The sequence below is a fragment of the Hibiscus syriacus genome, unplaced genomic scaffold, assembly GCF_006381635.1.
Source record: "Hibiscus syriacus cultivar Baekdansim isolate YM2019G1 unplaced genomic scaffold, ASM638163v2 tig00111848_pilon, whole genome shotgun sequence".
Taxonomy (NCBI): domain Eukaryota; kingdom Viridiplantae; phylum Streptophyta; class Magnoliopsida; order Malvales; family Malvaceae; genus Hibiscus; species Hibiscus syriacus.
In genome coordinates this window covers 3282627-3426805 of record NW_024063201.1, presented here as the reverse complement: position 1 = coordinate 3426805, position 144179 = coordinate 3282627, and the positions used below count along the sequence as shown (strand labels likewise).

The 144179-nt window shown below is 32.8% G+C and overlaps 1 pseudogene; it reads right to left on the bottom strand.

Annotated features, from left to right (window-relative positions):
• Positions 1-69491: 69491 nt before the first annotated feature.
• LOC120172292 lies at positions 69492-134951 on the bottom strand (annotated as a pseudogene).
• Between the last annotated feature and the right edge of the window lie 9228 nt (positions 134952-144179).

Sequence of the window (144179 nt, the reverse complement as noted above, 5' to 3'; positions counted from 1 at the left end):
CATCAAGACCGTCTGATATGGACCCATCCAATGGTCCAGATCAAAGGCCATTTAGGTCTGAAACCCTAACCCTAGTTCTGAGCCCTAACAGCTCAGCCACCAGCCGCCTCTTGGCTTTCCATCTTCCTCTGACGCAGCCGCCGACTGTTCCCTTGCACAAACAGTGACCGAGCATCACCAATATATCAAACAGTGACCTAGAGTCTATCCAAGTCAGAAAAATCAGAAGATAATTATCCTAGAAATATAGGATATTATTACCCTATTTGGAGGACTCAAATCCATCAAAGAAATCATCAGAAGCCATCAACAAAGGAGAAGGGAGAAGATTAAAAAGAAAGCAAGGCAGAGAAGATAAGGGACATTCGGTGATAACCAAAAATAAAAAAGAAGTAAAAATACCCATTCGAACCAACAACTGAAAGAGAAAGAAAAACAGAGTGAAAGGGTCCTTACCTTGGTCAGAGCTCTTCGGGAAGCCTACGGGTCGCCGGCGTTTCGTCGTTTCGCAGTTTCGAGAGGTAACCCTTTTAGATCTGAGGCTCTAAGGGGTTTATACGGTAAAACGTGTTCGGGTTTCGAGTTGAGGGTGGAGAGAGGAAGATTTTGGTGACTTTGTCTCTCCGGCCACCGTGGGCAGCCGTGCTCCGCCGTGAGGCGCCACCGGCGGTGAGGGTGTTTTCTTTCTCCGTTGGGGGAGTTGAGAGAGTTTAAAACTCTCTAACTTCCCTCTGTTTTTCAAAATGAGGAAAATGAGGGAGATGAGAGTTGAAGCCTCATTTTGGGCTTAAGTACTCGGGCCAGAACGATGCCGTTTTGGCACTGTTCAAAACGACGTCGTTTAGAGGGGTCAGGGCATGCGTGTTATCAGCGTGTGGGTTAACTACACGTTTAGTCCCCCGGGCTTTGTAATATTTTTGTTTAATCATGATGAAATGTTTTGCTTTATTCTATTTTAATCACTTATTTTTCTATATTTATTTGTTAGTCCTATTAGTATGGTTATATTATTTTTTGTAAATGTTTAATTCTGGGAACAATGTTTGCAATTATTTCATTTTGGTTACTGATATGGTGTTTTGTGTATTGTTATGGATATTTGAATTTGGACATAATATTTTTAATTTTATTATTTTAGTCATTATTTACTATGTAAAAATAAGTACATGTTTTATTTATGTTTATAATCCCTGTACTTTGATTCTAAATGTGTTTTGGTCACTGCTTTTATATATTGGGTTAAATACTAATATGGCTTTCCTGTTTTACTTTCATTTTATTTTAGTCCTTAATAATATTTTTGGGTTATTTTGGTTTCTAGTACTTGTATTTTTAATGTTTTACATTTGGGCTCTGTTTGTTTCGTAATTACTGTTTAGCTTTAAGTTTATGTTTGTGCTATTTACATCCCTTTAGTTGATGTGTTTTCTTTTTTAGCCCCTAAGTTTCTGTAATTACTATTTTAGTCCAATTTTTTTATTTTTGCTGTTTTATCTCTTTAAGTTGTTATTATTACCATGTTAGTCATTGTTATTATAAATATTTACTTTTTGATCATTTTACTTGGTAATTTTAATATTGATTTGTGTTCATGTCAATTCCTTTTGTATGTACATATTTTATGTTATGTATTTATTTATATCATATGTGAATTAATATGTTTAACTTTATTTGTTATAAATATTTTTGTTTCGCATATTTTATTTATATTGGCTTCTATTGTATTTCTTTATTTAAATATTGTGAATATTTTCAAGAAAATTGATTTATAGAATGGGCGTGGAAAACACCACTTGATCGAAGTGATGTAATCCAATATGACATTCAAACCAAATGCGAACTTGAAATAAATCAATTATATTTTGCTAATTATTAATTCATTTCATTTTAAGTTGAACATTACAATGAATGTCTTTTAATAATAGTTTATTTCATTTCATGCAAATTATCGATCTTCATTCTACATTTTATATTCGATTCATTTTTTAGTTAATCAATTTATTTTGTTGTATGTAAACATCGATTTTTCTATATTCAATTTGCATTTTAAATAAATGATGAGAGAATATTCTTTAAAAGATAAGAAATAGACGAGTTAACTTTCCCGACGGAGGATTGTTAATCTCGAGATTTCTTTTCAAATTAAAGAATTTTCTCTGATAAAATAATTCGAAGTAAATTAATTAAATCTCAATAAACGAATCATATTTTAGTTTTATATTCGATTTGTAATTTCCACCATTACGACAATGCGTAAGTGACACAGTACCAATTTTGGGCGTTGTGGGGGTGTTTACCCTTCTCCACACGTAACCGACTCCCGAATCCATTAAATTGAATCTTTGGTAAACGCATACCATCTTTGTCTTAAAAAAAACTATTTTTCTTAAAATTATTTTTAAAAGATATTTTTAGGTATTCGACCCACCTAACCTAAAGGTCGATGGCGACTCCTTTCTATTTTATTCAAATCAATTCCAAAATCACCAAAATATTCAAATAAAAGTCATAATCGTTTTTTTAAAATAATATTTATGACACTATAATCTAAATTTGTTGGCCCATTTCAATTATATGCTTACACATACTATTAAATTACAATCGCAACATAATATAACAGTCATTGTAATTATTTTTAAAATTACGACATCACAAATTTTATCTATAATATAAAATTATAATTTTTTTATAAAATAAACCACATTGTAATATTTATAATATTCATAACTGCGACATCACAATTACGATCGGCAATAATCAAGCCTTAACAAGAGAGATTTTCCCTTGTTAATGGCGTAGAGAATCTGCTGGTCTTGTCGTTAGAAAAAGGTCCTCCGTCTTGGGGAAGGTCAAAGGTTCGTATTAATGTCAAACAATTTTCAAAAGTTTGTTAATATATTATGCACGCAAATAGAGTGGTGGGACTAAGAATGGAGAATGTACAGAAGGAAAGAGGCGAGATGCAAGAGAAGTTTTAAATATTATAAATTTGGCAAAGAAGGCATTCGAGGTTATTGTACTTTAAAAAATATAATCCTTTTATTATTATTTTTCATTTAATATGGCCCTCCAACTTAAAAAAGAACCGAATGTGATCATTTGACCAACGTTTTTGTCATTTACAAATGATGCCGTTACTTCCTGCTGACATGGCACATCAAGAAGTCTACCTCCCTCCGTTTAATACTGACTGGATTTATATTAATTTGAGTTGGAAATCAATTAATTAAAAAGTCATTACATTGGAAACCAATCTCTGGTGACTGTCATTGCCTCCTTCTCTAGTGGTCATCGTGAATAAAGGGGCAAGGTAGGATCTTTTTGGTCCCCCAAAGTCGAATATGTTGTTTGTTTCCTCAAACACCGTCGTGATCATCGTAGATCTACAAAAAGACTCTTCGACCGTCGCGGATTCCATCTCCCTAATATTCATCGTTTGTAATTGGATGAAGCCACCTCCACAATATGTTGCTCGCATCGTCGTGAGTAACATCTTCACCATTGGGATTTTTGAACGGTCTCCAAGAACGTTGCGAATCGAGAGCTCCTTATCACTTGCGTCTCCCTCTCGTTTTCCTTTTCATTTTAGCATTGGTTGCTTGTTTGAGTTATTGTGTTATTGTTATTTACTTGCAGGTGTTGTGGCGTTCGACGTCGATTATTGAAGTTGGCTAGAGCAGTTGTTGACGGTGAAGGTGGAGTGCTTGACGGCTAGGTCGTTTGAAAGCTCCATCTTCACCATTGGTTGTTTTTCTTTTTAAATTAATTAATTTCCAACTCATATTAATATAAACTCATTCAGCGTTGGGTAAGTATTAAACGGAGGGAGGTAGACTTCTTGACATGTCACGTTAGTGGGAATTAACCTCGTCGTTGGTCAGTAGTGATGGACAATTTAAGTCAAATGGCCATATTTAATTCATTTTTTGAGTTGAAGGGCCACATTGGGTGAAAAAATAATAGGAGGGTCTCACTGATTTTTTTTAAGTACAGGCCTCGGGTGCCTTTTTCATATATAATTATAGAGTTAATTGTAGCACATGTCCCGAAACTATAACCCCATTTAAAATAGTTCTTAAACTTTTAAATATTTCAACTTCATCCTTAAACTATGAATCTTATTCTAAATTAGTCCTTAAACTTTAGAATATTATAATTTCATCCCTAAAATGTGATCACCTTCTAAATTGGTCTCTAAACTTTTGAATCTTCCAATTTCATCCCAAAATTCATCCAAATATGTAATTAGTTTCATCCATAGTTTAACTTAAATTTTATTTTTTTTCAAACATATAATAATATAATTTGGCCTAACAAATTTATTAACAAAGGATGTTATTAGTATATACCTATGGTTTGGGACAAAATTGGAATGTTCAAAAAGTTTGGGATCAATTTAAAATGAAGGTCATAGTTTGGGAATGAAATTGAAATATTCAGAAGTTTGATGACTAATTCAGAATGATAGTCATAATTTAGGGATAAAATTGACATATGTAAAATTTTAGGGATTAATTTAAAATGAGAGTCATACATTAAGGGTTTATGGATCAATTTAAAATTAGAGTCATACTTTGAGGATATGTGATGCATTTAACTCTTGATTATTTATATCACTATTTGGATCAAGTCAAGAGTCAAATCTAATAATTGGTGATCAAAACCGAAACAAAAGAATATAATTTTGAAATGAAGAAAAGTTTGTGACGAAAATAGAAATACAACAATAGATGAGTAACCAAATAATTAGTTTACCCTAATTTAAATAACTAAAATGTTTTTTATTTAAATTTAATAATAGAGGTATATAAATACTAATATAAAATTGATTTTAAAATAAGATACAAATTAGATTAAATTTAAACTTAAAAAATCATTTGAAAATTAGAACTTCAACTGATTCCGATCTATGAACATCTTTATTAATTATTCATAGGTTGTAACTCAATTTTATTTTTCACTTGTTTTTAGTTAGGCCCAGTCTACGAATCCAAATTCATTTGAAGGGGATTTAAAACTATTTTGTGTTAATATTTTAACTAAATTTTAATATATAATACTAGGACAGACAACTCTAAACCAAAATTTATTCATCCAAAGTTGAAATTGAGAAAAACCAAGCACACTGAACTGGTTTCGTCTAAACCTGCCTAAGCATTCACTTGTCTCTGCAGTACAACACAGTGAAATGAACCCAATACTGTCCTTAAAACCCAGAATGAAACATCATTATTCAGTTTGCATCAGCATGTTCCATGGTATATTTGTGACAAATGAGGAATTAGCAATCCTCTGGAGGAGGCTTGTTCAGATCAGGAAGCATGGCCAAGGTCTTGTGCAGCTTCACCACTTTGGCCGGAAACATCACCGTATTGTACACACTTAGTGTCTGCTTCAAGCTTTCATAATATTACCACATTATAGTTCTATTTCATTACCGATTCAACGCAGTTCTCTAGGACGCGAGCCATCCCTTGACGCCTATATTTCCCACGGTTCCGATGAAGGGCATCTCCGCCAACATATTCCCATGCACCCTGCCAACAAGTTCGACTGAAGTTAAACTACAATCTCATGTTAATTTCGTACCTATCTTTTTTTTTCTGATAATATAGTGTGAGTACAAGGTATTATCTGTTTAAAGTATTTCTTAATCATTGATAATATACACATTTTGTAAATATAACTGCTCGAGTTTAGTACTTCTACAAGTATAACATTCCCTATTACCACAAAATTTGCTCAATGGGTTCATAGTAGATCTTTGAATTAACTGAAAAGAGACCTTATGGATGCGGCACTGATCATCTCGTCGTCTTTCTCTAGGACAGCAGTATAAAAGCCACTATAGTTGATTCGGGTAAAGTTGGACCTGTGAACAATAGGGATTAAAATTATACATAATATAAAAAAAACCCTCTAACATTAATTAAAATAATTATTTTAATTTTTATTATTTTTTAACATTTTGGCCCCTAACGTTTTATTTTGAGACAAAAAACTCTATAAGTGAAAACTATTAGTTAACAAATGATTAACGCTCTAAAATAGAAGTCTTTTTACTCTAAAATGAAACATTGGGTCAAAACGTCCTATAAAAAAAGAATAAGGTTTAAAGTGACTATTTAATCAAACATTAAGAATCTTTTTGCTCTAAAAAATAGGGGCCTAAATGAACATTTTAATTAACAATGGAGAGTAATTTTGCCATTACCCCTTAAAACTACGTTAATAACTTGATTAAAGAGTTGCAGCAAAAAAGAGGCTCTAGATTGGTTACCCTCGGTTGTAGACAATGCTTTGGACGATATTGGCTCTTGTATGGCGATATATGGTGGACAAGAAACACTCGTTCATTACCAGCCAGGCGATAGCAATCTTGGAGTTGCACATTACTCTGCTGTACTCATCATCTGCACTTGAACCATTCAATGGCGGATCTCTGCGTTGGATTAGAGCCCATGAAAGGCCATCCCGAAGATCGTTTCGAACTCCAAGAAAACACTGTAACAATTCATAAATCTATTGCAAATCCAATGTTAATCACTTGAGAATACTATGGTGGTGTTCATCAAAATGATCAGTATGGTCTCTATTCTTTATTTTGGAGTATTTTAGTCCCTATCGTTTCATTTTGAGCCCCCTTTATTGATGGAAGCCATCAGTTAACACACAATTAACATTCTAAAATAAGGGTCTTTTTACCTTAAAATGAAATGTTGAGAGTCAAAATATACCAGAAAAAAGAATAAGGGCTAAAATGATTATTTTGATAAACGTTGGGGGTTAATTTTGATATTATGCCTATTGGATTCAAGACTAATGGTTACCTTCCGCAACTTTTTCCACAGAACAAAACAGCTGGATGATTCATCAGATCCAGCCTTTCTCCTCCACACCTACCATGATCTGCAAAATTGGATTCAAGTTAAGAATCTGAAAGTTGAAATCTTAACATAAAATTGGGTCAAATTAAGTACATACATGGCTTTTCACATTGTGTACACTTCTTTAATAAGCCATTAGCAGTGCCACAGTACTAGCCAGTCACCTTGGGGAATACTCTGCCATCCAAATTCTAACAAAAAAAAACATAAATCAAACACCAAGTCAAATAATTATGTGACCAAAATGTTTACTTTTTTCCATTACCTCCATGTAAATACACTTGGGATGAAATGTTGAGGGGCATTTTTCACAGCAAACCAAGTCCCCTCCATCAGCACAAATCATACAAGCGTCGTCATTCTTATCGGTAGCCTTCGGTTTAGGCCGAATGTTGTTGAATTTGCGCTTCTCTTCTTCTTCTTTGTCCTCCCAAGCTTCAATTTGGCAGTCCAACAAGGAAAGCTGTGATCCTGCTAGAACTATATGCTGATAAGGCTTTGTGGTTTTCCTCCCTGCATGAACCTCAAACTCACTCACTGTAACCAGACTAGAACAGCAGCTGCATAAAATGCCTTCCCTGTCAACTTTCCCTTCTCCAAGTATATTTCCCGACAGAGAATCGACGTACCAGACCAATTCATTTTCCAAAACTATGCCTAAGCTTATCAACCAAGACAGCACAGTTCTGTTGGTTATTGGCAAATCACGCACTTGAGAAAATGTAGTCCTTTCCCTACGCCTGTGTCTCTCTATCAGCCCTCTCCTATGTTCTTCCCCGTTAGCATTCAACCTCGAACGGCGGCCAGGCCGCTTTCTCTCCATGTTCCGGTTAGAATTTTCGCCTTCAGAAGCCCTTGTCAAGGACCTCCTTGGAGGCCTAGCTGGTGTCCTAAATTCAGGGTCCGAATTATAGCTCTCATCATCGGATCCACTTGATCCCAAATAAGTACCCCTGCTGTTCAGAAAGTTCCTGCTCCTGAAATTATATGCCATGATCTTTGGAAACCTTGAAAACTGCACTGATTGGTTAGTTATTCTGAATCTGGAAAATGAAGAAAACTTGACTCAAAATAGAAAGATTTCCATGCAAACAAAGAATCAAATCATTTCAAGTTTTGTCACATGTTCTGATTATTGCTTGATTTGTTTCCATTTTAAGCTTTATTTTGGGCAGCTAGTTTCCTTCTTCACTCTGACGTGAAAAAATGTTATGAACAAATCTACATTCTCTAATGATTGTAAACAATTATAGCAAGATGAACAAAATAACATGTAAAACAGCTACAGTCCTCACTTAATTAACTGTATTATCCATTTCTGTTATATTATTGGTTAATTTTATTACCTACAAAAGAATATATCAGATGCCATTTCAACATGTTTCTGTACATTATATCAGTGTTGTTCTCCTTTATGGATTCGAGCACCTGCGTTTGTAGGGGTGTGCGCATTGTCAATTTTTAGTTCGTCATAGTTAATTTTGGTCAAAATTGGTTTTAAAAGCAAATTATATCTCTCTAACAATTGATATCAAGTTTTCAAATGCTTTGATTTTATAAATTTTAATTTTTGACCTAAATTTTAAATGTTTATGCATGTATTTTAAATGTTAAAGATATCTCTCTTACGATTGATATCAAATTCTTCAAATGCATAATGTTTTTTTAAAACTTTATGCACATGTAATTAATTTCAATAATTGGTATTGCATAAAGTATTTTAGACTTTGATATATTGAATTTCATGTGTTACTAACATTTTTGTTACTCTTTGTTGAAATTCAATTTTGTTTGAGTGTCAAGCTTTTAAAGTAAGTTTTTGTTTGGAATACACTTTTTGAGAGAGAGCTTTGATTTTTTTTTAAATGTTTTTTATGTCAAATTCACCACTTACTCTCGAATGTTATTTTTGAACTTTAAAGTTGAATTCTTTTTTATTTAACAAAAAGGGGAGAAGTATGGTTTGAAAAATTCAATTTCTTAATGAAAAAGGGGAGCTGAACATTTTCATAATTTTTTCAACAATTGATATTTTTTTCATTAAATATTTTATTAAGGGGGAGTTTTGCCAAAAACAATTTTTCATATGTTTTGTTATATAAAAAAAAAAAGAGATTGTTGAACTATATTTTGATATAACAATTAAGGAAAAATGTTTTTGGACTTAAATTGAATTTATTCAAAGTTTTCAAAAATAATTCAAAGTCCTTAAAGCTTGGAATTGAGCACAAAACAATTTTTTGGACAAGCAGTACCGATACTGTTCTAACAACATCGATACCTCATGAACAGTATAAATATTGTTCATATGGTACTAATACCAAAGGTAAGAGAAGTATCGATACTCACTGGTAGTATCGATATTACTAGCATTGCTCAAATTCCAGAATGCAAAAATGATATCGATACCCAAAGGGATACCGATACTACTTTGTATAGTAGTATCGATACCATACGCATAGTATCGATACCATCAGACCCCAACGGCTAGTAATGGCTAGAAAAATAACAAAGGTAGTACCGATACTCCCTTTAGGGGTACCAATACCCTCTGTTTTTTGCAGTTTTATTTTGCACGAAAATTGATCCCAACGGCTAGAAACGGTCACAACAACATTTCAACAAATAAATACAAGTTCAAGAAATTTGAAGAAGGGTTAGAACACCTATCCAAGCATTCAACACAAGAGAAGAGTTTTCCAATCTTATTTTTATATTCTCTTGTAAATATTTTGTTTTAGTGAGCTTAAAATTGTAAACATCTACCTTGTAAGGGTTTTATAGTTTACACTATCTTTCCTTTTGTAAAAGGAGTTTGGTTCTAATTTAGCCAAGTGAAAAACTAGGGAGTTTGTAAATGTTACTCTTGATCCTTGAAAAATAAAGAATAAATTAGTGAATTTGTTAGAAAATCCTAAGTTAGAAGCTTAGGTAATGGAGGTAGATTTAGTTGAGAAATCGAACCACTATAACTCCTTATGTCTATTGTCTTATTTTTTTATCTCCTTACTCCCTAAACAAATTTTATCAATTCACCCCCTTTGCAACTCTTTCAGTTGTTATTTCGAGCTTCCGCAAATCCTAACAAAAATAAATTCATCTAAACTAACTCAAGTCTTATTTATATTGTGACAACTTTCTAGGCAAATATTGATTACATCTGAAACTTCTTCAAATATAATATACATAAGATAAAAATATCAATATACAATATATAGATTATTAACATATCAAAATTAATCATATTTTAAATGCAACTATAACATAATATACAAGTATATTATTTTATTCAAACCTTTAAATTAAAGATTATGGGGCGTATAAGCACACTCAAAGTCACAACCTTTAAAGTATTACAATAACAAAGATATCAATCAAATTAAAATTAAATCAAACACACACATTATAATATGTATTATAAAATTTAATATATAATTATAATTATAAATAGAAAATTACGTTTTGACATGGAAGTACAAGGTCCATGCAGATTTTGTAAAGGCATCCCTCCCTAAAATCTCGACTTCCTTTTATGCAGATGTTATCAATTTTTCTTCCAAAAATATATTTTTTAAGGAATTATTAAATAAAGAAAACTTTTAAAAATATTATATTGAGATTTAATTCAAGAAATTTAAAGATTTTAAATAAAATGAAAAAAAATTGGGGGTTTATTTTTTAGGTTTTGGAACACCAACTGTTAGATCTTTTCACTTCACTAGAAATTTTCTTTAGACAAAAATTTTAACTATATAGATCATATCTTTAATTTATCAAATTAAACAAAGTAATAATAAATTCTATTTTAATTAAAAATGTAAGAGGGAATACCTTCAATTTCATAAAATGAGCCCTTTTCTCGCCTTAAATGTAAACTCGCAAGCAATTTTCTTCACTTCAACAAATAAATTTCTGCAATTTTTTCCAAACAAATAAATTTACAAGTTAAGAACATAAAAATTAAATATTTCAAAATAAATGCAAATTAAAATCTAAAAATTAATAAGAAAATCATAGAAATTCAAGATCTCAAAAGGTATATTTTACCTCTTTAGATGAAAATTTGAGTTGGAGTTCGGAAGAATCTCACTTCGAAAATACCTTTTAGCTACTTTGTCATTGAAGATCAACACGAAACAATAACGTTACACTGCATGCAATAATATAGTGCAAAGTGTTTCACTTTTACTAAATGGTAGGAAAATTCCTAAAAGAAAACTCCGATGACTTTTAGTAACAATTTCGATAATTTTATAGAAATTACCACGGTTTCTAAGAGAAATTAAACTCTTAAAGAAAAAAAATCTCGATTAACGTCATTATAATTTTCTAGTTTTATAGGTAGGGTTAACCGATTTTACAAAAACAAAAAAAGACCGCCGCCACTCGAAAATAAAGATCAAACTCCTAAAAAGATAAATTATTTTATTTACTGTAATTAAAATTTTAAAACTATAAAGTAAAATGTAAACTATGACACATTTTTAGGTACATTAAGTAGATTTTAAAAAATTAAACTAATTTTTCCTCTGACTATTGGTGTCAACAAACAATTTACTATTATATTTGGACTTTATTGGTAATTATTTGTGTAATATTTCCAGTTGTGATTCTATTATGGTATCTAATTTTTTGTGTTTAAATAAAGTCACACATACTTTACATAGATAATATTATATAAATTCGGATTACCAAAGACAGCATATTACCCTATATCAAATACAATTCCTTAAATTCTATTGACAATTAATTTTAGAAAAGGTAAAACATTTAAGAAATATTTTACTCTTATTAGTTAAAATTTTCGCTTTAAAAATATACTTATTTTTCTTGAAATATTTTGACAATTATGTCATTCTCTTAATTTAGTGCACAGTTATAAAACATTTACTTTTACCGGAGGCAATTTAATTTTGTTTGGCTTTTTTTTTCTAAATTAGCTGGTAATAAAACGTTTTTTTTATTTCTGATAGAAAAACAAATGTTTTAAATATATTTTTATTTAAAATCTAATATTATCCAGCTGGAATAATTATATATTTCATGCATAGAATTCATCAATAAATTAGTTACTATAATAAATTTTCCATGTATGGATAACTTAAAATTTTACTATTAATGGTTTGATTGAATTAATAATTTTAATTTTTTTGGATAGTTTGAGATGATTTTAAAGTAGTATCTATTCAGAATTTTTTTAGCCATTAACAATACATATAGTAGGTGGATATTCAAGGGTCTCAGAACGGTGCGGATCAGGAGTCGGTTCATCAACTGGATGATCGGTTGCATCTTGCTTGGGCTCTGGAGATGCCTTAGCATTGAATGCAAGCAGAATTTCATCTGAAAAGCCAAGGAAATTTCGTTGACCGTGGGGAATAATTTCTTTAAACATCGTTTCCACCACAGCATCACTATGCTTCACATATCCAAAGAAATTATGGATATCACATGTAAAGCATGTAGGTGAGTCTGAGTCTGCATCACAGCTTCATCGAGAGCAAGCAACCTTGCCTCATCATTTGATTGTGTAGTACCTGTAGATTGCTCATGAGCAGGGTCCTTAGACTTGGGATTTTCAATTCCCAATAACAGTTGTAGTCTAGCCCTAGTAATGCCCGATAATGCAGGTAAAATCTCATCAAAAGCATTTTCATTGACCCTTTTCTTACGACACAAAGCAATAATTAAGTTAGGAAACAATAAAGCACTTGCCTTTTACCCAAACAGTCATGAACTTGATGAAAAATAATTCAACCAACATCAATAGGACGTGATACCATTATCGAGTGTAAAAAATAGTAAACGAGAAAGTGATACCGTCGTATTGTGAGAAGTAGGCATGTGTTTGTGTTTAAGGAAGTGGTTCCATAACTTAGCGCATGGCTGAAGACGCTCACAGTTGACCGAGTATCTATTGGTTTGGCGGCCATTCCACACAATGTTTGCAAATCATAAGTCTTCCATAATTTCGTCATAGGTGGTACTATCGGCTTAATTTTCAAACGTGGCATGTCGGTCCTCCACATCCTGCAAATGATAATACCAATTAACAGAGGGTGTAAACCAAATCTGTTTACCTTACACAAAAATGGAGTGTTGGTTTGTCTTGGAAATATTTGCGTAAAACTCCTTAACCAACGAGGCATTCACTGAACCCGGATGCCATGCAAACTTCTCCCATTTGAGTGGTGTAACAATGACTATCACGTCTTGACCAAAGCCACCATCGGTCTCCTTAGTAAAAATGAAACCCAACTCAAAGAAGAGTTTTTGGTTTTTGAAGTTTTGAAATCGTGCCATGGCCTTGTCATTCTCGAAGTGTTGCAAAGTGGAAGTTTTTCGGTTACGATCGGTCTTGTGCACACCATTTTTAGCATTTGTGAAGGAAGAAAAATGAAAAAGAAATAAACTTTTGAAAGCTTCGGGGAGTTTCGGCTATGGAGAAAAAGAGTGAATAAGATGAAGAAGATGAAGAAAATGAGAGAGAAAAAGTAAAAGTTAAAATGAAATAGAAAAAATAAGGATGAAAGAGAAAATAAAAAGTTAAAATTTGAGAAGGAAATGGGTGATGGGACGGTTAAGAAATGAATGGAGAGGTGAGGTTAATGCGTGTATAGGGAAGGAAAAAACTGCCAAAAGTAATGATAATGATAGGACACATATGTGGAGAGAGAAAAGGAAATGTCAGCAATAAAATAAATTAAAAAGAAACAAATCAAAAGAATATCTCCCCATTTAATGCGCTGTCATTTCCTCCCTTTGGGAATCGCTCCCCGTACGGTTTGTAGCACTGTGGTCCCCATGAATCAAATAAAAAATTATCTACAAAATAAAATATAAATATAAATAAAGAAAAGATTAAATTTAAAATTTTTATTTATGAACAGACACAAATTCAATGTCGTGGCATCAAATTCGACATCGGGCAGATGCAAAACTGCCTTGTTGTGCGGTGATAGAATTCCAGTATAAGCTTTGAGATGGTGGCCATTGACTTTGAAGATCATCTCGTCTGTATTTTTAATGTCAACAGCTCCATGAGGTAGACATAATGCACCTCAAATGGCCCTGACCATCAAGATTTGAGCTTTCCAAGAAAGAGTTTAAGTCCTGAGTTATAGAGCATGACTTGATGGCCAACATGAAAATACAGTGGCATCAATTTCTGGTCATGCGACTTCTTGGTTTTCTCCTTGTATATATGAGCATTCTCATATGCATGTCCTCAAAACTCTTCCATTTCATTGAGTTCCAGAAATCTCTGCTCTCCAACTAGTTGAGCATCAAAATTCAATTGCTTGATGGCCAAGTACGCCTTATGTTCAAGTTCAACTGGGAGATGACAAGCTTTCCCATATACTAGCTTGAATGGTGACATTCCCAAAGGAGTCTTGAACGCTGTTCTGTACACCCAAAGTGCTTCATCCAACTTCGGTGACCAATCCTTACGCCTTGGGTTTACCACTTTATCTAAAATCTACTTGATCACTCGATTGGATGTCTCTGCTTAGCCATTCATCTCTGGATGATATATCGTGGCAATTTTATGTCGAACACCATATCTCCTCAATGTCTTGGCAATCAACTTGTTATCAAAGTTGGTTCATTCATCACTAATAATAGCACGGGGTACTCCAAATTGAGTGAAAATATACTTGCGCAAAAACTTGAGTACAGTCTTAGAGTCATTCCTTGATGTCGCTATTGCTTCCACCCACTTTGACACAATCCATAGCAAGCAAGATGTAAAGATTTCCTCCAGAAGATTGGAATGGTCCCATGAAATCGATGCCCCACACATTAAATAGCTCTATCTCCAAAATATTTTACAGTGGCATCTCTTATCGCCGGGAGATGTTTCCAGTCCGTTGGCATCGATCACAAGCTTTGTAAAATACTTGGGCATCTCTAAACAGAGTTAGCCAGTAAAAGACTGATTGCAGGACCTTAGCAACAGTCCTTGCTCCACCATAATGGCTTCCATATTGTGCCAAATGACAATAGTAAAAAATGACGCGTTGTTCCTATTCGGGTACACATCGTCTAATGAGCTGATTGACACAATGCTTAAACAAATATGGCTCATCCCAAAAATAATGCCTTGCATCGTGCTTGAACTTCTTTTTAGTCTAACTGTCTAAATCAAAAGGCAATATTCCACTAACAATAAAATTAACAAGGTTAGCGTACCAAAGGATTATTGTGGCATATAAAATATTCCACTAAATCAATACCCTTGACCGAAGTTGGTGGTGGCAACTTTTCAATCACTTCAATCTTCGCCTTGTCTACCTCAATACCCCTGTGTGAAATTTTGTGGCCTAACACAATGCCTTCAGTCACCATGAAGTGACATTTTTCTCAATTTAAGACCAAATCAGCCTCTTCGCATCTTTTGAGAACTTTTTATAAATTAGTGAGGCATCGTTCAAAATCGTCTCCATAAACAGAAAAGTCGTCCATAAAAATCTCCATAAAATCCTCAACCATGTCTTAAAATATGGCTTGCATACAGCGCTGAAATGTTGCTAGGGCATTACAGAGTCCAAAAGGCATCCTCCTAAAGGTAAAAGTGTCATAGGTACAAGTAAATGTAGTCTTTTCTTGATCCTCTGGTGTGATGGAATTTTAATTGTACCCTGAGTACCTATCCAAAAAGCAATAGAATGCTTTGCCGACCAATCAATCCAACATTTGGTCGATGAAAGATAGAGGAAAATGGTCATTCTTTGTATCTTTGTTGAGTTTTCGATAGTCCATGCATATCCTCCATCAGGTAATAGTGTGAGTGGGTAATAGCTCATTATCCTCATTGGTAACCACCTTCATGCCTCCTTTCTTCGGAACACATTGGACAGGGCTCACCGGTGAGCTATTTGAGATAGGGTAAATTACTCCAACATCAAGCCATTTCAAAATTTCTTTCATCACCACTTTCTTCATAACAGGGTTGAGTCTTCTTTGTGATTATATTGAATTGTCGGTAATCTTCAAGCAAAATCTTGTGCATGCAGATCGTTGGACTAATGGCTTTCAAATCGGCCATCGTCCAAGCAATTGTTTTCTTATGCTGCATCAAAACACTTAACAAACTTTGCTCTTGCTTAGCAGTAAGGTTAGCGGAAATAATCACCGGTAAAGTTTCATCGCTACCTAAGTAAACATATTTAAGATGCCCTGGAAAAGTCTAAAGCTCTAGAGTAGGTGCATGCAATAATGAAGGCTTAGGAGGAATAAATTCATCAAAATTTAGAGGTTCAAAATTCATACCTGATCTAGCTTGAAGTAAGCTAGATTGCTCTTCCAAAATTGGAAAGTTGTCGGGCTCCATTAAACTTTCATCATCCACCCAATATTCCTTTTCTGCTAGCTGAATGAAATTATTCTGGAAAAGATGTTCAGTTTCTTCTTCAATCACTGAGTTCAATTCAAAAATGCCTTGGCATTCTTCAGTGTAATTTACATATTTGAGCGTTCGAAACACATTGACAATAACACATTGATCAACCACTCTCATGGTGAGTTCACCTTTTTCACAGTCTATCAAGATACATCTAGTGGCTAGAAAAGGTCTTCCCAGAATAATTGGTGCCTTGGCATCAACTTCGCAGTCCAGAATTAAGAAGTCGATCGGAAACACAAACTTATCCACCCTTACTTTGACATCCTCGACTGTCCCTTCAGGTTTAACATGGGATCTGTCGGCAAGTTGTAAAATAACCGAGGTTGGTCTTGCATCTCCTATGCCAAGCTTCAAGAATATCAATTTCGACATTAAGTTGACACTTGAACCAAGATCACATAGTACTTTTCCAACAAAATTAGCTCCAATAGAACAAGGAATAATGAAGATGCCCGAATCATTTCGCTTTGGTGGCAACTTACTCAATGAAGAACAAAATTCCGTTGTCATGGTAACAATATCTACTTTTCTCTTCTTGGTACAGATTTCCTTCAGAAGTTTGGCATACATCAGCATCTGTTAAATAGCTTCCAAGAGAGGTATTTTGATATGGAGCTGATCAAGAATGTCCACAAACTTCTTGAACTGAACTTCATCATTACGCTTCTTCAATTTTTGCGGGAAGGGTGGTGGAGGTCTATCTTCCTTAACTGCAGGAATAGAATTTGCTTTTGCCTTGGCATCAGAATCTGGTGCCTTAGCAGAATCATTAGTAGAACCCTCCTCATTGTCCTTCTCAGTAATGAGATTATCATGTAATTCAGCTTCACCATTATCAGTAGTGGGAGTAGAGTCATCATGTTGTGCCCCACTAACCTTGACTTGTTGATTGATTTATGTCCCACTCTTAAGAGTTAACACATTGCAATGCTCTTTTCCATGCGCTTTAGCGACTTCAGTATCACTTGGCAAACGTCCTTGCTGACTCTCTTGCAAAGCGTAGCAATTTGACCAACTTTACTTCCAAAGCTCTTAGAGATGAGCTAAGGCTTTGAAGTAAGGTGCCTTGACTTTGATGTAAAGCTCCCTGATTCTTAATTGAAGTAGAATGGTCTTGTAGCATTATCTTCGTAGTAGATATGAACTCTTGAATTGTAGCTTCCAAGGAACTAATACTTGCTAAAGTTGAAGCTCCTTAGTTGGTACTATATCATGGCATAGTATTTTAGTAACTTTACGGCTCATTGTGATTATACTGCCGAGTGGGTTAACTAGCATTGTGGGCTCCTTGAATTCCCCATGCGAAATTGGGGTGCTGACGCAATCCAATGTTATAAGTGTTAGAGTAAGGATTGTTGTTGCCTCGATTGTAATTGCCTAGAAAGTTGATGGACTCATGATTGGTCAGGCATTCACTCTCATGATGATTGCCTTGGCATAACAGACATGCCAAGCTAGTTGCTTTCACTTCCTTCACCTCAGTGGATCGTTGTAATTTTTTTAGCATGTTAGTGATAGCTAGGAGTTGAGCGGACACCGAATCCTTGGTATCTAACTCAAATGCTCTAGGTGTTCTCCTCCCACTCCCAAGTCTTGAGGAAGAAAACTGATAATCGTTGCTAGCAATTCTGTCCAATATAGCAAACGCCTCCGTAGGTGATTTATCCAGCAATGTCCCATTTTCCGAGGCATCCAGTAACATCATTGTGGGTGAATTGACTCCATTATAAAACATGACTACTTGAGTCCAATCGTGAAAACTATGATTTGAACACTTCTGAAGTAAACTCTTGTAACGGTCTCAACACTCGTAAATGGATTCGTCGTCGCCCTGGCAAAAAGATGCTATATCATTCCTTAGTTGAGTATTCATATTTGGTGGGTTGTACCTCAATAAGTAATTCTTGCAAATATCAACCCACAATTCCATCGAACCAGATGGTACACCACTTAACAAAGCCCTTGACCGGTCACGTAATGAATATGGGAACAACTTTAATTTCAAAAAAATCCTCATGCACTCCTTCTTGATGAAAAGAATCATAAACTTCCAGAAAATGTCGAATATGCTACCTGGCATCTTCATTTGGCATACCCCCAAACTGCCCAATGGAATTCAACATGTTGAACATGACTAGTTTCAGCTCAAAATGTGCAACTTGAATTTCGGGTGTCACAATTCCAGGATTCAGATCATCCAACATCGGATTTAAGTGATCACAAATACATCGCGCCTACTAACAGGTTCAGCATTGACTAATGCCGTGTCATTCTGATTTCTGTCTTCCTGACCAATGCCTTGGATTCCAATCTGATACATATTTCCTTAAGCGCGTTGAACACATCTCCATTATCTAAAGAGTCTTTCAATCTCAGGTTCTATCGGTTCCAAAGGCTTTTTAAAATTTCTTCTTGGCATAAACTAAACAAACCTGAAAAATAAAAATATCAAGTAAACTATACTTAAATAAAAATTCAAAGAAAAATAAAATGCTCTGGTAAAACTAAATAACTTCAGGGTGCCAATCCCCGGAAACGGCACCAAAAACCTGTTGCGTGTTGTGAGTACTATAAATTATTCGCAAATAATGTGTAAGTATACACAATCGCTCAAGTAATATAGTGATGAGTGAGTATCATCTCCACAGGGATTGGGTGAAATTACAAAATTCTAACGAAAGCAATGCACTACTGTATTTATGTATAGTTAGTCTTGATATATACAAATGCCACGACAAATGAAAAGTGTATGAAGATTGATGTAGATGAATGGTCTGATGATGTAGTAAATGGAAATGCAATGGCAAGAACAAATGTTTAGTAGTTTAGTATTGAAAATGGTGTAATGTTGTGGCAATGCAAAATGGTAAAAAACAATAAATAAATAAACAGTAAATAAAAAATGAGTAGATAATCCTCACACGAAAAGCTTCCACTGGAATGAATGGTAAGGATTGATTTAAGGATGCTAAACTTATATGCCACACAGCTCTAACCTATCTAATCTTTACTTACTCGACAGGGTCTTCCTAAAGTGTTCCGTCTAGTAAAAAGAACCTAAAGAATGGAATGCCAAGGCATCTGCTCTCACTCAACGATGTTAACAAACAACACAATTAATAAAAACACAATTTTTAGTCGTTGAAATCCTATCATAGTCTCTCTCGGGTACTAAGGGATTAGGATATAGTATTCATAGAACGGTTCAAAGCCCCTTGAAAACACTATAGCCCATTTCTTATGAGGATCTTATATTGTGTTTCTCTTGAATACTACAAGTATTTTTAGTTTAGGGTTCTCTCGAACACCTAACCTTCATCTAAGAAATGGACACTCTCATGCCTCTTACAAGCTTAGATGGTGAAGCATTCATAAGCAAAGCACCTCCAAATAAGTTAGTTCATAGTGGGGTTCAAAATATCCCAAGAACAAGCCTTAAAATATTCATTCCAACAACCCAAAAATAATATAAAAATTACAGCAAAAAGAAAGTGAGAAGAATCCTTTGACGTGTGCCACGGGAGGTCTCCTCGGCCACCACGAACCACCTTAGCTCGCTAGCTCCTCTCAGAAGCCTAGCTCGCCACTCCTTGGAGCTTTATCAATAGAGGAACACCCAATGAAGAAGAAAGGAAAATAAAAATGGGATTTTTTATCTATGCGTGTGCGTCTCTCTTGTGTATCCTCTTCTCCTCTCCAATGAGGTGTCATATATAATAAAAATATCTAGGGGTAATGATGAGGTTGTTAGGTGAAAAATAACCTTCATACCCCAAGAATCACACTATATGCGTGAACCTTATCCTTCAGGTGGAAGTGGTCCTTTGGCAGGCAGTTACAACAATCATTTCACGAGGAGCGCCAGCTGTCCTCGTACAACTGTATCTTTTTTTCATTTTCTGCGTCAGAAATTCCAAGGCATTTCAATCTGCTTCAGCAACGTGTGATGTCGTGGTATTACTTCCCAAAGAGTCCTTTTGTCTGTTATTCCCTGCACACCACAAACAACTACACCTTTCTCTTATACATCACCATTAAGAAATAAAACATCAATACCACCACAAATGCAACTATATTCAACTACATGATCCTTAAATGACTAAAATGGGCTTCTAAACAAATAATAACTTAAGTGAAAAATGCCTTAAAAGTAGCCTTTTTAGGAACTTAAGAAGTAATATGTGTACTTTTGGAACTATATGTGCAATCATGGTATTCATAATGAGTTTTTGAATTACCATTTTGATATACAATTATGCATATAAGTTATCAGTCGATTTTATTTAATCCATAACGGTACATTTTTGACACTAAATGTGCAACCGATAGTATTCATAATGTGTTTATGAATGACCATTTTGGCACTATGTGTGCAATCCATGGAATTCATAATAAGGTTGTGAATTTCCATTTTGGCACGTCGGTGTAATGCATGTACCTTGTATTCTCATTTGACATACATTGGGAAAAATAAAGGATAATTGGAAAAATAATGATAAATGGTATGATGGGCATACTAAAATGGTTTTGATGACTATGTGAAGGAAACGTGGGTTACTATAGTAGTTTTAATTCTTCTTATGAATTATATGATTTAGTTCATATTTTGATAGTCATGATACCCTTTTGTATGAATTTCACTTCATTTATATTTTTATACTTCACTAAGTAAATACTTAGCGTGTATTGATTTCACGCTTAGGTATTAGCAATGACTAGCCGAGTAAGGAGTGTAGAAGGGATCATCAATCCAAGGTTGAATCATCAGTAACTATTGGACAATTGTTTCTACTTTTGATAATTAGATGGCATGCATTGAACTTATAAAAATGCTCTGTAATATATTTGTCTTAAGGTTATTGTAATATGTTATAACCTTAAGTTATTTTATCTACTGAAAGTTAACAAGCTTTTATTTTTATCGAACTAAATTTTTTTATTAATGGAACAAAATATTATGGGTTACAAATAAAGAAATATTTTTAAAAGTAAGGTGACAACGATAACCTGTATAAGGAAATGTATATAGGGAATGATGTTACATTTATGAATTGTAATACGCAAAACGTCGGGTCAGTGACTATATTGAAAGGATTTAAAATTTGGGGCATTAAACTGAATATATGGTAAAGTATAAGAAATGATTTTGGAAATTGTGTTTAAGATCAATTAGTAAAAATAGAAAAATGAAAGGGCATTTTGGTCCTTCAGAGGGAAATGGATTTAAATTTATTTAGTATGGATACATAAGAAAAGAAAAAAGGGAAAGTTGAGAAAACTAAGTTATCTTCTTCTTCCGTTTCTTCTCGTCCCTTGTTCTCCCCCATAGCCAAGGGTAAGATTTCTTCAAGTTGGGTTTTCCTTTAGTTTATGGGTTGGTTTTGAAACCTTAAGTGATATAGAGACTTAAGGAAAGGTCAATGATGATTAAAACTAAGTGGCTAGTGAATTATTTGAGATTTAAGAAAATTGGTTTTTGTGTGATATGATGAAATATGAGTTTTTATTGAAGTTTACAAGTAAATTTGACTTGTCAAAGTAAATGAGAGATTAGAAGCCTTGGTTGTGATTAAAAATATATATGAAGAAAGTAGTGTGATTCTTGGGTTGGAGTGTTCTTTGAAGATTTTAGATGTTATAGGAAGATTAATAAAGGAAAGTTAGTTGGGATTAGTAAGGATGAGTTTAATGGTATTGTTGGAGGTAACAATAATAGAATGATACGAAATTTGGATAAAAATTGAAAAAAAAATGGAAAATTAGGAAAGGGTATCGGCACTCAAAGAGAAGTTCTGATACTATAGGTTTATATTTTAAGAATTAGGATGAACAATATCGATACAAATGCAATTAGCATCGACACTATTGTGGCTATCGATACTAAGCGGAAAGAAATGGTATCGATACTGAAGGTAGTATCGATACCATAATATAGAAGTATCGATACCATAGTAGGGGTAGTGATACTATTGAGCCTGGAATTTTTTGATAGGATAAATTTTAATAGAAATTCAAAATAATAGAACTTTTGAGTATTATTAAAAGTATATATGTTAGAGGGTATACTAACATTTTTATGGTATGTGTAATAAATAGATGCTTGTGTAGATCGTAACCAAGCCCCAAAGTCAAGAAAGGAAAAAAGGAAAGGATAATGTTGTTGAATAGTCAGACATCATTACAACATACTACTGAGGCATATCATGTGATTGCATTTATTATACTTCTATGTAAAGAGGGAGACTTGCGATAAGTCAACCTCAAATGTTTTGATAAAGCATGTTTTACAATACTTTGATATGTTTTCATAATATGTATGGAAACGACATTACGAATAAATTTTAGAGTATAAACTGCTCTAAAATGAATAGATGAATATTGATTTTGTTCAAGGGTTATCGATATTGCAAAAATAAATGTTTAAGTCTGTGAATTTGACTTAAAAGCCCAATGTATGTGCATTGAGAGTCATAGGTGCATTTCGACATACTTCGTGTATGATGGTATCGATCTTTTTTGTTTAATGCATAATGATACATTTTTCGTATTAGTATTATGTGTAATTCTAGCAATATATGTGCAATCATGGTATTCTTAATGAGTTTGTGAAGTACCATTTCGGATACAATTATGTATATAAGTTATACATCGATTTTGTTTAATCCATAACGGTGCATTATTTGAACTAAATGTGCAACCGATGGTATTCATAATGTGTTTATGAATGACCATTTTGGCACTATGTGTGCAATCCATGAAATTCATACAGAGTTTATGAATTTCTATTTCGACACTTCGGTGCAATCCATGTTCCTTGTATTCTCATTTGACATACATTGGGCAAAATAAAGGATAATTGGAAAAATAATGATAAATAGATATGATGGGCTTACTAAAATGTTTTCGATGACTACATGAAGGAAACTTGGGTTACTATAATAGTTTTAATTATTCTTATGATTTATACTATACACTTTTGTATGAATTTCACTTCATTTATATTTTTATGCCTCACTAAGTAAATACTTAGTGTGTATTGATTTCACGCGTAGGTATTAGCAAAGACTAGACAAGTAAAGAGTGTAGCAGAGATCATCAATCGCATGTTGACTCATCAGTAACTGTAGGAAAATTGTGTCTACTTTTGATAATTAGGTGGCATGCATTGGACTTATAAAAATGTTTTGTATTGTATTTTTCTTATGGTTATTGTAATATGTTATAACCTTAAGATTATTTTATATACTGAATTTAACAAGCTATTTTTTTTATTACACTAATTTTTTTTATTAATTGAACAAAATTGTATGGGTTACAAATAAAGAAATGTTTTTAAAATTCAGGTGACACCTATAACTTGTATACGAAAATGTATATGGGAAAGAGTGTTACATTTATTTATTATAATACCCAAAATGTCGGGTCAGTGACTATATTGAAAAGATTTAAAATTTAGAGCATTAAACTGAATAAATGGTAAAGTATAAGAAATGATTTTGGAAATTGTGTTAAAAACCAATTAGTAAGAATAGAAGAATGAAAGGGCATTTTGGTCCTTTAAAGGGAAATGGTTTTAAAATGTACTTATTAGGGATACATAAGAAAAGAAAAAGGGGAAAAGCTGAGAAAACTAATTTTTCTTCTTCTTCTCTTTCGTCTCGTCCCATGCTCTTCCCCATAGCCAAGGGTATGATATCTTCAAGTTGGTTTTTCCTTTAGTTTATGGGTTGGTTTTGAAACCTTAAGTGATATAGAGGCTTAAGGAAAGTTCAAAGATGATTAAAACTAAGTGGCTAGTGAATTATTTGAGATTTAAGAAAATGGGTTTTTGTGTTATATGATGAAATATGAGTTTTTATTGAAGTTTGCAAGTAAATTTGACTTGTCAAACTAAATGAGAGATTAGAAGCCTTGGTTTTGATTAAAAAATATGAAAAACTAGTGTGATTCTTGGGTTGGAGTGTTCTTTGAAGAATTTAGATGTTATAGGAAGATTAGTGAAGGAAAGTTAGTTGGGTTTAGTAAGGATGAGTTTAATTGTATTGTTGGAGGTAACAGTAATAGAATGAATCGAAATTTGAGTAAAAATCGAAAGGAAAAATGGAAAATCTGGGAAAGGGTATCGGTACTCGAAGAACAGTACCGATACTATAGGCTTTAAATTTGAGAAATTAGGATGAACAATATTGATACAAATGCAATTATTATCGATACTATTATGGGTATCAATAATAAGTGGAAACTATCGATACTATGGATTCTAGAATGCAGAAATGGTATCGATACTGAAGAGAGTATCGGTATCATAGTATAGAAGTATCGATACCATGGTAGGGGTAACGATACTATTGAGCCTGGAATTTTTAGATAGGATGAATTTTAATAGAAATTAAAAAAATAGTAATTTTGATTATTATTAAAATTATAAATGTTAGAGGGTATAGTAACATTTGTATGGTATGTGTAATTAATGGATGCTTGTGTAGATCTCAACCAAGCTCCAAAGTCAAGAAAGAAAAAAGGGAAAGGATAAAGTTACCGAATAATCGGACATCATTACAACATACTACTGAGGTATATCATGTGTCTACGTTTATTGTACTTCTATGAAATGAGGGAGACTTGCGACAAGTCAACCTCAAATGTTTTGATAAAGCATGTTTTACAATACTTTGATATGCTTTCATAATTTGTATGGAAATGACATTACGAATAAATTTTAGAGTACGAACTGCTCTAAAATGAATAGATGAAAGTTGATGTTGTTCAATGGTTATCGATATTGCAGAACTAAATGTTTAAATCTATGAATTTGACTTAAAAGCCCATTGTATGTGCATTGAGAGTCATAGGTGCATATCGACATACTTCGTGTATGTTGTATCGATCGATGTTGTTTAATGCATAACGGTGGATTTATGTTTCAGTACTATGTGTACTTTTGGCACTATATGTGCAATCATGGTATTCATAATGAGTTTGTGAATTATTATTTTGATATACAATTATGTATATAAGTTATCGATCAATTTTTTTAATCTGTAATGGTGCATTTTCAACACTAAATGTGCAACCGATGGTATTCATAATGTGTTTATGAATGACCATTTCGGCAATATGTGTGCAATCCATGGAATTCATAATAAATTTGTGAATTTTTATTTTTGTATGCCGGTGCAATGCATGTACCTTGTATTCTCGTTTGACATACATTGGGCAAAATAAATGATAATTGGAAAAATAATGATAGATGGGTATGATGGGCATACTAAAATGGTTTTGATGACTATGTGAAGGAAACGTGGGTTACTAGAATAGTTTTAGTTATTTTTATGAATTATACGATTTTGTTCATATTTTGATTGTCATGATACCCTTTCGTATGAATTGCACTTCATTTATATTTTCATGACTCACTAAGTAAATACTTAGCGAGTATTGATTTCACGCGTATGTATTAGCAACGACTAGCTGAGTAAGGATTGTAGCGGAGATCATCAATCCAAGGTTGACTCATTATTAACTGTAGGACAATTGTGTCTACTATTGATAATTAGGTGGCATATATTGGACTTATAAAAATGCTCTGTAATGTATTTGTCCTACAGTTATTGTAATATGTTATAACCTTAAGATTATTTTATCTACTGAAAGTTAACAATCTTTTATTTTTATTACACTAAATTTTTTTATTAATAAAACAAAATTTTATGGGTTACAAATAAATAAATGTTTTTAAAAATCAGGTGACACCTATAACTTGTTTACGAAAATGTATATGGGGAATGAGTGTTACATTTATTGATTGTAATACCCAAAACGTCGGGTCAGTGACTATATTGGAAGGATTTAAAATTATGAGCATTAAATTGAATAAATGGTAAAGTATAAGAAATTATTTTGGAAATTATGTTTAAGACAAATTAGTAAAAATATAAGAATTAAAGTGTATTTTGGTCCTTTAGAGGGAAATAGATTTAAAATTTATTTATTAGGGACATATAAGAAAAGAAAACGAGGAAAAGTTGAGAAAACTAAGTTATCTTCTTCTTATCTTTCTTCTCGACCCATGTTGTCCCCCATAACCAAGGGTAAGATTTCTTCAAGTTGGTTTTTCCTTTAGTTTATGGGTTATTTTTGAAACCTTAAGTGATATAAAGGCTTAAGGAAAGTTCATGGATGATTAAAACTAAGTGGCTAGTGAATTAATTGAGATTTAAGAAAATTGGTTTTTTATTGATATGATGAAATATTAGTTTTTATTGAAGTTTACAAGTAAATTTGACTTGTCAAAGTAAATGAGAGATTAGAAGCCTTGGTTGTGATTAAACAAATATATGAAAAAATAGTGTGATTCTTGGGTTGGAGTGTTCTTTGAAGATTATATGTTAAAGGAATATTAATGAAGAAAAGTTCGATGGGTTTAGAAAAATGAATTTAATGGTATTGTTGGAGGTAAAAATAATATAATGAAATAAAATTTGGGTAAAAATTGAAATGAAAAATGGAAAATCTAGGAAAGGGTATCGTTACTCGAAGAACAGTACCGATACTATAGGTTTAAATTTGAGGAATTAGGATGAACAATATCGATACAAATGCAATTAGTATTGATACTATTGTGGGTATCGATACTAAGCGAAAAGTATCGATACTATAGATTCTAGAATGCATAAATGGTATCGATATTGAAGGGAGTATTTGTACCATAGTATAGAAGTATCGATACCATAGTAGGGGTAGCGATACCATTGAGACTGGAATTTTTAGATAGGATGAATTTAATAGAAATTAAAAATAATAGTACTTTTGAGTATTATTAAAAGTATAAATGTTATAGGGTATGGTAACATTTGTATGATATGTGTAATTAATGGATGTTTGTGTAGATCGTAACCAAGCTGCAAAGTCAAGAAAAAAAATGGAAAGGATAAAGTTGTCGAATAGTCAAACGTCATTACTACATACTACTGAGGCATATCATGTGAGTGCATTTATTTTTCTTCTATGAAATTAGGGAGACTTGCGACGAGTCAACCTCAAATGTTTTGATAAAGCATGATTTACAATACTTTGATTTGTTTTCATAATATGTATGAAAAATGACATTACGAATAAATTTTAGTGTATGAACAACTCCAAAATGAATAGATGAAACTTGATGTTGTTCAAGGGTTATCGATATTGCAGAATTAAATATTTAAGTCCTTGAATTTGACTCAAAAGCCATTGTATGTGCATTGAGAGTCATAGGTGCATTTCGACATACTTCGTGTTTGTCGGTATCGATCGATTTTGTTTAATACAAAACAGTGCATTTTCGTATTAGTATTATGTGTACTTTTGGCAATATATGTACAATCATGGTATTCATAATGAGTTTGTGAATTACCATTTCGATATACAATTATGTTTATAAGTTATCGATCAATTTTGTTTAATCTGTAAGGGTGCATTTTCGACACTAAATGTGCAGTCGATAGTATTCATAATGTGTTTATGGATGACCATTTCGGCACTATGTGGGTAATCCATGGAATTCATAATAAGTTTGTGAATTTCCATTTCGGCACGACGGTGCAATGCATGTAACTTGTATTCTCAATTGACAAACACTGGGAAAAATAAAGGATAATTGGAAAAATAATGATTGTTGGGTATGATGGGCATACTAAAATGGTTTTGATGACTATGTGAAGGAAACGTGGGTTAATAGAGAAGTTTCAATTCTTCTGATGAATTATATGATTTAGTTCATATTTTGATAGTTATAATACCCTTTTGTATGAATTTAAATTCATTTATATTTTCATGCCTCAGTAAGTAAATACTTTGCGTGTTTTGATTTCACGCGTAGATATTAGCAACGACTAGCCGAGTAAGGAGTGTAGTAGAGATCATTAATCCAAGGTTGACTCATCAGTAATTGTAGGATAATTGTGTTTACTTTTGATAATTAAGTGGCATGTATTAGACTTATAAAAATGCTCTGTAATGTATTTGTCTTACGGTTATTGTAATATGTTATAACCTTAAGATTATTTTATCTACTGAAAGTTAACAAGCTTTTATTTTGATTACACTAAATTTTTTTATTAATAAAACAAAATTTTATGTGTTACAGATAAAGAAATGTTTTTAAAAGTCAGGTGACACCTATAACTTTTATACGGAATTGTATATGGGGAATGGGTGTTACATTTATTGATTGTAATACCCAAAACTTCGGGTCAGTTACTATATTAGGGAAATGTATATGGGGAATAGATTTAAAATCTGGAGCATTAAACTGAATAAATGGTAAAGTATACGAAATGATTATGGAAATTGTGTTTAACACCAATTAGTAAAAATAGAAGAATGAAAGGGAGTTTTGGTCCTTTAGAGGGAAATGGATTTAAAATTAATTTATTAAGTATATATAAGAAAAGAAAAAGGGGAAAAGTTGCAAAAACTAAGTTATCTTCTTATTCTCTTTCTTCTCGTCCCGTGCTCTCCCAATAGCCAAGGGTAAGATTTCTTCACGATGGTTTTTCCTTTAGTTTCTGGGTTTGTTTTGAAACCTTAAGTGATATAGAGGCTTAAGGAAAGTTCAAGGATGATTAAAATTAAGTGGCTAGTGAATTATTTGAGATTTAAGAATATGGGTTTTTGAGTAATATGATGAAATATGAGTTCTTATTTAAGTTTACAAGTAAATTTGACTTGTCATAGTAAATGAGAGATTAGAAGCCTTGGTTGTGATAAAAAAAATATATGAAAAAGTAGTGTAATTCTTGGGTTGGTCTGTTATTTGAAGATTTTAGATGTTATAGGAAGATTAATGAAGGAAAGTTAGTTGGGTTTAGTAAGGATGAGTTTAATGGTATTGTTGGAGGTAAAAGTAATAGAATGAAACGAAATTTGGGAAAATATCGAAATGAAAAATGGAAAATATGGGAAAGGGTATCGGTACTCGTAGAACAGTACCAATACTATAGGTTTAAATTTGAGGAATTAAGATGAACAATATCGATACAAATGCAATTAATAACGATACTATTGTGGGTATCGATACTAAGGGGGAAGTATCGATACTATGGATTTTAGAATGCAAAAATGGTATCGATATTGAAGGGAGTGTCGGTACCATAGTATAGAAGTATTGATACCATAGTAGGGGTAACGATATTATTGAGCCTGGAATTTTTAGATAGGATGAATTTTAATAGAAATTCAAAATAATAGTACTTTTGAGTATTATTAAGAGTATAAATGTTAGAGGGTATACTAAAATTTGTATGGTATGTGTAATTAATGGATGGTTGTGTAGATCGTAACCAAGGTCCAAAGTCAATAAAGAAAAAAGGGAAAGGATAAAGTTGTCGAATAGTCGGACATCATTACAGCATACTACTGAGGCATATCATATGAATTCATTTATTGTACTTTTATGAAATGAGGGAGACTTGCGACGAGTCAAGCTCAAATGTTTTGATAAAACATGTTTTACAAAACTTTGATATCTTTTCATAATATGTATGGAAATGACAGTACGAATAAATTTTAGAGGTTGAACTGCTCTAAAATGAATAGATGAAAGTTGATGATGTTCAATGGTTATCGATATTGCAAAAATAAATGTTTAAGTCTGTGAATTTGACTTAAAAGACCATTGTATGTGCATTGAGAGATATAGGAGCATTTTGACATACTTCGTGTATGACGGTATCGATCGATTTTGTTTAATACATAACGGTGCATTTTTGTATCAGTACTATGTGTACTTTTAGCACTATATGTGCAACCATGGTATTCATAATGAGTTTTTGAATTACCATTTTGATATACAATTATGTGTATAAGTTATTGATTGATTTTTTTAATCCCTAACGGTGCATTTTCGGCACTAAATGTGCAACCGATGGTACTCATAATGTGTTTATGAATGACCATTTCGGCACTATCTGTGCAATCAATAAATTCATAATAAGTTTGTGAATTTCCATTTTAGCATGTTTGTGCAATGCATGTACCTTGTATTCTCATTTGACATACATTGGGCAAAATAAAGGATAATTGGAAAAATAATGATAGATGGGTATGATGGGCACACTAAAATGGTTTTGATGACTATGTGAGGGAAACTTGGGGTACTAAAGTAGTTTTAATTCTTCTTATGAATTATACGATTTAGTTAATATTTTGATAGTCATGATACCCTTTTGTATAAATTTCACTTCATTTATATTTTTATGTCTCACTAAGTAAATACTTAGCATTTATTGATTTCACGTGTAGGTATTAGCAATGATTAGTAGACTAAGGAGTGTAGCAAAGATCATCAATCCCAGGTTGACTCATCAGTAACTGTAGGACAATTGTGTCTAGCTTTGATAATTAGGTTGCATTGTATTTGACATATAAAAATTCTCTGTAATGTATTTGTCTTATGGTTATTCTAATATGTTATAACCTTAAGATTATTTTATCTACTGAAAGTTAACAAGATTTTATTTTTATCACACTAAAATGTTTTATTAATGGAACAAAATTTTATGGGTTACAAGTAAAGAAATGTTTTTAAAAGTCAGGTGACAACTATAACTTGTATACAAGTAAATTTGACTTGTCATAGTAAATGAGAGATTAGAAGCCTTGGTTGTGATAAAAAAAATATATGAAAAAGTAGTGTAATTCTTGGGTTGGACTGTTATTTGAAGATTTTAGATGTTATAGGAAGATTAATGAAGGAAAGTTAGTTGGGTTTAGTAAGGATGAGTTTAATGGTATTGTTGGAGGTAAAAGTAATAGAATGAAACGAAAATTGGGAAAATATCGAAATAAAAAATGGAAAATAAGGGAAAGGGTATCGGTACTCGAAGAACAGTACCAATACTATAGGTTTAAATTTGAGGAATTAAGATGAACAATATCGATACAAATGCAATTAATAACGATACTGTTGCGGGTATCGATATTAAGGGGGAAGTATCGATACTATGGATTTTAGAATGCAAAAATGGTATCGATACAGAAGGGAGTGTCGGTACCATAGTATAGAAGTATTGATACCATAGTAGGAGTAACGATACTATTGAGCCTGTAATTTTTAGATTGAATGAATTTTAATATAAATTCAAAATAATAGTACTTTTGAATATTATTAAAAGTATAAATGTTAGAGGGTATACTAACATTTGTACGGTATTTGTAATTAATGGATGCTTATGTAGATCGTAACCATGCTTCAAAGTCAAAAAAGAAAAAAAGGAAAGGATCGAATAGTCGGACATCATTATAACATACAATTGAGGCATATCATGTGAGTGCATTTATTGTACTTCTATGAAATGAGGGAGAAAGGATTTAAATTTTAGAGAATTAAACTAAATAAATGGTAAAGTATAATAAATTATTTTAGAAATTGTGTTTAGGACCAATTAGTAAGAATAGAAGAATGAAAGGGCATTTTGGTCCTTTAGAGGGAAATGGATTTAAAATTTATTTATTTGGGATATATAAGAAAAGAAAAAGGGGAAAAGTTGAGAAAACTAAGTTATATTCTTCTTCTCTTTATTCTCGTCCCATGCTCTCCCCCATAACCAAGGGTAAGATTTCTTCATGTTGGTTTTTCCTTTAGTTTATGGGTTAGTTTTGAAACCTTAAGTGATATAGAGGCTTAAGGAAAGTGTAAGGATGATTAAAACTAAGTGGCTAGTGAATTATTTGAGATTTAAGAAAATGGGTTTTGAGTGATATGATGAAATATGAGTTTTTATTAAAGTTTACAAGTAAATTTGACTTGTCGAAGTAAATGAGAGATTAGAAGCCTTGGTCGTGATTAAAAAAATATATGAAAAAGTAGTGTGATTCTTGGGTTAGAGTGTTATTTGAAGATTTTAGGTGTTATAGGAAGAATAATGAAGGAAAGTTAGTTGGGTTTAGTACGGATGAGTTTAATGGTATTGTTGGAGGTAAAAGTAATAGAATGAAATGAAATTTGGGTAAAAATCGAAATGAAAAATGGAAAATTTGGGAAAGGGTATCGATACTCGAAGAACAGTATCGATACTATAGTTTTAAATTTGAGGAATTTTGATGAACAATTACGATACAAATGCTGTTAGTATCGATACTGTTGTGGGTATCGATACTAAGCGGAAAGTATCGATACTATGGATTCTAGAATGCAGAAATGATATCGATACTACATTTTAGAGTATGAACTGCTCTAAAATGAATAAATGAACGTTGATGTTGTTCAATGGCTATCGATATTGTAGAAATAAATGTTTAAAAATGTGAATTTCACTTAAAAGCCCATTGTATGTGTGTTGAGAGTCATAAGTGCATTTCGACATACTTCTTGTATGATGGTATCGATCTATTCTTTTTAATTCATAACGGTGCATTTTCGTATCAGTACTATGTGTACTTTTGGCACTATATGTTCAATCATGGTATTCATAATGAGTTTTTTTATTTTCCATTTCGATATACAATTATGTATATAAGTTATCAATCGATTTTGTTTAATCCGTAAGGGTGCATTTTCGGAACTAAATGTACAACCGATGGTATTCATAATGTGTTTATGAATGACCATTGTACAATTCATGGAATTCATAATAAGTTTGTGAATTTCCATTTCGACACTTCGGTGTAATGCATGTACCTTGTATTCTCATTTGACATACATTTGGCAAACTAAAGGATAATTGGAAAAATATTGATAGATAGGCATGTTGTGCATACTAAAATGGTTTTCATGACTGTGAAGGAAACTTGGGTTACTAGAATAATTTTAATTATTCTTGTGAATTATACTATTTAGTTCATATTTTGATAGTCATGATACTCTTGTGTATGAATTTCACTTCATTTATATTTTTATGCTTCATTAAATAAATGTTTAGCGTGTATTGATTTCATGCATAGGTATTAGCAAATCTAGTCGTGTAAAGAGTGCAATATAGATCATCAATCCAAGGTTGACTCATCAGTAACTGTATGAAAATTGTGTCTACGTTTGATAATTATGCGGCATGTATTGGACTTATAGAAATGCTCTGGAATGTATTTGTCTTACGGTTATTGTAATATGCTATAACCTTAAGATTATTTTATCTACTGAAACTTAACAAGCTTTTATTTTTATTACACCAAAATGTTTTATTTTATGAGTCTAATAGTGAGCATTTGATTCCATCTGAAAATTCTAGTGCACTTGCACATCAGGGTAAACCTGTGCCTGAGTTTGGACCTTTTATGCAACCTCTAGATGCTATTTTGACTCGATTCCAACCTTCTCTGCCTCCCACTGCTCCTCCATCACCGCACATGTTGATCCCTAAAAATCTAAATAATTTGGGAGCTCCTTAGTTTCGGGTAGAAGATGATGAACGTCCTATAGAAGCTTATTTATAGGTAAATGATGTTATGATAATGCTTGAAAGTCTTCACTGCTCGGATTATGAAAAGCTGGGTGGAGCTGTATCTTTAATTCAAGGATCAACTCGAGCGTGGTGGTAAAATAATACGATGTATGCATCACCGGAGCAAATGATTTGGCAGTTCTTTCAGGAGAAATTTAAGAACAAGTACATTGGTGAGTAATTTAGGTGAGCGATGCTGTTGAAGTTACTTACTTTGAAACAAGGTGATCGAGCAATGCATGAGTACGAGGCTGAGTACAACAAGCTGAGCCATTTTTTTACTGAGGTAGTTCCCAATGACAAGCCCGATTCAATTGGTTCATCGAAGGTTTGAGGCCAAAGTTGAAAGAGACGATGCTGGATTTAAACTTGCCTAGCCTGCAAGAAGTTATAGACCAAGCTAAGGCTATTGAAAGATCTCAAGAGGAGACTCTAGTAGCAGAGCAGAGTATGCATATGGTAAAATGAGTAAGAACGTCTTCAACTTCCCATCATGCTAAGAGAGGAAAGGGATCAAGTCCCGATATACTGATAAAGATGGTTCTGCTGCAACTTCACAGACAACTAAACAATCACAGTCTTTTACTACTAGCTCGGGTAGAGCATTTGGAGAGAGAACTACTCCATGTCAGACATGTGGAAAATTTCATCGTGGAGTATGTAGATTTCTCAGTGGAGCTTGTTTCTAGTATGGTGAAACTGGTAACTATGCTTCTAACTGTCCTAAGAAATGAGGGGATAATTTAGCACAATCTGAGAGATCAACGACAACTTCTAATAGAAGTAGAGGTAGATCCAGAGGATAATCAGAGTCATTGATGGGACAAGAGACTCGGGGAGTAACCAGAATTTAAAATATTAAGACTAATAAGGATCGGGATAACCCGAAAATCTTAACAGGTACATTCCATTTTTTTATGAACCTGTATTTGTTTTGGTTGATCCTGGTTCTACACACTCATACATTAGTACAAAGTTGGTCAGAGCTAGAGGAATTTCTTTATAACTAATTTTTAGTGAGATGATAGCGATAAACTTTATGGGTCATAGTGCAAGAGTAACGCGTGTATGTAGAAAATTCTCGATAAAGATTCAAGGCGTTGTGTTCTCGAAAAACTTGATGGAGTTTCCCTTCAATAAGTTTGAAATCATTTTGAGCATGGATGGGAAATGAATGAGACTTGCGACAAGTCAACCTCCAATGTTTTGATAAAACATGTTTTACAGTACTTTTATATGTTTTTATAATATGTATGAAAATGATATTATGAATAAATTTTAGAGTATGAACTTCTCTAAAATTAATAGATGAACGTTGATGTTGTTTTATGGTTATCGATATTGTAGAAATAAATGTTTAAATTTTTGAATTTGACTTAAAAGCCCATTATATGTGCATTGATAGTCATAGGTGCATTTTGACATACATTATTTATGATGGTATCGATCGATTTTGTTTAATGCATAATAGTGCCTTTTAGTATCAATACTATGTGTACTTTTGGCACTATATGTGCAATCATGGTATTCATAATGAGTTTGTGAATTACCATTTTGATATACAATTATGTATAGAAGTTATCGATCGTTTTTTTTAATGCATAACGGTGCATTTTCGGCACTAAATGTGGAACCCACGGTATTCATAATGTATTTATGAATAAACATTTCGACACTATGTGTGCAATCCATGGAATTCATAATAAGTTTCTGAACTTCCATTTCGGCACTTCGGTGCAATGCATGTACCTTGTATTCTCATTTGACATATATTGGAAAAATAAAGGATAATCGGAAAAATACTGATAGATAGGTATTATGGGCATACTAAAATGGGTTTGATTACTATGTGAAGGAAACTTGGGTTACTAGAATAGTTTTAATTATTCTTATGAATTATATGATTTAGTTTGTATTTTGATATTCATGATACAATTGTGTATGAATTTCACTTCATTTACATTTTTATGCCTCAGTAAGTAAATACTTAATGTGTGTTGATTTCACGCGTAGGTATTAGAAAAGACTAGCCGAGTAAGGAGTGCAACAACAGTCATCAATCTAAGGTTAATTCATCAGTAACTGTAGGACAATTGTGTCTACTTTTGATATTTAGGTGACATGTAGTTGACTTATAAAAATACTCTGGAATGTATTTTTCTTAAGGTTATTGTAATATGTTATAACCTTAAGAATATTTTATCTACTGAAAGTTAACAAGATTTTATTTTTATTACACTAAAATGTTTTATTAATGGAACAAAATTTTATGGGTTACAAATAAAGAAATGTTTTTAAAAGTCAGGTGACACCTACAACTTGTATATGAAAACATATATGGGGAATGGGTGTTACAGAGATAGTGTCTAGCATAGACTCTGAGAAATGGCTTGAAGCCATGAGATCTGATATGGATTCCATGTTAGTACACCAAGTGTGGAATTTGGTTGAACCACTTGAAAGGGTCAAACCTGTAGGGTGTAAATGGATTTTCAAGAAGAATATTGATATGGATGGTAATGTACAAACATAAAAGGGTCAATTAGTCCCTAAAGTTTTTCGACAAAATCATGGTGTATACTATACCAAAATATTCTCCCATATAGCTATGTTTACTTGCTCGCAATAGCTCCATTCGAGGATTATGAAATCTAGCAAATGGATGTCAAAACTACTTTCCTTAATGGTAAATTGAAAGAGGATATGTATATGACACAACAAGAAGGTTTTGTTGCTCCAAGAAATGTTGGAAAGGTTTGTAAGATACAGAGGAATATTTATGGACTAAAACAAGCTTATCGAAGCTGGAATCTTCGTTTGAATGATAAAGTCAAAGAATTTGGTTTTATTAGAAATAAAGATGAGCCTTGTGTTTATAAGAAGTCTAGTGGGGCATTGTTTCTTTCCTAATCTTGTATGTATATGACATGCTCATTATGTTAAGACTTGGCTAGGTAGTTGTTTTTCTACGAAATATTTGGGTGAGACAGTGTATATCTTAGGAGTTAATATCTATAGATATATATCAAGACGACTTCTTGGTATGAGTAAAAGCACATATATAGACAAAGTGTTGAAAAGGTTCAGTATGGAAGAATCCAAGAAATGATTATTGCCTATGAGACATGGAATTTCTCTTTCGAAGGAATAGTGTCCTTTAACTCCACAAGAAAGAGAACAGATAAATAAGATTCATATGCTCCAGCTATTGGTTCTATCATGTATGCCACGATATGTAATTGAAATTATGTATCGTATGCTTTAAGCATGACAAAACGATATCAGGCAAACCTTGTATAAAATTATTGGGTTGTTGTTAAAAATATCCTTAAGTACTTAAGAATAGCTAAGGATAAATTTCTTGTCTATGGAGGTACGGAAGAACTTAGAGTAAAAGGTTACACTGTTGCCAGCTTCCAAAATGGCAAGGATGACTCACGATCGCAATTGGGTTTTGTGTTTTGTCTTAATGGAGGTGCTATGAGATGGAAAAGTTCAAAGCAAGACACAATAGTTGATTATACAATAGAGACTGAATAAATTAAAGCCAATGAAGCAATAAAAGTGGTTGTTTGGATCAAGAAGTTCATATCAGATCTAGGGTTGTTCCCAGCATATCAAATGTTGTAGAACTCTGACAATAATGGAGCCATTGTATAAGAAAAGGAACCACAATCTCATCAACAATCCAAACATATTCTTTGGCATTTTCATCTAATTCGAGAAATCATAGATCGAGGAGATGTGGAAATATGCATAATAAACACATATGACAACATTATTGATCCCTTGACGAAGCCTCTTACACAGTAGAGGCATAATCGTCACACTGAGTCCCTCGATATTAGATACGTGAGTGATTGGTCTTAGTGCTAGTGGGAGATTGTTATAGTATGCCAGAAGACCATTCATATGATGATTGTAAAAATACATTTTATTTACTAATTTTATTTAGTAAAGGTATTGCCACTATTATTTTCAGTTATATGTTTCTATTTAACATAAAGTGAAAGATAATAAAGTCCATATAATAACATTATTATTATTAAAAGATCCATAGTCAAGTATTATTATCATGAATGTGATTGAGATTTGAAAGCAACTCAAGCTGATAAGTAACAGGTCCGACTTTTTTCAGTATACGATACGACCCAATAAATCTCGTGCTCAATTACCCTTACGTCCAAAACTCTACACTTTCTTCCATGGAGATACTTTCAAAAGGACCTGATCCCAACCTCAAACTCAATGTCCTTCCGTTGTTGATCTGCATAAGATTTTTGCCTATCAAATGCCTCTCTCAAACGATCACGGATCGATCTGACAAAATCTTTAGTCTCTCAAACTAGCTCTGGACTGAAAGTCTTCTTATCATTCAACTTTGTCCAATAGATAGGTGTACGACATTGACATCCATATAGAGCCCATACAATGCCATATGAATAATTGTCTGGTAACTATTATTGTAAGCGAACTCGGTTAAAGGCAAGAAATCTTCCATATTACAATGAAAGTCAATAAAATAACCGCTTAGCATATATTCCATCAACTGAATCACTCACTCAGATTGACCATTAGTTTACGGGTGGAAAGTCGTACTGAAATTCAAACAAGTACCCAAAGCCTCATGCAAAATCTTAAAGAACCTAGAAGAAAATTTTGGATCTCGATAGGAGCCGATGGGAATTGGAACACTGTAGAGTCTAATGATCTCATATATATACAATTTACCCAACTTTTCAAAAGAATAATTAACTCAAGTAGGAATAAAATAAGCTAACTTGATGTGTCGATCCACAATCACCCAACTGATGTTGGTGCTATGCCTTAATCTGCTGACAAGTTAGACATATCACCGCAAAGTCTAAAATACCCTTTTTCATGCCACTCTAAAAGTATCACTCCTTGATATTCTTGTATATTTTTACCACATGGATACATGGAATAAGGATTACTATGAGCATCCTAAAGAATAACATGTCTTAACTCATCATTTTTAGGGATGCAGTAATGACCATTATAGCACAAAAAACAATCTTGATCAAAAGTTTACTCTGAACTTGTTCTCTGCTCAACCTGCCCTATCGAGGGAAGTTAGGAGCTATCTTGGAGATTTTTGGCCTTAATCTCATCGGCTAATATGGTTGTAAACTGTAACTCTGCTAATACGCTACCGTCATCAAACAAGCTCAAACTGGTAAATAAGGCTCTCAAATCGGACATACCCTTACGGTTCAAGGCGTCAGCCACTACATTAGCCTTCCCATGATGATACTCTATCTCATAATCATAGTCCTTTAAGAGATTCAACCAGTGATGCTGCATAAAATTCAACTCTTTTTAGGTAAGTAGACACTTCAAGCTCTTATGATCAATATGTATATAATACTTTTCTCCGTAGAGATAGTGTCTCTAGATATTCAAAGCAAAAAACCACGGTAGGTAACTTCAGATCATGGGTGGGATAGTTGCGTTCGTGTGGTATTAACTGATATGACGTATAAGCGACAACATTCCTATCTTGCATCAAAACACATCCTAATTCAGAGTGAGAAGCATCATTGTAGACAGAAAAATCCTTCCCAGACTGAGGATGAATCAATATTGGGGCTTGAGTCAGAACATTCTTTAGTTTTTCAAAGCTAGAATGTTGATCCTCGTACCATAAAAATGGGACATCTTAATAGTTTCATTAGAGGAACTACAATAATGGAGAACACCTTAACGAAACGACAGTAATAACCAGCTAAGCCCAAGAAACTACAGATTTCTAAGACGTTGTTTGGTTTCTTCCAGTTCAAAATAGCCTCTATTTTACTCGGATCCACTATGATACCCTCAACAGAAACTATATGCCCAAGAAAAGTCATTTCATTAAGCCATAACTCATACTTACTCAACTTGGCATATAACTTGTTTTTCCCCCTGAGACTGCAGAACAATCCTTAAATGCTTATCATGTTCTATTTTAGTTCGAGAATACACTAGTATGTCGTTGATGAACACTACTACAAATTGGTTCAAGTAAGGTCGAAACACCTAATTCATCATATCTATGAAAGCAGCAAGGGCATTAGTTAACCCGAATAGCATCACTAAAAACTCGTAATGCTCATATAGAGTATAAAAAGTAGTTTTTTAGATGTCAGAATCCTTCACATTGAGTTGGTAATAGCCATACCTCAAGTATATCTTTGAAAATATAGAAGCACCTCAAAATTGGTCAAACATATCATCAATCTTGTGTAGAGGATATGTTTTTAACTGTTAGCATATATAGTTTCATGTAATCAATACATAGTCTTAATGTCCCATATTTTTTATCGATAAAGAGAATTGGGGCTTTCCACGGTCAAATACTGGGTCGAATGAATGCCCTATCTAAAAATTCCTAGAGTTGGACTTTCAGTTCTTTAAGTTACTTTGGAGCTATATGATAAGAAGCCATCGAAATCGGGGTGGAGTCAAAATAGACTTCAATCTCAAACTCAACTTCTTTATCCGACGATAATCTAGTTAACTATTAAGGAAAAACATCAATAATTTCCTTAATAATTTTGAAGGCTTGAATGTTAGATCAGAAACTCATAGTATCTAGAATATATGCAAGAAATGCCTCAGAACCCTTCCTGATCATCCTGTCAGCTAAAAAAGCAGACACATCATTCGTCAAGAATCCATGACGTTCCCCCGTCATCATAATCTTTTGGTTATTCGTAGTCTTCAGAACAGCTCTATTGGTCTCACAATCAAGATTAACTCGATGCTTTCTCAACCGATCCATGCAAAGAATCAAGTCAAACTCCTCCATAGGTAACTCCATAAGGTCAGCAAGAAATATCTCTTCATGGATCTCTATAGGACACCCTCTAAAAATATGATCTAGCACTATAGAATGAACTACGGGACTTTGAACTGTCATTAAACTCTCCTTATTCTCAACTGGAATAATAAGACTCCAGTAATAGAATACGACACATAGGAATGGGTCGAACCATTATCAAATCATGCAAAGTAGGGAATTGAATGAATAGTAATAGTATATGCAATCACATCAGGCTCATCGCAGTTCTGTCGACGTCTAGCAGCGTAAACCAACACTGGCTATCTGGCCTCATATCTGGCTGAAACCATACTTTGAAAAGCTTGACCTCTACTAGCTGATCCTAATGTTGTCTCTTGAATACGACCCTTTATTGGAGTTTAAAATGCACACCGAGTACTAGCAAAAGTATGAGCTGGTGTCTGAATTGTAGGTACTGGATGTGGATAATCCCTTAGGAGATGGTCAATGGAAATACATCTAAAACATGTACCCAACTTCTTCTAGCATTCAACAAAATGACATCGCTGACAGTGCTTACATGACGGGAAAGGTTGTGATCCAGAAGAACCACCCTGAATATAAGGCGTCGTAGCTGACGAACTTTAAACCGTAGGCTTGGCACTTGCACCGCCTCTCTGAAAAGACTCACCCCTGCCTTTCTTTTTGGGGCACGCAGATAAAAATGCCTCTTGAATCGGTCTCGGCCATGGTCTCTATCTCTTATGTGCTCTATACCTACTCGCTCAATCTCCTCAACGGTCTTGGTTATCTCCTCATAGTTTCTCTCCCGCTGTGTAGCAACTCAACTCCCGATCACATACTTGAGTCCATTCTCAAACCTCAAATACCGATCCAATTCAGTTCAACAAGTCCAGTAGCATAGCAACTAAACCTGATAAACTTAATCTCATAATCTATAACAGACATATCAGCTATTGGTTCTATCTTGTATGCCATGATATGTAATTGAAAATATGCATCGTATGCTTTAAGAATGACAAGTCGATATCAGGCAAACCTTATTGAAAACTATTGAGTTGCGGTTAAAAATATCCTTAAGTACTTAAGAAGAGCCAAGGATTAATTTCTTGTCTATGGAGGTACGGAAGAATTTAGTGTAAAAGGTTATACTATTTTTAGCTTCCAAACTGACAAGGATGACTCACAATCGTAATTGGGTTTTGTGTTTTGTCTTAATGGAGGTGCTATGAGCTAGAAACGTTCGAACAAAGACACAATAGTTGATTCTACGATATAGAATGAATAAATTAAAGCCAATGAAGCAATAAAAGTGGTTGTTTGGATCAAGAAGTTCAAAACAGATCTAGGGTTGTTCCCATCATATCAGATGTTGTAGAACTCTTTCAATAATGGAGCCATTGTATAATAAAAGGAACCAAGATCTCATCAACAATCCAAATATATTCTTTGGAATTTTCATCTAATTCGATAGATCATAGATCGACGAGATGTGGAAATATGCAGAGTAAACACATATGAAAACAGTATTGATCCACTGACGAAGCCTCTTACATAGTAGAGGCATAATTGTCACACTGAGTCACTCGATATTAGATACGTGAGTGATTGGTCTTAGTGCTTGTGGGATATTATTATAGTATTCCAGAAGACCATCCATATGATGAATGTAAAAATACATTTTATTTAGTAAAGGCATTGCCACTATTATTTTCAGTTATATGTTTGTATTTAACATAAAGTGAAAGATAATAAAGTCCATATAATAACATTATTATTTTTAAAAGATCCATAGTCAAGTATTATTATCATGAATGTGACTGAGCTGGAGAGGCAACTCAAGCTGATAAGTAACAGGTCTGACTTTTTTCAATGTACGATACGACCCAATAAATCTCATGCTTAATTACCCTTACGTCCAAAACACTACACTTTCAATGGAGATACCTTCAAAAGGACATGATTCGAACCTCAAACTCGATATCCTTCCATTGTTGATATGCATAAGATTTTTGCCTATCAAATGCCTCTCTCAAACGATCACAGATCGATCTGACAATATCTCCAGTCTCTCAAACTAGCTCTGGATCCAAAGTCCTCTTATCATGCAACTTTGTCCAATAGATAGTTGTACGATATTGACCTCTATAAAGAGCCTCATACGATGCCTTAGGAATACTTACCTGGTAACTATTATTGTAAGTGGACTGGCTAAAGGCAAGAAATCTTCCCAATTACCATGAAAGTCAATAACATAACTGCTTAGCATATCCTCTATCACCTGAAACTATCACTCAGACTGACCATTAGTTTACAGGTGGAAAGTTGTACTGAAATTCAAACAAGTAACCAAAGCCTCATGCAAAGACTTCAAGAACCAAGAAGAAAAATTCGGATCTCGATAGGAGATGATGGGAAATGAAACACTGTGGAGTCTAATGATCTCATATATATACAATTTACCCAACTTTTGCAAAGAATAATTAACTCAAATATGAATAAAATAAGCTGACTTTGTGAGTCGATCCACAATCACCCAAATATAATTCTTTTTAGAAGGAGTTAGAGGAAGACCAGTAATGAAGTCCATCGTAATATGCTCCCACTTCCACTCAAGAATCTTAATAGACTACAACAGTCCCAACGGATGTTGGTGCTCTACCTTAACCTGCTAACATGTTAGACAGATCACCGTAAAGTCTGAAATATCCTTTTTCATGCCACTCCAAAAGTATCAATCCTTGATATTCTTGTACATTTTTTACCGCCAGGATACATGGAATAAGGACTACTATGAGCCTCCTGAAGAATAGCATGTCTTAACTCATCATCTTTAGGGACGTAGTAACGACCATGAAAGCACAAAATACAATCATGATCAAAAGTTTACTTTGAACTCGTTCTCTGCATAACCTGTCCAATCGTGGGAAGTAAGGAGCTATCTTGGAGGTTTTTGGCCTTAATCTCATCGGCCAATGTTGTTGCAAACTGTAACTCTGCTAATAGGCTATCGTCTTTAAACAAACGCAAACTGGTAAATAAGGCTCTCAAATCGGACATCCCCTTACGGCTCAAGGCGTCAGCCACTACATTATCCTTCCCTGGATGATACTCTATCTCATAACCATAGTCCTTTAGAATATCCAACCAGTGATGCTGCATAAAATTCAACTCCTTCTAGGTAAGTAGACACTTCAGGCTCTTATGATCAATATGTATATAATATTTTTCTCCGTAGAGATAGTGTCTCTAGATCTTCAAAGAAAAAACCACGGTAGCTAACTCCAGATCATGGGTGGGATAGTTGTGTTAATGTGGCTTTAACTGATATGACGCATATGCGATAACCTTCCTATCTTGCATCAAAACACATCCTAATTCAGAGTGAGAAGCATCATTGTAGACAGAAAAATCCTTCCCAAACTCAGGCTGAATCAATACTGGGCTTGAGTCAGAACATTCTTCAGTTTTTCAAAGCTAGACTGTTTATCCTCGGACCATACAAATGGGACATCTTAATAGTTTCATTAAAGGAGCTGCAATAATAGAGAACACCTTAACGAAATGACAATAACAACCAGCTAAGCCCAAGAAACTACAGATTTCTACACGATGTTGGGTTGCTTTCAATTTAGAATAGCCTCTATTTTACTCAGATCCACTAGGATGCCCTTAACAGAAATGATATGCCCAAGAAAAGTCACTTCGTTGAGCCATAACTCACACTTACTCAACTTGGCATATAACTTCTTTTTCCCAATGAGACTGCAGAACAATCCTTAAATGCTCATCATGTTCTATTTTAGTTCGAGAATACACCAGTATGTCGTTGATGAACATTACTACAAATTGGTTCAAGTAAGGTCGAAACACCTAATTCATCAGATCCATAAAAGTAGCAACGACATTAGTTAACCCGAATAGCATCACTAAAAACTCATAATGCTCATATAGAGTACAAAAAGTAGTTTTTTGGATATCAAAATCCTTCACCTTGAGTTGGTAATAGCCATTCCTCAAGTATATCTTTGAAAATATAGAAACACCTCAAAATTGGTCAAACATATCATCAATCTTGGGCAGAGTATATTTTTTTAACTGTGAGCATATACAGTTTCCTGTAATTAATACATAGTCTCAATGTCCCATATTTCTTCGACAAAGAGAATTGGGGCTTTCCACGGTCAAATATTGGGTCGAATGAATCCCCTATCTAAAAACTCCTAGAGTTGGACTTTCAGTTTCTTTAAGGTACTTTGGAGCCATACGATAAAAAGCTATCAAAAATGGGGTGGAACCAAAATAGACTTCAATCTCAAACTCAACTTCTCTATCCGACGACAATCTAGTTAACTATTCAGGAAAAACATCAAAAAATTCCTTAATAATTTGGATGCCTTCAATGTCAGATCAGGAACTCCTAGTATCCAAAATATAAGCAAGAAATGTTTCAGAACCCTTCTTGATCATCCTCTCAGCTACAAAAGAAGACACAACATTCATCAAGAATCTATGACGTTTCCCCGTCATCACAATCTTTTGGTTATTCAGAGTCTTTAGAAAAGCTCTATTGGTCTCACAATCGAGATTAACTCAATGCTTTCTCAACCAATTCATACAAAGAATCAAGTCAAACTTCTCCATAGGTAACTCCATAAGGTCGACAAGAAATATCTCTCAATGGATCTCTATAGGACACCCTCTAAAAATATGATCTAACACTATAGACTGACCTACGAGACTTTGAACTGTCACTAAACTCTCTTTATTCTCAACTGGGATATTAGGACTCCAGTAATAGAATACGACATATAGGAATGGGTCTAACCATTATCAAATAATGCAAAGTAGGGAATTAAATGAATAGTAATAGTATTTGCAATCACATGAGGCTCATCGCGGTTCTGTCGACGTCTAGCAGCGTAAACCAACACTGGTTATCTATCCTAAGATTTGGCTGAAACCTTACTCTGAAAAGCTTGACCTCTACTAGCTGGTCCAAATGTTGTCTCCTAACTACGACCCTTTATTGGAGTCTAAAATGTACACCGAGCACTAGCAAAAGTATGAGTTGGTGTCTGAATTGTAGGTGCTGCCTATGGATAATCACTCAGGAGATGGTCAATAGAAACACATCTAAAACAGGTACCCAACTTCTTCTAGCATTTACCAAAATGACGTCTCTCACAATGCTCACATGACGGCAAAGGTTGTGATCCAGAAGAACCACCCTGATTAGAAGGCGTCAAAGCTGACGAACTTTAAACCGTAGGCTTGGCACTTGCACCGCCTCTCTGAAAATACTCACCCCTGCCTTTCTTATTGGGGCGTGCAGATAAGAAGGAATCCTGAATCGGTCTTGGTCTTGGTCTTTATCTCTTATGCTCTCTATACCCACTCACTTTATCTCCTCAACGATATTGGTTATCTTAACCAATTAATCAAAGTTTCTCTCCCGGTGGGTATCAACTCAACTCCCAATCACATACCTGAGTCCATTCTCAAACCTTAAATATCGATCCAATTCAGTGTCAACAAGTCCAGTAGCATAGCAGCTCAACCTGATAAACTCAATCTCATAATCCATAATAGACATATCAGTTATTGGTTCTATCATGTACGCCATGATATGTAATTGAAAATATGTATCGTATGCTTTAAGCATGACGAGTCGATATCAGGCAAACCTTGTTTAAAATTATTGGGTTATGGTTAAAAATATCCTTAAGTACTTAAGAATAGCTAAGGATAAATTTCTTGTCTATGGAGGTACGGAAGAACTTAGTGTAAAAGGTTATACTGTTGTCAGCTTCCAAATTGACAAGGATGACTCACGATCGCAATTGGGTTTTGTGCTTTGTCTTAATGGAGGTGCTATAAGCTAGAAATGTTCGAAGCAAGACACAATAGTTGATTCTACGATAGAGACTCAATAAACTAAAGCTAATGAAGCAATAAAAGTGGTTGTTTGGATCAAGAAGTTCATAACAGATCTAGGGTTGTTCCCAGCATATCAGATGTTGTAGAACTCTGACAATAATGGAGCCATTGTATAATAAAAGGAACCATGATCTCATCAATAATCCAAACATATTCTTTGGCGTTTTCATCTAATTCGATAGATCATAGATCGAGGAGATGTGGAAATATGCAGAGTAAACACAGATGACAACATTATTGATCCCTTGACGAAGCCTCTTACATAGTAGAGGCATAATCGTCACACTGAGCCACTCGATATTAGATACGTGAGTGATTGGTCTTAGTGCTAGTTGCAGATTTTTATAGTATACCAGAAGACCACCCATATGATGATTGTAAAAATACATTTTATTTAATAATTTTATTTAGTAAAGGCATTGCCACTATTATTTTCAGTTATATGTCTATATTTAACATAAAGTGAAAGATAATAAAGTCCATATAATAACATTATTATTTTTAAAAGATCCATAGTCAAGTATTATTATCATGAATGTGACTGAGCTGGAGAGGCAACTCAAGCTGATAAGTAACAGGTTTGACTTTTTTCAGTATACGATATGACCCAATAAATCTCGTGCTCAATTACCCTTACTTCAAAAACTCTACACTTTTTTCCATTGAGATACCTTCAAAAGGATATGATCCCAACCTCAAACTCGATGTCCTTCCGTTGCTAATATGCATGAGATTTTTCCTATCAAATGCCTCTCTCAAACGATCACGGATCGATCTGACAATATCTTCAGTCTCTCAAACTAGCTCTGGACTCAAAGTCTTCTTATCATGCAACTTTTTCCAATTAGAGCCTTATATGATGCCATATGAATACTTGCCTTGTAACTATTATTGTAAGAGAACTCGGCTAAAGGCAATAAATCTTCCCAATTACCTTGAAAGTCAATAACATAACCACTTAGTATATCCTCCATCACCTGGATCACTCGCTCAGACTGACCATTACTTTACAGGTGGAAAGTTATACTGAAATTCGAACAAGTACCCAAAGCCTCATGCAAAGTCTTCAAGAACGTAGAAGAAAAATTCAGATCTCGATAAGAGATGATGGTAAATGGAACACTGTGGAGTCTAATGATCTCATATATATACAATTTACCCAACTTTTCTAAAGAATAATTAACTCAAACAGGAATAAAATAAGCTGACTTGGTGAGTCGATCCACAATCACCCAAACATAATTCTTTTTTGAAGGAGTTAGATGAAGACCGGTAATAAAGTCCATCGTAATACACCCCCACTTCCACTCAAGAATCTTAATAGACTACAACAGTCCCAACGAATGTTGGTACTCTACCTTAACCTGCTAACAAGTTAGACACATTACCGCAAAGTCTGAAATATCCTTCTTCATGCCACTCCAAACGTATCACTCCTTGATATTCTTGTACATTTTTTACAACCAGGATATATGGGATAAGGACTACTATGAGCATGTCTTAACTCATCTTCTTTAGGGACGCAGTAACGACCATGAAAGCATAAAATACAATCCTGATCAAAAGTTTACTCTGAACTCATTCTCTCCACAACCTGCCTAATCGTGGGAAGCAAGGAGCTATCTTGGAGGTTTTTAGCCTTAATCTCATCGGCCAATGTGGTTGTAAACTGTAACTCTTCTAATAGGCTATCGTCTTCAAACAAGCTCAAACTGGTAAATAGGGCTCTCAAATCGAACATCCCCTTACGGCTCAAGGCGTCAGCCACTACATTAGCCTTCCCTGAATGATACTCTATCTCATAATCATAGTCCTTTAGAAGATCCAACCAGTGATGCTGCAAAAAATTCAACTGTTTTTAGGTAAGTAGACACTTCAGGCTCTTATGATCAATATGTATATAATACTTTTTTTCGTAGAGATAGTGTCTCTATATCTTCAAAGCAAAAACCACGGTAGCTAACTCCAGATCATGGGTAGGATAATTACGTTCATGTGGCTTTAACTGATATGATGCATAAGAGACAACCTTCCTATATTACGTCAAAACACATCATAATTCAGAGTGAGAAGCATCATTGTAGACAGAAAAAACCTTCCCAGACTCAGGATGAATCAATACTGGGGCTTGAGTTAGAACATTCTTTAGTTTTTCAAAGCTAGAGTGTTGATCTTTGGACCATACAAATAGGACATCTTAATAGTTTCATTAGAGGAGCTGCAATAATGGAGAACACCTTAACAAAACAACAGTAATAACTAGCTAAGCCCAAGAAACTTCATATTTCTAAGACGTTGTTGGGTTGCTTCCAGTTCAGAATAGCCTCTATTTTACTTGGATCCACTAGGATACCCTCAAAATAAATGATATGCCCAAGAAAAGTCACTTCGTTGAGCCATAACTCACACTTAGTCAACTTGGCATATAACTTGTTTTTCCCTCTGATACTGCAGAACAATCCTTAAATTCTCATCATGTTCTGCTTCAGTTCGAGAATACACCAGTATGTCGTTGATGTACACTACTACAAATTGGTTCAAGTAAGGTCGAAACACCTAATTCATCAGATCCATGAAAGCAACAATAGCATTAGTTAACCCGAATAGCATCTCTAGAAACTCGTAATGCTCATATAGAGTACAAAAAGTAGTTTTTTGGATATCAAAATCCTTCACCTTGAGTTGGTAATTGTCATACCTCAAGTATATCTTTGAAAATATAGAAGCCCCTCGAAATTGGTCAAACATATCATCAATCTTGGGTAGAGGATATTTTTTTTAACCGTGAGCATATATAGTTTCCTATAATCAATACATAGTCTCAATGTCCCATATTTCTTCTCGACAAAGAGAATTTGAGCTTTCCACGGTCAAATTCTAGGTCGAATGAATCCCCTATCTAAAAATTCCTAGAGTTGGAATTTTAGTTCTTTAAGCTACTTTGGAGCCATACGATAAGAAGCCATCGAAATTAGGGTGGAACCAAAATAGACTTAAATTTTAAACTGGCTATCTGGTAGCGAGTAATAGCAAAAGTATGAGCTGGTGTTTGAATTTTAGGTGCTGGCTGTGGATAATCCCTTAGGAGATGGTCAATGGAAACACATCTAAAATAGGCACCCAACTTCTTCTAGCATTCACCAAAATGACGTCACTCACAATGCTCACATGATGGCAAAGGGTGTGATACAGAAGAACTACCCTGAATAGAAGGCGTCGTAGCTGACGAACTTTAAACCGTAGGCCTGGCACTTGCACCACCTCTCTGAAAATACTCACCCCTGCCTTTTTTATTGGGGCATGTAGATAAGAAGGCCTCCTGAATCACTCTCGGTCTTGGTCTCTATCTCTTATGCGCTCTATACCCACTCGCTCTATCTCCTTAATGGTCTTGATTATCTTAACCAATTAATCAAAGTTTCTCTCCTGGTGGGTAGTAACTCAACTCCTTATCACATACTTGAGTATATTCTCAAACCTCAAATATCGATCCAATTTAGTGTCAACAAGTCTAGTAGTATAGCAGCTCAACCTGATAAACTCAATTTCATAATCCATAACATACATATCACCCTGCTCCAAATTTTAAAACTTTTGGCATATCTACTGCAAGTATCTCTCTCCGATGTAGTAACTAAAAAAACGTGCATTGAAAAGATCCCAAGTAAACTAATTCCCCATAATACTACCAAAAATCGATTATCACCATCCAAAACTCTCTTTCTTCAACATAGACAAGGCCCCTTTATCTTTTAAGTAGGTCTCAGGTCCATCTCATCCATAATCCTCTTTATATCCTCCAACCAATACTCAACGTCATTCGAATGTCCACTAGTAATGCCCAAATTTTAAAACTTTTGGCATATCTACTGCAAGTATCTCTCTCCGATGTAGTAACTAAAAAAACGTGCATTGAAAAGATCCCAAGTAAACTAATTCCCCATAATACTACCAAAAATCGATTATCACCATCCAAAACTCTCTTTCTTCAACATAGACAAGGCCCCTTTATCTTTTAAGTAGGTCTCAGGTCCATCTCATCCATAATCCTCTTTATATCCTCCAACCAATACTCAACGTCATTCGAATGTCCACTAGTAATGCCCTTGAACGGAACTACTCTAGTAGCTACTAAAGACTTCGAAATATGGACTGCAGACATATTACCTGAGACTCTAGCAACTATCTTAAAGATAAAAAAAATAGGTCTATTAATGGCATCCACATCCATATCAGTTTCCTCATCCTCAGTGATGGGATGTTCCCTCTCATGTGTAACCGGATCACCTCTGGGAATAGGTGGATCTACATATGGAAAAGGAGGATCTTGAGGTGACATCAGTTCTTCTATAGTAACAGAAGGCATAGTCACTCACCTTCGACCATGGCCAGGACCTGGTCTATGACCTCTAGCAACACTCATCGGGTAATTATACAAGGCTCCACAAAAAGACTTTGAATGTAAGTGAGATTAGCATTAGGAATCTTGAATATATTTAAAACTCAAAGAATAAGGTGATAAGGTTTTTGAAAATATCAAAAATATCTTAAAAATCCAGAGTTTAGGACTCATCCACAGTCAGAGTGTTTAAAACCAATGGCTCTGATACTACCAAGTGTAACCCCCTACACCCGAATTGGACATTATGCCCAAACCTAGGTGGTTACATATCATATTCAGAAATTCTTTTTATATTTAAAACAACGTTAAAATTCTTATAACAATATAATATGAAATTAGTCATAAGAAATGTTCATACGATAAACTTATATATATATATATACATACATATATATATATACATACATATATAAATCAAAAAATCGTATAAAACATCTACATAAAAAATATCGGTAATACAAATAAATTGAGACGGTAGCAAAAACACGTGGCCCAGAGAACAACAAAAAGGCATAAAAAGATATACAGTGGTACAAAAATAGGACTACGGTCTGTTTCTATCTGAAAATGTTAAAATTTATAGAATGAACTAAAAAGCCCTGTGTGCTTATTACGGTTTATAAAAATATACAGATAAAATAATTGAGTAAAAATCATTTTATCAAACATGTTTTAAAAATATGACCACTACCCCCATCAGATCACCATAATATGTAGGTTCCTCAGAACCGTAGACCCACATGTACACCCGATAAGGGCCTTATACTTATAGTATAAGGTCTTGCGGTAAGGACTTACCATGTCCATAAAGTAGAGGAGTTTGCGGTAAGGTCTTACAAGTCATACACTAAGCCTGAGATACTTCCTCCAATAATACCCAATGACAGTAATAAACATGTATGTATTCAAGTAAAAATGATAGTTTAATCCAGTAAAACACAAAAATATTTCATATTAAAAAATCTGATATAAAAATATGATAACCAGAGATAATTTCATATATATACGGTAAATCAGATATCAAATAAATGGTATTCATAAAATCATGTATCGTCTCGTAAAAATATTCAGTATCATAAAAAAACTAAAATAGTTCATATGAATAGTTTAAAACAGTAATGCAACACCATCAGGAAATACTCCTGTACTGGTCTTAGTAGCATGATAAGAAAGCCTATTATTGAGTCTGTCGATCACAATTAGCAGCAAGCTAGATCCTACAAATCAAAAAATTCATATCGGAATCCTATTATGAATAATAAAAATAATAATAATTACTCTTTTTTAAACAATTTATATATACCTACAAGTAACTCTAGAGGAACGCAGATCATACGTATCAGACAGACGAGAAGCACTAGATCTAACCGTCCCTCGGTCAGGTGAAATACGAGTACATTTATAAAAATTATTCTAGAATCAATTCCATAATAAAATCAAAAATAAATAAGAAAAATACTAAACATTTTCATATTAACGGGCTTTATTTGTGGCTTTTGGGTCAAAATTTAGAAAAACAGATCGCGTAATCAGACTCAAGACGTTGAAAAACATAAATATGCAGGTTTTCAGAAAAATTCAACGTCAATCAATGGTCAACAATCAACGGTCAATGTTCGATCAACGGTTCACCTATTCGGTTCAGGTATGATCAGATCGGGTCAGACAGGCAGGTCCGGTCAAACCATCAACAAGCAACCTAACAGGCGGTGGAATTTCCCCACATGTAGGGGCGGCGTATGGGGGCACGTACGGAGGATACAGAAGTTGTAAAAATTACACAAAAAATCCTACTTGTATTTTAAGGGTTTTGAGAGACTTACCAAGCTCGGTTCACAATAGTGAACGTTGGAGAGTTCGATTTCAAAATGCCATAAACTTAGCCTTTCTCACCCCCACACACGTCAGCAGAAACGTATATAAGATGGACTTCGATGGACTAGAGATGATACAAGGAACATAATGGTGAAGGAGGTGTGAAAAATGGAGAAACGGTCGGTAACGAAAAGACAATTGAAGTTTATTATTTTAGAAAAGATTGAAGAGAGATAATAGGGGTTTTTAAATGAGGAAACGTTTTAGTTTTGGGGTTTAAATATTCCCTAAAAAGGAAAAAAATGGTAAAATTACACTATAGGTCCTCTAATTTTTGATATTTTATGAATTTGAATTCAAATTTTATCAAAATTTCACTTTGGTCCCTAAATTTAGCTAAAATTTCAATTTAGTCCTCGAAAGAATTTTATGAAAATTTTAGGCCCTAAGTTGTGGTGTGACATATAGAAAAATTATTTCACATAGTGAAATACAATTTTAGGCTCTTACATTATAAGAGCCTTGCGAGACATTTCTCGATGCGTCTGTTGTTATATTTTTCTGCACCATGGTAGTATTTTCAATTTTTTTAAGGTACTCTTGATGCGACTCTATAGTCAGTATTAAAGGTGTAGAGTTACAGTTGATGTCATGAACAATGTGGAAGCTTTGGTCCTATCATTTGTCTTGTCTATTTATGATCTTTCTCATCTAATTATTTTTTTACCGCGACATTGGCAATATCAGTCTCAATGTTGTAACATATGTCCATACGTTCATACATAATTTTGTTAGTGCTTTTAATAGAATGACATTAAGTATTATCACAATTCATAGCAGGATTTAAAAAATTAAAGGTAATGTGTTCTTCATAAGACGCATAGTAAGTTCCTCTTTTCAACATCAAGTATTGCTCTGCCTATAGAAAGGAATAGTCTGCAAGTATGATATCTTTTTCAGCTTCACAGTCTAGAAAAATAAAATTTGTAGGAAAAATAAATTTTTCCACTTGGACCAACACATTTCCTATTGTGCCCTCGCGGTGAACAATGGATCAGTCAACAAGTTGAAGTGTCATGGCAATACACTGGGTCTCACCAATATTTAATTTCCTAAAAACAGATAGAGGCATTAGGTTAATGCTAGAACCTAAATCACACAATGCTCTACCTACAAATCGATAATGAAGAACACAAGGGATAGTAAAAATCCCTTGATCCTTTAATTTTGGTAGAAATCTACTAATAGCCATGACAATACATCATTTAGTGAGTGCAACAATTTCAAATTCACCAAGTCTTATTTTCTTATTGAGTACCTCCTTCATGAACTTGATGTACTTCAAATTTTTCTCCATTGCATCAATCAATGGAATGTTGATTGTCAATTGTCTCAGCACATTGATAGAGTTATAAATTTATGGCCCCTATTGGTGTTTTTGAGTCATTGAGGAAAATGTGGGAGAGGTCTGTAATTATTTTAGTTTAATATTATCGATTGCATTACAGATGGCAATGTTATTGGCATTACTACTGGAAATGGCTCAAAATTACTACATTGTCCTGCATCTTTTACTACGACATCTATAATTGGTTTAAGGTCTAGTTTTGTTATTTTGCAATTATCTTACTATTCAAGCCTCTCATCATCAATCTTCTTAGGCTCCTCAATAGGCTTTCCAATATAGAGACTGCTTTGATTTGTGATGAATTTGAAATTTTCATAACAATGAGCTTTTTCATGTGGCTTTAGAAATTCAGTGTTTCTAGGTGACGTTCCTTAATGTCTACTGCTCATAGAAATTGCCAACTATACAACTTCATTAGCTAATGCCCTCGGCGATGTTGATTAAATTTGGATCAAAGCTTCATTCCTATGATTCATTGCTCCATATCTTTGATTTCTTTACTCAATTATTGAAATGAAATCTTTCAGCAGAGATTCAAGGGATGTTGAAGTAGAATATTGGTTTAAATGATTTCCTTGGTAATCTTTCTAGTTATGAAGTTCATTTGGTTGCATTGCCTGATGTCGTGACTAATGTTGGAGCATCACCTACTGATTGTAATGTTGCTGTGATTGGTAATGCTACTGTGTATTTCCATTTTTGATTGGAATGGTGTGTCGAGATATGCAACATTTTGAATCCTCCAAGATAGATTAAAATGGTTACGAATTTTGGCTTTGTATGTATTTCGATAGGTATTTGTATTGTCGTTCATATTGGAATTTCTCATGAAATAGACAGATTCATATTTTTGTTGACATTCTTCAAAGTTATGGTTATCTCCACAATAAACACAATTAATAAAATATGTAGATTTTACCTTATACATACCCCCTAGTTTATGCAACTTCTTATTTCTATCAATGTTGTGATTTGTGAAGCCATTGAATTGACACTTTCATTATCCACTGCTGCATCATTATGTCTTCCAAACATGTTCCTTGTGTTTGGGTATGGATATTCATTGTTGGATATCCTCTCCAAAATGTCATAAGCTACATTATACGACTTATCCAGTAGTGCTCCATTGGTAAAAGCAATAACAACCACTCTTGTTTGCGTGTTCAATCTATTATAGAACATTTTCATTCGCGTCCAATTCGAGAAACCACATATCGGCATTTACACAACAAGTCCTTGAAATGCTCCCAAGCTTGATACAAGTTCTCATCCTCTAATTGCTTGAATGATGTGAGATCATTCCTCAGATTGACATTCATGTTGGGAGGGCTCAAACGCAACAAAATTGTTTATGCTAACTTATTCCATGATGCTATAGTACCCGGCATCAACGAGTTAATCCATGCTCTATTTTTATCAAGAGATGAGTATGGAAACAACTTCAGCTTCAAGGATTCTTTTAGTACTCCTTGATCTATAAATGGGTCACACACATCCATGAATGCTCTAAGGTGTGTTATATGGTCTTCAACAAACAAACTGTTATATTTCCCAATTGGCTACAACATTTGGAACATTGTCAACTTCAACTCAGAGTGGGTAACATGGATAGCTAGTTCGACGATGCCATGATTTAAATCATCCATCCTCATTATTTGGCACTTATGGCAAAGCATTCTTATCATCGCCATGTTGGGCCTTGTTTGCTCGATTACAGGCTTTTTATCTATGATATTATCATAATATATATTTGATTTTTGGATCAAAAGGCTCTAAATCTTAATTGTTGCTATGGGTCATGCACAAATAACACTATACTAGAAAAATACCTTTAAAAAAATAAATAATATTAATAAACAAAGAAAAACCTCTAAATCAATATAATTGCTCCCCGATAATGGTGCCAAAAACTTGATTCCGCGATAAATGCTACAACAATCATGCAAGTATATGTATCATATTCAAGTAGTAAAGTGGATACACAAAGTGTATCGGATGTTGAACCCACAGAGAGCGTTTGCCACAAAAGATTTATTGTTAGCTAAAACAAAAGTGAAGTAATGTATATTTTAAGAAGGTAACAAAAAGAAACAAAGTAATAAAGCCAGAATAATAAAAGGAGTGGAATGCTATAGCGAGCAGTAAACTTACATTCAAATATGTAAGTTTGAATAGTATTGTTCTGTTTAACTTACCCAAGTTTAATAGCGTTGTAATGTCTTACCATCAAAGATAGAATTTTGAATAGCTTTGTAATGTTTAACTTATCCAAGTTGTTACATTGATTCATTGAAGTTTGAATAGCGTCGTAATGTTAAACTTGTACAAGTTGCTACATTCAAAAATGGAAGTTTTTATAGTGTTGTAATGTTTAACTTATCCAAGTTGTTACATTCAAATATGGAAGTTGGAATAACATTGTAATATCTTAAAAAGCACTTTGATGTTTAAAAACTAAAGAGTTTAACTTATTAAAGTTGTTACAATGATAAATGAAAGTTGGATAGTGTTTTAATGTCTTAAGTAAATACTTTGATGTTTACAAACTAAAGAGTGTAACTTATCCAAGTTGTTACATTGACAGTTGGAAGTTTGAATAGCATTGTAATGTTTAACTTATCCAAATTGTTAAATTCGAAGATGAAAGTTACAATAGCGTTGTAATGTCTTAATATAACACTTTGGTGTTTATATTCCATCCTTCAATGTAACTTACTACTTGAATTTAAAAACTTGGATAAGTTAACCTCTTTAGTTTGTAAATATCAAAGTGTTTTGTTAATATATTGCAAAGTTGTTCAACTTTCATCTTTAAATGTAACAACTTGGATAAATTAATATTATAATGTTATTCAAACTTCTATTTTTTGAATGTAACAACTTTGTTAAGTTAAAAATTACAATGCTAATATATCTTTCATCTTTGAATGTAACAACTTGGATAAATTATGATATTATGCAAGTGTAGCAACTTGATGTTTACAATCTAAATAGTTTAACTTATACAAGTCATTACATTCAAAGATGGATGTTTGAATAGCATTTTAATGTCTAATCAAAACATTTTGATGTTTACAAACTAATGATTTTAACTTATCCAAGTTATTACAATGATAGTTGGAAGTTTGAATAGCATTTTAATGTCTTAACATCAAAGCGTATTGTTTATCCAATTTCGTTATGTTGAACACTTTGAATGTAACAACTTGGATATGTTAAGGAATTTAAGTTTGTAAACATCTTTTGTTATATTTAAAGATGGAAGTTTGAATAAATTTGTAATATCTTAACATTACACTTTGATTTTTACAAACTAAAGAGTTTAACTTATTCAATTTATTAAATTGATAGCTTGAAGTTTAAATAGTGTTGTAATGTTTGTACATATCCAAGTTGATTCATTGAAAGTTGGAAGTTTAAATAGATTTGTAATGTTTAAATTATCCAAGTTTTTACATTCAAATATGGATGTTAGAATAGCGTTGCAATGTCTTAACAAAACACTTCGATATTTACAAACTAAAGATTTTTAACTTATCCAAGTTAAACATTATAATGATATTCAAACTTCCATATTTAAATATAACAACTTGTATAAGTTAAACTCTTTAGTTTGTAAACATCAAGTTGTTACACTTGGATAGTGCCATAATGTATCCAACTTGCTACATTCACAGTTCGGAGTTTGAATAGCTTTGTAATGTTTAACTTGTCCAAGTTGTTACATTCAAATATAAAATTTTGAATAGCATTTTACTATCTTAACAAAATATTTTGATGTTTTCAAAATTAAGAGGTTAACTTATCAAAGTTGTTACATTCAAGTAGTAAGTTACATTGACAGATGGAAATTAAACACCAAAGTGTTTTGTTAAGAAATTACAAAACTATTCAAACTTCCATATTAAAATGCAAGACCATGGATAAGTTAAATATTATAAAGATATTAAAAAATTCTATTTATAATGTTTAACATATCCAGTGGGAAGTTAACTATAGAGGTAATGTTTAACTTCCAAGTTGCTACATTCAAAAATGGAAGTTTAAATAGCGTTATAATATTTAACTTATCCAAGTTGTTACATTCAAATATGATAATGTAAATAATGTTTTAATTCCTTAACAAAACATTTTAACTTATCAAATTTGTTACATTGATAGTTGGAAGTTTGAATAGCGTTGTAATGTTTAACAAATCATCAAAGTGTTTCACATTACAATTCTATTCAAACTTTTATCAAAAAATGTAACCACAATATTCATCTTTCATTTGATAGATGGAAGCTTAATAATGTTGTAATCTTAAACATCAAAGTGTTAGAATAGTGTTGTTACATTGATAGATGTTAGTTTGGATAGCATTATAATGTTTAACTTATTCAAGTTATTACGTTAAAATATGGAAGTTGAATATCGTTGTAATGTGTTTCTAAGATATTACAATGATATTCAAATTTCCATCTTTGAATGTAACAACTTTGATAAATTATTCCAACTTTGAAGTTTGTATAGAGTTGTAATGTTTAACAAAACCAGGTTATTACATTCAACAATGGAAGTTTGAATAATGTTGTAATGTGTAACTTATCCATATTGTTACAAACCAAAGTGTTTAACTTATCCGAGTTGTACATTCAAAGGAAGAATTTTTAATAGTGTTGTAATATTTAACTTACATCTATCAATGCTATTTAAACTTTAATAATCTAAACATTACAATTCATTTCAAATTTTCATCAATCTATGTAAAACCTTGGATAAGTTATACATTACAATGACCTACAAACTTATCCATGGCATTACATTGATAGATGGAAGTTTGAATAGCATTGTAATGTCTTAACTTATCCATGTTGTTTCATTGATTGATGGAGGTTTGAATAGCACTGTAATGTATTAACTTATATGAGTTATTACATTCAAATATAGAAGTTTAGCAAGCATTGAAAAGTTTACAAACTAAACAATTTAACTTATAAATTTTATTACATTGATAGATGGAAGTTTAAATAGAATTGTAATGTCCTAAAAAAAACCTTTATGTTTACAAACTAAAGAGTTTAACTTATCCAAGTTGTCACATCCAAAGATAGAAGTTTGAGTACCGTAATAATGTCTTAACAAAACTCTTTGATGTTTATGAACTAAAGTGTTTAACTTATCGATGCTATTACATTCAAAGATTTAAGTTTAAATAGCATTGTAATGTCATAATTTATCCAAGTTGTTATTTTGATAGATGAAAATTTAAATACTATCCAACTTGGATAAGTTAAGACATTACAACGCTATTTAAACGTTGATGTTTATAAACTAAAAAGTTGTTACATTTATAGTTGGAAGTTTAAATAACATTATAACAACTATAATAAGTTAAACATTACAAACTCCCATCTAATGATGTAATAAAATTGATAAGTTAAACTCTTCCATTTGTAAGCATTACAACACTATTCAAACATTAATTTTTGAATATAATAACTTGAATAATTTAAACATTACAACGCTATCCAAACTAACAACTATCAATGTAACAACTTGGATAAGTTAAACACTACAACTATATTCAAACTTCTATCTTTGAATGTAACAACTTGGATAAGCTAAACATTAAAACTCTATTCAAACTTCCAACTATCTATATGACAAATTGGATAAGTTAAACATTACAAACCTATTCCAACTTCCAACAATCAATGTAATAACTTGGATAAGTTAACCATTTTCGTTTATAAACAAGAAAGTATTTTGTTAAGACATTTAAACACTATTTAAACTTCTATCTTTGAATGTAACACCAATGTTTACAAACTAAAGAGTTTAATTAATCCAAGTGTTTATATAGACATTTATAGATAGACGTTTGAATAGTGTTGTAATGTCTTAACTAAATGATTTCATGTTTAAAAACTAAAGAGGTTAACTTATCCAAGTTTGATAGTTAGAAGTTTGAATAGCGTTATATTGTTTAACTTATCCAACTTGTTACATTCAGAGATGGAAGTTTGAATACCGTTGTAATGATTAACTCATCCAAGTTGTTACATTCAAAGATGGAAGTTTGAATAGTGTTGTAATATTTAACTTATCCAAGTCGTTACATTCAAAGACGAAAGTTTAAATAGCATTGTAATGTTTAATGTATCCAGGTGGTTACATAAAAAGATGAAGGTTCAAATAATGTTGTAATGTCTTAACAAACACTTTGATGTTTACAAATTAAAGTGTTTATATTATCCAAGTTGCCACATTGATAGATGAAAATTTGAATAGCATTTTAATGTTTAAGTTGGAAGTTTTTACATGGATATATGGATGTTTGAATACAATTGTAATGTTTAACTTATCCAACATTAATAGCGTTGTAGTGTTTAACTTATCCAAGTTGTTAAATTGATAGCTGGAGGTTTGAATAATATTGTAATGTTTGACTTCCATCTTTGAATGTAATAACTTGGATATGTTAAACTTTACAACACTATTTAAACTTACAACTATCAATGTAACAACTTGGATATGTTAAACTTTACAACACTATTTAAACTTACAACTATCAATGTAACAACTTGGATAAGTTAAACTCTTTTCTTTTTTGTAAACATTACAATGTGTATAACACACATTCACGTATATGCCACCGAACACTAGTATGAGATGTCACATGAAACTTATGAAACATCCCTTATTTAAAACCCATAAAAAATTCTATAAAAATAGTATTGCTAAACAATAAACCATAATTAATTTAATCACATAAAATACCTTTCTATTTGTTTAACATTCAAACTATGTCCATTTTTAGGCAGCAACCTACCTGTTCATAAAACCAATATAACTGCAATTTTAACTTATTACAAACTATATCTGAGCAACGTTTATACCAAATACTTATAACATATACATGCCAACTAGAAAAATAAATTAAATTAGTTGGATGTCATTACTAATATTGTAGACTTTCTTCTTGGTAGGAAAGATGCCAAGCACTCCTTACTCTTATATTTTCTCTTTACCTATGTGTGAAAAACCATCAAACACTAAGTATATACAGAGTGAGGCAGAATCAACAATACAAAATAAAACATAATAGTTATAATACAAAACATATAATATGAAACAAACTTATACGAAGTTATTGTAACACCGTAGACCCAGCCACGACGTTATGCCCAAATATATGTGATTACATATCATATTCAAAAATTCTTTTCATATTTAAAAAATGCTAAAATCCATATAACAATATAATATGAAAATAGTCATAAGAAAAGTTCATATGATAAATATATATATATATATATATATATATATACACACACACATATATCATAAAACCGTATAAAACATATACGGAACAAAATATCGGTAATACAAATATATCAAGACGGTAGAAAAACATGTGGTAGAAAAACATGTGGCTCGAAAGTATAACAAAAAGCCATAAAGATATATAGGTGGTACAAAAATAGTAATAGTCGGTCTCCCTGATGCCAAGTTTACTAGCTTACGGTCTACTACTATCTGAAAAGGTTAAAATTTATAGAATGAGCTAAAAAGCCCAGTATCCTCCTCACGGTGTATAAAAACATACAGATAAAATACTTTCGTAAAAATCAACTAAAATCAAAGACATGTGTTAGAATTCATTTTAACCATGCATAAAATATAAGCAATTCTCTAAGAATTCTTTCGATACGCACTCAAAACTAATTACACTTCATACACTTCCAATTAACATTGAATATCAAAATTTCACTAAAATCTTATTTTCTCTCTCTTAGGGTTTCAAGGACCAAATTAGGAGTTTTCATATTTCAATTCCAAATTTAATAATTTTACAATCAAAATGAAGCTTAGATAATGGAAACCAACATGAACACATCAATTTTATTAAAATCCCAAACCCCTAATTGAATACCCTAATAGCCAAATATAACATGGTGCGTTCACACTTGAATTTTTTATTCAAACAACATTCTAAATCTTGTATAATATTTAATCCTTCATAATAAACATCAAAACAAGCTTGAATAAATTTTCCCTAGTTTTCTTCTTCATGGTCTAACCTTTTATATCAACTTATCCATGAAATTGATCTTGATTCAAGAATGGAAAATTTATATAAACACTTAATCCTTCAAGTCCAAACCTTAATACATAAACCTTAATCTTTATTTCTTCAAATTCCATAGCTTATACCAACAAAAACAATAAATCAATGGTACCAAATTAAAGAAAATTCAAAGAAGAACAAATTTGTATTTCATTGCTTCACCCTAAAACTTAACCAAATGCTTGAAAAATCAAATGAAAGTGTTTTCCACTTACCTTAGCAACTCATGGCAATAAAGAGAAAAGATGGAGAAAGTCTTGAAATTTCCAATATAAGTAATTTGTCATAATTTAAATAAAATGAATTTTAAATTCATTTTATTACGAAATGAGCACTTTAGCCTTAAAATTCAATGCTCACAATTATACCACATTTCATAAGATTCATCCAAGGGCTAAGATTAATCCATGGATTTAATAATTACCAACTTTGCCCTTGTAAAATTCCCTATTTACAATCATGTCATTTCATTCAACGACTTAGATTTAAAATGGAAATTCAACTTAAATCCAATGGTTCATATCAAACCATATCTTATTAAAGCATGGAAATGATATTTTTACCCTTGCTCTATCATCTAACAAAATATCTCATATTTTCATTCAATCTGATTATCCGAATTTTTCTTCAACTTCAACACTTTATAGCCTTGAACACAAATTTAATAACAAAATTTTGAGTAACATGAAAATTTCATTCTTGGGGTTAAACTATTCATTCACGGGATAAAAGTAGCAATTTTGGTAAAATTACCGTTTTGGTCCCTAAATTTTTACCAATTTTTTATTTTTCTCACCACATTTTCAATTTATTCATTTTTACGACTAGCCAAAATTTTGGGATATTAAAATTATCCCCTAAAGAAAAATTCATCCATGACTTTTTGTCCTTAATTCAAATAGTTGAGGATATGGCCCTAATCTTCTTTTTTATTTCCTAGGTGGCTTCTTGAGCTTTATCATTCCTTCAAATTACTTTAACAAATAGTAACATCTTGTTCTGTAATTATTTAACTCAATATGCTAAGATCATTTTTTATTCTTCCTTATAAGTCAAATCCTGTTTAATTTTAATTACTTATACTGCGATAACATCATAAAGATTAGAACGACACTTTCTAAGCATCGATCCATGAAAAAAATTGTGAATTTTATCCGTTTCCAGAGGTAAAGCTAGTTAATATACCATCGGAATAACTATTTTCACAATCTCATAAGGATCGGTAAATATTAGACTCAATTTTCCCTTTTCGTCCAAAGCGTAACATCTTATTTTAAGGCGGTACTTTAAGAAACACTTTTTCACCAAATTGAAATTCAATATATTTCCTCATTAGATCTGAATAAGAACTTTATTGATAAAAAAACTCTGAAGATTATCTTGAATATCCCTCACTTTATCTTTGACCTCTTTAATCTTATCAGGACCAATTTAAAGGAGTTCAAACCAATTTAAGGGAGTTCAATATTGTCTTCCACAAAGTGTTTCATAAGGATCTATCTTGAAACCAAATGAAGGATTTGAGTTGAAAACCTGAAATGGTGGCTAAAATGCATTTTGATATTAGGCATCCGACATGCGAAACCCTCTCAAGACTTAGGTACTTTGGGATGAGCTTCACATCTAAAAGAATTCATATAACATTTTAATTCTTCTATATTAAAATCTACACTTCTAGATTATATCTAGTTAATTTGTTTAGAGAACCTATTATATTGGGAGAAGCTTCACATCTATAAGCATTTTAGCAATATTTGAAGTCTTTTAGACAAATACTTACCTATACTTTGTGTGGTTATATCTAGTTAATTCGAATCTTTACATCTATAGATACTTTGGTAACATTTGTGATCTTCTAGAAATAAGCTTACTTCATTGCTTCAAATTATATCCAAATGGTTAGTTTAGAAACACTCATACTAGTATTGCTCAGGGTATCAAGCTTTATTTCTTATTTTTTATCCTTTATATGATTGATACGATTTTGTAAAAAGATTTCTAAATTTTCAACAACGAATTCCATATTTCTCACATTAAGCATTATTTTTGTTCATTTACAAGCAATTTATAAATAGATTAACATGGTTTAAAAGAAAACAAAAGATATCTTGATATTACTTTGAACCAATCTTTTAGGTGCAGAGAATCCAAAGTAGGCATAACATTAACACTCATGTTTATCGTTGAAGAGTTTATGATAGAGCATGACAAGTAAACATGATCTATGAGCTGGAGTCATTGAAAAAGCTACATGAGAATGATAGCTCAATCTACCTCAAAAGAAAAGTTTCTAAGACGTTATCATATGGTGCAAATAAATATGACAATCTCACATTATTTTAACAGTTCATCAAACTCTATGATCAAGTATAGTCCACCCTAATTTAATTAAAGTATCTTAATAATTTTGCCTAATTGATTTTGTACTTCACTCTTAAATTCTTTAAATTCTCAAGGGATTCAGATTTATTATGCATAAGGTAAATGTATTCATCTTGACTGAGTCATTAGTGAAAGTAATGAAGTATTATAAACCACATTATTGCTTGTGTATTCATCAATCAACATACATCACTATGTGCTAGTCCCAATACCTTACTTACTCGTTCACTTTTAGTATTAAAAGGAGCTCTATTCTTTTTTTCCAAATAGGCAAGATTCACATACATCAAGTTTTCCGGAAGTAATTGAATCCGGAACTCATCCTTATATAGTTTTGATACGTGCTTATCAGTTATATAACCTAAATGAAAAAACCGAAGATAAGTTTAATTAGAGTTACTTATTTTTTGAGTTACTTATTTTTTATCTTTATTATTTATGTCATATATGAAATTATATTGATTTAAAATATAGAGATTGTCATAACATTCCATATGCTTGAATGAACCTCAACTATTTTATAAAAATTCAGATTTTGAAAATTATTTTAGATTCGCCATCAAACTTTTGATTAGGTATGTAGAATAACTATATATTTCTTTTCAACAAAGTTTTAGAAAAGTCATTTAAAAGAAAAAATTGTCTCACTACAGCAAAATGGGTTTTTAGCGGCGTTTGCCGCAAAATATTGTAGTTTAGTGGCGTTTTTGTACAAACACTGCTAAATACTTTTACTTTAGTGGCGTTTTAAGCACAAACACCGCTAAATACTTGTAATTTAGTGGCATTTTTTACAAACGCCGCTAAAGGCTCGTACTTTAGTGGTATTTTAAGCATAAATGTCGTTATACTCTAGTGGCGTTTTTATATAAATGCCACTAAAAACTTTACTTTAGTGGCATTTTTATATAAATGTCGCTAAATATTGTACTTTAGGGGCATTTGTATACAAACACCGCTAAATACTTGTACTTTAGTCTTTATTTTTGCCTCCTAAATCCAATGGTTCATATTTGATCCTCCTCCCTCAACGCAATCATCGCATTCTCCATAAAAAATTCCCCTAAAATCTCACATCTTATCATTTTCAAAACCTACCACTTTCTCTTTAGTCTTTACTCTTACAGGCTTTGCCTTTTGCATCTCTCTCTCTCGACAATGGTCGCTGCTGCTACTTCTTCTCGCCGTGAGGAAAGTGTCTATATGGAAAAACTCGCCAAGCAAGCCGAAAGCTACGAGGAAATGATCGAGTTCATGGAGAAAGTTCATGTTTCCACCAACAATGAGGAACTCACCATCGAGGAACAAAACCTCCTCTTCGTCGCCTATAAGAACGTTATCGACACTCATCGTGCTTTATGACGCATCATCTCCTCAATCGAGAAGAAATAAGAGAGCCTTGGTAACGGTGATCACGTCACTACGATCAGTGATTATTAAGCCATGATCGAGAATGAGTTTACTTCCATTTGTAACGGTATCTTGAAGCTCCTTGATACCAGGCTTATCCCCTCAGCTTATTCTGGAGCTTACTTACATTGGTATAGTTTAAACTAGATGGTTTGTTTTGCCTTCTTATCAATTTCCCTTCTTTAGCTTTTGCATTGATTAATGGGAAATGAAAATTTAAAATGGACCATATGGGTATTTAATTTGACCCATTGATCATTAGGGTTTAGTTTCTAAAGCTTAAAAAATAATGATTTAGAGCCTGGATGTTTATATCATTCCATTTGTCAAATACCATTTCTTGCTTAGAGTTGAGACAATATATCACAGGTTGAAATGCTTATTAATTCTTATAATACTTGGATTAAGATTTGCAATATGATTATTGATCCTCATTCTTTTACTCTCTGCAGTAAATTCATACCCTGGTCACGTCAGTAACTTTTACTTCAATCGAGATCAAGACGATTAATTCTCTTGATTATTGGAATGGAGGTGTTCTGGTGATGGTTTATGGTTATGTTAAAATCAAGGATTTCAGCGGGAGAAGGAAATTTGTGCAAACCTTTTTCCTTGCCCCTCAAGAGAAGGGTTACTTTGTTCTTAGTGATATCTTACAGTTTATTGATGATAAAATGACTTCATAACCTCCAGTCTCCTCTTTACAAGAAAACAAGCATGATGCTCAACTAAATCTTTCAAGTAATGTTGTAGAGCCACCATGTCCTGTGTGCAAGCTTTCTTTCTCAATTTATTCTGAATTTTTATTTCAAGCTATATCACTTTTTGGACTTAATATCCACTTGTGAAAATGTAGAATATTTTGGACTAAATTCTAGAGAACAACGTCAAACTACATTACATTTAATTTTAATGTTTATAAATTTAATTTATTTTGTTGTTAAATATTTTTCTGCATAACTTGTGTTATTAATTAGATAAAGCTACATGATATTAAATTTAGGTGATGTAGAGCAGAAATGAAATATGCAAAATCAGTTAATCTTAGCTAAAGAAAGGTAATTAGCGTCTTTTGTATCAAAAAATGCCGCTATAGATCTGACCTTTTGTGGCGTTTATTCCAAAAACGCCATTATAAATCAAACATTTTGCAGCGTTTGTTCCAAAAATATTGCTATAGATCTGACCTTTTACGGCGTTTGTTTCAAAAACGTCGCTATAGATCTGACCTTTTACGACGTTTGTTAAAAAAACGTCGCTATAGATCTGACCTTTTGGGCGTTTGTTCCAAAAATGTCACTATAGATCTGACCTTTTGCAGCGTTTATTACAAAAATGTCGCTATAAATCTGACCTTTTGCGACGTTTGTTCCAAAAACGCCGCTATAGATGTGACCTTTTACGGTGTTTGTTAAAAAACGTCACTATAGATCTGACCTTTTACGGCGTTTGTTCCAAAAATGTCACTATAGATACGACCTTTTGCAGCGTTTGTTGCAAAAATGTCGCTATAAATCTAACCTTTTGCGTCGTTTGTTCCAAAAACGCCGCTTTAGATGTGACCTTTTGCGGCGTTTGTTCCAAAAAAACGATTCTATAGATATCGACCTTTTACGGTGTTTTTTCCAAAAACGCCGCTATAGATATTGACCTATTGCGACGTTTTTTTCCTAAAATGCCGCTAACTTTAGCTGTGGTGGTATGGCTGACACTTCTTGCGGTGTTTTTCCTATCGCCGCAAGTGCTTTTAGAAACGCCACTAAAACTTTGTTTTACTGTAGTGTCTCTATTATATTAGAGATTTATTTTTATGTATTTGGGAGTCAATTACCCGTGCGGAAGGGTAATAGCGCCCAAAATTGATACCTCTCAATTATATGTTGTTTAAATATTAGAATTTTAAATGCACAAATTATAAATTTAAATTACCATCCTTTCATTTCTATGAAGAAATTTGAAAAGAGTGTATTTTTTTATAAAATGTTTTACTCTAGAAACCTTTGATTCACTCGATTGTAATTAAAAAAATCACTACAAGAAATTTCGATTATTTCAACAAAATTATTTATCAATAAAAGTACTAAATTTTTCACGATATATTTATTCTGACCAATTTTATTTGTTACCATGTTTGTTAGAACAACCTTGTCATGTAAAGTATATGGCAACAAAATTGTGTCTGTTACCATTGTATAGTATTTATTGTAACAATGAAATTTTGTTACTATAATTAACTTATCATAATAAAATATTTGTCACAATCAATTAACTATTTCATCGCGAGAAGTACATTTTGTCATAACTAACTTATATTTAAACATCAAATATAAAGGGTTATTGTGATGAAAATACATAAGACAACAAAAATTAGTTTGTCGCAGTTGCTATTTCGTCACTAAATGTATGTTACATAAACAAAATATTTGTTAAAATAAAATGATTATTTTATCACAAAAAGTAAATTTCGTCACAATTAACTTAAATTATAACATCAAACAAAAAATATTTTCGTGACAAAAAGACATATTACAATAAAATTTATTTTCTCACTACTTTTATGTCGTCACTAAATATTTTTTATAACTTTTTATTGTGACTAAATAATTTTGTTACAATTTCTTATTGTGACAGAATATTATTTGTCACAACTTTTTATAATGAGAAATTAATATTTGTTATAAATTGTTATTTTGATTAAATAAATTTGTCACAAATTTTTATTTTGACAAAATATTAGGACTAAATAAATTTGACATAAAATTTTCTTTGACTAAATTTAACGTGTTATTGTTACTAAATCATTTTTTTACAATTTGTTATTGTGAAAGAATACTACTTGTCACAAATTTCTATATTGAGAAATTAATATTTGTTATAAATTATTATTTTGATTAAATAAATTTGTCACAATTTTTTATTTTGACAAAGTAAATTGGACATAAATTTTTATTTTGACTAAATTTACTATGTTATTGTACCTAAATAAATTTGTTACACTTTGTTATTGTGAAAGAATTTTATTTGTCATAATTTTTTATATTGAGGAATTAATATTTGTTACAAATTGTTATTATGACTAAATAAATTTGTCAAAATTTGTTATTTTGATAAAATATTGTGACGAAATAAATTTAACATAAATTTTTATTTTGACAAAATTTAATATGTTATTGTGACTAAATAAATTTGTTATAATTGATTATTGTGAAAAATATTATTTTTCATAACTTTTTATATTGAGAAATTAATATTTATTATAATTTGTTATTATAACTATTTAAATTTGTCATAATTTGTTATTTTGAGGAAATATTTTGACTAAATAAATTTGATATAATTTTTTATTTTAACTAAATTTAATTTGTTATTTTTTCTAAATAAATTATCATAATTTGTTGTTTTGAGGAAAATATCTTGAAAGACAATATGAAAAAGAGGATCAATGAAGGGGGTTTAAATAAAAATAACATATAAAATAAACCTTAGTGCAGATTTTTTTTTTCGGTTTACAGTTCTAAGCAAATGGGAGAACGTTTTAGAGTAAATAAACCATACCTTGCAGCATACTCGGAGAAATGCTTTCCAGGCTGCCTTTGCCTCAAAGTGTGTAGATCACCCCCGGGACAATACTCCGTGACTAGACATGAGAACCTGTCAGTTTCAAAATGTGTATACAGAGTAGTTAGAAATGGATGGTCTAACAGCTGCAGAATCTCCCTTTCTGTTTGAGCCCTACTCAACTTCTTACGACTTGCAAGGGATGCCTTGTCCATTACTTTCATCGCAAAATAACGTCCAGTACCACTCAGCTCCATTACAACCAAGACGTTTGAGCAATCTAATATGACTCATTCCTAATATTCCATCTCGAGCACGAATAGCAATGATGGCCTTCCATCTAGGATCATTTCCATTATGAGGTTTATTAGCACTTCCGGTGATGTTACTCCAGTTCCTCTCATATCTAAGGCCACTACTATCACTTGCACGACTAACACTAGTCTTTGCGCTGTCAATTGAATCTGCTCTAACACATCCCTTTGTACTCTCGCAGTTCCTATCCATGCTGAGCATGCCATCACTAGTAACTGCATCACTCCTATATGTACTAGCACAACTATTGACAATGCTCATTGCAGTCACCACCCCGGTACTGTCAATGCTGCTATGTGGACTTACATTACCACTTGGAGGCAAAGAAGCGACCCAAACATATTCCTTTTCATCTGAATATGGAGGAAGGAGAGAGTTCTCCCTATTTTGTGATGGCCGTGGAACTGAAAACGGAGAAGAGATTGCACCATGATCATTGGGTTCTTCAACAAAACCATCTGCTGGCAATGGAACAATACTTGGTTTCTTAGGTGGAACTCTAGTTGAAAGATCTTCTAGAAAAGGTCCCTTCACCGACATGCTCTTCATCAGACACCCCGGATCCGACTTATTCTGACCAATCGGTACATAAACAAGTTTTATCAGATCTGTGTCAACAGGTTCAGGAGGGTGACTAGCTCCCGAAAAAGAAATTGGTCCGCTTTCCTCCATAGAATCACTGCTGGCCTTAGAAGTAATAACATATGGCATGAATTCTTCGTGTTCAAGCAAAGAATCTTTCCCTTCACCATGAAAGACATGAGAAATAAAATTGGGATAATGGTTGATACGATTAAACTCTGGGTTTTTTTAAAAATATTTATATAATAAATATAAATAAATTTCTCTAAAAACTAGTTTCCCTCTAAAACTCAATTTCCTTTAAAATAAAATAGAAGAAAATTTCCCTCGTAAATTAATTAATTATTTTAAAAATTATTATTTAATAATATTATTAAGAGCATAGCACAATTATTTCTTTGATTCATATAATGTTAAAATAATAATAAAATATAAAATATAACAGTAGATTAAATATTAAACAAAATTAGACTTCTATTAAGAGCATAGGACGATTATTGTTAATTAAAGTATTTTTAGACATCTTTTTAAGAAAATAATAATAATAATAATAATAATAATAATAATAATAATAATAATAATAATAATAATTAAAGCATAGTCTAGAGAACATAATGAGATTCATGTAGTATTAAAATATAAAATAAATCAACAATTATAATAATATTAATAGAAATGATAAAAAATACTATATCAAATTCATGTATTAAAAACAATTTAGGGTTAAACTTATATGTGTTATAATTAATAAAAAATAATCATAATAAATTTTAAATATCTGACTACACATAATAATGTGAAATATAAATTTTATTAAATACATGATTTTTTAGCATACATATTAGTTAGGAGTGTTTATATTTAGGTACTCGTTTTTTTCAAGTATTTGAGATTTTCGAGTGCCAAAAACTCGGTCTATGTCTTAGCCAGTAATATACAGGTACCCGTAAGTCGAGTAACCACAAAACTCGGTACCAATATTTTCAGGTCATCGATACCCGATTAATATTTATTTTATTTCTTTAATTAGTTTAATTTTCAACAAAAATATACCTAAGGTTCTTGTACTTTTCCAAAAATATATTATTTAATTTAATTAATTATTATTGATTGTATTCTTCTAAATTAAATTACTTTTGATTTGTTCAATTATGCATATTGATTTATTCAAATTCTTTACTTGATTAAATTATTTACATAATTATAATTTAAAAAAGTTTCAAATTAGCTTCGTAAAAAATAAATGAAAACATTTTGATAATATATTTTTTTATTATATTTTATTTTAAAATGCCATTGAATTATATATATCGCAAAAATTTGATTTTTTTAACATTTTGTTTTTATATTAATAATTAATATATTTTTTTATTATAATCAAAATGAATAACTACAAACATATTTTTTCATAAAAACTAAAATCATTTATTAATTAAAAATAATTTTTTTGTTGTTATAATTATTCTATAACAATATCTATAAAACTTTTAATATATAACATTTTTGGCACAAAAAAATAGGGAGAAATTTTTCTAATTTTCATAATAATTAAAATATGTAACTATAAAAATAATTAATTACAAAAATTTGAATTTTATTATTTGATGTGATAATTTATTCTATAACAATAACAATAACTATAATTACGAAACTTATCAATATAACTTTTTGAAACAAAAAAATGGAGAAAAATATTTATCATAATATATGTTTTCACTATAATTAAAATTTATAACTACAAATATAATTTGTCACAAAAATGTGAATACCATTATTTTTGTGACAATGTTTATTGTAATAATTATAAACGTTTATAGTTACAAAATTTTTTACTATATGATATTTTTGGCGCAAAAAAAAATATAGAGAAAAACTTTATGACAGTATATTATGTTACTATATTACATTTTTGACACTACAAAATAGGAAGAAAATGTTCTGATAGTATAATTTTTCATAATAATTAAAATATACAAGTACAAAAAAAATTATTACATAAAAACTTGAATTTTATTATTTGATGTGATAAGTTTTCTATAACAATAACTATAAATTATAATTATAAAAATTGTCAATATAACTTTTGAAACAAAAAAGTGGAGAAAAATAAGTATGACAATATATGCTATCACTATAGTTAAAAATTATAACTACAAATATAATTTGTCATAAAAGCGTGAATATCATTATTTTTGTGGTAATGTTTTTTTTAATAATTATTAACAATTATAGTTAAAAAATTTGTCACTATATAACTTTTTTTGGGCAAAAAATATGGAGGGAAATCTTTATGACAATATATTTTGTCACTATAATTAAAACATATAACGACAAAAACTATTTTTTTACTAAAAATTTGAATCTCATTATTTATTGTGACAACTTTTTTTGTAACAATAATTATAGCCTATACTTACAAAACATGTCACTATATGATTCTATTTTTATACCAAAAATTGGAGATAATCATTTGTGACTATACATTTTGTCACTGTAATTAAAATATATAATTACAAACAAAATTTGTCACGATAAATCTAAATCTCATTATTTGCTATGACAATTTTTCTGTCATAGTTACTAAAACTTTTTACAAAATTTGTCACTATATGCTTTTAATTTGGCACCAAAAAATGGAGAGAAACATTTGTGACAAAATATTTTAATAAATTTATTTTGTCATCATATGTTACGCGTGTTTGCTAATTGTGACAAATTATTATGACAATTTTAACTTTTGTCATAATTGTATATATTTTTAAAATTTAATGCAATAATTATTTATTTTGTCACCAAAAACCTAGTAATAGTGACAAAATTAATCTTAACAAAATTAAATTTGTCATAATAGTAGAAATTTCTTGTAGTGAATGATGTTCTTTTACATAAAAAGTTAATGAAAAGTATTATGTAATCATGTTGTATATGGTTCCATTCACTCTTGATATAAAGCAAAATTGTCTTCAATTTCAGAAAAACTAAAATTAAATGAATGGTTAATGATTGCGACAATAATAAATGACATATGCATGCGAAATGGAATGTCAAATAGAATATAAAAATCTAAACAATTAAATTAACACAAGAAATCAGTTGAAATTCGTAGTGTTGTCTCTTCACTCATAGATTTTAAGGAATCACACTCCAAGTATTTTCGAGGTTTTCCCATAGATCACTCTTCAGTTGAGACATTCCCCTCATAAAAATAAATATAATTTGATTCTTATAGAACAAATAATTTAATTTTTTTATTTGATTATAAAAATGGAAATGACACTATCTTGTTAGCGTAATCATCAAAAGGACATTTCAGATATTTAGTGTAACACCCATTTCCCGTATATGCTACCGTACACAAGTCATAGGTGTCACATGACTTTTAAAAACATTTACTTATTTGTAAAACCCATAAAATTTTGTTTCGAAAATAGAACAAAAATTTTTAGTATAATAATAAATCAGTCATTGAAACATATTACAAAAAGAGACATAATTGTCCTACAATTACTTACGATTCAACCTTGGATTGATGATCTCTGCAACACTCCTTAATCTGCCAGTCTTTGCATTTACCTACGTGTGAAATCAACACACGCAAAGTATTTACTTAGTGAGGCATAATATTGTAAAGGAAACTACAATTCATACAAAAGTATATCATTACCATCGATATCTGAATTAATTTGTATATTTTATGAGAATCATTTAAAAAACATTTCAATTAAACCAAGTTTCTTTCCTACAGTCCTTGAAACTATTCTTAGCATGCCCATCATACCTATATTTTTCTATATTTTTCCTAATTATCCTTTATTTTGTCCAATGTATATCAAATGAGAATGTAAGGTACATGCACTGCACCGAAGTGTCGAAATGGTCATTCACCTTTTATGAATACCATAAGTGACACATTTTATGCCGAAATGCACCATTATACATTTAACTTTCATTAGTGGTACCTTTTATGCCGAAATGCACTGTTATGCATTTAACTTTAATTAGTGGCACCTTTTATGCCGAAATACACCATTATGTATTTAACTTTTATTAGTGGCACCTTTTATGCTAAAATGCACCGTTATGCATTTAACTTTCATTAGTGGCACCTTTTTTATGCCGAAATGCACCTTTATGCATTAACTTTTATTAGTGGCACCTTTTATGTCGAAATGCACTGTTATGCACTTAACTTTTATTAGTGGCACCTTTTATGTTGAAATACACCGTTATGCATTTATTTTAGTACCCTTGATAACCATTGAACAACATCAATATTCATCCATTCCTTTTAGAGCAGTTCGTACTCTAACAATTATTCATAATACCATTTCCATACATTATGAAAATATATCAAATAATGTAAAACATACATTAAATCAAAACATTCGAGGTTGACTCATTACGAGTCTTCCTCATCTCATTTAAATACAATAAATACACTCACCTGACATGCCTTACTAGTATGTTGTAATGATGTCGGACTATTCAGAAACTTTATCCTTGCCCTTTTTCTTACTTGACTCTGGAGCTTGGTCATGATCTACACAAGCATCCATTAAGTACACATACCATACAAATGTTAATATATTCTCTAACATTTATACTTTAATAAATACTCAAAAGTACTATTATTTTCAATTTCTATTACAAATGCATCCTATCTTACAATTCCCAGCTCAATAGTATCGGTACCCTTCTTATGGTATCGATACTTCTATTCTATGGTACCGATACTCCCTTTCAGTATCGATACCATTTCTGCATTCTTAAATCCATTGTATCGATACATTCCTCTTAGTATCGATACCCAGAGCAGTATCGATACTCATTGCATCAGTATCAATATTGTTCGTCCTATTTCCCAAATTTTAATCCTATAGTATCGATATTGTTCTTCCAGTACCGATACCCTTACCCAGATTTTCCATTTTTTAGCTCGATATTTACCCAAATTTCATTTAAATATATTACTTTTACCTCAAACAATACCCTTAAACTTAACATCACTTAACCCAACTAGCTTTCCTCCATTTAGCTTCTTATAACATCTAAATTCTCCAAAGAACATCCCAAATCAAGAATCATACCACTTTTTCATACATGTTTTTAATCACATCCAATGCTTTTAATCTCTCTTTTACTTATTTGACAAGTCAAATTTACTTGTAAACCTCAATAAAAACTCATATTCCCACATATCATTCAAAAACCCATTTTCTTCAATCTCAAATAATTTACTACTCACTTAGTTTTAGTCTTCCTTGAACCTTCCTTAAACCTCTATAACACTCAAGGTTTCAAAACCAACCATTAAACTAAAGGAAAAACCAACTTGGAGAAAACTCACTTTTGGCTATGGAGAGAACGGGCACACAGGGAGAATGAGAAGAGAAGATAACTTAGCTTCTTTTTCAACTTTCCCATTTTCCTCTTTTTAAATACCCTATTTAAAATAATTTTAAATATATCCCTCCTCTAAAAGACCAAAATATCTCTTTCATTCTTCCATTCTTACTAATTGGTCTTACACACAATTTCTGAATCATTTCTTATACTTTACTATTTATTCAATTTAATCCCCCAAATTTTAATTTCTTTTAATTTATTCACTGACTTGATAGTTAGGGTTTTATAATTCTCCCCTTAAGAAAATTCATCCTCGAATTTAAAGAAGTACCTAATACGAAAAGGTGTGGAAACAGTTTCCTCAGGTCCTCCTCTCTTTCCCAAGTAGTTTCTTCTACCTTATGGTTTTGCCAAAGTACTTGAACTAGAGGAATTTTCTTGTTATGTAGTTCTTTGCTTTCTCGAGCCAAGATTCACACTGGTTCTTCCTCGTAAGTCAGATTTGGTCGGATCTCTATTTCCTCTGGTGTGATAATATGGGATGGATCTGATCGGTACCTTCTAAGCATCATCACATGAAAACATTATGGTTCTTGTCCATATCAGGAGGCAAAGCTAATTGATATGCCACTGGTCTGACCCTTTTCAAAATTTAATAAGGTCTAATGAATCTCGGGCTGAGTTTTCCTTTGTGCCCAAACCTCAATATTTTCTTCCAAGTTGACACTTTAAGAAATACCTTGTCTCACACTTGAAATTCAATTTCGTTTATTTTCAAATTAGCATAAGTATTTTGTCGATCAGAGGCTATCTTTAGATTATCCTGCATAACTATCACTTTATGTTCCATTTCTTTCATCAAATCCAGGACAACTAGGTCTCGATCTTTTAGTTCAAACCAACTTAATGGTGTTCGACACTTCCTCCCATACAAATCTTCATATGGACCATCTTAATACTCGATTGGTAACTATTATTATAATCAAATTCTGCTAAAGGTAACTACCTTTCTCATGATCCTTTGAACTCAATCACACATGATCTTAACATATCCTTCAATACCTGAATAGTTTGTTATGACTGCCATATGTTTGTGGATGAAAAGTTGTGTTGAAATTCAATCGTGTACCCAATGCTCATGTAAAGACTTCCATAATCTTGAAGTAAACCTTGGGTCTCGATTAGACACTATCGATATAGGAACTCCATGCAACCGAACTATCTCTTTTATATATAATTCCATTTATTTATCCATCGAGTAATGTACCAAACTAGAATAAAGTGAGTTATCTTGGTCAATCTGTCCAAAATTACCCATATCAAGTCCTTTTTACCTGGTGTCAAAGGTAGCCCCGAAACAAAATTCATTATTAATCATTCCCACTTCCACGCATGAATGAATATCGGTTTTAGCAATCTGGAAGGTACTTGATGTTCAACTTTCACTTGCTGACATGTCAAACATTTTGCAACAAACTCCGATATAACTCTTTTCATGCCAGACCACCAATAACAACTCTTTAAATTCTGATACATCTTATTCCCGCCTGGATGCATCCTCAAAGGATTATAGTGTGCCTGGAAAAGAATATATTTCTTTAGTTCATCATTATTGGGAATGCAAAGTCTTCCATGATAATATAAACATCCATCGACCCTCATTTCGAAGTCTTCAACCTCTTTTTTTTCTACTTGCACTATTCTCGACAAGCATTTCTCATCTCAACTTTGTCGCTCTTTTACCTAATCCAAAAGCATCAACTTTAACTTAAGTTCAAAATCAAGGATCCATCTTCCTTTAAAGATATACGTGCATCCAAAGCCCGTAGAGCTGCAAAAGTCTTTCGACTAAGTGCATCAGCTACCATATTAGCTTTTTTTGTATGATAATCGATGATCAAATCATAATCTTTTAAATGCTCAATCTATCTTCTCTACCTCAAATTCAGTTCTTTTTGAGTCAATAAATACTTTAGACTCTTGTGATATGTATATATTTGGTATCGCTCATCGTACAGATAATGACACTAAATTATTAAAGCAAACATCACCGCTGTCAATTCCAAATCATGTGTCGGGTAATTTATCTCATGAGTTTTCAACTTTCTTGAGGCGTAAGCCAAAACTTTTCCATCTTTCATAATCACACATCCAAACCAATTGTGCAATGTATCACTAAAGACTACATAGTCTTTGCCCGACTCAGGTTGTACGAGCACTAGGGCCTCTGTTACGATTCTCTTTAACATTTCAAAACTTTCTTGTCATTTCTCTAACGAAACAAAAGGCACATCATTCTGTAACAACTTAGTTAGCGGTGAAACTAACATTGAAAAGTTCTTCACGAGCTATCTATAATAACTAGCAAGCCCCCAAGAAACTCCAAACTTTTGAAACATTTTTTGGGGGTTTCCAATCTACTATAGCTTGAATCTTTTTGGGATCTACTCTTATGCCTTCTGCAAAGACTATATGACCAAAGAAAGTAATCTTAGCTAACCAAAATTTGTACTTGGAAAATTTGGCATACAACTTCTTATCTTGAAGTGTCTGAAGAACCACTCGAAAATGAGCATTATGCTCATTTCTTGACTTGGAATATACCAAAAATATCATCTATAAAGACCACCACGAATTGATCCAAGTAAGGTTGGAATACTCGGTTCATCAAGTCCATAAATGCTACAGGAGCATTAGTTAATCCAAATGGCATCACTACAAATTCGTAGTGTCCATACCGAGTCGAAAAAGTTTTCTTTGAAATATCATCCTATTTTATTTTTAATTGGTGGTACCCCGACCTTAGGTTTATCTTAGAGAACACTGCTATGCCTTTCAATTGATCAAACATATCATCAATCCTCGAAAGAGGATACTTATTCTTTATGGTTACTTTATTTAAATGACGGTAGTCGATGCATAATCACATCCTATCCTTCTTTTTAACAAACAGCACAGGTGTTCCCCAAAGAGAAACACTGGGTCTGACAAATCCCTTATCGAGTAACTCTTGTAATTGGGATTTTAATTCTCATAACTCTATTGGAGCCATTTTATATGGATCCATAGAAATAGGTTCGGTACTCGGGTAAACCTCAATCTTGAATTTTACTTCACGGTCTGGAGGTAAACCCGGTAACTATTCTAGAAAAAATTTAGAAACTCCCTAACTGTTAGAATATCATCTACTCTCACTTCTGATACTCGAGTGTCTATCACATTATCTACAAAAGATATGCATACCTTTGACATCATTTTCTTTACAGTCATGGCTGATATCACATTGGATGGTGATTTCACTTTTTCATCAATCACTACTAATTTGGAACCTTCCGCATCCTTAAAAAATAATTGCTTCTTGCGATAATCAACCCATCTATGATGTGGACACAACCAATCCATTCCCAAAAGATAACAAACTCCTCGAAAGGAAACTTCATTACGTTTTCTTGAAACACAATCCCTTGAATATTTATAGGGTATCCGAGTTACTCTCACACTGTGATCCATATGGTTTACCGCTATCATCTTACTAACAATTGATTCTAAAGGAATTCCTCTAACTCTAACAAACTTTGTACTATTGTATGAGTATGTAGAACAAGGTTAAACTAAAACAAGCACAGATTCATCAAAAATATGGAATGTACCTGTTAAGATCCTTGGAGCATCCCGATCCTCATTGGTCTTAATGTTGTAAATTATGGAAAATCCCTGAGTTTCTTATCATGGCATTGATTTAGATTTTCCTCTGGACCTACTTCTTCATCTGTTTCTATTAGAAGCTACCATAGATCTTTCAGATTGCACTAAATTATCCCCTGATTTCTTAGGACAGTTTCGGGCAAAGTGACAAATCTCACTACAATGGAAATAAACTCCACTGAGAAATCTGCATATTTCACAATGCAATTTACCACATGTCCGGCATTGAGTTCTCTTTCCAAATGCTCTACCTGAGCTAAAAGATAAAGACTAGGATTGTTTAGTTTTCTATGAAGTTGCAGCAGAACTATCTCTATCGATATATCGGGAACTCGAGCCATTGTCTCTCTTAGTATGATGGGGATTTGAAGGCGTTCCAACCCTTTCCCCGTCTGCATACTCTACTCAGCTACTAGGGTATCCTCTTGAGCTCTTTCAATAAACTTGGCTTAGTTTATGACTTCTTACAAACTAGGCAAGTTCAAATACAACATCATCTCTTTCAATTTTGGTCTCAATCCTTCAATGAACCAATCATGTTGAGCCTTGTTATTGGGAACTACCTCAGTAGCAAAACAACTCAGCTTATTGTATTTCGTCTCGTACTCATGTACTGCTCGATCATTTTTTTTCAAATTAAGGAACTTTAGCATCATCGCCCTTATAAACTGCTCACCAACATACTTGTTCTTAAATTCCTCTAGGAACAACTGCCATGTCACTTTCTCAATTGGTGAATACATCGTAGTATTTGACTACCATACTCGAGATGACCCCCAAAGTAAAGATATGACTTCACCCAGATTTTTTGACTCCGACCAGTGAAGACTTTCAAGCATTACCATAACATCATTTAGCCATAAGTCATTCTCCATATGACCCTCATCCTCTTTTCCCCAGAATTCTGGAGCTCCCAAACTCTTCATCTCTTTTGGGATCAACATCCTCGGTGTTGAAGGAGCAGGGGGAGGCGGAGGAGGTTAGAACTGAGTCAAGATGACATCGAGAGCTTTCATAAAAGCTCCAAACTTTGGCACGAGCATACCCTGATGTGCCGATGTGCTTGCATTCTTGGATGGAATCGGATACTTGCTATTCTCCTCGTAGCTTTCACTACCCGATCCTTCTCTATTTTCTCATTTTGCAGCTCTTCGTGAGTTTGAAGATTTTGACATCTTCTAGGACATAAAAGTTAGTAAGGAGTGTCATCAATCAAACTCTTAATGGCATGTAATATCTTTTTCTAAATTCAAATAAACCCGATTTTGGCTGAGAATCGGCTAAACCTGTAGCTATTACACCAATAAATGTAACACACATTTCCATATACGCATCCGTACACAAGTCATAGGTGTCACATGACTTTTAAAAACATTTACCTATTTGTAAAACCCATAAAATTTTGTTTTGAAAATAAAACAAAACATTTTAGTACAGTAATAAATCATTCGTTGAAACATATTACAAAAATTGTAAATTTAATACATTCCAGAGCATTTTCTTAAGTTCATATACATGCCATCTAATTATCAAAAAGACACATAATTGTCATACAGTTTCTGATGAGTCAACCTTGGATTGATGATCTCTGCAGCACTCCTTACTCTGCTTGTCTTTGCTTTTACCTAAGCGTGAAATCAAGACACACTAAGTATTTACTTAGTGAGGCATAATATTATAAAGGAAACTACTATTCATACACAAGTATATCATGACCATTAATATATGAATTAATTTGTATATTTCATGCGAATCATTTAAAAACCATTTCAGTTAAACCAAGTTTCTTTCATATAGACCTTGAAACTATTCTTGGTTTGCCCAGCATACCTATCGTTTTGTATATTTTTCCCAATTATCATTTATTTTGCCCAATGTATGTCAAATGAGAACATAAGGTACATGCACTGCATCGAAGTGCCCAAATGGTCATTCACCGTTTTTGAATACCATGAGTGGCACCTTTTATGCCGAAATGCACCGTTATGCATTTAACTTTCATTAGTTGCACCTTTTATGCCGAAATGCACTGTTTTACATTTAACTTTCATTAGTGGCACCTTTTATGCCGAAATACACCGTTATGCATTTAACTTTCATTAGTGGCACCGTTTATGTCGAAATGCACCACTATGCATTTAATTTTTATTAGTGGAACCTTTTATGCTAAAATACATCGTTATACATTTAACTTTTATTATTGGCAACTTTTATGCTGGAATGCACTGCTATGCATTTATTTTAGCACTCTCGATAACCATTGAACAACATCAATATTCATCCATTCATTTAATAGTAGTTCATACTCTAAAACTTATTTATAATATCATTTCCATACACATTATGAAAATATATCAAATAATGTAAAACATATATTAAATGAAACATTCGAGGTTGACTCATTGTAAGTCTTTCTCATCTCATATAAATACAATAAATAAACTCACCTGATATGCCTCACAAGTATGTTGTAATGATGTCCGATTATTCGGAAACTTTATCCTTGCCATTTTTCTTACTTTACTCTAGAGCTTGGTCATGATCTACACAAGCATCCAATAAGTACACGTACCATACAACTGTTAGTATATTCCCTAACATTTATACTTTAATAATACTAAAAAATATTATTATTTTCAATTTCTATTACAAATTCATCCTATCTTACAATTACCGGCTTAATAGTATCGGTACCTCTCATGGTATCGATTCTTCTATACTATGGTACCGATACTCCCTTTCAATATCGATGCCATCTCTACATTCTAGAATCCATTGTATCGATATCATCCTTTTAGGGTCGATACCTATAGTAGTATCGATACTCATTGCATCAGTATCGATATTGTTCATCCTATTTCCCCAATTTTAAACCTATAGTATAGGTATTGTTCTTCTAGTACCGATACCCTTACCTAGATTTTCCATTTTTCAGCTCAATTTTTACCGAAATTTCGTTTAAATCTATTACTTTTACCTCAAACAATACCCTTAAACTTAACATCATTTAACCCAACTAACTTTCCTCCATTTAGCTTCTTATAACATCTAAATTCTCCAAAGAACATCCTAGACAAAGAATCATACCACTTTTTCATACATGTTTTTAATCACATCCAATGCTTCTAATCTCTCTTTTACTTCTTTTACAAGTAAAATTTGCTTGTAAACCTCATTAAAAACTCATATTTCAACATATCATTCAAAAACCCATTTTCTTCAATCTCAAATAATTTACTACTCACTTAGTTTTAATCATCCTGAAACCTTTCTTAAACCTATATAACACTCAAGGTTTTAAAACCAGCCATTAAACAAAAGGAAAAATAAACTTAGTGGAAACTCACCTTTGGCTATGGAGAGAACGAGCACATGGGGAGAAGGAGAAGAGAAGATAACTTAGTTTCGTTTTCAACTTTCCCCTTTTTCCTCTTCTTAAATACCTTATTTAAAATAATTTTAAATCCATCTCTCCTCTAAAAGACCAAAATGTCCCTTTCATTCTTTTATTCTTACTAATTGGTCTTACACACAAATTCTAAATCATTTCTTATACTTTACCATTTATTCAATTTAATCCCCCAAATTTCAAATTCTTTCAATTTAGTCACTGACCCGATATTCGCGGTATTACATTTGGAGGTGTTTCACATATTAATCTTACAAAATATGGCATTGCCTTGATTTAAAATGACTAATAATATATTCACTACTTAAGAATATTTACATATGCATAACAAGCGTAATAAAAATAAATACACTTTGTACTATATACATGTATATTCAATACTATATTATATAAATTTAATGCATAGTACAAAAATATATTTTAAATAATTCCAATAATATAAATATATACATATTTTTAGGACGCGTGGATTGTAATGAACAATTGAGAAACAATGTGTCCAATTAATAAAAAAAACAATAAACATTAACCAAAGAATTAATTAGTATAATGAAAAATAACAGGGGATAAGTGTGTAATAAATCCCTAAAATCTCACATATTAAAATAAAAGGTGGTCACCAAATCAAATATGGGGTTAAACTTGGAGTCAAAAGCATAAACTACACATGTGTCTTTCATAAGCAAAAATAGATGACCAAAATGAAAATTTTAAAAATTAACAAGAAATATCATAATATTCACATAAATATTTCAACAAACAAAGGTCTAGGGTCTAAAGTTCTTTACCTTATGTTTGTGTTCTTAGTTACATCTTCACCAAGCATTGGATTAGACATGCGTATGACACTTTCATTCCCCTCACAAGACCGAATATGACTTAATCAATGGTGAAAGGTTTCACATCCAATAATATCAAGTTGGAGAAGCTCCCGAAGGTGATGTTGAGCATTTTGATCATAGAATTGTTGCTCCTCATCCATGTCCTCATGTCACTTTGGATTTGTTTTACGACTACGTGGTCGATAGATTCGATGATTTCATTCACTGCTTTGATGCCATGAATGCTTATCTTCACATTTTGGAGGCTCGTTTCTCGGATCCTTATCTTCCTCCCAGTCATTCTTCTCATCTGGATGATGATGAGTAGGATTGATCATCTTCTAATTTAATATTTCATGATATATTTAGTATCCTTGGATGTTTTCAAATACTATTACATTTGGATTTTTAGGATTTCATATTTCAGATATTTTGGTTATTTTTGCATATGTTTTTCATATGAAATTTTTATGGATATCTATGTAGGATATTTATTTTGTATATTTGGCTTATCATATGTTGGATTATTATCTTGGCTTATTATGCTCTAATATTATCTTCTCTTTTGTAGCTAAATGATTTTGATCTAACAAAAAGGGGAGAAAAATATCAAAAACACTTTTGATTAAATTTTCTTTTTTTTTATACGAATTTTGATTAAATATTTATAGCCATAGATTCTTTTTCAACGGGGGAGTTAAATAAAAATTCATTTTTTTAATGATATATAATTTGAAAATTTTATGACAAATTTATTATCAAGAAATATTTCGCAATTATATCAAAATGGGGGAGAATGATAAACATAAATGATTTTGTTATAACAATATATATATATATATATATATATATATAATAATTTTTGTAAAATTAATTTCAAGTCCTTAAATTTTTTCCATTGTTTACAATAAGTTTTCTATGTTCAAATTATGTAAAAAATATCATTAAAACACTTTAGAACAATTTTAAAACTCATGTTATTCTCAAAATGTTAAAAATCATTATTTTAAATAAGCTTTGGCCAAGAGTGTCGAAACATGCAAAGACAATAGAGTTTTCATCTTTAAAAAATATTTATATTCAAGAAGGTTCAAATTTCTTTTCATCTTTTCATTTGTCACTTGTTAATTCCATTTTCCTAATCTCATATTTTCTTTGCTTTTTCTCGTAGCCACCTTATTTTCTATAGACTTCTACCTTTCTTAACCATTTTTTTCCAGATGAGTCCATTAGATTCCTTGTCAATCCTTGATGAAGTTCTAATTAGGACATTAAAAAAAATAAAGAGTGGTAAAAATAAAGAGAGAACATAAAGGGTAAAAGCCATCCTGAGTGAAACACAAATGGAGTGATCGTTTTTCTTTAGAGTGTATTGGTGAGGGTATTTTTTTGTGAGGCTCATTATTTATTTTATTACTAATCATGTCTTACCATTCTAGATACAATTATCAAATTTTAGGAGAAGATGAGGTAAAAAATGATGATGTTGAATATAATCTACAAATACAAGCGATGGTTCCTTAAATGACTAGAATGTTGAGGAAAAATTGGAGCCAATCCATGAAAGGATAGATCGCATCAAAGATAAACGAATTCAAAGGACGTAAGGGAAAGATCAAGGAGACGATGCCTGCCAAGGAGAATTCGAGGGTGAAGAAATTAAAGGACCAAAAGTAGAACACGCTTCACAACAAGGAAATCAAGGCGTGACATGCCAAAGGTTTCAGCCATGAGTGGATGACAACCTTAGTAAAATCAAGATTTTCTTTCCAACTTTTCAAGGCAAGATGAATCCTGAGGCTTACGTAGCATTGGAAAAAAAGGTTGAACACAACTTTGAGTGTCACAACTATTCTAAACTTAAGAAGGTAAAACTCGTTACTGTTGAGTTCTTAGATTATGCACTAATTTGGCGGGATTAGTTTACTTCTAGTAAGAGATGCAATGGTGAGAACCCTATCTCTACATGAAATAAAATGAAATTGGTGATGCATAACCAACCCACTACCAACGTGAGTTGTTTAATAGACTTCAAAACCACAAACAAGGAAACCAGAGTGTTGAATACTACTACAAAAAGATGGAGGTGGTCATGATTCTTGGTAACATAGACGAGGATAAAGATGGAGGTAGGATCAGCTGACTTCTAGTAAGAGACGCAATGGTGAGCACCATATCTCTACATTGAATGAAATAAAACCAATGATGCAGAATCGATTCATTCCAACCCACTATCAACATGAGTTATTCAATAGGCTTCAAAACATTAAACAAGGAAACTGAAGTGTTAAATACTATTACAAATAGATGGAGGTGGTCATGATTAGTGCTAACATTATGGAGGATAGAGAAACAACAATTGTAAGATTCCTAGCATGTATTAATCCAAACATTGCAAACATGTTAGAGATAGTGCATATGGCTACAAAGGTGGAGAAGCAACTCAATACAAAAGGAGCCACACATTCCTACGGGAGTGAAACATCAAAATGGGGGAAAAGTTTTTATAAAAATAGTTTTCTCCATTTTCATCCAATAAAAGAGGCATACCATCCAAAGCTAATAAACTCATTGTCGAGACCAACAAGGGTAAGAGTTTGGCCATTCCCATTTGACCCTGTGATGTACAATGCTTCAAGTACTTGGGGCGAGGACACATTGTTAACCAATGCCGAAACTGTAGAATTATGTTCCTTCAATGTGATGTGCAGACCAAGATGGATCAAGAGGATGATAAAAATGATGACACTTCAATCCAAGAAGAAGAAGAGTTGTAGCATGCCATTGAATGCGAGGTTCTTATTGTCAAAAAGAGTATTGGCGTGTAATCAATTGAAGGAGATAAACAACACGAAAATATATTCCATACTCGTTGTCACATTAGTGGAAAGGTATGCTTTGTCATTATTGATGGAAGAAGTTGTACTAATGTTGCTAGTACTTTTATGGAACTCAAATTTATCAAGCAAGTTCTCATTCATTTTTACATTAGAAAGTATAAAGATGAGGTGTTATGTGATGTCATACCGATACACATTAGTATTCTACTACTTTAAAGACCATAGCAATTTGATAGGTGTGTGATTCATTACGAATATACAAGATGATATACTTTCATTCACAAAGCAAAGAAGAACACCTTAGCCCCACTTTCACTAAATCAAATCATAAAGATCAAGTCCAAATGAGAGAGAGTTCGAAAAAGCCAAAGTGAGAGAGATCAAAACTTAGGGAAAAGTAAAGGGCAAATCGGCAAACTAAGATTTTATTGGTTCATATTTGACTTATGGGAGATGATAAGGTTGAGGTGTCTTATTTTGGAAGATGGTAAGGGTTAGGTGTCTTGGTTTAATGCTAATTATGATGTTTCATTAAGGGTAAATTGCTATTTTCCTAGTTTAATGAATTTAATATTCATTAAAGGTAAATTTAAGGTAAATTTATCATGAAATATATCAAAATTTCATGCCAAAGTTGTTAATATTTCTCTCCATTGCCATGAGCTATACCAAGGTAAGGGAAAATATTTGTTTTCCATTTGTAAGCCATTTCCTTTGGATTTAAAGTTATGGTGTTAAATAGGAAAGTGATCTAGTCGAAAAACGGTATCTTTTGGTACCAATTATGCTTACTCAACTTGCTTAATTTTAAAGATCCCAAATATAATGATTTATGTTCATGTTAGGGTTCATGAAATTGATGATGAATTTTGATGTTTTTGATGTTGTAGATTCATTTTCAAGCATGAATTATGATTAAAACATGTTCAAACTTCCTAGACATGATTCTATAAATTTCGGTCAAATTAAGAAATTATAGAACTTGGTGGTTTGATGAGGGTTGATTAGGGATTTGATTGTAGAGATGTTGTAAGGTTGATTGGAAGTTGATTTCATGCTTGAATTGAATCAAAATTGAGCAAAATCATGAAAACTTAGTTTATAAGTTTAAAGTATTCGGCCATGGGTTATTTGAGTGAGAAAAATTGTGTAAAATTATATAAGGGCTGGAAATGATGTATGAAGTATTCTAAAAGCCTTAGAAAAATTTGGGACCATTCTATAATTTTTGAAAAGTTAAGGGACCATTTTAACAATTTTGGAAAAGTTGTGAATGGTTGTATAATTATTTAATAATTGATGTACTATGCTAGAAATTACTATTTTGGAATTGAAATGAGTGTTTATATGTGAAATATGACCATTTTGGAAGTTTGAGAAGATTGGTGATTTAAGTACAATATTCGCATAGTTGGGGTACTTAAATGTAAATATACCTTTGTAAAAGCATTTGAATGGTAATAATTTCAATGCTGGAAATTTGGTATTAAGAATCTAAGTGACAAAATGGTGAAGGATCATTTTGTGTAAATAGGAAAAGTTGGTGCTAATGTTAAAATGAAATTATTAAGTGTTAAGTATTTTGGTAGAAAATGAGTTTCAAGTATATTATGGATTTTGATTTGGAGATGTGTTATGTGAGTACAATACTAACATAAGTATTGTTATGAATTTGTGATTTTATAAAGATCGTGATTGAATTGTGATTGAAGCAAATCAATTATAAAGAGTTATTGTGGACCGTATTGAGGCACATATTTTGGATACACAAAGTGTTGAGGTGAGTGCAATACATGCATGACAAGGTACATAGATGTTTTATATATTGTTTACATAGATGTTTTATACATCGTTTACATAGATGTTTTGTACATCATCAGGAAGACTTGCGATAAGTCGACCTTGTTTTATCAACATGAGAATTTGACATGGATGTTATTTTTGGTATGAACTGCCCTAATGTTTATGCATGGTTATACATTTCCATGGATGATTTAAATTATGACTATATGCCCAAGTATGTTATTGAGGTTCAGTGGTATTAATGGCATGCCATAGAGTCTAGTAGTTGCTGAATTAAGTAGTACTATAGTGTCAAATAAGATACATAGTACAAGTCAGGTGGGTAAAACCCGACCTCAGCACTACGGTGCATTATTAGGTGAGCAATGCTCGACCTCAGCATTTTTGTGCAATATTTGACTCTTATACCAGGTTCCTCATGTATTGAGAATTGTGGACAATAGTTGTTGACAAAAATGATTTTATTTATATTATGTTGTTTTGATTTTGGCATTTAAAAGTGATATTAAATTTCAGGCATGATTTGTATTGCATTGTTTATTGTTTTAAATTGCCTCGCTACGTATATACTTAGCGTGTGATGATTTTCACGCCTATGTAAAAAGACAGTAGTAAAGTAAAGAGTCAGAGTGACATCAAGTATCGAGGAGTATATTTCCATATCTGTAAGACATCCTATGATGTGATTTTGACTTAGTTAGTGGCATGTACTTATAAATGTCCCAGTTGCTCTGTTGAACTATTTGGGAACTGGTTTGTAATAACTAAACTAAAATGTATTACTCTATTTTCAGTATGGATAGAAAAAATATATACTAATATATGTTTTAAATAGTATGTGATAGTTTGATGTGATATGATATTTTATATTATCAATTATCTTTTTAAGAAAATAAATTTTAAATCAGTTTTGAATTGAAAAATATTTTAAGAAATTCAGGTGACATCTATAATCCGTATAGGTATAATTATAAGGTTTTAGATGTTACTTGTATTGGTATTAGAGCTTTAGGTTTAGCCGTTTCTGGACATGAAATGAGTAAAAAATTTTGTTAAGAATGTACACATGCCACTAGGATATCAAAAGTTTACTGATGGTTATATACATACTTTGATGATGCTCATTAGTAAGTAAAGTTACTCTTTACTAATATAAGATGATTTTGACTATGTTCAGATGTCAAATCATCAAGAATCGAGTAAGGCAGGCAAGCATGTTACTCCTACACAGAGTGGGAGTAATGAGGTGAACCAGATTCCACCTAATGCTTAGCCGAGTATACAACCAACTAATCTGAATCAATAGGATATGCATGTTCATGATCGGGGGTTCTTCTTACAAGCCTTGTACAACATTATTAATCATGGAACCCCAGTGTCAATTCCAAAAAAGATTGTTTTTAAAAGATGCAAAGGGTTTAGAGATAATATTTGTTAGAGAAAGGGTAAATCCTTTATCCAATGTAATTTCTGCTTTTATTCCTAGGAAATTGTTGTTATAAGGGTATCAAGCAATTTTAGCAAATGTGGTGGATACAAAAGATACTGAAGTTAAGTTGGAAGACATTTAAACTAAACGGGAGTATCCAGAGGTGTTTCCAGATGAGCTATCTGGATTACCTCTAGATAGAGAGATGGAGTTTGGGATTGATGTATTTCCAAGTACAACGCCTATTTCGATGGTTCCTTAACAAATGGAACCGACAGAACTAAGGGAATTAAAGGCCCAATTAGATGAGTTGCTAGATAGAGGATTCATAAGACCGAGTATTTCACCATGGGGGTGCACCGGTGTTGTTCATGAAAAAGAAAGATGGATCAATGTGTTTGTGCATAGATTATCGACAGTTGAACAAGGTGACTATCAAGAACAAGTATCCTCTTCCGAGGATTGATGACTTGTTTGATCAGCTTAAGGGAGCAGTAGTTTTCTCTAAGATTGATATTCGATCAAGATATCACCAATTAAAGAATAAAGAGGAAGATATTCCAAAGATAACTTTCAAAACATGGTATGGACACTATGAGTTCGTAGTAATGCCGTTTGGTTTGACAAATGCTCCGGCAGCATTCATGGATTTGATGAATCGAGTATTTCAACCTTACTTGGATCAGTTTGTGGTGGTCTTTATTGATGACATTTTGGTATAGTCGAAGAAAAAGATAGAACATGATGTTCATCTTTGTACAGTGCTCAAGATACTTAGGGATAAAAAGTTATATGCCAAACTGTCAAAGTGTGAGTTTTGGCTGTCAGAAGTTGTTTTTCTTGGTCATGTTGTCTTGGCAGAAGACATAAGAGTGGATCTAAAGAAAGTTCAAGCAATAGTGGAGTGGAAACCTTCAAAGAATGTTACAGAGGTCTGAAGTTTTTTGGGACTTGCTGGTTATTATCAAAGGTTTGTGAAAAACTTTTCGATGATTGCCTCTCCTTTGACCAAGATTTTGAGGAAGGATATTTCATTTTCTTTGATTGAGAAATGTCAAGAGAGTTTTGAAACTCTGAAGAAGATTTTAACTGATGCACCATTGCTGGTACAAACGAAATCTGAAAAAGAGTATGTGGTGTATAGTGATGCATCTCATAATGGTTTGGGTTGTGTACTTATGCAAGAAGGTAAGGTGGTAGCCTATGCTTCTCGAAAATTAAAGACGCACGAGAGGAATAATCTTGAGTTAGCAGCAGTAGTTTTTGCTCTAAAGATTTGGCGTCATTATTTGTATGGTGAGTGATGCCACATCTACCTAGATCATAAGAGATTGAAGTATCTGTTGACTCAAAAAAGAGCTAAACTTGACACAAAGAAGATGGATAGAACTTTTAAAGGATTATGATCTGATTATTGATTATCATCTCGGGAAAGAAAATGTAGTAGCAGATGCACTTAGTCGGAAAACTTTTGCAGCTTTACGAGCTATGGATGTGCGATTAGTGTTGAAAGAAAATGGCGCACTATTATCTGAGTTAAAAATAAAGCCAATGATTATAGATCAGATAATATAGGTACAAAGGAAAAATAAAAAAATGCTTGGAAAGGATTTCACTGGTCGAAAAAAGTTGTTTGTATTACCGAGGAAGAATTTGCATTTCACGAGATGATGAGTTAAAGAAAAATATTCTTTCTGAAGAACGTTTTAGTCCACTGACTATGCATCCAACAAGATGTATCAGGATGTAAAGAGTCGATTTTGGTGGCCTTGTATGAAAAGAGCCATTTCTGAGTTTGTTGCTACATGTCTGATGTGTCAACAAGTGAAAGCTGAACAACAATTGCCTTCGGGATTATTACAACCCATTTATATTCCAGAGTGGAAGTGGGAGAGAGTCACTATGGATTTTGTTACATGGCTACCTTTAACATCAAATAAGAAGGATTCCATTTGGGTGATAGTTGACCGGTTAACTAAATCGACATATTTCATTCCGGTGCAAATGGATTACGCTTTGGATAAATATGTAGAGTTGTATATCAAGGAGATAGTTCGGCTACATGGAGTTCCAGTATCAATCATATCCGACAGGGATCCAAGGTTCACTTCAATATTTTGGAATTCTTTGCATAAAGCTTTGGGTACTCGATTGAATTTCAGCACTACATTTCATCCACAGACGGATGATCAATCAGAGCGTATTATTTAGATATTGGAGGATATACTGAGAGCATGCGTGATTAAGTTCAAGGGATCATGGGAAAAGTATTTTCCTTTAGCAAATTTTGCCTACAACAACAACAACTATCAAACGAGTATCAAGATAGCTCCGTATGAAGCTTTATATGGGAGAAAATGTTGAACGCCATTGAATTGGTTCGAGTTAAAGATCAAAATATTGTTGGCCCAGATTTTTTAAATAGGTTAAAGATAATTCAAGATAATCTCAAGATGGCATCTGATCGGTCGAAGTCATATACAGACTTTAAGCGAAAGGAGATTGAATTTATGGAAGGCGATAAAGTTTTTCTTAAAGTATCGCCTTAGAAAATGATTTTGCGTTTTGGATGCAAAGGAAAACTAATTCCAAGATTCATTAGACCTTATGAGATCTTAAAGCGCATCGGACCAGTGGCTTATCAATTAGCATTACCTCCGGAGTTGGACAAAGTACACAATGTTTTTCATGTGTCGATTCTTAGAAAGTATCGATCAGATCCTTCACATGTTATTGCATCATAGGAAATTGAGATTCGACCAGTTTTGACTTATGAAAAAGAACCAATTTGGATATTGGCTCGAGAAATCAAAGAACTACGTATCAAGAAGATTCCACTAGTTAAAGTACTTTGGCAAAATCATAAAGTCGAGGATGCTACTTGGGAAAGAGAGGAGGACATGAGAAAGCCGTATCCACACCTCTTCATATTAGGTATGTCTTAAAAGTTCGAGGATGAATTTTATTAAGGGAAGAGTTGTAATACCCTAAAATTTAAATAATTACCAAAATGGAATTTTTAAAAGTTTGGTGACCAAAGTTTAAACTTTGGAAAAGTTTAAGGACCAAAATTGTAATTTTAAAAAGTTATATTTTGGGCTTCGTAAATAAATAGTTTATTTCAAGAATAACGTTTTGGTGAGAATCATAATTTTAATCCCAGATTAGTAATAAAAGTTATAGAACAAGGACGCTGAGGAAAAATTCGGTAAATCGGATCGAATAGAAAATTCAGGAAAATCTGAAGGATGATACCTTAGACCGAAAATATTATTTTCACATTTGTAAATGTTGGAAAATAATATAAATCTTTAGATTTAATGGTTTGATTCCATGTTTAATTTGGACCGTTGGATTTAAAGTGGCAAAATTGTATTTTTGGAAAAAAAATGCAAGGGAAAATTGGTAAACTAAGATTTTATTGGTTTATCTTTGACTTATGGGAGATGATAAGGTTGAGGTGTCTTATTTTGGAAGATGATAAGGGTTAGGTGTCTTGGTTTAATGGTAATTATGAAGTTTCATTAAGGGTAAATTGGTATTTTCCTAGTTTAATGAATTTAATATTCATTAAAGGTAAATTTAGCATGAAATATATCTAAATTTCATGCCAAAGTTGTTAATATTTCTCTCCATTGTCGTGAGCTATACCAAGGTAAGGGGAAAATATTTGTTTTCCATTTGTAAGCCATTTCCTTTGGATTTCAAGTTATGGCGTGAAATAGGAAAATGATCTAGTCGAAAACGCTATCTTTTGGTACCAATTATGCTTACTCAACTTGCTTAATTTCAAAGATCCCAAATCTAAGGGTTTATGTTCATGTTAGGGTTCATAAAATTGATGATGAATATTGATGTTTTTGAGGTTGTAGATTTATTTTCAAGCATGAATTATGATTAAAACATGTTCAAACTTGCTAGATATGATTCTATAAATTTCGGTCAAATTAAGAAATTATAGAACTTAATTTGACCGAAATTTATAGAACTTAGTGTTTTGAAGAGAGTTGATTAGGGATTTGATTGTAAAGATGTTGTAAGGTTGATTGGAAGTTGATTTCATGCTTGAATTGAATTAAAATTGAGCAAAATCATGAAAACATAGTTTCTAACTTTAAAGTATTCAACCATGGGTTAGCTGAGTGAGAAAATTTGTGGAAAATTTATATAAAGGCTGCAAATGATGTAGTAAGTATTCTATAAGCCTTAGAAAAATTTGGGGACCATTCTTATATTTTTAAAAAGTTGGGGGACCATTTTAACAATTTTGGAAAAGTTATTAATGGTTGTATAATTGTTTAATAGTTGATGTACTATGCTGGAAATTACTATTTTGGAATTGAAATGAGTGTTTATATGTGAAATATGACCATTTTGGAAGTTTGAGAATATTGGTGTTTTAAGTACAACATTAGTATAGTTGGGGTACTTAAATGTAATTATACCTTTGTAAAAGCATTTGAATGGTAATAATTTCAATACTAGAATTTTAGTATTAAGAATCTAAGTGATAAAATGGTGAATGACCATTTTGTGTAAATTGGAAAAGTTGATGCTAATGTTAAAAAGAAATTGTTATGTGTAATGTATTTTGGTAGAAAATGAGTTTCAAGTATATTATGGATTTTTTTTGGGGATGTGTTATATTAGTACAATACTAACATAAGTATTGTTATGAATTTGTGATTTTATACAAATCATGATTGAATTGTGATTGAAGCAAATCAAGTATAAAAGAGTTATTGTGGACGGTATTGATGCACATATTTTGGATACATAAAGTGTTGAGATGAGTGCAATACATGCATGACATGGTACATAGATGTTTTATACATCATGTACATAGATGTTTTATACATCATCAGGAAGACTTGTGATAAGTTGACCTTGTTTTATCAACATGAGATTTTGACATGGATTTTATTTTGGGTATGAACTGCCCTAATGTTTATACATTGTTATACGTTTCCATTGATGATTTAAATTATGACTATATGCCCAAGTATGTTATTGAGGTTCAGTGGTATTAATGGCATGACATAGAGTATAGCAGCTGCAAAATTAAGTAGTACTATAGTGTCAAATAAGATACATAGTACAAGTCAAGTGGGTAAAATCCGACCTCATCACTACGGTGCATTATTAGGTGAGAAATGCTCGACCTCAACAATTTTGTGCAATATTTTACTCCTATACCGGGTTCCTTATGGATTGAGAATTGTGGGCAATAGTTGTTGACAAAAATGATTTTATTTATATTATGTTGTTTTGATTTTGGCATTTGAAAATGATATTAAATTTCAGGGATGATTTGTATTGCACTGTTTATTTTTTTAAATTGCCTCACTAAGTATATACTTAACGTGTGATGATTTTCACGCGTAGGTAAAAAGCTAGTAGTAGAGTAAAGAGTTTAAGCGACATCAAGCATCGAGGAGTATACTTCTATATCAGTAAGACATCCTATGATGTTATTTGGACTTAGTTAGTGGCATGTACTTATAAATGTCCTAGTTGCTCTGTTGAACTATTTTAAAACTTGTTTGTAATAACTAAACTAAAATGTTTTACTTTATTTTCAGTATGGATAGCAAAAATATATACTAATATATGTTTTAAATAGTATGTGATGATGTGATATGATATTTTATACTATCAATTATCTTTTTAAGAAAATAAATTTTAAATCATTTTTGAATTGAAAAATATTTTAAGAAATTCAGGTGACATCTATAATCTGCATAGGTATAATTATACGGGTTTTAGGTGTTACAGGATGGCCAAGTCAAACATCAGTTTTGTAATAGGATTTCCTCGTACAAATAAAAACAAGGACTCCATCTTTTTAGTGGTGGATCAATTTTCTAAAATGTCCCACTTTATTCCTTGCAACAAAACAAATGATGCCTAACTTATTGCTAATTTGTTTTCAGGGAAATCATGAGACTACATGGTGTACCAAAGAATATTATATTTAATCGAGATGTGAAGTTCTTAAGACATTTTTGGAGAACATTACAGAGAAAGGTTGGAACAAGGCTATTATTTTCCGCCATATATTATCCTCAAACAGATGGTCAAACTAAAGTGGTGAACCAAGTATTGTCCATGGTATTTCCAAAGAATTTGATAACATGGGAGGAGAGCCTACCAATGTGAAGTTTGCACACAACGGTTCAATACATAATCTTATAAAAGGCACGCCCTTTGAAGTAGCACCTTGATTCAATATATTAACTCCATTGGATATGTTTCCATTGCCTGCTGAACAAATTGTGAACAATGATGGACACAACAAGGTTGAGTTTGTTAAAAAACTCCATCAAAAAGTGTGAAAGAATATTGGGAAGAGAACTAAGCAGTATGAGCAGCAAGCTAACAAGGGTCGTAGATGGATCACCTTTGAACCATGAGATTGGGTTTAGCTACATATGAGAAAATAGAGATTCTCTTCTCAACACAAGTTCAAATTGATTACTCGAGGTGATGTTCCTTTCCAAATAATCAAGATGCTCAACAAAAATGCATATAAACTAGACCTCTCATGCGAGTTCATTGTTAGTGTAACCTTTAATGTTGCTGATCTATCTCCATATGATGTAGATGATGATTTGAGGATAAATCTCTTTAAAGAGGGAGTGATTGATGTGATTCCCATCAATAAGGACCCGAAGAAGTTCTTTAGTGGGCCTATTACCAAATTAAGGGCCATAAATTTCCAAGCAGCTGTGGAGAATCTACTTTGTCAAGCATGCGACGTGAGGAACGAAACATGAGTCTTGAGGGAGGACCTTCAACTATTACTTGTGCATGATTTTTCTTGCGTACTTAAGTGTATACATTAATTTACATGTATAAATAACATGTAATGCATTCAAGTATGTACTTTAGTTAGGTTCATTTAATGCATGCAGTTCATTTAGTTATGCAATTCATTTAATTAAGTAGTTCACTGATGCATATGGTTCATTTAATAAAGTTGGTTTATTAATTAAACCAATTCATTCATTAAACTTGCTCCTTTAATTTTTTTCATGACATGTGTAATTTTATTCTATTAAAGCTTTAACATTTTTTTTATTTTTGTGTCTAGGTGAATGAGGGGAGTTAAACAGTTATAACTGCAAGAATATCAGTTAGAAACTCTTCCATTTCTAGATGTGATACATATGTATTTGGATCCTGAAATAAATTGGATATTATTCTTCTATATTTCATTATAGGAATTTTATTCAATGATGAACTTGAACCCTTGAGAGCCTTTTCATACCCAGCAAGGAGACAAGAAATTGAAGGCCATCATTATTTGTACAATCAAGGCATTCTTATCATCCCATTTGAGAGGTCTTTCAAACTCTACAAGATATATAAAATGAAAGCCATTTTAATTCATCCCTTTATGACATTCAAGAATAATGAATGCTTTGTAAAATCATAATATAATACCAAGAGACAATACCCTTTGGAAGTGTAGGGTGTCTACATTCATCAAGGTGTATACATTCAACCTCTACTATTTCATAAGGAATCAAATCTAGGGAGTTCAAGAGTGTTTTCCGCTTTTAGATGAAGTTTAGTCTTCATTCAGCCTAGCCAATGTCTAAATTCATACTAAAGACTCTAGAATATTCAACCACTTAAAGAGAAGAGAGAAAACAATGAATTCATGAGTAGTAACATCATAAAGAATAAGCATTCATCTTTTTTGTATGTCTCTTAAAATTTAGCCTATCAACACTATAAATAGGGCTCATTTCTTCCACTGTAAAAGACACTTCGAAAAATATAAAACCTCTTGTGAATTACTTTCTTTTTAGTTATTGTTAATAACTTTATCAGATTTATGTTGTTCTTGTGGCATTTATCCATTCCTTTTGTTTATATTGTTGGTTCCTAGAACTTTATAGCTAGAAGGTCATAATCCATACACTACCACTTCAATTTCATTAGCTTAAGTTATTGGTTCCTAGTTACCTATAACTAGTGGGTTGCAATCCAATTTCTATATCTTTACTACATATTCCACATCATTATTTTTTTGTATATATCACCCATAATCCTATTTATATAATTTCACTAATCCAGTCCACCATACCTTCAATTTATCCTTTCATATCTTCTATTCAAGTATCTATTCTACGAATGAGTTACAAATATGACTACTTACAAGAATTCTGGTATGGCACATTTATATGATTTGGTAATCAAACAACTAGGTTCATATCAAAAGGTTTGTCAGCTAATCAAAGTCGACTATAATATTGTCATGGGGTTGTGGTGCAGCTAGGGCCTCTCTAGATGCACTAGTAGTTAGAGTATACCCAAAGACCAATCATATGATGATTGTAATAATATATTTATTTACCGATTTTATTGAATAAAGGCATTGCCACTATTATTTTCAGTTATGTGTATGTGTTTAACATAAACTGAAAGATAATAAAGTCCATATAATAACATTATTAAAAGATCCATAGTCAAGTATTATTATGGACATGGACAATAATAATATGCTTAAGACTAACATGGTATTGATTGATGACAAGGAGTTGTGATTGACATAGAGATGTCCGAATTGATACATGATTATATTGTTAGAGAACAATGTATTGGATTGACCCATCATGAGCATATGTCTTGGATTATTATGTAACGGTCATAACATTGCTCATGGTGATGACTATATGTATGATCCTCAGACTTGAGATCAATGTCATCTTAACATTTATTGTTGTATGTTTTGATACAATTAAACATGCTCCGTAACTGGTTGCATTATAAAGACTATTATTGAATATATTTCCATATATGTAGTAGGGTGTATATGGTTAACATAGGATTTGTCCTTCCTATATAATAGGAAATATATCACATGCCACTTGATTGAGTGAGACTAGAAATGCATGGCCATGCTCGAATAAGTTGATATATGATAACATATTCGTTAATTATAGTCTACTCTAGATATCAAGAAATAATAGATGGGTTATACAAGTGTGACTATTCTAAGACTTGTACCTATTATAGATATAAAGGACAAAAGAATGTAATACATAAAAGAGTTAATCACGAAGATGATATGTCGAATCATAATTTATTGTAACTTATGTGACAATGATATATTGCTAGATGTCACTCATTGTATGTAATATTAGAATTGTTCTAATAATTACTACTAACGTTACAAGAACCTACAGGGTCACACCCTAGGATTGAAATGTGAAAAATGTATAATTTGTTGTATGTTACTAAAATATATCTAGAGTTATGATATGTATATTTGATATACACATGATTTTAATTATCCCGAATATAGTTAGTAAGCATTAAAAGAATGTAATTTAGATTACAACTCTTTTAATTGGTATATATAATTCGGAATAATTAAATAAGTTTTTAAATAAACATTAAAGATTATCATTCCAATTATAAGTCTTTAATGTATATTTAATTAAATTAATTAAATAAATTTTTTTGTTAATTTGAAATAACTTTGAAAACCCTAAGATGTTAGGGTAATGGATATAAAAGGGTGTGTTAAGTCTAGCAGCCGTTTTTAAAACACACACATAATCCTTCAGTCGTTTTTCACTTAAAACAGTTTTGGGGAAAACAAATATTGCTCTCAATCGGGTGAACTGAGTAGAGGCTGAGACGTGATTTCGTGAAGGCTTACGATTCGAACCGATCTACACCACCAGTATTCACGGTTGTTCTTGTTGTTTTTCAAGGAACCCGCCATAAGTATTCGCATCATTTCCTCTCGATTTCTATTTTACGTACTTGGATTGCTAGTGAGACCGTCGAGTTTTGTTTCCGTTGTGCTATGGGGTGCGCCGACAGTCCCAACAGTGGTATCAGAGCCACTTGTACGATCCGAATTCGGGTTAAATTATTGGATGATGCGATATGTATAAGATGAATGTTCTAGTTTTATCGATTTCGATAAATATGCTAATATCATTGTTCGAATCGATAACTACAACGATTAATATGTTAATTTGTTAATATGTTTTTCAATCGATTTGTTGATGCAAGGATTTTATGAAATCCATATGTCAATCGTTGACATGATGATCCGTGGGAGTGCGATAACATATCGCGTTTGGCAGTGGAACAAAGGTTGTTCCTATGCAGAAAACCTTTGGGATTGAAAATCCCAAAAGCACGATTATGTTGATAAATGTTATCAAATCATGAGGTTTTTCTATAGAAACGTAAGTATTATTTTTCAAAAAATAATATATATGATATGTTTATTTTGTAGGGTGTTTGTTATGCATAGTTATAGCCCTTATTCACTTTATAATGGTTTAATGTGAAATACGGTCTGTGACTCGTGCCTTTCTATATATCTATTGTATTTCTCTTCTCATCTTACTCCCTCGTTTGTAAAACAAGTTTCTTTTAAAATTGTAAACCTGTGAAGATTTACAAGGAGCAAAAGAATGGCGAGAAGATACCTAGAGAGTATTCTTAGGCTTTAGGGTTCTCTCATAGGCTTGGGATGGGCCACCTTAGTCATTATTTTGGGGTTTAACCATTGCATCTTATTTATTTCTATATTTGTTATGTATGCAATGCATCAAATGATAAAATAAGAATGAATATTAATGAGATCAATAAGGGCCTAATCTTAAAATGAACAATGATGAGATAATTACGCAAATCCCTTTTTATAATCTAAGTTAACTTAACCGTCCAATATTTACCCTCATTATGGCTTCGATCGATATTGTGTGGGCTTTTCCAAAGCATTGGCACATAAATCTATCTTGGTTACACACGAAGAATAAGCAAGTGATATTCACTGGTTCAAAAATTGGTAATAACTTAGCTATGTTATTCTAGTAGGATTAGAAACCTAGAGGTTAAATATTTGCATAAGTCATGAGATGACTTGAACAAAAGTTGTTCACCAAAATGAGGAGTTACATGAGATGTAACAAGTAAAGTGTTACTTACCTAAATAATCATTATCCTAAAAGAAAAGCCAAAGTTGATTTAGGCATAAACTTAATGGCATAAACTTCCTTGATTGGTTTCGTAATTTGAGAATTGTTCTCAAACACGAAAGGAATGAATATGTCATTGAGGAACTTGTTCCTGATGAACCGACAGCTAATGCTTCAAGAGCTGACAAAGACAAATTCAAGAAACATATGGATGATATGTTAGATGTTGGATGTCTAATGCTTGCCACCATGACTCCTAAACTTTAGAATTAACATGAGGACATGGTTGCTTATGAGATGATTCAAAATCTCAAAGAAATATATGAAGGATAAGCACGTCAAGAGAGATATGAGACCTCTAAAGCTCTATTTCAATGCAAAATGGCAGTGGGAACTCCTATATGAGCTCATGTCATCAAGATGATGGGCTACATCCAAACATTGGAAAAGTTGGGATTTCCTCTCAAAGATGAATTGGCTACCGATGTTATCATGCAATCGTTGCCAGATAGCTTTATTCAATTTGTCCTTAATTTCAACATGAATGAAATTAACAAGACTTTGCCACAGTTACTTGGCATGTTACGAACTGCTAAAAGTAACATGAAAAAGGTTGGACCTTAACCCATTCTGATGGTCCACAAGGACAAAGGAAATGGAAAGAAAAAGGTAGTGGCAATGTCTAAGGGAAATGGTAAAACCTAACGAAAAGGAAAAAATGCATTGAAACCCAAAGGGGGAGTTAGAAAGGAAGAAAAATGTTTCCATTGCGATAAGACTGGACATTGGAAGAGAAACTGCCCTGTTTACCTTGAAGAGGACAAGAAGGCAAAAGAAAATGGATCGTTTGTTTCAGGTATTTATGTTAATTTGTCAACATCTACTTCTTGGGTATTAGATACCGATTGTGGTTCTCGTATTTGTACCTTTGTACAGGGACTGCAAAAGAGAAGGAATTTGGCTAAAGGAGATGTGGACCTATGAGTGGGAAATGGAGCAAGAGTTGTTGCATTAGCTATAGGGACATATGTTTTATCTTTGCCTAGTGGACTTGATTTAAATTTAGAGCATTGTTATTATGTTCCTAGTTTGACTGAGAACATTATTTCTATTTCTTGTTTGGACAAGATTGGTTTTGAGATTATTTTTAAGAATAATTGTTGTTCTTTTTATATATATAGTGTTTTTTATGGTTAGGCACAATTGGTTAATGATCTCTAAATTTTGGATTAAGAAAACACCATCTATAACATAAATACTAAGAGATAAAAATATGAATCAAATCAAACTTATCTTTGGCATTGTCGTTTAGGCCATATAAGTGAAAAACGCATATCAAAACTCCATAAAGATGGATTCTTATATTCATTTGTTTTCGAACAATATGATTTTTGTGAATCTTGCTTGTTGGGAAAAATGACTAAAGCTCCTTTTAATAGCAAAGGTGAGCGAGCAAGTGATTTATTAGGATTAATACATAGTGATGTATGTGGACCAATGAATACACAAGCCAGAGGTGGATTTCATTTCTTTCATCGATGACTTCAGTCGGTATGGGTATATTTATCTTATGTGCTATAAATCTGAAGACCTTGAAAAGTTTAAGGAATTTAAAAATGAAGTACCAAATCAAGTAGGCAAGAGTATTAAGGCACTTTGATCAGATCGAGGTGGAGAATACTTAAGCATAAAGTTTGATGAACTCCTAAAAGAACGTTGGATTGTCTCACAGCTTACACTACCTGGTACACCACAGTGGAATGGAGTTTCTGAAAGAAGAAATCGAACACTATTAGACATGGTTCGATCGATAATGAGTCATAGTGATCTTTAGACTTATTTTTGGGAACATGCACTTGAAACAGTCGCTTTCACACTAAATCGTGTTCTATCTAAATTGGTTCAAAAGACACCATACGAGATATGGACTGGAAAACGTCCCAGTATATCTTTTATGAAGATTTGGGGTTGTTAAGCTTATGTAAAACATAAGATGTCTACAAAGCTCGAACCTAAATCTCGTAAGTGTATATTTGTTGGATATCCTAAAGAAACTAAAGGATACTATTTCTTCAACCCTAACGAGAACAAAGAGTTTGTTCTCAAATATGAGTTTTTCTCGAAAGAGAATTTCTCTCAAAGAAAGGGAAGGGTAGAAATATTGAACTTGGAGAAGTTCAAGAAAAACAAATAAATGAACCTGAAGTTGACCATGTTTCACAAGTTGTTTAGGAGCATTCAACAGATTTAGAAACACAACCAATGCGTATATCCATAAGAGAACGTCGTACACTTGAGAGATTTGGACTTCTCGTTACGACACATGGAGATTTTCTTATTATGTATCAAGATAAGTCTAGGACTTATCAAGAGGCAGTGTCTAGCCCTGCTTCTTAGAAATGGCTTTAAGCCATGAGATCTGAGATGGATTCCATGTCAGTAAACCAAGTATGGACTTTGGTTGAACCACCTGAAGGGGTCAAACCTATAGGGTGTAAATGGGGTTTCAATAAGAAAAACGACATGGATGGTAAACTAGAAACATAGAAGGGGCGATTAGTCGCTAAAGGTTTCGATAAGTTCATGGTATAGGCTATGAAGAAATATTCTCCCCTGTAGCTATATTTAAGTCCATCCGGATCTTGCTCGCAATAGCAGCATTCCATGATTATGAAATCTGGCAAATCGATGTCAAAACCGCTTTCCTTAATGGAAAACTTGAAGAGGATGTGTATATGACACAACTAGAAGGTTTTGTCATTCCTTGAAATGTTGGAAAGGTTTGTAAGCTACAGAGGTCCATTTATGGACTAAAGCAAGCTTCTCAAAGCTGGAATCTTCGTTTTAATTATGTAATCAAATAGTTTGGTTTTATTAGAAATGAATATGAGCCTTGTGTTTATAAGAAGGATAGTGGGAGCATTATTTCTTTCCTAATCTTGTATGTAGACGACATACTCATTATAGGAAATGATATACCTACTTTACAGTCTGTTAAGACTTGGTTAGGTAGTTGTTTTTCTATGAAAGATTTGGGTGAGGCAGCATATATCTTAAGAGTTAAGATCTATAGAGATAGATCAAGACGACTTATAGGTTTGAGTCAAAGTACATATATAGACAAACTGCTGAAAATGTTCAGTATGGAATAATCCAAGAAAGGATTTTTGCCTATGAGACATGATATTTCTCTTTCAAAGAAAATGTGTCCTTCAACTCCACAAGAAAGAGAACAGATGAATAATATTCCATATGCTTCGGATATTTGTTCTATCATGTATGACATGATATGTACTTGACCAGATGTATCGTATGCTTTAAATATGACGAGTCGGTATCAAGCGAACCCTGGTGAAAATCATTGGGTTGCAGTTAAAAATATCCTTAAGTACTTAAGAAGAAACTAAGGATAAATTTCTTGTCTATGGAGAGGATGAAGAGCTGAGTATAAAAGGTTATACTGATGCCAGCTTCCAAACTAACAATGATGACTCATGATCGTAATCAAGTTTTGTGTTTTGTCTTAATGGAGGTACTGTGAGCTGGAAAAGTTCGAAGCAAGACATAGTAGCTGATTATACAATAGAGGCTGAGTACATTGTAGTTACTAAAGCAGTAAAAGAGGATGTTTGGATCAACAAGTTCATATTGGAATTAGGTGTTGTTCCCAGTATATCAAATGTTGTAGAACTCTGCTGTGATAATAATGTAGCCATTGCACAAGCAAAGGAACCCAGATATCATCAATGATCCAAACATATTCTTAGGCGCTTTCATCTCATTAGAGAGATCATAGATCGAGGAGATGTGGAAATATACAGAGTACACAGGGATGACAACATTGTTGATCCCTTGACGAAGCCTCTTACACAGTAGAGGCATGATCGTTACACTGAGTCACTCGGTATTAGATATGTGAGTGATTGACTTTAGTGCTAGTGGGTGATTGTTAGAGTATGCCCAAAGACTAATCATATGATGATTGTAATAATATATTTATTTACCGATTTTATTGAATAAAAGCATTGCCACTATTATTTTTAGTTATGTGTATGTGTTTAACATAAACTGAAAGATAATATAGTCCATATAATAACATTAGTAAAAGATCAATAGTCAAGTATTATTCTGGGCATGGAAAATAATAATATACTTAAGACTAACTTGGTCTTGATTGATGACAAGGAGTTGTCATTGACATAGAGATGTCAGAATTGATACATGATTATATTGTTAGAGAACAATGTATTGGATTAACCCATTATGAGCACATGTATTGGATTATTATGTAACTGTCATAACATTTCTCATGATGATGACTATATGTATGATCCTCAGACTTGAGATCAATGTCATTCCAACATATATTGTTGTTTGTTTTGATACAGTTAAACATGCTCCATAACTGGTTGCACTATAAAGACTGTTATTGAATATATTTCGATATATGTAGTGGGGTGTATATGGTTAACATAGGATTTGTCCTTCCTACATAATAGGAAATATATCACAGGCCACTTGATTGACTGAGACTAGAAATGCATGACCATGCTCGAATAAGTTGATATGTGATATCATATTTGTTAATTATAGTCTGCTCTAGATATCAAGAAACAATAGATGGGCTATACAAGGGTGACTATTCTAAGACTTGTGCCTATTCTAGATATAAAGGACAAAATGATGTAATGCATAAAAGAGTTAATCACGAAGATGATATTCTGAATCATAATTTCTTGTAACTTAGGTGACAATGATATATTGCTAGATGTCACTCATTGTATGTAATATTAGAATTTTTCTAATAATTACTACTAACGTTACAAGAACCTACAGGGTCACACCCTAGGATTGAAATGAGTAAAAATGTACAATTTGTTGTATGTTACTAAAATATTTCTAGAGTTATGATATGTATATTTGATATACACATGATTTTAATTATCCCGAATATAGTAAGTAAGCATTAAAAGAATGTAATTTAGATTACAACTCTTTTAATTGGTATATATGATTCGGAATAATTAAATAAGTTTTTAAATAAACATTAAAGATTATAATTCAAATTATAAGTCTTTAATGTATTTTTAATTGAATTAATTTAATAATATTTTTTTGTTAATTTGAAATAACTTTGAAAACCCTAAAATGTTAGTGTAATTGATATAAAAGGGTGTGTTAGGTCTAGCAGTTGTTTTTAACACAAACACATAAACCTTCAGTCATTTTTCTCTCAAAACAGTTTTGGGGAAAACAAATATTGCTCTCAATCGGGTGAACGAAGTGGAGGCTTATGATTCGAACTAATCTACACCACCAGTATTCACTACTGTTCTTGATGTTTTACAAGGAACCCCCTGTAAGTATTCGTATCCCTTCCTCTCAATTTCAGTTTTACGTGCTTGGATCGCTGGTGAGACCGTCGAGTTTTATTTCCGCTATGCCATGGGGTGCGCCGACGGTCCCAACACTAGTTGTGTTCTTTCCTTTCTACATGTTTTGCCAAGTTATATCAGCTTTCTCTCCTCCTGATTTCTGAAGAAATTTTAGGTCGATGGGTAAGGACAAGGGGATGCTACCATTATTAAAAGATGTCAATATTGGCTTTCACAAATAAGTGGCTAAGTAGATAACCGTATATGAGAGATTTGATTCTTTATGAAAGAAAAATATCATGGTGTTGACTAGTTCACTAAAAATGATTTGATAAAACTTTATATGCATTTTTATGGAAAAACAACGAATCCACCAATTGTCGGTGGCAGAAAAAGTAGAGTATCGACTTCTGGATGGTTGCAAATAGCAAGATATTGCAAAGTGAATGATGCGCTCATAATGATCAAATGTGATGGTATTCTTTTCATGCTATAGATCAATGCTAATATGGTCTTTTTTGTTATGCTCTCTTTTTATAAATAGTAGAAGTAACGATGGTAATGTATTTCCATATAAGGTAGGAGCGAATGCTAATGGTATTACCAATTGAAAATGTGAATAAGGGTTTTATTTGACTATAAATGTAACACCAATTTCTCGTATATGTTTCCGTAAACAAGATATAGATGTCACATTACTTTTAGAAACCATATACTTGTTTGTAAAACTCATAAAGTTTTGTTTCAAAATTTCATAACAAAACATTTGTTGTAATCTATTACGAAGTTATAACTTAAATACATTCCATAGCATTTTTCTTATTTCAATTACATGGCAACTAATTTTTAAAATAAACCAGATTGTCCTATTGTTACTGATGAGTCAACCTTAAATTGATGATAGATGCTACTACTGCTGCACTCCTTACTCGTTTAGTCTCTCCATTTACCTACGTGTGAAATCAACACACGTTAAATATTTACTTAGTGAGACATAATATTGTAAATAAACGTTAACGTGTACATAAGTATATCATGGTTATTTGGTTTCGAACTAAATCGTATTCTCCATTTGGATCAGACAAATCTGTCTTAGTTAAACCAAATTTCTTTTATACAATCATCGTAATTATTCTTAGTATGTCCAACATACCAATCTTTTTGTATAGTTTCCCCCCAATATTCTTTAGTAATTATTCTTTATTTTCATTTATGGCATCGTTTCATGCCTATAATGCACCGTTATGCATTTTTATTTATGGCATCCTTTTATGTCGATAATGCACTATTATGCATTTTCATTTATGGCATCCTTTCATGCAGATAATGCACCGTAATGCATTTTCATTTATGACATCTTTTCATGCCGATAATGCATCGTTATACACTTTTATTTATGGCATCTTTTCATTCCGATAATGCACCATATGCATTTTCATTTATTCATTCATTTTAGAGCAGTTCATACTCTAAAACTCATTCATAACATCCTTTCCATACACATACTGAAAGTATATTAAATACTGTAAAACATACATTAAATAAAAATATTCTATGTTGACTCATTGCAAATCTTACTCATCTCATATAAATATAATAAATGTACTCACCTAATAAGCCTCGCTAATAAATGTAATGATGTCCGGTTATTCGCCAACTTTACCCTTGCTATTTTTCTTGTTATACTCATGAGCTTGGTTGTGATCTACACAAGCATCCATTAAAGACACACACCATACAAAATGTTAGTATATTCCCTAACATTTATACTTTAATAATACTCAAAAGTACTATTATTTTTATTTCTATTACAATTTTAGCCGATCTTATAATTCCAGGCTCAATAATATCGGTAACCCTACCATGGTATTAATACTTCTATACTATGGTACCCATACTCCCTTTTAGTATCGATACCATATATACATTCTGGAATCCATGGTATCGATATTTTTCTCATAGTATCGATACTCACTTCATCGTCGATACTAATTTCTTTAGTATTAATATTGTTCATCGTATTTCTACCAATTTAAACCTATAGTATCGGTACTGTACTTTCAGTAATGATACCCCTACCCAGATTTTCTATTTTCCAGGTTGAATTTTACAAAAAATTAGTCAAATTCCCTTACTTTTACTTCCAACAATACTATTAAATTCTTCTTTACATATACCCACTAACATTCCTTCATTTAACTTCTTATAATATCTAAAATCTCTAGAGAACATCTCAAACCAATAATCATACCACTTTTTCTATTATGTTATTAATCACATCCAAGACTTGTAATCTCTTATTTACTTCTTTGACAAGTAGCTTCCTCATGTCCTCCTCTATTTCCCAAGTAGCTTCTTCCACCTTATGATTCTGCCATAGCACTTTAACTAAAGGAATCTTCTTGTTACACAATTCTTTGTTTTCTCTAGCCAAGATCCGGACTAGTTCTTCATCATATGTCAGATCTGGTCAGATCTCTATCTCATTTGGAGTGATAATATGGGATGGATCTGATCGGTACCTTTTGAGCATCGACACATGAAATGCATTGTATATCTTATCCATATCCATAGACAAAGCTAATTGATAAGCTATGGGTTTGACCCTTTTCAAGATCTCATAAGGTCCAATGAATCTCAGACTCAGTTTTACTTTGCGTCCAAACCACAATACTTTCTTCTAGAGTGACACTTTCAAAAATACCTTATTTCCCACTTTAAATTCAATTTCTTTTGTTTTCAAATCAACATAAGATTTCTGTCGATCATAGGCTATATTTATATTATCCTGGATAATTTTCACTTTTTCCTCCATTTCTTTCATTAAATCCGGGCCAACTAGGTCTCGATCCTTTAGTTCAAACCAATTTAAGGGTGTTACGCACTTCCTCCCATACAAAGCTTTATACGGGGCCATCATAATACTCGATTGGTAACTTTTATTATAAGAAAATTCTGGTAAAGGCAAATACTTTTCCAATGATCCTTTAAACTCAATCACACATGCCCTTAGCATATCCTTTAATATTTCAGTAGTTCGCTCTGACTGCCTATCTATCTGAGCTTTGCTGAAATTCAATCGAGTACCCAATGTCTCATGTAAGGAATTCCAAAATAATGAAGTAAACCTTGGGTCTCGATCGAACACTATCGATATAGGCACTCCATGCAACCAAACTATTTATTTTATATACAATTCTGCATATTTATCCATCAAGTAATCTACTTGAACTAGAATAAAGTAAAATGTCTTGGTCAATATGTCTACAATTACCCATATCAATTCCTTTTTACCTGGTGATAAAGGTAACCCGAAAATAAAATCCATTGTAACTCATTCCCATTTTCACTCAGTAATGAGTATCGGTTGTAGCAATCCAGATGGCACTTGGTGTTCAGCTTTCACTTGCTGACAAGTCAAGCATCTCACAACAAACTCTGATACAACTCTTTTCATACCATGCCACCAATAACGACTCTTTAAATCCTGATACATCTTATTCCCACCTGGGTGCATCATTAAAGGACTATAATGTGCCTCGGAAAGTATATATTTCTTCAATTCCTCATTATCGGGAATACACAGTCTTCCACGATAATATAAACATCTATCAAATCTCATTTCAAAGTCTTTGATTTATTCTTTTTCTATTTGTGCCATCCTCGCCATGCAGTTCTCATCTTGAACTTACAGCTCTTTTACCGAATCCAAAAGCATCAGCTTTAACATAAGTTCAGCAATCAAGGCATCATCTTCCTTTAAAGGCATACGCGCATCCAAAGCCTGTAGAGCAACAAAAGTCTTTCGGCTAAGTGCATATGCTACCACATTAGCCTTTCTGGGATGATAATCAATAATCAAATCATAATCTTTTAATAGCTCAATCCATCTTCTTTTCCTCAAGTACAATTCTTTCTAAGTCAGCAAGTACTTTAGACTGTTGTGATCCGTATAAATATGGCACCACTCACCATATATATAATGATGCCAAATTTTCAAGGCAAACACGACTGCTGCCAATTTCAAATCATGTGTCAAGTAATTTTTCTCGTGATTCTTTAAATGTATTGAGGCATAAGCCACAACTTTCCTTCTTGCATGAGTACACATCCCAACCCATTATGAGATTCATCACTATATACTACATAGTCTTTACCCGACTCATGTTGTAGGAGCACTGGGGCCTTACTGTTCTCTTTAACATTTAAAAACTTTCTTGGAAATTCTTCGACCAAACAAAAGGCATATATTTCCTTAACAACTTAGTTAGCGGCAAAGCTAACATTGAGATGTTCTTCACGAACCGTCTACAATATCCAACAAGCCCTAGAAACTCTGAACTTCATAAATATTTTTTAGGGGTTGACAATCCACTATAGCTTATATCTTTTTAAGATATACTCTTATGCCTTCTACGGAGACTATATGACCAAGGAAAACAATCTCAGCTAACCAAAATGCATGTACAGCTCGATCACCTTGTAATACCCCAAATATTGAATTAAGAACTTTAATGAAAGGATTTAAAAATATGAGGATGTATTCGAGTAAATAATAAAAGATGAGAAGGATCTGTAATAGTGTTTAGACTAAAGTGTATCACTTGATAAAGTAAGAGGGCATTTTGGTCTTTTAAGAAGATAAAGGAATTTAAAAATATATCATAGTTAGGGATTTTAAATAGGGAAAAAGAGGAAAATGAAGCGTCTCTTTTCTTCTTCTTCTCCTTCACGTGAGTGGTGTTATCCTCCAAGGTATGAGGTAAACTTCCATTAGCTAGTTCTTTCTTTAAATTATGGGTTGCTTTGGTAACATTAAGTGATATGTAAGCTTAATGAAGGATTAAAGAAGGTTAAAACTATGAAATAGAGGAAATGTGGGAAATTTTAGAAAATGGGTTTTGATGTGGTATGTTAAAATATAAGTGTTTTTTTGGTATAATTGACTTGTCATAGAGGTAAATGAGATATTAGAAGTATTAGATGTTAAAATGGTTTCATTCTTGGAATTGAATATTCTTGAATGATTTTAGATGTTTTAAGAGGATAAATGAAGAAATGTTAGTATGGATAGTTAAGGAAGAGTTTAATGGGGTAAATATAACGAGAATTGACCACTTTGGGATGAAAATCGAGTTGAAAACTGCAAAATTCTGGGCAGGGGTATCGGTACTGCTAAGAACAGTACCGATACTATAAGCTAAAATGGGATGATATACCTGAGCAGTATCGATACTGTTTGAATTAGTATCGATACCGAAAAGGTAGTATCGATACCATGGTAAGGGTATCGATACCAGTTTACATCGAATCTAAAATGGGTATCGATACCGGAAAGGGTATAGATACCATAATATATAGTAGTATCGATACCATAATAAGGGTATCGATACTAAGCAATATCGAATAAAAAATTAGTATCGATACAAGAAGGGGGTATTGATACCATAGTATAGTAGTATCGATACCATGATAGGGGAATCAATACTATAGAGCCAGAAAGGTTAAAAATAGGTTGATATTGTTATAGAAATTTAATTATATGTCCTTTTGAGTATTGTTTAAGTATAATGGTTAGAAAATATACTAACTTTGGGAATGGTAAATGTTTTAATGGATGCTTGATTCAGATCGAACCAAGCTTCTGAGTCAAGAAAAATAAAGGGAAAAGGCAAAGTATCGGAGTAATCCACCTTACCCCTTGGATGCTTAGCAAGAAAAGTCAGGTGAGTACATTTAAATATGTAAGTATATGTTACGATAGACTATTTGTATGACTTATTAATGTAAATTGGTGATTTTCAAAGGGCACTAATTGTCTAAAATTTTAATAAATCATACAAAGTGTATGAATTTCATATAGGGCGTTTCGTACGCTAAAATGTTAAGAAATCATACTAAGTGTATAAATTTCAGATAGGGGGTTTTATACGCTAAAATGTTAAGAAATCATACTTAGTGTATGAATTTCGGATAGGGTTTTTGTACGCTAAAATGTAAAGAAATCATACTTAGTGTATTAATTTTGGATAGGGCATTTTGTACGCTAAAATGTTAAGAAATCATACTAAGTGTATGAATTTCAGATAGGCCGTTTCATATGCTAAAATGTTAAGAAATAATACTAAGTGTATGAATTACAGATAGGGCGTTTCGTATGCTAAAATATTATGAAATCATACTAAGTGTATGGATTTCAGATAAGGCGTTTAGTACGCTAAAATGTTAAGAAATCATACTAAGTGTATGAATTTCATATAGGGCGTTTCGTATGCTAAAATGTTAAGAAATCATACTAAGTGTATGAATTTCATATAGGGCATTTCATAAAATGTTAAGAAATCATTCTAAGTGTATGAATTTCAGGTTGGGCATTTTGTACGCTAAAATATTAAGAAATCATACTAAGTGTATGAATTTCAGATAGGGCATTTTGTATGCTAAAATATTAAGAAATCATACAAAGTGTATGAATTTCAGATAGGACATTTCGTACGCTAAAATGTTAAGAAATCATACTAAGTATATGAATTTCAGATAGGGCGTTTCGTACGCTAAAATGTTAAGAAATCATACTAAGTGTATGAATTTCAGATAGGGCGTTTCGTATGCTAAAATGTTAAGAAATCATATTAAGTGTATAAATTTTAGATAAGGCGTTTAGTACGCTAAAATGTTAAGAAATCATACTAAGTGTATGAATTTCATATAGGGCGTTTTGTACGCTAAAATGTTAAGAAATCATACTAAGTGTATGAATTTCAGATAGCGCGTTTCGTACGCTAAAATGTTAAGAAATCATTCTTAGTGTATGAATTTCAGGTAGTGCATTTCGTACGCTAAAATATTAAGAAATCATACTAAGTATATGAATTTCAGATAGGGCGTTTCGTACGCTAAAATGTTAAGAAATCATACTAATTGTATGAATTTCAGATAGGGCTTTTCGTATGTTAAAATGTTAAGAAATCATATTAAGTGTATAAATTTCAGATAAGGCGTTTAGTACGCTAAAATGTTAAGAAATCATACTAAGTGTATGAATTTCATATAGGGCGTTTCATACGCTAAAATGTTAAGAAATCATACTAAGTGTATGAATTCCATATATGGTGTTTCGTACGCTAAAATGTTAAGAAATGATTCTAAGTGTATGAATTTCAGGTAGTGTGTTTCGTACGCTAAAATATTAAGAAATCATACTAAGTATATGAATTTTAGATAGCGCGTTTCGTACGCTAAAATGTTAAGAAATCATACTAAGTGTATGAATTTCAGATAGGACATTTCATACGCTAAATTGTTAAGATATCATACTAAGTGTTTGAATTTCAGATAGGGCGTTTCGTACGCTAAAATGTTAAGAAATCATACTAAGTGTATGAATTTCAGATAGGGCGTTTCGTACGCTAAAATGTTAAGAAATCATATTAAGTGTATGAATTCAGATATGGTATTTCATACGCTAAAATGTTAAGAAATCATACTAAGTGTTTGAATTTCAGATAGGGCGTTTCGTACGCTAAAATGTTAAGAAATCATACTAAGTGTATGAATTTCAGATAGGGCGTTTCGTATGCTAAAATGTTAAGAAATCATATTAAGTGTATGAATTCAGATATGGCATTTCATACGCTAAAATGTTAAGAAATCATACTAAGTGTATGAATTTATGTATTAGACATCTTGGGTGCTAAAGGATAAAAAATCCATACTGTGTATGAATTAATGTATGGAAAACATATGGGTATACACATAAGAACTACAGAATAAGGAAATGGATCTTTTATTAATAATGGGTATGCAAACCACATAGATTTTAGAAATGGTTGATAAATGATGATATTAGAACTAGGGATGTAGATTATGGAATACTTACTGAAATGAAAGATTCCATGAAAGATGAAATTGAAAGATGTTCATAATAAAAGGGTGAATTGTCGTAGGTTTATTGGATGAGTAATTCATGAAAACTATAGAAAGAAATTTAAGGTATTATTCCACTGACAGTATGAGTATAAACCATAGAATGTATAATGATGAAAAGGGTTAATTCATATGATGATTGATTAATATAGTAGAGACTGCTCTAAAATAAAAGATCAAGAGGCCTAACTGTGCATATGACAGAAAGGTGTCATTTATGCAATTAGATGAAAGACTAAGGGTCTTTGAGGCCTAGTTGGGCATTTGATAGAAAGGTGTCAATTATGCCAGTTCGATGAACGGTTAAGTACCGTTGAGTGAAAGAATAATGGTCTAGCTGTGCATTTGGAAGAAAATTGTCAATTATGCCAGTTAGACAAAAGTTAAACATTGATTAATAAGAGAATAAAGGAATTTTAATGTATTGTGATATGAAGGGATGATATATTTATATATTGTACAATAATGCATAATTGTATGAAAGGATGCCATAAATGAAATGTATAGTAGTGTATAAAAGACATGTAAGGATGAAAAAATTGAAATGAATATAGGTGCATTATAATCAATAATGGATGCTATTAATGAAAATAAAGAATAATGACTAAAGAGATAATTGAAAAAGAAAAATATAAAGGAAGATAGGTATGCTAGGCATACGAAAAAGAATTAAGAAAATGGTGAATGGAATATGGTTTGAATGAGGAGGAGTATGGGTTACTTAAATAATATACGATTCAGTACGAAATAAATAAATGTGACATATTTATGTATATTTAAAGGTTACATTACGATATTATGTTTCACTAAGTAATTACTTAACGTGTGTTTATTTCACGCATAGGTAAAGACAAGGATTAGTGCGTAAGTAGTATAGCAGTAGCAACAGCTTTCATCATTAAAGGTTGACTCATCAATAATATTATAACAATATTATTCAATTTAAGAACTTAGTTGGCATGTAACTAAACTATGGTAAACATTTTATAATGAAATTAAGGAGTAATTTTAGAATGTAACTTTTAGAAATATCCTATTTTATGGTTAATCAAATTGAAACAAAATTTTTAGGGTTTTCAAATGATAAATATTGTTCTAAAAGTGATGTGACATCGATATCTCATGTACAGAAGGGTATACGGAAGATGGGGTTACACACCTTATTTTAAATTAATGAACTTTAACAGCACTGCCTGTTTAAGCTGCTCACCCACATACTTGTTCTTAAATTCCTCTAGGAATAATTGCCATGTCACTTGCTCAAATGGTGCATACATTGTAGTATTTGACCACCATACTCGAGTTGATCCTCTAAGTAAATATACAGCTCCACCTAGCTTTTCTGAATCCAAACAATGAAGACTTTCAAGCATTACCATAACATAATTTAGTCACAAGTCAGCCTCCATAGTACACTTATCATGTTCTCCCCGGAACTCTGGGGCTCCCAAACTCTGCAGCACTTTTGGGATTAACATCCTCGATGCTGGAGGAGCAGGGGGAGGTTGAAATCATGTTAGGATGGCATCGAGATCTTGCCAAAAAGCTCCAAACTCAGGCACTGACATCCCCTGATGTACAAGGGAACTAGTATTTGTATATGGAATCGGTTGTTCACTATTAGCCTCGTAACTTTCACTACCAATTCCTTATATAATTTCTTGTTCCCCCTCTCTTTGTGAGTTTGAGGATTCCGACATCAATTAGGACATGAATAATAATAACACTAAAGTTTGTAAGGAGCGTCATTAATCATACCCTAATAACACCATATTAGTAACCTCGACGATCTTAAAGGCATGTAATCACTTTTTCAAATTTCAAATAAACTCAGTTTCGGTCGAGAATCGACTGAACTTGTATCTCTGATACCAATAAATGTAACACCCATTTATCATGTTTCCGTACACAAGATACATATGTCACATTACTTTTAGAACCCATATACTTGTTTGTAAAACTCATAAAATTTTGTTCCAAAACTTCATAAAAAAACATTTTTAATATAAAGCAAAACATTCGTTGTAATTATAACTTAAATACATTCTAGAGCATTTTTCTTACTTCAATTACATGCCAACTAATTTTAAAAATAAACCAGATTGTCCTATTGTTATTGACGAGTCAACCTTAAATTGAAGATATCTACTGTTACTGTTGCACTCTTTACTCGGCTAGTCGCTTCTTTTACCTACGCGTGAAATCAAAACACGTTAAGTATTTACTTAGTGAGACATAATATTGTAAATAAATGTTAATGTATACATACGTATATCATGGTTATTTGGTTTTGACCTAAATCGTATACTCCATAAGGATCAGATAAATCCGTCTCGGTTATACCAAATTTCTTTCATACAATCATCGTAATTATTCTTAGTATGCCAAACATACCTATCTTTCTGTACATTTTCCCATTATTTTGTAGTAATTATTCTTTATTTTCATTTATGGTCTCTTTTCATGCAAATAATGCACCATTATGCATTTTCATTTATGACATCATTTCAGGCCGATAATACATCGTTGCGCATTTTAATTTACGGCATCCTTTCATGCCGATAATGCAATATTATGCATTTTCATTTATGGCATCCTTTCATGCCGATAATTCACCATTATGCATTTTCATTTATTCATTCATTTTAGAGCAGTTCATACTCTAAAACTCATTCATAATATCATTTGCATACACATACTGAAAGTATATTAAACACTGTAAAACATACATTAAATAAAAACATTCTAAGTTGACTCATTGTGAATCTTACTCATCTCATATGAATACAATAAATGTACTCACCTGATAAGTCTCGCTAATAAGATGTAATGATGTTTGTCTATTCGATAACTTTACCCCTATCCTTTTTCTTGCTAGACTCGGGAGCTTAGTTGTGATCTATACAAGAATCCAATAAAGACACTTACCATACCAAATGTTAGTATATTCCCTAACATTTATAATTTAATAATACTTAAAAGAACTATTATTTCAGTTTCTATTAAAATTTTAGCCTATCTTAGAATTTTAGGCTCAATAGTATCGGTACCTCTACCATGGTATCGATACTTCTATACTATGGTACTGATACTCCCTTTTAGTATCGATACCATTTATACATTCTGGAATCTATGATATCGATACCTTTCTCGTAGTATCGATACTCACATTAGTATCGATACTAATTGCTTCAGTATCGAGATTGTTCATCGTATTTATACCAATTTAAACCTATAGTGTCGATATTGTTCTTTCAGTACCCAGATTTTCCATTTTCCAGTTCGATTTTTACACAAATTTAGTCAAATTCCCTTATTTTTACCTCCAATAATACTATTAAACTCTTCTTTACTTATCTCCACTAACTTTCCTTCATCTAACTTCTTATAACATCTAAAATCTCCAGAGAACATATCAATAAAAACTCATATATCAACATGTCATTCAAGGTTTCTAATATCTTATTTACTTCTTTGACAAGTCAAATATACTAATAAACCTCAATAAAAATCATATATCAACATATCATTCAAAAACTCATTTTCTTCAATCTCAAATAATTCATCCATTTCTTAGTTTTAATCTTATTTAACTATTCCTTAAGCCTCTAAACTACTCAATGTTTCAAGAACAAACGAAAAATGAAGGAAAATATAGCTAAATGAAGCCTTACCTTTAGCTATAGAGGAGAGCACTTATACGAGAAAGAATGAGAGAAGATAGCTTAGGGTTATTCACTTTTCCCTTTTTCCTATACTTTAATACCCTAATTAAAATAGATTTTAAATTCATTCCCCTTAAAGGACATAAATGCCCTTTTTATTCTTCCATTGTTACAAATTGGTCTTAAACACTATTTCTAAATTATTTCTTATCCTTTATCGTTTATTCAAATTAATCCTCATATTTTAAATCTTTTCAATAAAGTTACTGACCTGATATTTGGGGTATTACATTATATGTGTTGTCTAGTTTCCAAGCCTTAAACAAATCTAGGTATTTAAACACTAGCTTGACCATAGTTTCCATAGATGGCATCCACTCACTTCTAATAGAGTAAGACTGAAAATTATAGGTAAACCGTTTCAGGAATCCTACACTACCCAATTCATTAAAGCTTCAGTTATGATTAAGATATCACTAGGTTTATGTTAGAAAGAGGATTGGCTCAAGATGAAGAAGTAATAGGATGTTTGGACATGTTGAAAGGAAATCAGAAAAACAACCTAAAAAAGAAAAAATTCAAATGTATGGAACCAATCAATTTCAATGCTCTATGAGTAACAACAAAGCAAGATAATGGAAAATAATAAAAATAAATAATTAAGGCTATTAACAAAATGGTATATACAATATATAATTATGAAGGGTTAGGATCCACTTAAAGCTAGTGTAAAACATTAAGTTTTAAACCTTTTTATGATCGTTGGATGAGGAAAATCAAAGACTAAGATTAACCATTTTTTATCAAGTGAATATCTTCACATTTTCTACTATTAATGTATATATAATATCATAAAACATTGTGTGTATTAAAAAGTTGTATATAATATTTATATACATGAAGCACAACAACAACAACAACAACAACAACAAAACCCTATTCCCATATACATTGGGGTAAGGGGGAGGTATGGTAGTAGGCTACCCCCAACGTATGGTTGAGAGCGGCTTCCGTGGAAGACCTATGGCAGTCAGAAAATTAAAAATAAAGAGAAAATGCAATGCATGTATAAATAAATAAATAAATACATATTTGAACAATCTTCATATACAGGAAGCGCAAATAAATGTTTATCAAATAGTGTGTGTCTATATATATATATATATATGATTAAACAATATGTTATCAAACTAAAGAAAGCTTTAAAAGATAACAACTAAATATAGGGTTCAATTGGTAAAGCTTTATAAAAGCACTTTTAGTTAAAAAGTTTGTTTTGAACGTAAACTGAATGCCAATCGGGTAAAAAATGAAAAAAAAAAGATTGAAGTGAGAATGGTGGTTTCAAACTAACTACAAAATGTATGATTTCTAGCTTTTCCATTTTCAACTTTGCCTTTGGAAGCAAATTATTATTTTACCCTTACTAATGCATATGCTACGCTCAATTATATATTTATATTTTATTTTAATAATTTAATACTAACATACTTAAAAAATATTTTATTACTTTTTAATAATTTATTTTTATAATTTAAAAATAAATAAAGTTTATGATCTATATATTAAAATATTATTAGTGAGTTATATAAAATGTTTTTTATTATAATTATATTTTTAATTTTTTTTTTATTTTTAGATTTTTGTTATAGTTTAAATTGATATTATTCATATATAAGTGTAAATTTAATTTAAATTCCACATTTTTAATTCAAAACATAATGTCTATAATGGATATTTTATCTTTTCAAAGTCACTTTTTTAACAGCAATCCTACAAATATTAAATTTTAAACTGCACTTTTAAAAATTCGATTGTATAACACTTATAAAAGTCAATTTTCAGAAGCTATATCAAACTGGCTCATAATCTATATGGTAAAATATATGATTAAACAATATGTAATCAGAAGAAAGAAAACTATAAAACATAACAAATATATATAATATATGTAAAAAATAAAGATATCAGAATATAAGGGTTTAAAAAATCCAAAAATTAAAGAAAAATTAACTTATCTGTATAAGTCAACTAATGTGAGAAAATACTATATTAGTATAGCTCCTTCACTAATTTGATTAAAATATAACAAATATTAGGCTCAAATTAAAAAAATAATAAGGTATTAAAAGGGCTTGCCTTGAATCGTTGAAATGAGATAGAATGGATGAAACGAGCACATATTAATGATGATTGCAAGAACTAGAGACAAAGATGGCCGATTTTGACACAAAAACGATGGATTTTGAAGATTTTTAGAGTGGGGTTTTGATAGGTTTTCACTGTGTTAGGTTTATGGTTGGAATAAAATGAGCAATTTTAGGATTTTCGCCCAAATAATACAAAACTAAACGAGGAGTATCGGTACTCCTTCGAGGAGTATAGGTACTTCTTCGAGGAGTATAAATATGTTAATGCTTAAAGAAATTGGTATCGATATTGCATTATCAGCACCATGTCAATCCTCAAGAATAGTATTAGTATCAATGCTATTGGATGAATACTATCGGTGTTGTATGAACAATATCAATACTATATGGTTGAAATGGTTAGAAAATATAGAACAAAAGTCTAAAAATGCAATTTTTAACACTAATTAAGCAAATGTATAATATATGATCATATGAGACATAAAAATTATAACCAAAATAACATCATTTATTTATCAATACACCATTAAACAAAAAATCCTCTATGAATACTATGGTTGCATGAAAGTATACTTAGAGAGAACCAAAAGGTCAAAAAACTCATAATGCATACTAAAGGGCACAAGAGATGGTAAAGGTAACTCTAATTGGATAAAGAAAACATGTTCAAACAATCACATGCACATTTAAATGTACTTTGAATATTTTTTTTCATATTTGATGAAAAAACGTAAACTTCCTCTAACTAATTGCATATTAGGCATTAAATAAATCATTTAAGCATGTTTTTCCCATAAAATTAGAAAGGACATAAAATATTTAAATAGAAATTCCAGTTAGGTCAATCAAACCTAGTTTTCTCATAAGTGTCCAAAATATTTATTTATCTAAAGGTTTTTATAAAGATATCAATTGTTTGATGCAAAGTGTCCAAATACTCTTGAACTATTTATTCATTGGAGACATGATCACTATTGAAATGATGTATAATTTCTCCATGCTTAGTTCTAGAATATTGGATGATATTTTTAGTGAGACAAATATCACTAGTATTGTCACACTTGATAAGAACATTACCTACATCAATTTCATAGTCCACAAGTTGTTATTTTATCTATAAAACTTGAGCACAATAACTACAAGCCAAAGTGTTATCCCCATCGGTTGTCGATAATGCTATATTATTTTGTTTCTTTGAAAACCATGAGATCAACATACTACCTAGGAATTGGTAATTATCATATGTGTTTTGCCAAACTAACATTTAATCTCCGCAATATTCATCCGAGAAAGCATGTAGGCTAAAGCTAAAGCTAGAGTCTCTAAGAAACCAAGGTCCTATACAAGGAGTGTATCTAAGGCATCTAAAGATTATCAAGCTTTATAGATGAGCTCATAAGAATGGCTTGGGTAAAGGTTGAGGTTATCGAGAAGCTACCTCCTACCACCACAGTGAAGGGTATTTGAATTTTTTGGGCCATATTGGGTCATACAGGAGATTCATCAAGGACATTTCGAAGATATCCAAGCCAATATGCACATTGATAGATCAAAAGACCATCAATTCTAATTCGATGACACTTTCTACAAGGCATTCAAGGAACTGAAGGAAAGACTTGTATCATTACCAAATTTTGTTTCTCCATATTGGACTTTACAATTTTATCTAATATGTCATGTGACGCCTATGTGGTGGGAGTAGTGTTCGGGCAACGTCAAGGTAAAATCTTTCATGATGTTTGGGCAATGTCCAGATTGATCTTTTGTTTTCGCATTTCATAAGTTTAGAGCATATTTGATATGAACTATGGTCATAGTACACAATAATCACTTAGCTATCAAGTACTTAGTGATTAAAAAGGATGTTAAACCTAGACTTATGATTGTACTATAAATAACATATAATTTTTCCCATATTCGAAGCTTATTTTTTTCCTAAGTCATGCATATCATATCATTTGTCGCCATATTCATTGCCATCACATTGCATTTAGAGTATAAATATCACCGTATTGCAATTTATATTTTATTTTATTTTTATATTCATTTTCTCCTTGGTTGTATTATAGATGGTTAAAAGAACTTTGATTGATTCCTTTTCCTAAGCTTTGATGAAGTAGGTACATGTCACCGCTTTGGCCAAAGTGAAGATTGTCACCACATTGAATGAGGAACAACATGTGGGTGCAATCCTCGAATGAATATATGATCATTCTAGAATCCAAACAGTTATATTGAGTTGTCCCATCTTCTAGAAAGATGTTGAGTTGTCCCTATTCTAAAATTTATACAAATCGTCATGTAACACCCTTAACATGTATATGTGCCCGCATATAAGTTAAAGATGTCACACGACATTTTATAAACATTCTACAATTGAAAACCAACACAAATTTATTCCTTTAAATTTTTTCAAATTTAACTTTTCTATAAAATAATTTAATCATTTAAAATCATCATATAATATTTAAACATCCAAATTGAATTCAGGTTCAGGCAACAATTTACCATTTCGATGTTTTTTCTTATCATAAACTAAACTACCTAATTTTTAAAATAAAACTCATTTTGATAGCATATAAAAAATAATAATTTAGTATACATGCAAAACACTAGTTTTACCTAATAATATTTATATTAAGTCTATATAATTTATATTATACTAGCCAGTTTATAAGCCAAGATAACCAAATAGTATAACAAAATATATAATATGCATGCCACTAATAAGTTAGAAGACACATTAGAAGTTGTTCATACTGATAATGGAGATAGATCTAATTATGTCCAGTGATGTTCACAATACTCTTCACTCTGTATGCTTATCCTTTCCTTTACCTACCCGCGAAAATAAACGCATGCTAAGTATAACTTAGTGAGGCATTATAAATAAAACAAGGTGATACAAAGCATAAAAATAAAATAATAATTCAATCAGTATAATTTATCAAAATAAAATTTTGAATTTCCAAACTGACATCAATAAGCTATTTCCTCATCAATAAACCTGTAAATCCAATATCTTATACCGTAAAATAATTTTGGAAATCAATTTTAGTAAACATTATGGAAATATTCCATAATTTAATCCAAACCTTTCTTCGAAAATTATTCCAAGTTGACTCATCACAAGTCTTTATCAAGCAATATAATCAAATAAGTAGAATTCACTCACCTTGTTTGCCTCATTATCGAACCTTTACTATGATATTCTTTTTAATCACGTACTTGATCGTTCACTTTCGATTCAAGTTGTTCACAAGACTTATCACAGTCTAGATAAAATCATATACATAATATTCAAGTACATAATCCAAATCCAATAATAAAAATATATAAAATATATTCGATACTTATTCAATATAAAAATCAATTCACTATTCCTTAACAACTTCAACATCTCCAAAATAATTCTCCAATTCCATATATTTTCATTTTCGTCAGCAAGCTACTTAACCTTCTTAGTTTTGCATTTCAATCACAATATACGAATTCTTTTAGAACTTATACTAACTTCTCAAATTTATTCAAAATGGTCATTCACCATTTTACTTAACTCAAATTAAATACTAATATTTTCAGCATTGTAATAATACATTCAATCTAGTACATTCACATTTGCAAACTTATCAGTCAACCTCCATATTTTCCAACATTCTCAACTTAGTCCCCAAACATTACAAAACATGCAAATTTGATCAAAAATAGTATTCTAACTATAAATTCAACATCTAAACATTAGTTTCCAGCATTGAACACTCACACTAAAACCTTTATACATCATTCTGATAAATTTCTAAAAACTTGCAAAAGGTTCCCTTTACTTTCACAAGGGTCCATATTGATCCAATTTAACTTCCAAAGCATGTAGAATCATTCTAACATTTATTGTAAGCCATAGGAAAATTTAGTATATTTTCCCTAATTATTTCCCCTTTACCAAATCTATCAAAAACATTAGGGCATGATTTTTATCCAATTTCAAGCATGAAATCAAGCTATTATGATCAATTCCATGCAATTTCAATCATATCAACATCAAATTCAATCAAAATTCAACAATACTCCTATAACCCTAACTTTGGCTGAATTGATTATAACCATTCCTAATTGATTTTGATCATTCGTTAAGCTTGAAAATTAATCTACAAAACTAGTAAAATAAATCAACAGTGGACTCAAGACGACGCAAGGAACGCGATGGTGTGGGAGGTGTCAAAAATAGAACTGTAACACCTAAAACCCGTATAATTATACCTATACAGATTATAGATGTCACCTGAATTTCTTAAAATATTTTCCAATTCAAAACTGATTTAAAATTTATTTTCTTAAAATGATAATTGATAATATAAAATATCATATCACATCAAACTATCACATACTATTTAAAACATGTATTAGTGTATATTTTTGCTATCCGTATAGAAAATAGAGTAAAACATTTTATTTAGTTATTACAAACTAGTTCCAAAATAGTTTAACAACTGGGACATTTATAAGTACATGCCACTAACTACGTCAAAATCATATCATAGGGTGTCTTAATGATATGGAAATATATTCCTCGATGCTTGATGTCGCTCTGACTCTTTACTCTACTACTGGTTTTTACGTACGCATGAAAATCATCACACGGTAAGTATATACTTAGTGAGGCAATTTAAAACAATAAACAGTGCAATACAAATCTTGCATGAAATTTAATATCATTTTCAAATGCCAAAATCAAAATAACATAATATAAATAAAATCATTTTTATCAACAACTATTGCCCACAATTCTTAATCCATGAGGAACCCGGTATACAAGTCAAATATTGCAAAAAAGTGCTGAGGTCGAGCATTGCTCACCTAATAATGCACCGAAATGCTGAGGTCGGGTTTTACCCACCTGACTTGTGCTATGTGTCTTTATTTGACACTATAATACTACTTAATTCTGCAATTGCTAGACTCTATGGCATGCCATTAATACCACTGAACCTCAATAATATATTTGGGCATATAGTCATAAATTAAATCATCCATGAAAACGTATAACCATGTATAAACGTTAGGGCAATTCATACCCAAAATAACATCCATGTCAAAATCTCATGTTGATAAAACAAGTTCGACTTGTCGCAAGTCTTCCAAATGATGTATAAAACATCTATGTACCATGTCATGCATGTATAACACTCACCTCGACACTTTATATATCCAAAATATGTGCCTCACTATGGTCCATAATAATTCTTTTATACTTGATTTGCTTCAATCACAATTCAATCACGATCTGTATAAAATCACAAATTCATAACAATACCTATGTTAGTATTGTACTAACATAACACATTCCCAAAACAAAATCCATAACATACTTGAACTCATTTTCTACCAAAATACTTAACACTTAATAATTCCTTTTTAAGATTAGCACCAACTTTTCCAATTTACTCAAAATAGTCCTTTACCATTTTATCACTTATATTCCTAATACCAAAATTCCAGTATAGAAATTATTACAATTCAAATGCTTTTACTAAGGTATAATTACATTTAAGTACCCCAACTATACGAATGTTGTACTTAAATCACCAATCTTTTCAAACTTCCAAAATGGTCATATTTCACATCTAAACAATCATTTTAATTCCAAAACAGTAATTTCCAGCATAGTACATCAACTATTAACCAATTATACATCCATTTAATATATTTCCAAAATTATCTAAATGGTCCCCTAACTTTTTAAAAATTACAAAATGATCCCAAATTTTTTATAAGGCTTGTAGAATACTTCCTACATCATTTCCAGTATTAATATAATTTTCTATAATATTTCTCACTCAATTACCTCATGGTCAAATACTTTAAACTTAAAACCTAAGTTTTCATGATTTTGCTCAATTTTGATTCAATTCAAGCATGAAATCAACTTCCAATCAACCTTACAACATCTCTACAATCAAAGCCATAATCAAATCTCATCAAAACACCAAGTTCTTCAATTTCTTCATTTGACCGAAATTTATAGAATCATATCTATGAAGTTTGAACTTGTTTTAATCATAATTCATGCTTGGAAATGAATCTACAACCTCAAAAACATCAAAATTCATCATCAATTTCATGAACCTTAACATGAACATAAACCGTAAGATTTGGGATCTTTGAAATTAATCAATTGTGTAAGCATAATTGGTACCAAAAGATGGCATTTCTCGACTAGATCACTTTCCTATTTCATGTCATAACTTGAAATAAAAGGGAAATGGCTTAAAATGGAAAACAAATATTTTTCCCTTACCTTGGTATAGCTCACGGCAATGGAGAGAAAGATGAACAACTTTGGCATGAAATTTAGATATATTTCATGTTAAATTTACCTTAAATTTACCTTAAATGAATATTAAATTCATTAAACTAGGAAAATACCAATTTACCCTTAATGAAACTTCATAATTACCATTAAACCAAGACACCTAACCCTTATCATCTTCCAAAATAAGACACCTCAACCTTATCATCTCCCATAAGTCAAAGATGAACCAATAAAATCTTAGTTTACCGATTTGCCCTTGCTTTTTTCCAAAAATCACAATCTTGCCACTTTAAATCCAACAGTCCAAATTAAACATGGAATCAAACCCTTAAATCTAAAGATTTATATTATTTTTCAACATTTACAAATGTGAAAATAATATTTTTGGTCTAAGGTATCATCCTTTAAATTTTCCTGAATTTTCTATTAGATCCGATTTACCGAATTTTCCTCAACTTCCTTATTCTATAACTTTTATTACAAATCTCATATTAAAATTCTGATTCTCACCAAAACGTTATTCTTGAAGTAAACTATTTATTTGCGAGGCCCAAAATATAACTTTTAAAAATTACCATTTTGGTCCCTAAACTTTTCAAAAGATTATACTTTGGTCACCAAACTTTCAAAATTTCCATTTTGGTCACTATTTATATTTTTGGGTATTACAACTCTCCTCTCCTTAAATAAAATTCGTCATCGAATTTTTAAGACATACCTTATATGAAGAGGTGTGGATACTGCTTTATCATGTCCTCTTCTATTTCCCAAGTAGCGTCCTCGACTTTATGATTTTACCAAAGTACTTTAACTAGAGAAATCGTCTTGCTACGCAGTTCTTTTATTTCTCGAGCCAAGATCCGTATTGGTTTTTCTTCATAAGTCAAAACTGGTCGGATCTCAATTTCCTCCGATGCAATAACATGTGAAGGATCTTAGCAATACATTCTAAGCATCGACACATGAAAAACATTGTGTACTTTGTCCAACTTCGAAGGTAATGCTAATTGATAAGCCACTGGTCTGATACGCTTTAAGATCTCATAAGGTCCAATTAATCTTGGACTTAGTTTTCCTTTGCATCTAAAATGAAAAATATTATTCCAAGGTTATACTTTAAGAAAAACTTTATCGCCTTCCTTAAATTCAATCTCTTTTCGCTTCAAGTCTGCATAAGACTTATGTCGATCAGATGCCATCTTGAGATTATCTTGAATTATCTTTACGTTATTTTAAACCTTTTTCAACAAATTTGGGCCAATAAGATTTTGATCTTTTAACCCGAACCAATTCAATGGTGTTCGGCATTTTCTCCCATATAAAGCTTCGTACGGAGCCATCTTGATACTCGTTTGATAGCTGTTGTTGTAGGCAAATTCTTCTAAAGGAAAATATGTTTCCCATCATCCCTTGAAGTCAATCACGTATGCTCTAAGCATATCCTCCAATATCTAAATAGTATGCTCTGATTGACCATCCGTCTGTGGATGAAATATTGTACTGAAATTCAATCGAGTACCCAAAGCTTTATGTAAAGAATTCCAAAATATTGAAGTGAACCTTGGATCCCTGTCGGATATGATTGATATTGGAACTCCATGTAGCCGAACTATCTCCTTGATATATAACTTTGCATATTTATCCAAAGCGTAATCCATTCAGACCGGAATGAAATATGTCGATTTAGTTAACCAGTCAACTATCACCCAAATGGAATCCTTCTTGTTTGATGTTAAAGGTAGCCCTATAACAAAATCCATAGTTACTCTCTCCAACTTCCACTCCAGAATAGAAATGGGTTGTAACAATTCCGAAGGCACTTGATGTTCAGCTTTCACTTATTGACATGTCATACATGTAGAAACAAACTTAGAAATGGCTCTTATTATACCATGCCACCAAAATCAACTCTTTACATCCTGATACATATTGCTCCTGCCTGGATACATAGCCAGTGGACTAAAATGTGCCTCATAAAGAATATATTTCTTTAATTCATTATCCTATGGAATGCAGATTCTTCCTCGGTAATACAAACAACCATCAGACTTGACTTCAAAATATTTAGTCTCACCTTTTTCCACCAGTGAAATCCTTTCCAAGCATTTTTCATCTTTCATTTGTACCTCTATTATCCTATCTATAATCATCGGCTTTATTTTTAACTCAGCTAATAGTGCACCATTTTCTTTCAACACTAGTCATATATATATATAGCTCGTAAAGCTGCAAAAGTTTTCCGACTAAGTACATCTGCTACAACATTTGCTTTCCCTAGATGATATTCAATGATCAGATCATAATCCTTTAAAAGTTCTATCCATATTCTTTGTGTCAAATTTAGCTCTTTTTGAGTCAACAAATACTTCAAACTCTTATGATCTGTATAGATGTGGCATCGTTCATCATACAAATAATGATGCCAAATTTTTAGAGCAAATACCACCGCTGCTAACTCAAGATCATGAGTGGGATAATTCCTCTCGTGCGTGTTTAATTGTCGAGAAGCATAGGCTACCACCTTACCTTCTTGTATAAGTACACAACCCAAACCATTATAAGATACATCACTATACATCACATACTCTTTTCCAAATTTCGTTGGTACCAGCACTGGTGCTTCAGTTAAAATTCTCTTCATATTTTCAAAACTCCCTTTACCTTTCTCAATCCAAGCAAATGAAACATCCTTCCTCAAAAGTTTGGTCAAAGGAGAAGCAATCATTGAAAAGTTTTTCATAATCCTTCGATAATAACCAACAAGTCCCAAAAAACTTTAGACCACTATAACATTCTTTGGAGGTTTCCACTCCACTATTGCTTGAACTTTCTTTGGATCTACTCTTATGCCTTATGTCGAGATAACATGACCAAGAAAAGCAACTTCTGACAGTCAAAACTCACACTTTGACAGTTTGACATATAACTTTTTATCCTTAATTATATTGAGCACTGTACGAACATGAACATCATGTTCTATCTTTATATTCGAGTATACCAAAATGTCATCAATAAAGACCACCACAAACTAATCAATGTAAGGTTAAAATACTCGATTCATCAAATCCATGAATGCTACCAGAACATTTGTCAAAACAAATGGCATTACTACGAACTCGTAGTGTCCATACCGTGTTCTGAAAGCTGTCTTTGGGAGATCTTCCTCTTTAATCTTTAATTGGTGTTATCTCGATCGAAGATCAATCTTAGAGAAAACTGCAGCTTCCTTAACCTGATCAAACAAGTCATTAATCCTCGGAAGAGGATACTTGTTCTTTATAGTCACCTTGTTCAACTGTCGATAATCTATGTACAAACGCATTGATCCATCTTTCTTTTTCACGAACAACACCGGTGCACCCCAAGGTGAATTACTCGACCTTATGAATCCTCTATGTAGCAGCTCTTGTAATTGGGCCTTTAAGTCCCTTATTTCTGTCGGGGTTATTCGATAAGGAGCCATTGAAATAGACGTTTTACCTGGAAATACATCAATCCCAAACTCCACCTCTCTATCTGGAGGTAATCCAGGTAGCTCATCCGGAAAAACCTCTAGACACTCTTATAAAAATTGCTTGACACCTTTATAACAATAATTTCTTATCTCTGATGTCTTCCAACTTAACTTCAGTATCTTTTGTATCCACCACATTTGCTAAAATTGCTTGACACCCTTATAACAACAACTTCTTAGCAGTATAAATAGAAATTACATTGGATAAGGGATTTACCCTTTCTCCAACAAATATTATCTCTGAACCCATTGTATCTTTTAAAAACAATCTCTTCAAATGAAAATCTACCCAACCATAGTAGGAAGATAGCCAATCTATGCCTAAAATTATCCCGAATTCCTCAAAAGGCAATTCTAACAGGTTTGCAGGAAATTCAACTCCTTGTATCTTTATCGGACATTTATTACAAATTCGACTAATTTTTGCACTATGGCCCAATAGATTGATTGGCACAATATCACTAGAAATAGGTTCTAAAGAGATTCTCATATCTCTAACCAGTTTTGCACTAATATACGAGTAAGTAGAACTGAGATCAATCAATACAAAAATAGGTTCATCAAAGAGATAAAAGGTACCTGCTATAATCTCAGGAGCATCCCTATCATCACCAGTCTTAATGTGATAAAATCTTGTAGTAGTTCTGCCTTCACAATTATATTCCACCCCACACGTTCCTGGTTTGCTACCCCTTTTGCTTCCACCGTGTTTCGGTGCTGTTACTGGTTAATTTGGATAAAGTTCTGGACATTTATTTCTATAATGTCCAACTTGTTTGCAATGATGACATTTCCCTTCCATGAGTCGGCATTGACCGTAATGATTCTTTCCACAAAACTCACATTAAGGTTTAGGATGAAATCCCGAACCTTTAGTATCTACTGAAGCTACATAGGTCTGCTCAGACTTCCCTCCAGCAAATCCTTTTCTAACCGTAGTTACTGAAGAAGCATAACATTTCCAAACCTTTTATTTATCTGTGTTTTCTTCGTTTCTAGATCATCAAGGTAAAGTTTTTCCATAGCTTTATCCTTGTTGACTGCTTTTTGAAAAGTAGTAAAATGATGAGAAGCCAAAATTCTCTTATACTGAGAATCTAATCCAAAAACAAATCTACCGATTCTAGATTTCTCTGTCAGAATAAACTCTAAAGCAAATCGACTCAACTTGTGAAACTCACATTCATACTCATAAACTGTTATGCCTAACTTCTTCAAGTCCAGAAACTGTCGCATCATCTAATTGACAAACACATCCCCAATATACTTTTCCTTGAATTCTAGAATTCCCATGTGATCTGCTCAGTGGAAACTCGTGTAACGACTATATTCCACCACACACTGGCTTTCTGCATCAGTAGAGACACAACCCCTTCCAAATTTCCTTGATCATCACAAGGAATCGTACTCAACATATTCTTGACATTATTTAACCAGAAGTCAACAGCCATCGGATCAGCATCTGAATCACCCCGAAATTCAGGTTCTCTCATCTTCCTCAATTCTTTTGGAACTGATACTAGGGTTCGACGATTAATAATATTGTCCAGGGATTGTAAGAATAACCCCCGATCATGAACAGGCATATCCTATTGATTCAGATTAGCCGGCTCTACATTAGGCTAAACATTAGGTGAAATTTGGTTCACCTCATTACTCCCACTCTCTACAGGAGTAACATGCTCGCCTGCACAACTCGATTCTTGATGATTTGATTAGATTAGTAAAGCGTAACTTTACTTACTAATGAGCATCATCAAAGTATGTATATAACAATCAGTAAACTTTTGATATCCTAGTGGCATGTATACATTCTTAACAAAATTTTAGACTCATTTTATTTCCAGAAATGGCTAAACTGAAAGCTTTGATACCAATAAATGTAACACCTAAAGCCTGTATACTTATACCTATACAGATTATAGATGGCACATGAATTTCTTAAAATATTTTCCAATTCAAAATTGATTTAAAATTGATTTTCTTAAAAAGATAATTGATAATATAAAATATCATATAAGATCAAACTATCACATACTATTTCAAACATATATTATTATATATTTTTTCTATCCATACTGAAAATAGAGTAAAATATTTTAGTTTAGTTATTACAAACCATTTCCAAAATAGTTCAACAGAGAAACTATGACATTTATAAGTACATGCCACTAACTAAGGCAAAATCACAGCATAGGATGTCTTACTGATATGGAAATATACTCATAGATGTATAAAACATCTATGTACATGATGTATAAAACATCTATCCACAATGTTATACATGTATTGCACTCACCTTAACACTTTATGTATCTAAAATATGTGCCTCACTACGGTCCACAATATTTCTTTTATAATTGATTTACTTCAATCACAATTCAATCACGATCTGTATAAAATCACAAATTCATAACAATACTTATGTTAGTACTAACATAACACATTCCCAAAACAAAATCCATAACATACTTGAACTCATTTTCTACCAAAATACTTAACACTTAATAATTCCCTTTTAAAATTGGCACCAACTTTTCCAATTTACTCAAAATTTTCCTTTACCATTTTATCACTTCTATTCCTAATACCAAAATTCCAGCATTGAAATTATTACCATTCAGATGCTTTTACTAAGGTATAATTACATTTATGTACCCCAACTATATGAATGTCGTACTTAAATCACCAATCTTTTTAAACCTAAAAAATGGTCATATTTCACATCTAAACACTCATTTTAATTCGAAAACAGTAATTTCCAGCGTAGTACATCAACTATTAACCAATTATATAACTATTTATAACTTTTCCAAAATTGTTAAAATGGTCCCCCAACTTTTCAAAAATTATATAATGGTCCCCAACTTTTTTATAAGTCTTGTAGAATACTTCCTACATCATTTCCAGCATTAATATAATTTTTCCATAATTATTCTCACTCAATTACTTCATGGCCGAATACTTTAAACTTAAAAGCTAAGTTTTCATGATTTGCTCAATTTTGATTCAATTCAAGCATGAAATCAACTTCCAATCAACCTTACAACATCTCTACAATCAAAGACCTAATCAAATCACGTCAAAACTCTAAGTTCTTCAATTTCTTCATTTGACAGAAATTTATAGAATCATATCTAGGAAGTTTGAACATGTTTTAATCATAATTCATGCTTGGAAATGAATCTACAACCTTAAAAAAATCAAAATTCATCATCAATTTCATGAACCTTAATATGAACATAAACCAAAAGATTTGGGATCTTTGAAATTAAGCAAGTTCAGTAGGCATAACTAGTACTAAAAGATAACGTTTCTCGACTAGATAACTTTCCTATTTCACGGCATAACTTGAAATCTAAAGGAAATGACTTAAAAATGGAAAACAAATATTTTTCCCTTACCTTGGTATAGCTCACGGTAATGGAGAGAAAGATGAACAACTTTGGCATGAAATTTAGATATTTTTCATGCTAAATTTACCTTTAATGAATATTAAATTCTTTAAACTATGAAAATACCAATTTATCCTTGATGAAAATTCATAATTACCATTAAACCAAGACACCTAACCCATATGATCTTCCAAAATAAGACACCTCAACCTTATCGTCTCCCATAAGTCAAATATGAACCAATAAAATCTTAGTTTACCAATTTGCCCTTGCCTTTTTCCAAAAATAACAATCTTGCCACTTTAAATCCAACGGTCCAAATTAAATGTCCGCTCTTTGTGAGTACTATAAATGAGTGCGGATATGTGTGCAAGTATACACAATCGAATAAGTAATAAAGTGATAAGTCGAGTATCGTCTCCACAGGGAATTGGAGAAATCAAATAGGTTTGTCAAGGCACTTTACTTTTTCACTTAAGTAAAGTTAGTTATGGTATGTACAAATGATAATGCTGTGGCAAAATGAGATGGATGTTGTGGAAATGAAATAGTGGTATGGTAGCAAATGGATATGTTGCGACAAATTAAATTGATGCATGCAAACAAATAGAAATGTCAAGGAAAAAAATGAAAATACTAGATTTAATATATATAGGACTTTAGCTTTCTCACACGACAAGCTGCTATGGGAATGAGTGGTAGGAGTCACTAGGAAAATCTAGGTCTATTTCTCTGAATGGTATTTCTTCTTTGCCTAACCTGGCCGACAAAGTCTACAGAGGTGCCCTATAATATCTCTAGTAAGGGACTCGACAGATTAAATATGCCATGGCAAATCCGAATGGCATAAACCCCTGAAGTGATCCTATTGGTTCAGATAACAGGATATGTCTCGGGAATATATTTTTGCGGCAGCATTAACATCTAACCTATCATTTTTGTACAACTCCTTTTAGTCGAATGAAATCCTAGCCTTATCTCTAAGGAGGATTAGGCCTAGTTATTACCTAGAACCCCTTATTTTTGTAGTTCCTCCCTAGCTTCTCTCAAAGACTAAAGATAAATTGCCAAGGCATTCTCTCGAACCCTCAAGCTCTCCTAAGAAAAGGCTACTCTCGTAGCTCCTACAACTTTAAGGCATTAAGTTTCACAAACAAAATAGAATAAAGCATAGAAAATTAACCATTCATTGCAATAAAAACTTAAACATCCAAGCAAACTCCAACCAAATAGGATTAGTTCATGGTGGGGTTCGAAATAAACAAGCACAAAGTAAGTTTCATTCGCTCTTTACAACTCAACAATAAAATATGAAAGCAAGAAATAAAGGGAGGAGAAAAAGCCTTCAACGTGCACTACCAAATGCCTTCCTCAGCCACCAAGAACTGCTCCTAGTGAACTAGCTCCTCTCGGATGCTTAGAACGTCACTCCCTTCAGCTTGTCAAGGAGAAATGCCATGGCAAGTAGGATTGACGGAGAAAGATGAGACCTTTTCTCTCTAACCTTTTAAGCTCCAATCTGGGTGGAACCAAAGTGCTCTTCAATGTGGCTTCATCCTCTATTTATAGGGGAAAACAAAACCTAGGACTTCATATTAACTTTCCTAGAAAACCCCAAAAACCATTATTAAGTGCTTGGGAGTCGAGCAAGATAGGCTATGATACAGCCTGGGTATCTGGCTTATGGACCGATAAAATCCCGTTGTAGGTACCCAAGGACAGACAAGATCTGCATGGTCAGGTGGTGTCATTAGTAGAACCAGTGGTAGCAACACCGATCCCTCCAGGTAGATCTTCGAGGTGGATTTCTCGGGCAGAGGGCACGGAGAGTCGGGGACAACTGACTGGAAAATATCTTCTTTCACCATGTGCGCCCTCAAAATGCCAGTCTAACTTGGCATTTTTATTTAGCTGAGCAATCTCCTTATGTTACAACATTTTATTCCTCTTTCATTACTTTCAATTTCTGTACATCATCAGACAAGTACATTTGTCACAAAGCAGCACCGTAGTAAAAATAAATTGCCACGGAAAACTAAAATTCACCACATACAACTAAATACTTCTAAATGCATCTATATGGTCCGAAATGAGCCTTTAGACATTCAATAACTTAAGTTAAAAGGTCCCAAAATGTGACCTTTTACGGAGTTATTACACCCCCGAACTTAAGCTATTGTTTGTCTTCAAGCAATGGATATTAATAAGCAAAACAAAAATACCATGACAAGTTCAGAATCCAAATAGTTTCATGGAATAAAATTTCAGCCCTCAGCACATATGGTTTCAACATGCTATACTAGCTTTGAGAATTCAAATATTGTCCCCTAGAACAAGATTCTTTGTGTGGGTGTGTGCGTTGTATCCAGTTCATTATTAACAAACTTAAAAATTTCTACACAAGCTTTCTTAAGTTTCCATGACATTTTCCAAATCAGCTCCCATCTTGCCTTTCTTTTCTTTTATTAGTTCTGCTACGAGGGGAGTCAACCTATAACTCTACCATCCCACACTCTAGGTGAAATAGAGCACACCTTCCACCCCCGAGCTAGTCAAGTAGACTCATCCCGTGACACCTTTCATTCACTCATATACCGTAGCATAGCGGAGTGTCCCTCTACAGATATGCCAAGGCATTTATTCACATCTTCATTTTATAACTTTTTTAGCAAAGCATAAACGGGGCTTTCAACAGTCAAAGTTTTATGCCACGACGTTTTAAGAATTATCTTATAAAAATTTCTAAGTTTCTCAAGCATTGAAAACATACAATCGTGTATTCAAGAATTTTAGAGAAATTAGTCCTAGGGTTGGTTCTATCATCCTCAACCAGTCATGTACATTATATCTTAGCAGTCACATTCATCATCATTGGGCATCCTTAACTAATTCCAGAAAACTATTTAGGTAATTACTAATGTCATGGCATATGTATTTTACTACTACTATCATGCAGTAATGTGAGAACCCTACTTCCCCCAAACTTAAGAGAAGCATTGTCCCCAATGCTTATTAAAACTAAGGAAAATGAAACTATATGCTATGAATGCAATATAGATGCAAGGTACCTTGGCTTTACGTGGGTGGTGGTGCAGCGGTTGCGCGACGAGTGCGCTTTCTTAGTTTTACAGGGATAGAATGTTCAGAGTCAGACGCAGGTGCGACTGGAGGAGTGTTAGGTCCTTCTGGAACAGCTGGAAGCGGAGGCTCCCGATGCTGAGATGCCTTCCTAAGGCGACGTTGGCTCCTATGGAAAGGAGATTGTCGTGGCATCTCAAATTGTGACTCCTCGGTTGACTCCGTGGCCTGTGGTACCTTAGAGTGTTCTTCTTCCATTGGTGCAGCAGGTTGCTCTGCCGCCAAGGGTTCAACAAATTGTGCTGGTTCCGAGATATTAGGGAAATGGAGGTTGGCTTCTCAGTCTACATCAGGTTATATAGCATGGACTGGATCAGGGTCAACAGGCTCTTATACTTCAGCGGTCTGGTGATTATCTCCATTGGATGAGTGCTTATCATCAGTTGGAATGGGGTGGGGTACTTCTACAGATTCCTCGACATCCTCATTTGGTGGCACCAGTGATTTAGGAAAACAGGGATGGTGAAGTTTATTTATGGTAGAAACTCCATCAAGGCATTGGTGAGAAACGCATCTCGACGCTTAGCATAGGCAAAATATGTCATCAATCTGTCAGACAATTTCTCGACATGTTCTTGATTGTGCTAGACTGCTTGCTCCAGGGCGTTTTAAGTTACCCTGGCATGTGGAAATGGTGTAGTGCAAGATGTGGTTGCCTCTTTTTCCTTTCTTTTGGTTTCCTTGTAACCCAACAGCATAGGGATTTTTGCTTTGGTAATGCCAACAATACCTGGTAAAAGCTCATCAAATAATTCTTCAGGAACCTTCTTTGTACGGCATAAAGCGGTGATGAGATTTGGAAATACCAGGGCACTTGCAAGTCGCTTCAAGCACAGATGAACCTGGTCCACAATAATTTTCCCTACATCGATGGCTCGCCGAATGTAGCAAGAGCATCCGCTGGTAGGACACGGTGGTGTTGTAGGAAGTGGGTAAGAGTTTGTGCTTCATGAAATGATTCCACAACTTTACTTGTGAAAGTAGCCTCTCCTGGTCTATGGTCTTGCGGCTCATTTGCTGACCATTCCATTACGTGTCGGGAAGACATATGTCTTCCAGGATGCCTTAGTAAGTTTCGTTGTCAACTTCTTGAGTGAAACTAAAATGGTGGTCTTCAGCAATCTGCAGTTTAAAATAGCGATTAATGGAAGAACGAGTAAATCGAATAGAAATGCCGCAAACCACCATGGCATGCTGATTTGGTTCGGTGATGTTTGAATAAAACTCCTTCACTATAGTTGCATTGACAGCGGCAGGATGTTTGGCAAATTTTTGCCACTTATGTTTGATGACCACATCAAGCACTTCGCTCCCTAAATCGACATCCTCTTTCTCGGGGAAGACAAACCCTAACTCAAAAATAGATTCTTAATAGTTTGGAAACGATCGCGGGCGGCATCATCAATAAATCGAGGTGGCGAGGGTGGTGGAGGGGGTCTTGACCGGACCATTGTTCAAAGAGAAAACAAAGAAAAGTTGAAAAAGCTTGGAACTTGGCGGCGGTTATGGCAGTTTCGGCAAAGGAGGGAAGAAGAAGATGAAAGAAAAAGAAGAAAAATTAAAGTGAAACAAAATAAGAAGATAAAAACAAAAGAGAGATTTTGTGGGGTATAAAAGTGGATATGGTGGGGTCTAGGCCGGAATAAAACAAAACGAAAGAGTAGAAATTTTAAGCTTAAGTGAAAATGAAAAGTGAAAAAGTTTCCCTCCTTTTACTATTCAAGTTTGACGCCCAAAATTTGGACAATCATCCTCCACACACTTCACGTGCTCTCCATGTGGGTTAATCCTTGCAAAAATAAAATAAACCTAATTAATTAAAAATAATAATAAAAACTAAAAGAATAGTAAAATAAAAATTATTTATGTTTAGGAGTAAATTTAAAATGTCATGGCATCCTTAAGATGCCAGACTAGTGTCAACATCGTGCAAGAGCAGCGCCGACTTGTCACGCGCAGGTGGGATTCCTTGGTAAGCTTTCAGGTACTGACCATTGACTTTAAAAATGTATCCATTGTCCATGTTCTTGATATCAACAGCGCCATATGGGTAAACATGATGAACTTCAAAAGGTCCCGACCATCGTGACTTTAGTTTACTAGGGAAGAGTTTGAGCCTTGAGTTGAAAAGTAGCACTTTTTGGCCCACATGAAAATGCTGTGGCAAACGATTTTTATCATGCCACTTCTTGGTCTTTTCCTTGTAGAGCTTGGCATTTTCATATGCTTGCGCTCTAAACTCCTCTATTTCATTCAAGTCGAGCAATCGTTTCTCCCCATCAAGTTGTGCGTCGAAGTTTAATTTCTTAATTGCCCAGTATGCCTTGTGTTCTAATTCAACTGGGAGGTGGCATGCTTTTCCATATACCATCTTAAAAGGTGATATTCCCAGAGGAGTTTTGAATGCCGTCCTATAGGCCCATAATGCTTCATCGAGCTTGGGGGACCAGTCTTTCATTCAAGGGTTCACCACCTTCTCAAGGATTTGCTTGACTTCTCAATTGGACACTTCAGCTTGCCCATTTGTATGTGGGTGATATGCCGTGGCAATCTTATGTCGTACTCCATACTTTTTTAATGCATTGGCAATTAATCTATTATCGAATTGGGTGCCTTTATCAATGATGATGGCTCTCGGTACTCCTAATCGAGTGAATATGTTCTTATTAAGGAACTTGAGCACCGTGTTTGAATCGTTCCTTGGCGTAGCAATTGCCTCAACCCACTTCGAAACATAATCCACCGCAAGCAGAATATATAAATCCCCAAAAGAAGATTGGAATGGTCTGATGAAATCAATACCCCAAACATCGAAAAGTTTTATCTCCAGAATATTTTACAGCGGCATTTCATATCATCTGGAAATGTTTCCAGTGGGCTGGCATCGGTCGCACGCCTTGCAAAATTCATGGGCATCTTTAAATATCGATGGCCAATAGAAGCCCGATTGGAGGACCATTGCAGTAGTCCTCGAACCTCCAAAATGCCCTCCACAGGTTGCTATGTGGCAATGGTATAAGATATTGCGTTGCTCCTCTTCGGGGACACACCGTCTTATCATTTGATCGGCACATTATTTGAATAAGTACGACTCATCCCAAAAATAGAAGTTGGCATTATATAGAAACTTCTTCTTGCCCTGGTTATTTAGTTCATAAGGAAAAACACCACTAACAAGAAAATTAACGAGGTCATCGTACCACGGAATTACCGTGGCATATAAAATTTTCTCTTCAGGGAATTCTTCTTTAATATCAAAAATGTTATGGCATTCTGAAATGTTCTCTACCCTAGATAAGTGGTCTGCAACATGATTTTCAATACTTTTCCTATCAACTACCTCTAAGTCAAATTCTTGCAATTGTAATATCCATCTAATCAGTCTAGGCTTGGCATCTTTCTTGTTCACTAAATGTTTTCTCGCTGAATGATCAGTGTGAACTATAACTTTGCTGCCTATCAAGTATGGCCTAAACTTGTCAAATACAAATACCACGGTAAGTAATTCTTTCTCTGTGGTCGTGTAATTTAACTATGCATCATTTAAGGTACGATTAGTATAATAAATCACATGAAAAATTGTACCTCTACGTTGCCAAAGCACAGCTCCCACGGCAAAATCACTTGTGTCGCATATTAACTCGAACGGTGCCGTCCAGTCTGGGGGAACTACGATCGGAGCAGATATAAGTCTTTGCTTCAGCTCTTTGAATGTGCCATGGCATTGTTGATTGAACATAAATGGTTGGTTCTATTGCAGCAGGGTACACAAGGTCTTGGATATTACGGAGAAGTCCTTGACAAATCTTCGATAAAATCCAGCATGTCCAAGGAAACTCCGAATGCCCTTGACAGAGTTTGGTGGGGGAAGTTTCTCGATCACCTCGATCTTGGCCTTATCAGCCTCAATGCCCTTTGCAGAAATCTTGTGGCCTAGAATAATGCCTTTTGTTACCATGAAGTGGCATTTTTCCAAATTCAGTGAGGTCGGCCTTTTCGCACCGCTTCAGTACCTTTGCCAAATTGCCGAGGCATTTTTGAAAGTCGTCACCAGAAACAAAAAATCATCCATAAAAATTTCAAGATAATCCTCAACCATGTCAGAGAATATGGCTTGCATCCAGCGTTGAAAAATTGTCGGGGCATTACAGAGTCCAAAAGGAATTCTTCGGAAAGCATAAGTGCCATACGAGCACGTGAACGTAGTCTTCTCTTGGTCCTCTGGTGCGATGGCAATCTAGTTATACCCCGAGTAACCATCCAAGAAATAATAAAATGCCTTGCCAGCAAGTCGATCCAGCATTTGATCGATGAACGACAAATGGAAGTGATCCTTCTTGGTTGCCTTGTTAAGCTTATGGTAGTCCATGCAAATTTGCCACCCGGTGACCGTGCGAGTAGGTATCAACTCGTTGTCTTCACTTGTCACCACGATCATGCCTCCTTTCTTGGGCACACATTGAACGGGACTCACCCACGAACTATCTAAAATGGGATAAATTACTCCAGCATCAAGCCATTTGAGAATCTTCTTCATCACAACTTGCTTCATGATTGGGTTCAGTCTACGCTGCGACTCTAAGGATTTATCGCGGCTCTATGGATTTACTATGGCATTCTTCCAGCAAGATTTTGTGCATGCAGATGGTTGGACTTATTCTTTTCAGATCTGCCATTGTCCACCCTAACGTTTTCTTATGATGTGACAAAACACTTAACAAACTCGTTTCTTGGTTAGGAGTATGGGCAGAAGAAATAATCACAGACAAAGTTTCATCACTACCCAGATAAGCATATGGAAAATTCCTAAGTTCTAGGGTAGGAGCATGCTGTAATGAGGGCTTGGGAGGAACAAACTCTTCAAAGTGCAAAGGTTCAAAATGTGTACATGGGCTAGCCTTGAGAAAGCTAGCCTGTTGTTCCTCGGATGAAACTTCATTAGGCTCTTCAGCCTTTAAGTCTTCAAGTAGCCCAACATCAGGTCCCAGCTGAATGAAATTGTCCTGGTAAAATTGATCTGCTGCTGTTGTTATTACTGTATCTACTTCAAAAATGCTCTGGTATTCTTCAGAATCATCCATGTACATGAGAGATGGAAGACATTTACAGTGACATGTTGATCGGCCACTCGCATGGTTAGCTCACCCCTCTCACAGTCGATGAGAATTCGACCGGTAGCTAGGAAAGGTCTCCCCGATGATGGGTGTTGTGGCGTCGACCTCACAGTCCAGAATCAGAAAATTGACAGGAAAAATGAACTTGCCGACCCGTACGATGACATTTTCAATTCGCCCCTCTGGTCGAACGTGCGAACAATTGACCAATTACAGGATGACCGAGGTGGGTCTCGCATTTCCTATCCCAAGCTTGACGAATATTGACTTAGGCATCAAGTTCACACTTGAACCAAGGTCACATAATGCCTTCCCAACAAATTTGTCTCCTATCGAACATGGGATGATGAATCTGCCTGCATCATGTCTCTTTGGTGGCAGCTTACTTAAGGAAGAGCAAATTCTTTTGTCGTGCTAATTGTTTCATACAGCTCAACCTTTCTCTTTTTGGTAACAATCTCTTTGAGGAATTTGGCATATGTCGGCATTTGTTCCATAGCCTCTAAAAAGGAACATTGATTTGCAGTTGACTCAGAATGTCAACGAACTTTTTAAACTGGATATCTTCATTATGCTTCTTCAGTCTTTGCGGAAAAGGGGGTGTGGGTCTGGCTTCCTGTACTAACGGGGTGCGAACAGATATTTCCTTGGCATTTTTATTTGCCCCCTTAAATTCTTTACTTGACGAATCCTCAGCCTTTTCCTCTTCCACTGGTTCTTCTTATTGCACTTCTGGATCAACTTGCTTGGTTACAGGGGGTGAATCATCCTTCGGTCTTCCCCCAAACTTATCTTCAATACTAATTTGAGTACCACTTCGGAGAGTCAGCACACTACAGTTCTCCTTGCCATGAGGTTTGGTGACTTCAGTGTCACTCGGTAATTGTCCTGGTTTGCGTTCTTGTAATGCCGCAGCAATTTGACCAACTTGACAATTTGACCAATTTGACTATCCAACGCCCTCAGCGACGAACTATGGCTCTGAAGCAGAGCTCCTTGATTTTTTATGGAGATTGTCTGGTCTTGCAGCATTGTCTTTGTTGTCGCAATAAACTCTTGCATTGTGGCCTCCAAAGAACTTATATTTGATGAAGATGGTCCTCCCTTGTTAGAATTATGCCATGGCATATTCGATTGATAACCTTGGGAGTCATTGAAATTCTACTTCCTAGCTGGTTGATGGGTATTGCAGGATCCTTGATTTCCACACGAAAAGTTTAGATGCTGACGCCATCCATGATTATACGTGTTGAAATAGGGGTTATTGTTACCTCGATTAAAATTGCCCACAAAGTTGATGGATTCCTGATTGGTTGGACAGTCACTCTTATTGTGATTATCGTGGCATAATAAACAAGCTGAATGGGTTGCCTTCACTTCTATCACCTCACTTGGCCTTTGCAAATTTTTCAGCATCTTGGTGTTAACAGCAAGTTGGGCGGATACGTTATCTTTAGAATCTATCTCAAAAGCTACGTGTGACTTGCGCCCAACTCTAAGCCTTATGGATGGAAACTGATAATCATTAGTGGCAATCTTATCCAGAATGTCAAATGCCTCTGCTGGTGATTTGTCAAGTAACGTCTCATTTGCCGAGGCATCTAGCATCATCCTCGTGGGTGCGTTTACTCCATTATAGAACATCACCACTTGTGTCCAATCTTGAAAACCATAGTTTGAGCACTTGCGAAACAATGCCTTGTATCGATCCCAACATTCATACATCGACTCGTCATCAGCCTAATGAAAGAAAGCAATGTCGTTCCTCAGTTGGGTGTCCATATATGGAGGATTATACCACACCAAATTTTTTTTTGCACAGATCAATCTACTACTCTATTGAACCCGCTGGAACGCCACTCAACCATGCCCTTGCTCGGTCACGCAGGGAGTACGAAAATAGCTTTAATTTGAGAACATCTTTATGCACCCCTTGTTGGCGGAAATAATCACACACCTCTAAGAAATTACGAATATGCTGCCTGGCATCTTCATTTGGCATGCCCCCAAACTGCCCTATGGATTTCAGCATATTGAACATGACGGGTTTGAGCTTGAAGTGGGATGCCTGAATTTCTGGGGCCACAATTCCAGGATTTAAATCCTCTAAGATCGGATTTAGGTGATCACGAATGGCATGAGGTCTGGCTGCGTTCCAGTATTTAAATTTTCCACGGCATTCTGATCCATGACCAATACCTTGATTTCCGAGTTGGTACATGTTCACACGTTGAGCGCGTCTTCGTTGCCTAAAAACCCTCTCGATTTCAGGATCAATCGATTCTAATGGCTTTTCAGAGTTGCTTTGGGTCATGTATCTAGAAAAATAAATGAAGAAAAATTAAGGAAAGTAAAAAAAAATAAATCTAACTAAAAAGAAAATATGAACAAGTAAAATAAAAATGCTATGACAAATCAATTTAACTTCCAGTTGCCAACTCCCCGGCAATGGCACCAAAAACTTGTCTGCTCTTTGTGAGTACTATAAATGAGTACGGATATGTGTGCAAGTATACACAATTGAACAAGTAATAAAGTGATAAGTTGAGTATCGTCTCCATATGGAATTGGGGAAATCAAATAGGTTTGTCAAGGCACTTTACTTTGTCACCTATGTAAAGTTAGTTATGGTATGTACAAATGATAATACTGTGGCAAATTGAGATGGATGTTGTGGAAATGGAATAGTGGTATGGTAGCAAATCGATATGTTGTGGCAAATTAAATTGACGCATGCAAACAAATGGAAATGTCAAGGAAAAATAAAAATCCAAATACTAGATTTAATATATATAGGACTTTAGCTTTCTCACAGGACAAACTGCTATGGGAATGAGTGGTAGG